This window comes from Oryctolagus cuniculus, chromosome 9 (genome assembly GCF_051225735.1).
Source record: "Oryctolagus cuniculus isolate XC-2025 breed Fujian yellow rabbit chromosome 9, ASM5122573v1, whole genome shotgun sequence".
Classification (NCBI taxonomy): domain Eukaryota; kingdom Metazoa; phylum Chordata; class Mammalia; order Lagomorpha; family Leporidae; genus Oryctolagus; species Oryctolagus cuniculus.
Window position 1 is genome coordinate 19,365,241 of NC_142875.1, and position 144,179 is coordinate 19,509,419.

The window sequence follows — 144,179 nt, forward strand, 5'->3', positions numbered from 1 at the left end:
ACCACAATGTTTTATTCCAACTGTCTTGTCCATTAAGATAACACAATATTCATTGGCTTATTGTGTCAGATAATGATGAGATGATTTATTCTTTATTTTAGCAAGAAGGAAAAGGTTCATTAAGTTCAACAAAGTTCCTATTCATAGGAATTAGACAAACAAAATAATTTAGAGGATATTTTCTACATCATTTTTAAAAATTCCTCAGTTTTTAAAGTGAAAATACTACAGAGCAAGCAAATAAAATTGTATTTCAGTTAAAGTAAGACTTCTTTGTAAGGGGGTGTAAAGACACATAGAATGCTTATGAAAATATATAAATATATAATTAACATAATAGACTTCTAGTTATTATTTTTTAAAGATTTATTTATTTTATCTGAAAGGCAGAGTTACAGAGAAGCAGAGAGAGAGAGAAAGAGAGAGAGTGAGTGAGAGAGAGAGAGGTCTTCCATCCACTGGTTCACTCCCCAGATGGCTGCAATAGCTGGATCTGCGCGGATCCGAAGCCAGGAGCCAGGAGCCAGGAGCCAGGAGCTTCCTTCGGGTTTCCCACGTGGGTGCAGGGGCTCAAGAACTTGAGCCATCTTTTTTTTTTTAAGTATTTATTTGAAAGACAGAGTTACAGAAAGAAATAGAGCCAGAGAGAGAGAGGTCTTCCATTCCACTAGTTCACTCCCCAAATGACCACAATGACCAGAGATGAGCTGATCGAAAGCCAGGAGCCAGGTGCTTCTTCCAAGCCTCCTAAGCAATTGTAGGTGCCCAAGGACTTGGGCCCTCTTGCACTGCCTTCCCAGGCCATAGCAGAGAGCTTGATTGGATGTGGAGCAGCCATGACTAGAACCTGCACCCATATGGGATTCTGACACTGCAGGCAGTGTCTTTACCCACCATGCCACAGCACTGGCACCTCTAGTTATTATTATTAGCTCTTATTGTATTTCTTGAATCTTATGCCTGCCACAATATTAGACCTTTTTTTCCATTTCAAATAGATCTTATTTTTGGAGCTGTTTTAAGTTCTCAAAACAATGCAGAAAGTATGGAGAGTTCACATATATCCTTTGTCTTTCCTACAGTCATAGCCTCTGCTGCTATGCCCCCATCAAAATCTTACACCAGAATGCTGTTGCCCTTGAGAAACTGAATTGCACACATAATTATCATCTGAAATTCATGGTTTGCCTTAGGCATCACTGTTGGTGGTGTATATTCTATGCAGAAATGCATAATGACATATATCCGCCATTATATTGTCACATGAATGCTTTAAAAATTTTCTACACCATACCAGTTTTTCCCTCCCTCTCCTCTAGCCTCTGGCATCCACTGATCTTTTCGCTATCTCCATAGTTTTTCCTTGTCTAGCATTGCTTGTCATTAGAATCATACTCTATGAGTCATAGCCTTTTCCAGTTGGCTCCCATCACTGAATAATACACATTTGTTCCTCCATGCCTGTTCATGTCTTAATGGCACATTTCATTTTAGCATTTTCTGTATGTAACCACAGTTTATTTATCTAATTACCTACTGGAGAACATCTTGGTTGCTTCCAAGTTTTGACAATTAAGAATAAAGCTGCTGTAAACATCTTTGTGTGAGTTTTTGTGTGAACATAATTTCTCAATTCATTTGGATAAATAAGAAGCAGCATTTCTGGATTGAATGGTGAGAGTAAGTTTGGTTTTCAGAAACTGCCCAAATGTCTTCCAAAGTGGTTTTACTATTTTGTATTTCCACTAAGAATGAATAATGTTCCCCTCAGGTCTTCTCCAGGATAATGTGTGGAATATCCTTTCATGTGATAATTTTCTATCAGTATATTTTCTAAGGTGGGTATCCCAACCGATTGCCTAATTTTTTAAAGCAGATTTTTCATTGTTACTGTTAAGTTTTAAGCATTCTTTGTTTATCTTAGGTGATAGTCCTTTGTTAGACAATCATTCTACAAAATTTTCCCTCATTCTGATGCTTGTCCTGACATTCTCTTGAAAGTGCCTTTCACTCAGCGAAAGCTGTTACTTTCAATGAGGTCTGACTTATCATTCTTTGTTTCATAGGTCATGCCTTTGGGTTGCATCTAAAAAGTTACCACCATAACCAAGGTCACCTATATTATCTTCTGTTATATTCTAGTTTGGTACTTTAAATTTAGGCCTATAATTCATCGGGAGTTAATTTTCATGTAAAATTAAGATTGTTTCTTTACACGTGAATTTCCAGTGTCCCCAAGGAAATTTGTTGGAGACTTCCCCGTTACCTTATCCCCTGCTGTATTAATTGTGCCCCTTTGTTGAAGATTTGTTGAAAATATGTGAGTAGGCTTCCTTCTAAGCTCTCTATTCTGTTTCATCCAGCTATTTGCCCATGTCTTCAAGAATACCACACTGTCTTGACTAACACAGTGGCATGTTTCTAAATAAGAAGAAAAGAAATATAAAACATGATAAAACAAAGGTTACTTCTGAGGAGTTTTTTGTTAAGATTTTTTCGATTGTTCATATGCGGTTAAAATCATGATCTCTGTGTATAAATACCTGGAATATTTTAAACAGGGGATACAAAAAATTTAATGAGTTTCTTCTGTTCTACTTAATATCACAATTCTCCTTTTTCTCCCACCAAAATTCTATGAAAAATACTTGACTATATTTGGTGGCTTCCAGTTTAGCTTTTTCATTCTTCCTTGCTTTTTCAACAGATTATTTTGGAAAACTTCAAAATAGAAGAGATGGAAGAATTTCAACTCCATTTTCCAGGTGAGTGTGAAAGTAGGAGATGATTTCTCACATTTCTGAGAGTGGTAAAGTTGTCTTAAAGGGAACAACTTATTGGAGACTCCAATCAATCAATAAGGGGGAAGCAACGGCAATGGGATTCCTCAAAGAAAAGAAGTAACACCCTGGACTAAGATTCAGGATAATAAGGATTTTGAAAACTTAAATTTAAATACTGAAAACAAATTTACCCTTATCAGTAATGGGGACTTATAGACCAAGACCACTACGAGCTACTTTATTCCACATTAAAGTTTCAGTTCATTAGTGGAAGTAAACATTTCTTAAACTGATGCTCAAACATTAGAACAACCAGGGGACTTTTACATGAACTATGTCTCAAAATTTCCCTGTTCTGTTCTGATTCATGTTCCCAAATTGTTTCCAGTTCTAAAAGTTACACACATATAATTTGACAAAGACATAAACATTGTGCAGATGCTGTATTGAAGTTGGATTTTTATCTTAACTTTATATTGTAAACATTCTAGATGATGCACAGTTTTCAGACTTGTATTTTAATCATTGTAGACCAATCTGTCAAACATCAGAATCAGCCTAATCACATTTTCCAGTTTTTATATGCTTAGGATATATATTTTTTGCTGTAATAAAGAATGTTTATTTAGGATATTTAGGATCCTTTAACATTCACATGCTGCATTTTTCTTGCTTATCATTTAGTAATTAAATTTCCAGGAAAGGCATGAATGAATCAAAGGATGTGAACACTCTCCTAACATAGAATGACTATTGCTAATGGTAGGTTTGTAAACTCCTTGGTTCTGTTTGTGATCGTTGATTTTGTTAAAGTAACTATATTTTACTGAGAATACGTCCACAATTGGCATTATTTCTGTTGCTATTTATGTGTTAAAAGAAAATACTTAAAATTTGAAAATTCAAATCATGCTCCAAGGTTGCCAGTGTAGACTACAATAGAGCAACAAGAAGGTTGAAGGTGAGAATGCAGTTGGTTAACAGCATTTTAAGATGAGCCAAAAGATTAAGGCAAAATAAAAGAAGTTAATTCAAAAATATGCACTTGTTTTTCTGGATGGTAGGATAGAATATGTGCTGTTCACAGCAAAGATTTGTGCTGACTTTTGGAAATGAGTGTTTGCCTTTACCTCAAGTGTCACTTGGTTCTTGTGTTTGTGGAAACAGAAGCAAAATCCAGTTAGATGCTTGTCTTCTAGGAAAAGAAAAAAATTGTCTTTTGTAGTATTTCTCAAGAGAAACAGGATAATAAATAAAATAAAACAATTTCTCCCCATATATATATATTTTTCTCACTCTGAAACTGATTAATGATGCTGATAATATTAGAAATAGACACTATGTTTGTAGATATGCACACTATGTATGTAGATATGCACACTATGTATATAGATATGCACACATACACACACACACAAATTGGCTCAAGTTTAGTTTTCCTGATCTTGTATGTAAGTTGATCCATATTGAATTGTTTTCATGCAATCACTATTTTGGTTTGAAGTGACAGTCCATCATCACATCAAAACATTTTTGAGCCATCATTCATATTTTTTCCTTGATGATCAAGACAATGGAATTTGCAGATCTTATCAATCTAAGTGGTTTTTTTTTTTATGAATTCACAATTCAAAGGGAGATTATATAGGAAGAAACCAATATGACTGTTGACCATTACTTGATTTCAGGCATAAGCTAGAAAGGGAGAATTTTATGGATATGAATGCTCCTGAACATTTTTGTGTGATAGTTTGTCATTCCCTCAGCATTTCAAAAATGGATGTCTTCAGATTAGAGTGGGTAAATAAATCATTGTTCTAGGGGAAAAAGCCAACAAGCCTCAGTTTCCTAATTTTGGTTCATATCTGTTGGGTGATATAAAAGGAAGTGAGCTTACTGCCTTATAATGGTAAATGACGTTTTATATCATTTTAAAGAATCCAGCAGTCTCATGTGCCAAGCTCATACCTCTTTGTAGCAGTAACTCAATGAGTGTGATAGAACTGCCAGAGTACATTTGGCATAAGTGACAAGAACCATGAATAAAATACAAAACATTCTTTGAATACTGACCTTATACTCTTACTTTGAACTTCAAACTCCTACTGCATACCTACAAAACACACAATCCAAACTGGTCACCTGATTCTTCTTTCTCTGGAGGAGGGAACCATGTTTCTTCTGAGAGCCATTGGTGCTTCTTACTAAGGTAACATGTGTGAGACTGTCCCAGCATAAAATCACCAAGGGCCACATCAGAACCCTTGTGATAGTGTCTTTGGAAACATACAGAATTCACTTGGATGTTTGTGTTCTTATTTCTAGGAACATATTTTTCTTGAACAATATTTCACAAGATAAGTCATCTGAAAACAAAGAGCTCTCCTTCTTCACTGTGAAACTAAGGGTACTGATAAAGAAACAGCTACTGTTGAATATATTTGTGTACATACATTCACAAGTGGGTATACAAATGTGCTACTTTATATCCCATGACCTGTTTTATTTGTTCCTCAGGAAAAAGTAAATTGGTATAACATTTTCTTTCTTATATAATGCCAAAGCCTTGTATTGTTTTTGAAAATCTTACTCATATAAGTAACTCTTCAAAAATAATATATGATATCCTCTGATGTTTGCCATAGTGATAAACCACAACATCAAAACAGTTCAATTCTGCTAGACTGATAAAACATCTGCACAGGTCAACGGTTGTTGGGAGTGGTTCGTTAACGGTGGCTCTTCAGGGGATAGTGATGAGGAGGAGTTGCAATGACCAACAGGGATTCTGCCTCATGAGAGCTCCTTATCCTTCCCTTAGTCAAATTGCAATAAAATTGTAAGAGGAAAGTTTACTAGATTCAGGTTTTTAAAATTTATTTTATTCCCTCAACATGTTTCCAGAAGATACCTAAGACTTTGTTCTATGGGCATATATATGTTGGTTACAGCAATAGATGTAGTTAGTATTTGTTTTCATTACCAGGTTGGTTGGTGATGAAATTGGACAGAAAAAGATACAAGAAACTCACATTATCAGCTTTGGGCATGAAAGAGATCTGGAAAATCTAGATCATGACCAAGCAAACAAGGTGATACCCTATTCTGGCATATGGTCTTCAATTACACAAACCAATTTAACTTTCCCTATAAACAGAAGGGGTAGGAGATCTTCATAACGCATGGAGGAATTAGTTTTGGATTGTAATAAGAGTGAAACATAAAGTGGCTACATTGAGATTTTTGCATATCTTCTGTGCAGAAATTAGAGAAGTATATTTTGCACAGAAGAGGAAATTCTCAGAATGCTAAAAAAATCAACTCTGAATCATCAAAGAGAAATATGCTTTCTTCTAAACCTATGCAATAACCCTGAGAAGAAGGATATTTCTCTCTTTCAAAATCTCAGATGGAGTATTTACCATGAACCTGACCAATTAAAAAACTTCAGGGGATTCTAGCTAGTAATGAGCTTGTATTTTATTTCATTAATTTTGCATAAATGCCTTTTCTGATCATTCATGACCTAGAAGAGTGGTCCAAGGTATTTACAAATTGGATGGATCACTTGCACACCATTAAAATGATCAACGTTGCCTTGACTTCTTTACTTGTTCCCATGACTACCATATAAATTTCCCAAAGCAATCATTTAAACGGCTGCATAAAATTTTAGATGATTTCCTTTGAAAGGGTAAGAGACCTTGAATTAATAGGACCACTCTTCTGGATGTTTAGGGTAGAAAAAAAGAGTTATTCTCTCTCCTTCCTGAAATGTAAGAATTATTAACATATGTGGGTCTTACACACAGAATTAGTAAGGAATTACAAGTGTGGTTTGTCTTTTCTTGGATACTTTCTTAAAAAACCTTATAAGAATGAGCAAAAAAATGCTGAATTCTTTAAATGTGGAAAAAATCAAATTTCTCTGTGAAGAAAGTTATAATTATGACCTTCTACCTGGTTTTATAGTTATCATATTTTAAATAAATTGGCCAGCCAAATGGCACTGCAAATTTTGCTTTTCATTTTGCCCTAACTTCTGTTAAAAAAAAAACTTATGTAAGCAGTTTAATGTGTTCAGAGTTTTCTCCAAAATGTGAATACAAAAGTGAGTTCATAAATCAAAAATTTTAATTCTGTCAGACACTATTTCATTTTTATCATTCGTAATAATACAAAATTAATTCACGCCAAAAATTAAACTTTAAGCATTTGACCTCTACCTTATCATAAAGTTTCAAAGAGCTGAATTAAAACTTAAATCAGTCAGATTTTTAGAGAGAATATTTTTATTAATTAAAACATATATCAATATAAATATTTTATTATTTAAATGGAATACCTTCAGAAAAGCATTTTTCCAACTGTTAGGTGGGTTAACTTAAGAAACATCATTAAAAGCATGTAAGAAGAAAAATAATATCCTTTAATAAGGACTATATAATGTGAAGTTATAATTAGTCTTCTAATGTCAATAATTTTAGAATATACCTCATCTAAGTAAACAGAAAATTGCTGAGAGCATTACTGATGCTAAAATTCCCAAAACTATAAATATTCAGGCAATAAAAAGTGTCTGATTTACTTAAATTTTATTTTACATAACAGTCCAAGAGACATATAGCTATATATCTGTATATTTCCAGAGGCAACCAACTGCAATTCCTGAGGCAATATGTAATATTAATTCAGATTAGCCTCTTGAATTTCAGAAAATTTTAATTCAAGCCACATATTATATTTATCTTATGTTTATGGTTATAGTCAAAGTATTAAATGATTTATTTTTCAAATAGCTGTTTATCTTTTTTCTTTTAAAAATAACATTTTATGTTCTATTTATATAGGAAATGATGCAAAGTCAAGCAGTCTTTAGATTTATAGAATCACATTACTTGCTACTGACATTTTCACAGAATATAACTTACTTCCATTTATGAGAAAAAATGGGATATTTGTTTAATTTGAATAATTTATCACTTTGAGAAAAGCAAGAATATTTTGTTTTAGGATATATTTTTTGAGGCAATGAATTCAAGAAAACTGACCGTATTTTGAAAGCAAAAACACTACTTTGTTTTCTCCCTGTCTTTTCAATTAGCAGGAGGTAAGTCATATAGTAAAATGCAAGCATTTTAATCTAAGTTTTAGTTTGCATTAAGAAATATGTGCTTTCTCATCTTAAGGTTTGAAGTCATGCCCTGGGTAGGGCCTGTGTGATTTGAGAAAGAAGATGAGGGTAACTTGAAGACAATAGCAGAGGAAACTGATTAAAATATTCCAAATTCTATTCAGATTCTACCATGAGAGATTTGTTCATTATCAATGGTCCCCCTGAAAAATACTTAAGACTGGTTGATTATAACAAAGGTTTTTCATGATGATCACTGATGTCGGTTATCAGGAAGATGTGACACATCAGTTATGATTAAATTTGTGAATAAATTTTTGAGCAGTTGGGTAAAGATATTCATAGACAAAGTGTTGGATTTTTAGGACTTTTGACCTAAAAATAAAAAAAAAAAACCACCAGTTTGATCTATCTAGTTGAAGGGAATGGAAGTAATTTGATAACAGACTTGAGGAATAGCTCATTATATGCAGTGTTGGGAGTGCATGTGGGACTAGAACCAAGACTGCAGATAGTTTTGACTGCATTCTGCATGTCTGCTGTGTTTCTGTCTGAAGACCTTAGTTCAGAAAGTAGGATGAAGATGGCTGTTCTCTAGCATTAATATCAAGATCAGGGGTTTAAGGAAAGAGAGTCTTCCATCCACTGGTTCATTCCTCAAATGGCCATGAGTTGGGATTCAGCCAGGCTGAAGCCAGAAGCCAGGAACATCTTCAGGGTCTCCAATGTGGGTGCAAGGACCCAAGCATCCGGACCATCTTGTGCTGCTTTTTCCAGATTTATTAGCAGGGAGCTGGGTTGGAAGTGGAACAGCTGTAACTCGAATAGATGCCCATATGTGATGCCAGCATTGCAGGTGGTGGCTTTATTCACTACACCATAGTGTCAGCCCCAAGGGGCCCAAATTCTTGAGCCATTATGTGCTGCTTCCCAAGATGCATTGGCAGGAAGCTGGGTCAGAAGCAGAGTATTTGGGATTCAAACCACAATTTCAGTAAAGGTTGTGGGCATCTGAAGTAGCAGCTTAACATGTGCCAGAACACCTGCCCCTCTGGTATTTTCAAAAATGGGTCAAAGGGAGAAAGAGGGTTATTTGCACCAATTAAATCTTGATTTGCATTTCCTGGAAGTAATTACATGGACTCAGTCTACCAGAAAGAGGACCAAGGGAGCCAGCACTGTGGCTTTGTGGGCAGAGCAAGTTCATGTCCTGACACTTCCGATCCAACTCCCTGCTGATACATCTGGAAAGGGAGTGGAGTATGTCTCAAACACTTGGGCCCCTGAACTCATGTGGGAGACCCAGAAGAATCTACTGGCTCCTGCCTTCTGCCTGTCTCAACCTTGGTCATTGTAGACATTTGAGGGGTTAACCAACTGATGGAAGATCTCTCTCTCTCTCTCTCTGTCTCTCTCTCCTCTCTCTCTGTAACTCTGCCTTTCAAATGAATGAATAAATCTTTAAAAAAAGAAAAGAAGGGCCAAGAAGTACAATGCAACTGTGTACTTAGAATAGGGACTTGCCATGGAGGGTAAGTTGGTATGTGAAATAGTAGATAGATCATTTCACTATAGTAAACATTTCACTATGTATATGTGTATTATAATATCATGTTTTATACATTAGATATGTGCATTTTTTGTTTCTTTGAGATAAAACATTTTAACATATATTACAGTCAAAGACTTAGTGGTTCTACTAAATAAAGTGTTCAACAAATAACATAAAAAGACCACAGTTCATCAGATAAATAAGCAAGGGTTGTAAACAATAATAAAATGAAAAGATGTTCAATTTCATCACATAAAGTAAATTTTGAAGTAGTCACAAGATAATTAATACTGTAGTGTTATATATATATATATATATAATTCCTATCAATTTATTGGACAAATATTTAAAATAAAGTTTGACAGTTTTGCTAGAAAGCTTATAAATACATGATTCTCTATCTTTTTAAAATTTTAGTCCCCTAATATAAGGGATAATGTGTAGTCTTTGCTTTTTGTGTCTGGGTTAAAATTTATTTTCAATATTTACTTTATTCATTTGAGAGACTGGAGAAAAGGAGGGAGAGAGAAAGTGATTGAGAAAATGGACTTACCCTTAAAGGTAGTGCTAGAAACGTGCCAGGGATTCCAATTCAATCCCATCAAGGTGGCATATACCAATGCCATCTTACTAGTCAAAGTTATCAGTTTAAGTTCATTATTGATCATAATGATAGGATTGAGTGTAAAATAAATCACATAATAACACTAAATCACATGATCACACTAGTGTCTGCTAACACTACCTGATAGAATTAAAAAGGAGAGAATGATCCAACATGGGAAGTGGGATACACAGCAGACTCAGAATGGCAGATGTCCTAAACAGCACTCTGGCCTCAGAATCAGCCCTTAAGGCATGAAGATCCGGCTAAAATGCCCATGAGAGTATTTCAGGCATAGAAAACCAAGACACTCTGGCAAAAAAAAAAAAAAAGTGACCTAAATGAAAGATCTCTGTGAGTGTGATCCCAGCGGAAAGAACAGACCATCAAAGATGGAGGTATCTTTCTCTGAAAGGAGGGGAGAATTTCCACTTTGAATATGGCTTTGTCTAAATAAGGTCAGAGTTTGTGGACTCAAGAGGCTTCCATAGCCTTGGCAGCTCATGACAAGAGCCTCAGGTGATTACTGACACCATAAATAAGAGTGTCAATCGTTCAATCAACAACAGGAATCATTGTGCACTTCCTTCCCATTTAGGATCTCTGTCCTTAATGTGTTGTACTATGTGAATTAACAATATAACTAGGACTCAAATAGTACTTTATACTTTGTGTTTCTGTGTGGGTAAACTGTTGAAATCTTTACTTAGTATATACCAAGTTGATCTTCTTTATATAAAGATAATTGAAAATGATTCTTGATGAAGAATGGGATGGGAGAGGGAGTGGGAGATGAGGTGGGAGGGTGGTTATAGGGGGGAAAAAGTCACTATAATCCAAAAGTTGTACTTTCAAAATTTATATTTATTAAATAAAAGTTTAAAAAAAAAGAAAGTGAGAGAGAGAGAGAGAGAGAGAGAGTGCACGCTCAAAAGTGAACATCTACTGGTTCACTCCTTAAATATCCACTACAACTGGAGATGGGCCAGACCCAAGCCAGGAGCTAAGAACTTACCCAGGTCTCTGACAGGAGTAGCAGGGACTTAACTACTTGAGCCAACATCTACTGTCACTCATGGTAAGCACAGCAGTGAGTTGATATCTGGAGTGGAGCTGTGTCTCTAATGCTGGTGCTTTAATATGGCCTTTATACTGCTCAGCCAAATGCTATCCCAAAATCTACTTTTTAAAACAGGGGAGGCTGACATTGTGTCACCATGGGCTAAGCCATTGCCAACAATGCAACTATCCCATATGGGCCCTGGCTAGGCTGCTCCAACTTTCAATCCAATTCCATTCTAGCATGCCTGGGAAAGCAATAGGAGTTGGCTGAATCCTTTTGTCCAGGCACCCACATGGGAGATCCAGGTGGAATTCCAGTTTCCTGGCTTCAGCCTGGCTTAACTCTGACCCTGGTGGCAATTTGGAGAGTGAACCAGCAGATGGAAGGTTTCTCTCTCTTTCTCTAACTCTGCCTTCCAAATAGAAATTAATATAAAAAATATACATAAAGACACAGGAGAGAATTCTAACTCTTTTGTGAACAGTATGAAGGAATGGCACAGCATATTTTGGTTTGATTTTTCATAAGTGAAAATTTAAAAATTATAGATCTAATATGATGATGTGTGTAAAACACCTGTATGGAATAATGCCTTACACAAAATAATTTTAATGAGGCAATTATTAATTTCACTAATTATCATCATTAGGACACTTAAGCTCAGAGACAACTAAACATACTCTAATGCATTACAGAGAGAATTAAGAGTTTCACAGAGATCAGCAATCCATGAATCACAGATGAAATGCAGCTTTCAAAAATAGATTTGCATTGGACCTCAGCCAAGCCCATTCTTATGTATAGAGTATGGTTGTTTCCACACTAAAATGGCAGAGTTTATTAGCAGTTACAGAGAGCATATGAACCATAAATATTTTCAATATGTCCCTTGAGAGAAAATTCTGTCTTAAAGAAAGAGCAACTTGTTAACAATGTTTCCCATCTTAATTTGTGCTTCCTTGAAAGCTTAGCCAGAGATAGGCACTGGCTACAAATAGTTCACATTGGAGATGATACAGGTAACAAGAGTGAAGAAGTGGGACCGGCGCTGTGGCCGGCGCTGTGGTGCATCAGAGTAAAGCCCTGGCCCAAAATGCCGGCATCCCATAGAGGTGCCGGGTTCTAATCCCAGCACCTCCTCTTCCAATTCAGCTCCCTGTTATGGCCTGGGAAAGCAGTGTAAGAAGGCCCAAGTCCTTGGGTCCCTGCACACATATGGGAGACCTGGAAGAAGCTCCAGGCTCCTGGCTTCAGATCGGAGCAGCTCTGGCCATTGCGGCTATCTGGGGAGTGAACCATCTGATGGAAGACCTCTCTCTCTATCTCTGGCTCTCTCTGTAACTCTGGAAAACATCATGCTGAGTGAATTAAGGCAGTCCCAAAGGGACAGATATCATATGTTCTCCCTGATCGGCGACAACTAACTGAGCACCAGAAATGAAACCTATTGAAGTGAAATGGACACTATGAGAAACAGTGACTTGATCAGCCCTTGTCCTGTGGAGGAACAACTTAATAATTTATCCCTTTTAGTATTTTTTTTGTTCTACTTAATACTATTGGTTGAACTCTTTAATTAACACACAATTATTCTTAGGTGTTTAAATTTAACTGAAAAGTGATCTCTGTTAAATATAAGAGTGGGAATAAGAGAGAGAGGAGATGTACAGTTTGGCACATGCTCAATCGGATTTGCCCCAAATTAGAAACGTGTCAGGGGATTCCAATTCAATCCCATCAAGGTGGCATGTACCAATGCCATCTCACTAGTTAAAGTGATCAGTTTCAATTCATAATTGATCATTATGATAAGATTAAAAGTCAAAGGGATCACATAAACAAGACCAGTGTCTGCTGATACTAACTGATAGAATAAAAATGGAGAGAATGATCCAACATGGGAAGGGGGATACACAGCAGACTCATAGAATGGCAGATGTCCTAAACAGCACTCTGGTCTCAGAATCAGCCCTTAAGGCATGCGGATCCGGCTGAAATGCCCATGAGAGTATTTCAGGCATGGAAAGCCAAGACACTCTGGCAAAAAAAAAAAAAAAAAATGACCTAAAATGAAAGATCTCTGTGAGTGAGATCCCAGCGGAAAGAACGGGCCATCACAGAAGGAGGTACCTTTCTCTGAAGGGAGGAGAGAACTTCCACTTTGACTATGACCTTGTCTAAATAAGATCGGAGTCGGTGAACTCCAAAGGCTTCCAGTCAGGAGTTGCCAAGGCTATGGCAACTATATTATAGTTATATAATAGCTATATTATAGTTATAACTAGTATTCAAACAGTACTTTACACTTTGTGTTTCTGTGTGGGTGCAAACTGTTAAAATATTTACTTAATATATTCTAAGTTGATCTTCTGTATATAAAGATAATTGAAAATGAATCTTGATGTGAGTGGGATGGGATTAGGAGTGGGAGATGGGAGGGTTGTGGTTGGGAGGGAAGTTATGGAGAGAAAAAGCCACTGTAATCCATAAGCTGTACTTTGGAAATTTATATTTATTAAATAAAAGTTTTTAAAAAGCTAACCTTCAAAAACTGAAACTTAAATATTTTATTCCATGTATAGGTTCATTTGTATGATTTTATTTTGCAATTTTTTCAGTCAGCACATAACCATCAAATTAAAGAGCCTCTTAGAATATTTGTGCATTTGCCATGAGAAATTATGCTGAATATTTTATTTAAAACATTAAAATAAACAGTGTTACAGCAGAAAAAAATAATAAAATAATTAAATCTTTTAAAAAAGAGTGAAGGAGTGCCTAAATGGAGCCAGAGCCAAAACAAATGGTAGCAGGCAGTTGTAATAGTAAGATGGCATATTTTTTGCTGTGTTTACTAGATTCCATTAAGCACTGAGAAGCAGACATTATGTCTCTGGGTTCCCAGGATTGTCATCTGAGTGCAGAAGGCAGGAGCATTTACCTGCTGGCTTCTGTCCCTCGATAGTGATTAGTGCTGAGGGGACTAACCCAGCACTTTTGGGCTATGCCTGCTAAGGGCCGATGTGCTCCATTAGGGTTAATGTGTGTTCCTGGCAGAATCCAGCAAGATCCACGGCACATGTTTGAAGTGAGTAGATGCCAGCCAGAGTATGAGTGGTCCTGTGACAGCTGAAGCTGAAATGAGGAAGTGGAACTGAGGGACGTGATACATAGAGCCAGAGGTCTCTCCTGCATTATTTCATGTCATAAAAGAGCTCTCTTATGTCTGTTTTTATTTCGTCTTGAGTAAATTCTGTTGACTATAGCTATGATGTGAACTGCAAGGAATGGTGTATGGAAAGACTATGAGAAAAGATTGTTTCAGAAATGACACTATCTTCCTGCTTGTAATCTCAAAACAAGTGCCCTAAAGAGTAATGAGAAAGATCATTTTCCACTTAAAGAGGCAATTTTTTCCTGTAAAGGATAAGGTAGTGTCTATGAGATAATAACTATCATATACTTTGATCCTCTTAAAGTCTGATAGAAACGCTACTGATAAAAATCTGCTGTTTGTCTATTAGGGATACATGTGGCTGGGATTTACAGTGTGTCTATTACAGTGGAGATATCACTAGCCATTTCCTAAATTTTTATCCCTGCCAAAACTAATGATTTTTAAGTCTATGGGCTTAAAACAAGAAAGAAAACAATCTAAAATTGTGCCAAAGATGAGTGTAATGAGAAAAGGAAAACCTGATTGGAAAACCCACCCATATACTCACAGTTCTTAGAAGAAAACAATTTTTTTTTCTCTTTGACCACCATATTAGGAGAATTAAAAACCATAGGTATGAATCAGATTTTTGAAGACATCTATCTGCTAACTACAGGTTCATAAGATTTTTTTAAATCCCTCTTTGTATGTTTATTTAAAATAAAGGAATTAGTGCAAAGAAAAATAATATTCATCTGCATTTCTAGATTTGACATACTATTGTATTAAAGTTTTAGCTTTTTCAGAAAATATCTTTATATGAATGGAAGAGATTTCATGTATTTTGTATACACAGTTTTAAGAACATAGTATGTTCTACATTCTCTCCCTCCCTCAGTTACTTTGTCTTTTTTCTTTCCTTTCTTATTTTTCTTTTGATTTTTGTGATGACATATTTTCAATTTACTTTATAATCACAAGGTTAGTCCTCCAGTAAATAAATAATTCAACAAGTAGCATGTAGAGAGACTACTGTTCCTCAGGAGTTTAGACGGGCTATAAACAATAATCAGATATCAAAATGTCAATGTGAATATCACTCATATACATTTTTATATTGTATACATTACTTGCCACAAATTGACTTATTTCACTAAGCCTAATGATTTACAGTTGTATCCATTGTTTTTAAAGGCAAGATTTATTTCTTTTTTATGGGTGAGAAGTATTCCATAGTGTATATATGCTGCATTTTTTTATGCAATCATCAGTTGATGTATATCTGGGTTGATTCTATATGTTAGATATTGTGAATTGAGCTTCTATAAACATGGGGGTATAAGTAGCTCTTTCTAATGCTGATTTTATTTCCATTGGGTTAATTCCCAAAAAATATAATGGTTGGGTTATATGATAGATCTATTTTCAGATTTCTGAGAACTCTCCATACTGTCTTCTCTAATGATTATACGAGTTTACATTTCCTTCTAAAATGTATTAAGGTACCTTTATCCACACATCCTTACCAGCATTTGTTATTTTTGGATTTTTGGATGATAGCCATTCTAAACGGGATGAAGTGAAACCTCATTGTTATTTTTGTTTCTATTTCCTTGATGGCTAGTGACTTTGAGCATCTTTTCATGTGTTCTTTGGCCATTTGTATTTCATCCTTTGAAAAATGCCTGTTCACATCCTTAGCCTTTCTTAACTAGATTGTTTTCTTGTTATTGAGTTTCTTGAGCTCCTTATATATTCTGTATACTAATCCTTTATCAGATATTTGGTTTGCAAATATTTTCTTCCATTCTGTTGGTTGCCTCAATTTTGTAGTGTTTCCTTTGCTGTACAGAAGCTTCTTAGCTTGTGTAATTACATTTGTCTAGTTTTTGCTTTTATTGCCTGTACTTCTGGGGTCTCATCCAAGATGTCTTTGCCTACACCAATGTGTTACAATGCTTTTCCTATGATTTCCCCTAGCAATTTGATGATTTCAGGTCTTATGTTGAGATCTTTGTTCAACTGTGAGTTGATTTTTGTATCTTGTGTGAGTTAGGGGTCTTCTTTCATACATCTGCATGCAAGATTAAATTTTTCCTGCACCATTTGTTGATGAGTCTCTCCTTTCTATAGGGTGTAATTTTAGCTCATTTGTCAAAAATTGGATCATTGTAGAAGTGTGGATTAAATCCTGGGGTCTCTATTCTGTTTCATTCATTTACATGTCTATTTTTGTGCCTGTACCAGGCTGTTTTGATTATAGTTCTCCAGTCATATGTCTTGAAATTTGATTTTGTGATGCCTCCAGCTTTGTTTTTATTTTTTTAGTATTGTTTTAGATATTTGAGCTGTCTTGTGTTTCCATATGAATTTTATGGTCATTTTTTTTTAAATCTGAGAACAATGTCCTTGGTATTTTGATTGGGATCACATTGAATCTGTAATTGCTTTGAGTAGTAAGGACATTTTGATCGTTGGAAATCATGCAATCCATGAACATAGAAGACTTTTACATATTTTTCCTTCTTTTTGTATTTCATTCCTTTATGTCTATTAATTTTCATGTCCTTGGTCCTTCATGTCCTTGGTTAAGTTTATCCCAAGATGTTTACATTTTTTGTTACTATCATGATTGAGATTGATTTTACAAGTTTTTTTTTTCAGCCAAGGCATTCTTTTAATTTACAAATGCTATTATTTTGTGTGTTGATTTTATATCCTACTACTTTGCTAGACTCTCTTATGAGCTCCAATAGTCTCTTAGTTGAGATTTGTGGTGTCCCCTAAATATAGGATCATATCATCTTGAAAACAGGGATAATTTTACTTGCTCCTTTCCCATTTGTGTCTCCTCGATTTCTTTTGGTTGCCTAATGGCTCTGGCTAAAATTCTCCAAACTGTATTGGATATTAATGGTAAGAGTGGACATCCTTGTCCAGTTCCAGATTAGTGCAAATCCATGAAGATTTTCTTCATGCAATATGCTACTGTATGTTGGTCTGTCATAGATTCCCTTGAGTGTATTGAAGTATATTGCTTCTATATAGAATTTGCTTAAGATTTTTTCATGAAATATTGTATTTTATCAAATCCTTTCTCTACATCTATTGCTAACGATCATTTTTCTTTTTGAATATGTTCATGTAATGGATCAAATTTGTTGATTTGCATATGCAGAACCATCCCTGCATCCCAAGGATTCTTCTCTCTTTGTCTAGGTGGATGACCTTTTTGATGTATTGTTGGATTCCATTAGCTAATATTTTGTTGACGATTTTTGCATCTAGGCTTATCAGAGATGTGGGTCAACAGTTCTTTTTCACTGTTGTATCTTTTTCTGGGTTGGAAATTAAGGTAATGCTGGCCTCAGAGGGAGTGTGAGGGGATTCCCTCCCTTTCAATTGCTTTGAATAGTCTGAGAAGAATTGGGATTAGCTTTTCTTTAAAATTCTTGATAGAATTCAGCAGTGGAGTCATCCAGTCCTGGGCATTTCTTTGTTGATAGTTTTCATTAACAATTCAATATTTGTCTTATTTATTATTATATTTAAGTATTCTATGTCTTCATTTCTCACTTTTTGGAAAATGTTATGTGTTCAGGAATTTACCCATTTATTCTTGACTTTTCAATCTGTTGTCATATAGTTGTTTGTAGTAATTTCTGATGATTCTTTTTATTTCTATGGTATCCATCAGACTTTGAAATCTTAATGTAGTAGATGAGCTATGATGAGAAAGCAAAAATGTTTTATTAAAATAATTTTATTTAAATATTTATTATTCATCTATGTGAGGAAGAATTCAATATGACTAAAGGCAAATTTTAAATTGGATAATAAGCTTTCTATTAGTTTGCATAAAATGACTAATACAAAAGCTTTTTCTATGAAAGGATTACTGCTTCAGTAAATGAATGAATGAGTAGACAATCGAAGATGATGTACAATGCCAAGTAAACCCTTCAGAGTTCTTCTAGTGCTATTTGTAGCTAGCACAAATCTGTTGATTTTCTGTACTACTTAAGAATACTCATTCCATATTCTCTGGGTACTATGCTTCTTCTGCAGTCCAGTCTTATATTTTTCTTTTCCTCTAGCATAACATCTGCCTGTGTTTCAAACTCAGTGTCACTTAAATAGGAGGCCCCACTGTCAGAAGTACTGCCAGTGGAATATACTCATATTATTCATTAGTAACAATTGATTCACTAAGTAAATTTCCTAGTCCTAAAATTATTCTCTTATGCAAGAATTTTACTTTTTATTTAGTATTTTACATGTGTTTATGTTTTGCTCTCTTAAATTAATCTAAGTCCCTGGAAGGGAGCTACAATTTCTGTACTGTCTTATCCCTTCATTCAACTGTTCCTGGTTGAACTGATGTGTTGACTTCACTTATTTTGTGCTTACACGTTGTATTATGTTTACTGAATGAAGTGGTCATCTTTGTACTGTTACACTTTTTAACACAAGCCTAAAAATGTAATTGTCCTGTTTTCATGAGCTATTAAACAAAAAGTGCTTTTTGTTTCATGTATAAGATGGCAATTCTGTCTTAGATGCAATTTATGTTGGATATCTCTTAAACTCAGAATCTATTGATCTTGGTGGAAAGACGTGTCCTCCAAACTAGCCGCATCCTAAAAAGCCATTATGGATGCATATTTAAAGTACAGATTGCCAATCTCTCTTCCAGATCTATTGGATTAGAGTCTGGAGATGAGAGGAGACATGGAATTAGGATTTATTTTTAAAGTACTGATTTGAGAGGCAGAAAGGCAGCAAGACAAAAAGAGAGAGGAAGTTGTGTTACAGAGAGCACTCTGAGCTACTGTTCAATTCCAAAATGCCTGCATCAAGGAAGGAGCTTAAGTCAGGAACTGGAAATGCAATCCAGGTCTCCCATATTGGTGGCAGGGACACAAGTACTTGAGCTGTGACCACTGCTTCCCATGATTTGTATTAGCAGGATGTTTGATTCAAATGTTAGAGCCAGGAATTAGACCTCGTCAATACCATATGAGATATTGGCTTCGTAGCCACTGGAATCTATATTTTTATTAGTGAATCAATTTAGTTCTTGTATAGTCCTCCAAATGAGAAAAAAAAAAAAACCCTACCATATAGAAAACTCTTTGTGGTCTCTTTTTAGACAACAAAGTGGATACAATAGTATGTGAGCTATAGGGATACCCTGGAGAGTGTGCAATATAAGTATGACCAGATAATACACCAAGGAAAACCCAAGGATCAGAGAAATCTCTTGATAAACCGAAGTCTGGATTTTGCTATCATTTTATCATAGCAGCTTATAAAACTTCTTAAAGATGTATTTATTTATTTATTTGCAAGCAGAGCTACAGAGGAAGGGAAAGAGAAAGAGAAAGAGGAAGGGAAAGAGAAAGAGAAAGGGAAAGAGAAAAAGAAAGAGAAAGAGAAAGAGAGAAAGAGAAAGAGAGAGAGAGCGAGAGAGAGAGAGCGAGAGAGAGCTCTTCCATTCACTGGTTCACTCCCCAATTGGCCACAATCGCTAGTGCTGGGCCAGGCTGAAGCCACGATCCAGGAGTTTCTTCCAGTTCTCCACATCAGAGGCAAGAGCCCTAGTAATTGGGCCATGTTCTGCTTTTCCCAAGCCATTAGCAAGGAGCTACATTGGAAGTGAAGCAGCTGGGGTATGAACCTCTGTCCATAAAGTATGTCGACACCACACATGGAGTCTGTACCTGCTGCACAACAACCCTGGCCCCTATCTTATAAGTTTATAAAATATTATGTTAAGAAACATAAAAATCAAATAAATCATTAATCCTCTCTTTAAAAAGTTTCGTCTTTTGATTTTGCTGTTGTCATCTGAGTTAATTGATTCACTTCAACCTTCATTTATTCTTTTCTTGAAGCTAGTTTCTGTTGACCCTTTTGGACTTCATGTGGGTGAACATAGAGGTTAGCCCTGGGGGAGGCCTCTGGCTGTGCCTTGTCTTTTCCTTGGGGAATTTTAAAGCATATTAATCTTATGAGCCCAAATGTTAGTAACTAATATTAATCTTTCAATATTACAAATTATATTTTGCATCCACTTTCATCATTCTTATTTCTTGAAGATTATTTTTAATGAATTCTTCTGGGACTTTTAATAGGGATCAGGTCTATCTTGCCATCAGTCATCTTTCATCTTTTTCCTCTTGGAGGTCATCTAAAAGTAGTAGCTTAAAATCTTAATTGAAATAAGAGTCTTATCAGTCTATTTGATAAATAAGTATTTACTGCAGATATTTCAGTTATTGGTTTTCTGTGAACTCCTTAAAAATCTGGCCTTCACCTCATTTCCTAAAGAAAGAACAATTGTTTTCATTTTTTTTCCACTTCTTGAGCTGCTCGTTTTCTTAAATTTCCAAAATATAGATAGACATGGAGTTTAGATGAGATTTTGCCCAGGTAGATAATTTGATTAACCATGATGAATGAGATAAATTATTTTGGTTTCCCATGAAATCCAAGTTGAACTTATCCATGTGATCCAGAAATAAAGAAATTAGCTTCAACACTTTCCTAATTTCAGCTGAGTGTCTCTGGCTTGGATTTGGTTTGTCTCTTAAAGAATTTTGTCCTGGAACCATGGTAACCACTGTGGTGGTGCTTAGGTGATGAAACTTCTGATAGTTAAGTCTAGCTAGAGAGAAGTCATGTGGTTTCAATTGTCATGAATGGACTGGTGTTATCTTGCATGAGTGGATCAGGTTTGCTAGGAGTGAATTAGGTCCCGTCTGAGTGGCTGCTGCAGAAAGGGCAATCCTGGCCTCTCCCTGGTCTTCCATCCTTCTGCACACCCAGGGCCATGTCACACTTTGCTGACTGCCTTTCTGCTTCTCTGCATTGTGATGCAACCAGGGAGCCCTTGCAGAATGATAACAACATTCTTTTTGGAAATTCCAGCCATCAACACTCAAAGAAACTTCTTGCTTTATAAATTTCCCAAACTCAGGTATATTGTTTTAGCTACACAGAACAGACAAAGATAAGGATTATATAACACCCTCTCCTGTAGAGAAGCAACAAGTAATTTTTCCATTCATATCTCTATACATCAAATGTCTCTGTTTCTATTACTTAATTGTTTTTAGAATGTTCAAGATACTAAACAAAAAGAATATAGTATAAAATAGTTTCTACTTTTCAAATATTAAATTTTTATTATACAGGGTCATTAGTAGTTATTTAGCTCCAAATCCCTAGGGCACAATGTTTAACTTTTAAAACAGCACACTTGGCTGTTTTTTTTCCAGCTGGACTGGAAGAGGGGCAACCAGGACAGAATCCGATGCCCCAACTGGGGCTAGAACCAGGGGTGCCGGCGCCACAGGCGGAGGATTAGCCAAGTGAGCTGCGGCGCCAGCCCATTTTCTGGTATTTACAGAATTTACTGTTGTTTCTTTCTAGGATTCTAAGATTTTGATAAAATGACCATTTTCCTGGTTGCATATTGGGAGTTTGCTCTCAAATAAGTAACTATTAGTACTCCTGGGGTACCTCAGGCAGCCATATCCTGAGTAGTTCATAGGAGATGAACTGATCATTTGAAGGACACATTTAAACTGTTAGTCAATAAGAATGGAGAAAGTAACCTCCTCCTCCAGTTTGGGAAGGGGCAATATGTGGCTCCCCCAAGCAATGTTGTTAAGAATATTTCTTCAAAATCAACAGAATTGAATACAAAAAGAACATTACAAAGATCAACGAAATGAAGAGATGTTTTTCTGAAAAAATAAAAACAAAATTGACACCCCATTGGCCCAACTAACTAAAAAAAAAGAAAAGACCCAAATTAATAAAATCAGAGATGAAAAAGGGAATGTAACAACAGAGACCACAGAAATAAAAAGAGTCATCAGAAATTACTACAAAGAGTTGTATGCCAGCAAACAGGGAAATCTACAAGAAATGGATAGATTCCTGGATACAACAACCTACATAAATTGAGCCATGAAGACATAGAAAACCAACACAGACCCATAACTGAGACAGAAGTTGAAACAGTAATAAAGGCCCTCCCAACAAAGAAAAGCCTGGGACTGGATGGATTCATTGCTGAATTCTACCAGACATTGAAAGAACTAACTCCAATTCTTCTCAAACTATTCAGAACAATTGAAAAAGAGGGAATCCTCTCAAATTCTTTCTATGAAGCCAGCATCACCTTAATTCCTAAGCCAGAAAAAAATACATCAGAGAAAGATAATTACAGACAATATCACTGATGAACTAGACACAAAAATTCGCTCGTCAATAAAATTCTGTCCAATAGAATGCAACAACACATCAGAAAGATCATCCACCCAGACCAAGTGGGATTTATCCCTGGTATGCAGGGATGGTTCAACATTCATAAATCAATCAATATGATACATCACATTAACGTCGTTCCATTTTTAGTATATGTGCTGCCGAAGCAAGCACATACATACATCACATTAACAAACTGCAGAAGAAAAACCATACGATTATCTCAATGGATGCAGAGAAAGCATTTGATAAAATACAACACCCTTTCATGATGAAAATTCTAAGCAAATTGGGTATAGAAACAACATTCCTCAATACAATCAAAGCAATTGATGAAACACCCACGGCCAGCATCCTATTGAATAGTGAAAGGTTGGAAGCATTTCCACTGAGATCTGGTACCAGACAGGGATGCCCACTCTCACCACTGCTATTCAATATAGTTCTCGAAGTTTTAGCCAGGCCAATAGGCAAGAAAAAGGAATTAAAGGGATATAAATTGGGAAGGAAGTAGTCAAATTATCCCTCTTTGAAGATGATATGATTCTTTATTTAGGGGATCCAAAGAACTCTACTAAGAGATTATTGGAACTCATGGAAGATCTTGGCAAAGTAGCGGGATATAAAATCAATGCACAAAAATCAACAGCCTTTGTATACATAGGCAATGCCATGGCTGAGAAAGAACTGCTAAGATCAATCTCATTCACAATAGCCACAAAACAATGAAATACCTTGGAATAAACTTAACCAAGGAGGCTAAAGACCTCTATGATGAGAATTACAAAATCTTAAAGAAAAAAATAGAAGAGAATACCAAAAAATGGAAAAATTTTCCATGATCATGGATTGGAAGAATCAATATCACCAAAATGTCCATTCTCCCAAAAGCAATTTATACATTCAATGTGATATCAATCAAAATACCAAACCCATTCTTCTCAAATCCAGAAAAAATGATGCTGAAATTCATAGGGAGGCACAGGAGATCTTGAATAGCTAAAGGAATCTTATACAACAGAAACAAAGCTGGAGGCATCACAATACCAGATTTCAGGACATACTACAGGGCAGTTATAATCAAAACAGCATGGTACTGGTACAGAAACAGATGGATAGACCAATGGAACAGAATGGAAACACCAGAAATCCATCCAAACATCTACAGCCAACTCATATTTGATCAAGGATCTAAAAACAATCCCTGGAGCAAGGACAGTCTATTCAATAAATGGTGCTAGGAAAACTGGATTTCCATGAACAGAATCATGAAGCAAGACCCCTACCTTTCACCTTACACAAAAATCCACTCAACATGGATTAAAGATCTAAATCTATGGCCCAAAACCATCAAATTATTAGAGAACATCAAAGAAACCCTGCATGATACAGGTACTGGCAGAGACTTCTTGGAAAAGACCCCGGAAGCACAGGCAGTCAAAGCCAAAATTAACATTTGGGATTACATCAAATTGAGAAGTTTCTGTACCACAATAGGAATAGTCAGGAAAGTGAAGAGGCAATCGACAGAATGGGAAAAAATAATTGCAAACTATGCAACAGATAAAGGGTTAATAACCAGAATCTACAAAGAGATCAAGAAACTCCACAACATCAAAACAAACAACCCACTTAAGAGATGGGCCAAGGACCTCAACAGACATTTTTCAAAAGAGGAAATCCAAATGGCCAACAGACAGAAGAAAAAATGTTCAGGATCACTAGCCATCAGGGAAATGCAAATCAAATCCACAATGAGGTGTCACCTCACCCCATTTAGAATGGCTCACATACACAAATCTACTAACAATGTATTCTGGTGAGGATGTGGGGGGAAAGGGACACTAACACACTGTTGGTGGGAATGCAAACTGGTAAAGGCACTATGGACACCAGTTTGGAGATTCCTCAGAAACCTGAATATAGCCCTATCACATGACCCAGCCATCCCATTACTTGTAATTTACCCAAAGGAAATTAAATTGGCAAATAAAAGAGCTGTCTGCACCTTAATGTTTATTGCAGCCCAATTCACAATAGCTAAGACCTGGAATCAACCTAAATGCCCATCAACAGTTGACTGGATAAAGAAATTATGGGCTATGTACTCTATAGAATACTATACAGCAGTCAAAAATAATGAAATCTGGTGATTTGCAACAAAATGGAGGAATCTGTAAAACATCATGCTGAGTGAAATAAGGCAGTCCCAAAGGGACAAATATCCATGACAACTTACCAAGCACAAAAACGGAAACCTGTTGAAGTGAAATGGACACTATGAGAAACAATGACTTGATCAACCCTTGTCCTGACTGTCAATGAACAGCTTACTATTTTATCCCTTTTAGTATGTTTTTGTTCTACTTAATAACATTGGTTGAAGTCTTTAATTAACACACAATTATTCTTAGGTGTTTAAATTTAACTGAAAAGTGATCTCTTTAAATATAAGAGTGGGAATAAGAGAGGGAGGAGATGTACAGTTTGGCACATGCTCAATCGGACTTGCCTCAAACAGTAGAGTTAGAAACTAGCCAGGGGATTCCAATTCAATACAATCAAGGTGGCATGTACCAATGCCATCTCTCTAGTCAAAGTGTCAGTTTCAGTTCATTATTGATCACAATGATAGAACAAGAGTCAAAGGGATCACATAAACAAGACTAGTGTCTGCTAATACTACCTGATAGAATTAAAAAAGAGAGAATGATCCAACATGGAAAGCGGGATACACAGCAGACTTATAGAATGGCAGATGTCCTAAACAGTACTCTGGCTTCAGAATCAGCCCTTAAGGCATGCAGATCTGGATAAAAAGCCCATGAGCATTTCGCAGACATGGAAAGCCAAGATACTGTGGCAAAAAAAAAAAAAAAAAGACATAAATGAAAGATCTCTGTGAGCTCTGTGAGTGAGATCCCAGCGGAAAGAACGGTCCATCAAAGAAGGAGGTACCTTTCCTGAAGGGAGGAGAGAACTTCCACTTTGAATATGTACTTATCTAAATAAGATCAGAGTTAGTGAACTTAGGAGGCTTCCATAGCCTTGGCAGGTCATGACAAGAGACTCAGGTGATTACTGATGTCATAAATAAGAGTTTCAATTGTTAACTCAACAGGAGTCACTGTGCACTTACTCCCCACGTAGGGTCTTTGCTCTTAATGTGTTGTACTATGTGAATTAACAATATAACTTGTACTCAAACAGTGCTTTATACTTTGTGTTTCTGTGTGGGTGCAAACTGTTGAAATCTTTACTTAGTATATACTAAATTGATCTTCTGATTATAAAGATAATTGAAAATGAATCTGGATGTGAATGGGATGGGAGAATGAGTTGGAGATGGGATTATTGTAGGTGGGAGGGAGTTTATGGGGGAAAAAGCTGCTATCATCCAAAAATTGTACTTTGGAAATTTATATTTATTAAATAAAAGTTGAAAAAAGAATATTTCCTCAAATCCTGTATGGTTCTCCTTATAAATGACAATGTAATCAGTGGGCAATGATAGTAATAAATGTATTTTGGAAAACAACAGTTGTTTCCAGTGTTGTGGCATAGCAGGTAAATCCCTTATGTGTGATACCTACTTCTCATGTGGGCACTAATTCATGTCCTATCTGCTCCACTTCTCATCCAACTCCCTGAGAGTGGCTTGGGAAAACAGTGGAAGATGACCCAAGTGCTTGGGACCTGATACATACATTGGAGACCCAGATTAAGCTCCTGTTTTCTGGCTTTGGTCTGGCCCAGCCTTGGCTAGTATGCCCACATGCAGAGTGAATCAGCATATGAAAGGTTTCTCTCTCTCTCTCTCTCTCATTCTCTCTTCCTCTCCCTCCTCTCTCTGCAAATGGCTTTCAAAATAAATAAAATAAGTCTTCAAAGAAAGAAAGCGAAGTTAATTTGGTGGGACAAATTTAAATTGGTTTCAAATACTCCTCAATGCTCTGTAAATATTTTTACCTGGTTCATCTACTAATAGAAAAATGTTATATTATAATGCTTCAGAGCCCAGAAGAGTTTTAAGTTAGGCAAATTTCTTTATTTTTCCCAGTCTAGTTTTGTCCCATACTAAATTTTGGCAAAATATACTTACCTTTCAGGCTTTTAATGAGGTCTAAATGAGATAATGTGCCACTCTCAGTGTTAGTATACTGGTTGCCACCTAGAAATGAATTGATATTGTTATATAGTGGCAATGTTTATTCTTATGAGAAACATTCACCCAGCAGAAGAAAATCAAGTGTACTAAGAGAAACGTTATGATGGAAGTGTTTGGTTGAATAGTTTCAGTGTTTGTTTCCTAAGGCAGTGCTGGAAATCCCAGTTCCAAGGTGATTTGCTGGCATTGTGTAGCACTTACCTCTTTACTCATTTGTACACAGGTGCCTTAACAAAATGTCATGGATGCTCTCTAAGTCTCATAAAAAGGCCTCTGGAGGGCTATTATTGTTCCTAGGCTTTCAGGTGAGGGATGATCATAGGAAAAACAGGTAAACAGGAAGAGTAGTACTGCTATTATTGTAGCTTTAAGGATTTGGTTTAATGTAGATGACATTATTTCTAATTAATATGTTAGTATACAGCATGATAACTGTTAGAATGCAATTAACATGATAAAGTATTGATAAAAGTTTAAAGCACTAACATAGCTACTTTCATATACTAATACTTTTGTTAAAGTTTTAGGTTAAGAAATGTATTTTATTAGTAAAGGTTAAGGAAAATAAAATTGCACTAAATGAATATTACTTTACATGACAAAAAGTAATAAAACTAAATATCACTATTACTGCATTCTAAAATAAGTGTTCAAATAATGTGCATACCATTAAAATACATTCATTAAAATCTCAATAGTTTTTAATCATGTTTTAGACTAATGACAACATATTTTATAGCATTTGAAATTATAAAATGTTATCCTTTAAAAGTGGTGAAGATAACATCATTTTTTAAATAATCTTTGGAAAGAAGAGGTCCCTCTGAAGTATAAGCCAGGCAAATAATACAAATTTATTGTCTAAGAAAAATTTTATCTCATGAAAAAGTCATTCTCATGAAACTAGCATAGATGTTAGAAACTGATTAGGAGAAATAATATTTAAGGAGATTATATTGGTTGCTTTTATTTCTCATTTCTTTTCATTTTTTTGTTTCAAGTACTTTTCTTTTTAATTGTAGCCAATATCCCATAAAATAAAAGAAGATGTTTTGGTGTTTCATTGCACAAAGGAACACCTTTTTATATTTATTTTCTAAATGATTCCTAACCTTTTTATATTTATTTTCTAAATGATATAGTCTACAACCATTTTAGTTATTGTCCAAAATGTGAAGTTCATATTATCCCATGTTTCAACAATATGAGCAGAATGTCACAGAAAATGCTGGTAGTATTTTGTAATTTCATTGTAGGAAGAAAGAACGTGGAATTCTACTAATCATTCAAACATTGAAGTATAGGATAGGAACCAGTTTGAATTCAATTGACCATCAAACAGTAACATGTGAATAAAATTCACTAGAAAATAGGAAATTCTGAACCTACTGGTATGAATGAATACATCAAAACTAAGGCTAGCTACGCCTAAATGTTACAGAAATTTTTATACCTTTTTTGCAACAATTCCAAGAAAGATGGCCCAAAACTTCAAAGAAAATAAGATTATTTACTGTGGAAGCAGAGAGTAGAGAAATTAAGGAGAGGAACAGAAATTCTTCACTTTTTATTATATTTATGATTTAGATGAAGCATGAACAAACTTGAAGCTGGTACTTTGAGAAGGACATTTATGATGGAGGATGATCTAAATGAAATAGGAATTCAGGAAGAAAAACAAGGCAATGTGGATTATTACCAGTGTCCATAAATATTTCCCCTGTTCAATTAGCAAGTGAGAAAAACAAAGAGGGGTTTCAAGATAAATGTTTATTATTGAACTCTGAGTTCATGGACTATATTTTGCTAGGGCAATTTTTTTCTTGCAAAGAAAGCATAGAAGGCGATTCTAGTAAATTATGGGAATTGGAATGTGGTTAGAGGGAAACTGAAACATAAAGCATGTAGTACTAATTGTGTTCACATAACTCCAGACCAGAGCAAAATCACAAAAGCAGAATATCTGTGATGTGTATAGGGGTCACTAGGGCTTTTCCCTGTGATTCCAGTTTTAATTCTGGGTACTCGCAAGACTTGTATTTGAAATTGGATAAAGCCGTGTAATTTGCTTCAACCGAAGAAATGTTAGTGCAGCTTTGCTTATAATTTCAAGAGAAAAGTTTAAAAACACCAGGGCAGGTCTCTGACCACCAATGTAACTTGGAAGAAACACACATAAAGATTGAACATATATCATCCTGGGTACATGGCCGGCTGATGAATGAATCCTCCCATGGATCAGTCATGTGAGTTTTACAATTTATTTCCTGTCTTTAAGTCTCAGACAGCCTGTAATGTTGCTGTAATAATAATATCCATACTTTTGGATTGTTACCAGGAACAAATAATTTATTTTTGTTACTTGTTATGATGTCCACTAAGTGTTAGCTATTAACATGATGACTAAAATGTAAAAGAATTGATTAAATGCTTAAAGCTGTCTCCAGAAGTTGTATATTTTTCCTTCTAAATGATACATAAATGAACTTCAAAAATTTTATATTATTAGGTAATATGTTTCTTTTTTTTCCTACACTGTTAGTGGCTTCCAAAAAGTGTTAGCTTGCAAAAGTCATCGAGTTTCCATACTATGATTAACATAGAGGCCACCATGTTGACTTCTCTACACAAGAAAGCTAAGGCATAAAAGGACCTCTTATAACAGTCATCAAAGGATGGATGGCAAAAAACAGGACAAGAGATTACAGTGGGTTGGTCTCTGGCTGCCCAAGGGTTTATGGTACCCCAGGAAATTATACATGAGTAGTTAAGAATTATGCTACCAACATTAACAAAATAGAAAGTTGTTAAGTCAAAACTTGTAATTCTAATTTACTTGTACCTCAGAGTCATTTAAAAATTTGATAAAATAGGCAAGGTCATCACAATAAAAGTATTATAGTGTAAACTTTCCAGCTGACAAAAAAGAAATTAACAGGGGCTGGCCCTGTGGTGAAGAGAGTTAAAGCCCTGGCCTGCAGCACTAGCATCCCATATGGGCACACCAGTTCTAGTTCTGGCTGCTCCACTGCTGATTCAGCTCCTTGCTAATGCTGATCCAGCTCCCTGGGAAAGCTGTAGTGGATGGTCCAAGTCCTTGGGCCCCTGCACCCATGGGGGAGATGCGGAAGAAGCTCCTGGCTCCTGGCTGCAGATTGGCTCAACACTGGCCATTGTGGCCAATTGGGGGTGGTGGTGATGGTGAACCAGTGGATGGAAGCTCTCTCTCTCTCTGTCCCTACCTCTTCTGTAACTCTGTCTTTCAAATAAATAAAATGAATCTTCAAAAAAAGGAATTAACAGTTCCTGGAAAGAAAAGGCTCACATAATATGATGTAGCAAAGCCAAAAAGGCAAGTTACTTTTTTTACTAATTAATTTCAGCCTATAGCATAGGCTTCTGACAAGCCGCAAAGATTTTCAGTAGAATGGATTCAGTTGTAAAACTACATTAAATGAAATCTTTCAACAAGGTTTTTTTTTTGTTGTTGTTGTTAATTGGGGATTTGCAATGCAAAAATAGTTTACTTTAATCAATTACTTGAAATATCATTGATTAATTGTGGCATGTAACTCAAATAAATTAAAGGGTTAAAATAAGTAATGCTGCTTGCTATGTTCTTTCAATTAAAAAAACTTAATTGACACATAACAATTGTACATATTTTTGGTATTCCATATAACTAAATACATGTACACAATGTATAATGATCAAATCACAATAATTAGCATTTCCATTTCCTTGATTTTTTTTTTAAATTTGTTTAAGGGATAGGTAGAAAGAGAGATAACAGACAATGATTCACTCTTCAAATACCCACGATGGCCAAAGAGAAGCTGGAGTTAAAGTTGGAAACTGGAATCTCAATCCAGGTATCCCATGGTAGTGGCAGGAACTGCATTACTTGAGCTCTCACTGCTGGCTCTCTATGTCTGTGTTAACAGGAAGGTGGAGTCAGGAGCCAGAGCCAGGAATTGAGCCTTGGTTCTCTGTGGTGGCATGAAGGCTTTTTAACTGCCCAGCTTTAAACATGCTCACCATCTCTTTTGGCATTTATGAGTTCTTTTGGTGTGTGTGTTGGGAAACTCCAAATTCTTGTTTTCTAGCTCTTTATAACATATGTGGTAACTTGTGTCAGACAATAGTTACCCCACTGTGTTGTAGAGCACTACAAGGTATTCCTCCTCTATAACTGCATTCTGGTACCTTCTATTCAACTGCCGCATAACCCCTTTGCCCTTCTGTCTAGCCTCTTCTTTCTACATCCATGAAATCAACTTTTTAAATTTCCTTTTGAGTGAGAATATGTATTACTGTCCTCCAATTCCATCCATGATGCTACAAATAATAGGATTTTAATTTTTATATGGCTTAATAATATTTTGTTGTGGAAATACACACACACACACACACACATACATATATCCCACATTTTCTTTATGCACTCATCAGTCCACGGAACCTATGTGGTTCCATATTTTGGCTATTGTAAATAGTGCTATGTGAATAGTGACTGCGGGTATCTTTTTGATATCCTGGTGTAATTTTCTTGGGATACATATGCAGGAATGGGATAGCTGGATCATATGGTGGCTCTATTTTTTAGTTTTTTGAGAAACATATTTTTCCTAATACATGTACTAATTTATATTCCCATTAGCAGTTATGAAGAGTTCCCCAGTTTCCACATCCTTGCCTAAATTTGCCACTCTTTTGTCTTTTTTGTTGTAGAAATCTAACCAGTATGAGATGACATTTCATTGTAGTTTTGACTGCATTTCCTTGATGATTAGTAATGTCGAGCATTTTTTTCATATTCCCGTTGGCCATTCATATATCTACTTTTATATTCAGACCGCAGGCTATTTTTAAAATGAATTATTTGCTTTTTGACACAGAATTCCTTATGTATTCTGGATATTTACACCTTGTACAATAAATAGTTTGCAAATATTTTCTCTCACTCTCTAGGTTGTCTGTTCTGTTGATTGTTTCCTTTGCTATCCAGAAACTTCTTAGTTTGAAATAATCTCATTTGCCTATTTTTTATTTTGCTGCCTGTGACATATCATTTTTAAAGAGGGGTTTCTACTAAAATATATTAAAATACGTTCTGCCCAGAAATTATTTTGATGGTCATTTCTGCTTTATACATTCCAGTAAGATTGTTTCAAATATTTCCAATCCACACAAACATTTTGCAAGCCTACCTTTCTATGGTAAAATAATCTGTTAAATAAGATAAATGATGCCACTGTTTAATTTTATTTATTGCAAATATAATTCTCTTCTCCCTGATCTGATTCACTTTGGTACCTAACTCAACATCTCAATTGTCTTATACCCTACTCTGCTTTTTCTGCCCAGTTCAGGAACTAATAAAACACATTTATTAAAGTAGATTGCAGGCCATACCTTTAGACTGTTAAGAAGAACTACTAGAATGGCCAAAATATTATAGGGCCAGTCTTCTCCCTGGGAAATCAGCACTTTGGACCTCTGCTATAAAAGAGCTTCTTGGCACTCTGGAAATTTCATAGCATCTTATCATTCTCAGTGATGAAATGTAAGCATGATTATTTTTAAGCTTTCACTTTGCCTACAATTTAAATGTACACTTGATTGAAACAAAAAAAGTCTGAAAAATAACTGCCATCTTCCCAGTTGTGTGAAGGATCCCAATGCTTTATCAAAATGTACTTTATTTAAGCATTACAACAATCTTGTTCACCTTAGTAACTAAACTTATGTGAAGGAACAGATGGGTGATGTGTATAAACTGAATGAGCCCAGGCTTGACTCTCTTCTAACTCTTCTCCCTATTTTTACTCTCAACCAGAGTTGCCTACCATATCAGCACTGTCCAATAGAAATCTACTGTGATCCACGTATCATACAAACTTTTCTTGTAGACACAATACAACTGGAATTAACATTGATAATAACTTTTTCTATTTTTTGTGACCCAAAATTTCTAAAACATTGTCCTTTCATCATATAATCAATGTAATAATATTGAGACATTTGCTTTACTGTACCAAGTCTTTAAAATCCAATGTGCACTAAAGTGTTTCTCTCTTTTAATGCTAAATTTACATCTGAAATACTTAATTTGTATTTACATTTTATAAAATTTTAAGTTGAAAAATAGACTCACATTCTTAAGTTATTACAAATTACTTTAATATTAGAAAAAGTTATGTTCAGTCTTAGTTTTGCCACTTAAATTTAAATTAAGGTCAATTAAAAATTTTAGAACTTCAATCTTACCAGCTCAATAGTTATATGTAACTACGGGCCACAAGAGCAACTTTATGCTATCTGCTTGTGTATAAGACATTGGTGTTAAAGTCATTTATATATTACTTATTTCATCTTTCATGTACGTCAATTATTAAGAAACAGAAAACTTGTCAAAGGAAGGCAATTACATATTCACGTGGGCCAATTTTCTTTCTTGTTTTCTAGATAAGTTTAAACAAGCTGAAACTCTTACAAAAAAGGAATCCTTTCTAGGTCCATTAAACAAAAATATTTAAGAGACTCCAGTTTGTTTCTTTTAGCTTTCAACAAAAACCCTGGACATTACCAATCATTTCTTGGGTTTTTGTTTAACATGGAAATAGTTTACCCTCCTTCTGCATGGCAACACCATTTTTTTTAGTTGTTTCACTTGGAGAATGCGCAGTTGCCTGAGGATCCTTATAAGGTGTTGGATGGTGATTTAACAGAGAGGTGGGGGAGAGGACACAGCTCTTCCCCACTAAGCACCCTGTGCTCCCATGCTGCCCATATTCATTAATTCAGATGGTTTTTAAAAAAAAGAATCCATCTTTCCTCTGCTGCTTCTTTGACTCACTCTCCAATTAATGCCTCTCAGGAAAGGTTGTTATAAACACCTTCATTCCAAGGGATGATTATCCCATTTACTCAAGTGATTAAATATGGGATGATAATTTCAAGAAGCAGGAGCCTCTAAAGAACATATTTTGTGGGACAAGTGAGGAATGAAGTCAAACCACTTTATCCAGGACTCACTCTTCCTGCCCTTCACAGGAAGCCCTAGTTCAATTCTTGTGTAGAAACTTTAACAAAGAAAAGATCAATTCTCTTTCCCATCTGAGCTTTAACAAAATACAACATTGAAAACATAAGCCACATCTACTGCTAAGAACCTAGCAAACAGGAAGCCTGCTCTAGTTCATATAACTCCATATCCGTCCAATAAGGGAGTGCTGTAATATCCTATATTTTTAGCTTCAAGAGCGTCCTGTTGGAAGCTACTCCCTGCAGAAAATTGTTATACTTTGTAGATGCATTTGTTTAAAAATCCTTGATAGTTCATGCCTAATTATTGGGTACTCCAAGAGCCATTTGAAGGACTTCTTCCTCAATTAGGGATTACAGTCATCTGCCAAAAATATGCCCTTAATAAGGTAACAAAAGGGCTGGGCCTACCAGAAGCTACTCAGTTCCAAATATTAGCAAATATTCTACCCAGCTTGTGGAGACAGTGTAAAATCTCTTGGAAATGATGAGCAAACTAACATGCCTACTGGAAATCAGTGTGGAAGGATACTTAAATTTTTCTAAAAAATTGTGCTTATTAATTATTAAATACCTAGCTTGGAATATTTACAAAATATTATTAAAGATCAAGAATAACAGCACATGGAATCACGTTTAAGAAAAAGAACATTATCATTAACTTTCAATTTCCTGTTCTGTCCCTTACAGAGAATCATGACCTGATTAGTGCCTATATCAGCACGTTACACCTTGTTTAGCATTATGGTTTTCCTCTACACATTTCTTTCTCCAAATCTTATGTAGCTTAATTTTTTAATTTTTGAAGATTTTATAAATAAAATCCATGTGTTTGCTTGCAATTTGCTTTTTGTTGTTCAGTAGTATATTCTCCCACCAACACAAAAGAAATGGTTCTAGTTGTTCTTCAGTCTATCCAAACAAGGGATGGTGGAGTTTGTTATTCCATTATGGCTTTAGTATGTATTATATTCACATTTATGTGTAGGTTGTCTTTGCATTTTCTTGGTATTAATATGTTACAGATAGATTTTCCTGGTTTATGACTCATCCTTTCATCAAATGGTGGCTTCCCAAGAAAAGTTTTTAGGTTGTCAATTTTATCAATATTTCCCTTTTTGCTCTTCTTTATTTTTTATTTTTTAACATTTATTTAATAGATATGAATTTCCAAAGTACAGCTTATGGATTACAGTGCCCCCCCCCCCCAATAACTTCCCTCCCACTGGCACCCCTCCCATCTCCCACTCCTTCTCCCATTCCATTCACATCAAGATTCATTTTCAATTATATTTATATACAGAAGATCGATTTAGTATATACTAAGTAAAGATTTCAACAGTTTGCACCCACACAGAAACACAAGTGTAAAGTACTATTTGAGTACTAATTACGCCGTTAATTCACATAGTACAACACATTAAGGACAGAGATCCTACATAAGGAGTAAGTGCACAGTGACTCCTGTTGTTGATTTAACAATTGACACTCTTATTTATGAAATCAGTAATCACCCGAAGCTCTTGTCATGAGTTGCCAAGGCTATGGAGGCCTTTTTTTATTTTGTTTTAATTTTTTTTTCTTCATACATGTGTTTAATAAGGTCTTATTTAGCAGAATATTTATATAATTTTTTTAAACTTTTATTTAGCAAATATAAATTTCCAAAGTACAGCTTATGGGACCATCATGGAAGTGAAAAGACCTTTCTTTTTATCAACTTCATTTGTCTTCCAAGTATGGAGAATTCTAGAGGCAAGAAGAGAATTGCCACAGGATGGTCGAGGGAAGAACAGTGGGCATTAACTCAACCAAGCACATCTTTACCAAGAACATCAGAAAAGGAGGGGAACAAATGAAAAAGATCTATGAAAGATGATAAAGTTGCCTGTACTAAGGAAAGGGGACAGTGTGATGGCAACCCAAAACCTCGGAAGAAGGTACCAATTCCTCCGTTACCTGTAGATCTGCCACCCATCGACCTGGTTCACAGAGACATTTTGCGGGCCTGGGGTCAAAAGCTGAGGTTAAGCACTAAAGGCCCGAAAATAGATCTGTATAAGCGACTATGTGAATATGCTTACCCACACCAGAAGCCTTGTTTACAGACTATTCCCAACACAGCAAAGGAGGTCAAGATCAAAACATCCTTACAAATAAAATCAAAGATGGGCAAAGAGGAAACATCCAAGGAAAGTGCTAAGAAAACTGTGTGCTCTGCGGGGACCGACCCCCCTGAAGTGGCTCCTCCACTCCAGGAGGGCGTACCTGTGCTCCTGGAGGACATGAATACAGTCAGTTGAGGTGACAACTTCTGTCCCAGAGGCTGTACTGGCCTCTTGGGCCAGAATTGTTGCTGGTGCTGGGAAGAGGAAGGCAGTGGAAACACTCCCAGAGGCCTCCGGTGACAGATGGTGTGTGGTTCATGGGAAAAGTCTCCCTGCAAACACACATGGTTGGGTTCAGCTGCAGTTTCATGCAGGACAAGCCTGGGTTCCTGAGAAGAAAAAAGGAAGAGTGAGTGCACTCTTGCTTCCTGCAAGTAATTTCCCACCCCCATACCTGGAGGACAATATGCTGTGCCCCGAGTGTGTCCACAGGAATAAAATCTTATCAAAAAGCCTTCAATGGGACTAGAATATCAGGATTTAAAGGAAATTTACAGCTTCTGCTTCCTTCTTTGACATCATCTAAGTTCTTGAGGAGTAGGGAGCCTGCGGAACCATAGCCATGACTGATGATGTAAATTCAAGGCCCATCCCCTCACAGACCTACCTCATCAAGAACTACTGGTCACGTCACTACAAGCAACTTTGCAAAGGTACCTCTTGGGCCACCAACACCCTCAACAGGGGCATCTCTGAGTCCATTGTGATGGTTGTGAGCATCAAGCACCCGGAGATCATCCTGCACTTCCTGCTATCATGGGAAGACAAGACTGTGTCCATTTGTGTTTGCGTACTCCACACAGGCCTGTGGGGTCTCCCATCTTGTGGTTCTTTTCTCTGTCACCAGCAACGGAGGTTCATAGCTGAAGCAGTGGTTTCCTGTCCATTCAGCTAATAGTCCATGAGAGCATATAGGCTCTCGAGCTCAACCTGTTGCCTCTTCCCGCAATTCTGCCTACTGAGATCATGCGTCATATTGTCTGGGTTAGCATGCAGCATTACTCAACTGCTTTCCGTTAGAGAACTAAATCCAGCTTGTAGATTCTGTTTTGTTTCACAGGAGTGTTTATCCCCTTCAGCCCTTTCACCCTCTCTTTGTGTGAGCAATAGTGCCCAAAACAGACAGGGGCCAAGTGGTGACATCACTCAAAGGCAGGAAGAGCCGAAAGAATCGAGTCAGGATCAGGACAGAGATCTCTTTCTAGCTTTCACCTGCCAACTTCCTACTATGTGTCAGGTATGATGACAGTAAACAATGGCCACTGTGCGTCCTGGCATTCAGAATTATTTCACATGTTAACATGACTAACGAGTTTCTTTGCTCTCTGAGGGATTATGCATCATTTGGGGAGAAAGCTTGTGTTCTGCTGTGTTGTCTGGTTATACCCAAGGTCATTTACTAATGTTCCCTGCTGCTTGATTCTGCTAATATGACGTGTTCTTTCTCCAGACCCCACTCCTTCTCTCACTCCTGTGCTCCCAGAATATTTTCAGAAGGAAGAGAGACAAATAATTAAATCTATTTTTAAAAAAAGGATTTATTTATTGTTTGGGGCCAGCACTGTGGCATAGCTGGTGAAGCTACTGCTTACAGCACCAGCGTCGCATATGGGCATTGGTTCGAGTCCTGGCTGCTCCACTTCTGATCCAGCTCCCTGACAATGAACCTGGGAAAGCAGTGGATGATGGCTCAAGTACTTGGGCTCCTGCACCCATGTAGGAGACCCAGAAGAAACTCCTGGTTCCTGGCTTCAGGATGCCCCAGCTCTGGCTGTTTTGGCCATCTGGAGAGTGAGCCAGAGGATGGAAGGTCTCTCCCTGCAGTCCCCCTCTCCCTGTAACTCTGCCTTCAAATAAATAAATAAATAAAACCAGAAGTTAGGAGCCTCTGTGGGTCTCGTGGTTACAACAGCTCAAGCGGTTGGGCTACCTTCTGCTGCTTTTCCAGGCCATTGGCGAGGAGGTGGGTCGGGAGTGAAGCATCTGAAACTCTAGCCAGTGCCTATATGGGATACTGGCGTCACATGCGGCGGCTTCACCTGGTATGCTACAATGGCCACCCCCAAATAATTGGATTCGATTACTTTTGCCCCAGATGAATTCCATGGCAGAGGAAGGATAGGGTACGATGATTGAGCTGCTGTGGGGGAGCCCAGAGAAGATCTGCATTCATTCCCCATCTGAATGCTAAAGTCACAACCATGCAGATAGGTCTGGGCCCACAGCTATGTGTGGTGTGAACAACATGTGAAATACAATAGGAACAATAGAAATCTGGAGCCAGAACTTCAAATTTTCCTTGGTTCCAGAAAGCAATGGGAGACTCCATGAGCAGATTCTAAAGTAACTGAGCTGAAGACAGGTTTAGCAAGATATCATTGGTAGAGGCAAATGGGTCTGTAAAAAAGAAAAACAGTGAACTCCTTGACAGGAATCAAAGGTAGATGTGACACATCTCCTGAGGAGGGATAAAGGGACATTTTTAAATTCCAATTTATTACAGTGGAGTTAATTTACCAAAAAATGTTCCATATAAATTTCTGTATGTTGACAAGTTAGAGCTTACAGATAAAAGTTGAAATTTGGCATCTTAATTATGTATACCTAGTACCAGAAGGAACGGTAAACATTGAAATGTGTTTGGCATGATGCAACGGGAAGTCAAACATCACTGGTCATGTGAGTCTAATCACAGGGAAGCAATAGGTCCTGATGACACTAATTGTCTCTCTACAGTCATTAAGTAACCTTAATACTCAGATGTACTCTTTTCCCCATTTCTAATAAGCATATCTTTACAAAATAAATTATGCTTCACCATTAAAAAATATTTAAAGAGATCACTATTCAGTTAAATTTAAAAACCTAAGAAAAATTATGTGTTAATTAAGTAGAACAAAAATATTAAAAGTGATAAAGTATTAAGTTTTACATCAACAGTCAGGACAAGGACCGATCAAGTCACTCTTTCTCATAGTGTCCATTTCATTTCAATAGGTTTCCTTTTTGGTGCTTGATTAGTTGTCATGGATCAGGGAGAATATATATTTGTCCCTTTGGGACTGGCTTAATCAGCTCAGCATGATGTGTTCCAGATTCCTCCATCTCGTTGCAAATGCCCAGGTTTCATTGTTTTTGACTGCTGTATAGTATTCTATAGAGTACATGTCCCATAATTTCTTTATCCAGTCTACTGTTGATGGGCATTTAGGTTGATTCCAGGTCTTAGCTATTGTGAACTGAGCTGCAATAAACATTAAGGTGCAGACAGCTTGTTTGCTTGCCAATTTAAATTCCTTTGGGTACATTCCAAGGAGTGGGATGGCTGGGTCTAACTGTAGGGTTATCTTCAGGTTTCTGAGGAATCTCCAGACTGACTTCCATAGTGGCTTAACCAGTTTGCATTCCCACCAACAGTGGGTTAGTGTCCCTTTTTCCCCACATCTTCTCCAGCATCTATTGTTGGTAGATTTCTGTATGTGAGCCATTCTAAATGGGGTGAGGTGACACATCATTGTGGATTTGATTTGCATTTCCCTGATGGCTAGTGATCCTGAACATTTTTTCTTCTGTCTGTTGGCCATTTGGATTTCCTCTTTTGAAAAATGTCTGTTGAGGTCCTTGGCCCATCTCTTAAGTGGGTTGTTTGTTTTGATGTTGTGGAGTTTCTTGATCTCTTTGTAGATTCTGGTTATTAACCCTTTATCTGTTGCATAGTTTGCAATTATTTTTTCCCATTCTGTCGATTGCCTCTTCACTTTCCTGACTATTCCTATTGTGGTACAGAAACTTCTCAATTTGATGTAATCCCAAATGTTAATTTTGGCTTTGACTGCCTGTGCTTCCGGGGTCTTTTCCAAGAAGTGTTTGCTGGTACATATATCAGGCAGGGTTTCTGCAATGTACTCTAATAATTTGATGATGTCGGTCATAAATTTAGGTCTTTAATCCATGTTGAGTGGATTTTTGTGTAAGGTGTAAGGTAGGGGTCTTGCTTCATGCTTCTGTTCGTCGAAATCCAATTTTCCCAGCACCCTTTATTGAATAGACTGTCCTTGCTCCAGGAATTAGTTTTAGATCCTAGATCAAATATAAGTTGGCTGTAGATGTTTGGATGGATTTCTGGTGTTTCCATTCTGTTCCATTGGTCTATCCATCTGTTTCTGTACCAGTACCATGCTGTTTTGATTACAACTGCCCTGTAGTATGTCCTGAAATCTGGTATTGTGATGCCTCCAGCTTTGTTTTTGTTGTACAAGATTGCTTTAGCTATTCGAGGTCTCCTGTGCCTCCATATGAATTTAAGCATCATTTTTTTTCCAGATCTGAAAAGAATGTCTTTGGTATTTTGATTGGTATCACATTGAATGTATAAATTGCTTTTGGGAGAATGAACATTTTGATGATATTGATTCTTCCAATCCAAGAGCATGGAAGATTTCTCCATTTTTTGGTATCCTCTCTTTTTTCTTTACTTAAGATTTTGTAGTTCTCATATAGAGATCTTTGTCATCCTTGGTTAAGTTTATTCCAAGGTATTTGATTGTTTTTGTAGCTATTGTGAATGGGATTGATCTTCGCAGTTCTTTCTCAGCCATGGCATTGCCTGTGTGTACAAAGGCTGTTGTTATTTGTGCATTGATTTTATGTCCTTCCTCTTTGCCAAACTCTTCTATGAGTCCCAATAGTCCCTTAGTAGAGTTCTTTGGATCCCCTAAATAAAGAATCATATCATCTGCAAAGAGGGATAATTTAATTTCTTCCTTCCCAATTTGTATCCCTTTAATTTCTTTTCGTGCCTAATGGTTCTGGCCAAACCTTCCAGTACTATATTAAATAACAGTGGTGAGAGTGGGCATCCCTGTCTGGTGCCAGATCTCAGTGGAAATGCTTCCAACCTTTCCCCATTCAATAGAATGTTGGCCATTGGTGTTTCATCAATTGCTTTGATTGTATTGAGGAATGTTCCTTCTATACCCAATTTCATAAAGTTTTCATCATGAAAGGGTGTTGATTTTATCAAATGCTTTCTGTGCATCTATTGAGATAATCATATGGTTTTTCTTCTGGAGTCCGTTAATGTGGTGTGTCACATTGATTGTTTTGCGCACATTGAACCATCCCTGCATACCAGGGATAAATCCCACTTGGTCTGGGTGGATGATCTTTCTGATGTGTTGTTGCATTCTATTGGCGAGAATTTTATTGAGGATTTTTGCATCTATGTTCATCAGGGATATTGGTCTGTAATTCTCTTTCAATGCTGCATCTTTTTCCGGCTTAGGAATTAAGGTGATGCTGGCTTCATAGAAAGAATTTGGGAGGATTCCCTCTTCTTCGATTGTTCTGAATAGTTTGAGAAGAATTGGAGTTAGTTCTTCTTTAAATGTCTGGTAGAATTCAGCAGTGAATCCATCTGCTCCTGGGCTTTTCTTTGTTGGGAGGGCCTTTATTACTGTTTCAATTTCTGTCTTTGTTATGGGTCTGTTTAGGTTTTCTATATCTTCCTGGTTCAATTAAGGTAGGTTCTATGTGTCCAGAAATCTATCCATTTCTGATAGGTTTCCCTGTTTGCTGGCATACAACTCTTTGTAGTAATTTCTGATGATTCTTTTTATTTCTGTGGTGTCTGTTGTTACATTCCCTTTTTCTTCTCTGAATTTATTTATTTGGGTCATTTCTCTCCTTTTTTAGTTAGTTGGGCCAGTGGGGTGTCAATTTTGTTTATTTGTTCAAAAAACCAGCTCTTCGTTTGGCTCATCTTTTGTAAGGTTTTTTTTTATTCAATCCTGTTGATTTATTCTCTGATTTTAATTATTTCTCTTCTCCCACTAGATTTGGGTCTGGTTTTCTGTAGTTTTTCTAAATCCTTGTGATGCATTGAAAGCTCATTTATTTGGTGCCTTTCCAATTTCTCGATGTAGGCATCTAGTGCTATAAAGTTTCCTCTCAACACTGCCTTTTTTTTCTTTTGACAGGCAGAGTGGACAGTCAGAGAGAGAGACATAGAGAAAGGACTTCCTTTGCCATTGGTTCACCCTCCAGTGGCTGTCGCACCACGCTGATCCGAAGCCAGCAGCCAGGTGCTTCTTCTGGCCTCCCATAGGGTGCAGGGCCCAAGCACTTGGGCCATCCTCCACTGCACACCTGGGCCGCAGCAGAGAGCTGGCCTGGAAGAGGGACAACTGGGACAGAATCCGGCACCCCAACCAGGACTAGAACCCGGTGTGCCAGCGCCACTAGGTGGAGGATTAGCCTATTGAGCTGCGGCGCTGGACCTCAGCACTGCTTTTACCATATCCCATAAGTTGTGATATGTTGTGTTGTTATCCTCATTTACTTCCAGAAAGTTTTTGATTTCCCTTTTGATTTTTTCTATGACCCAGTGTTTATTCAGGAGCAAGGTGCTCAGTCTCCACGTGTTTGCATATGCGCTGGGGATTCCTGACTTTCTAATTTCCAGCTTCACTCCAATATGTTCTTTTGAATTTGCTGAGACTTGCTTTATGGCATAATATGTGGTCAATTCTAGAGCAGGTTCCATGTACTGCTGAGAAGAATGTAAATTATTTAACTGTAGGATAAAAAGTTATGTAGATAGCTGTTAGATCCATTTGGGGTATAGTGTCGATTAAATCTGCTGTTTCCTTGTTGATCTTCTGTCCAGTTGATCTGTCTATATCTGAAAGTGGAGTATTGAAGTCCCCTAATACTATTGTGTTGGAGTCTAAGTCTCCCTTTAAGTCCCTTAACATTTCTTTTAAATAAACCGGTGCCCTGTAATTAGGTGCATATACATTTGTAATAGTTTAATCTTCCTGTTGAATTGATCCCTTAATCATTATATAGTGCCTCTCTTTGTCTCTCTTAACCGTTTTTGTGTTAAAGTTTATTTTTTCTGATACTAAGATGGCTATGCCAGCTCTTTTTTGGTTTCTGTTTTTCATCTTTTTCCAACCTTTCACTTTGAGTCTGCACACATCTTTATTGGTAAGGTATGTTTCTTGTAAGCAGCAATTAGATGCTTTTGGTTTTTAATCCATTCATCCAGTCTGTGTCTTTTAACCTGAGAGTTGAGGCCATTAACATTCAATGTTACTATTGATAAGTAGTGACTTTGCACTACCATTTTCCCAAAGATATTTCCTTTTTAATTTTTTTGACAGGCAGAGTTAGACAGTGAGAGAGGGAGACAGAGAGAAAGATCTTCCTTTTTCCGTTGGTTTACCCTCCAAGTGGTCTCTACAGCTGGCATGCTGTGCTGATCTGAAGCTAGGAGCCAGATGCTTCCTCCTGGTCTCCCATGTGGGTGCAGGGCCCAAGCACTTGGGCCATGCTCCACCACCTTTCTGGGCCACAGCAGAGAGCTGGATTGAAAGAGGGGAACTGGAACAGAATCCAGCACTTCAACCGGGCGTAGCACCCAGGGTGCTGGAACTGCAGGTGGAAGATTAGCCAAGTGAGCTGTGGCACTGGCCTTTCCAAAGATATATCTAATATATGCTTTGAACTTCCTGTGCTCTTTTACTGGGAGGTTTTCTTCCTTTACCTTCTTTCGTGTTGATGACCACGATTCTGTGTTTCTATGTGTAACACATCTTGAAGCATCTTTTGCAGGGCTGAACAAGTGGTGACAAATTCTTTCAATTTCTGTTTGCTATGAAAGGTTTTTATTTCACCTTCATTCACAAATGAGAGCTTTGCAGGATATAATATTCTGGGCTGGCAGTTTTCCTCTCTTAGTACCTGGGCTATATCTCGCCATTCCCTCCTAGCTTGTAGGGTTTCTGATGAGAAGTCTGCTGTGAGTCTAATTGTAGATCCTCTGAGAGTAATCTGACATTTCTCTCTTGTACATTTTAGGATCTTTTCTTTATGTTTCACTGTGGTGAGTTTGATTACAATGTGTCGTGGTGAGGCTCTCTTTTGGTCGTGTTTATTGGGGGTTCTATTTGCTTCCTGTACTTGGATGTCTCTTTCCTTCTCCAAATCCAGGAAGTTTTCTGCTAGTATCTCACTAAAAAGGCCTTCTCATCCTTTCTCTATCTCCATGCCTTCAGGAACTCCTAGAACCCGAATGTTGGTGTTTTTAATAGTATCCTGTAGATTTCTAACAATTTAAAAAAAATTTTAAACTTATTTAGTAAATATAAATTTACAATTTATATATTACAATGGCTTTTTCTCCCCATAACTTTCCTCTCACTCGCACTCCTCCCATCTCCTGCTCCGTCTACCATTCCATTCACATCAAGATTCATTTTCAATTCTCTTTATGTACAGAAGATCAATTTAGTATATTTTAAGTAAAGATTTCATCAGTTTGCACCCACACAGAAGATAAAGTGGAAAATACTGTTTCAATACTAATTATGCTGTCAATTCACATACTACAACATATTAAGGACAGAGATCCCATATGAGGTGTAAGTACACAGTGACTCCTGTTGTTGACTTAACAATTTGACACTCTTGTTTATCAGGTAAGTAATATCCCTAGGTTCTAGTCATTAGTTTCCAAGGCTATGGAAGCCTTTTGAATTTGCCGACTTTGATCTTATTTAGAGAAGGTCATATTTCTAATTTCCTCTTTTTTTCTTTGGTTTGACTGTATAATTTCCTGTGCTCTGTCTTCCAAGTTCGATATTCTCTCTTTTATATCACTGATTCTGTTTTTAAGGTTCTCAAATGTGTTTGTCATTTGTTCTATTGAATTTTTCACTTCATTTTGATTTCTCTTAAATATCACAATTTCATGTTCTACTAAATTCCACATTTCATTTTGATTCCTACTGAAGATTTCATTTTCATGAGAGAGATTTTCTGTCCTGTCCAGTATGGATTTCTGTAGTTCATGAATTTGTTTTTGATAACTTCTAAATTTTATCATAAATTTTTTGAAATCTGTATCTTGCATTTCTTCTGTCTCATCATCTTCATAATCTTGTATTGGCGTGTCATGTTCATTTGGGGGCGTCATAATGTCTTCCTTGTTCTTGTTTCCTTGATTTCTGAGTTTGTTGTTTGGCATTGTGGAGATATTCTTTGGTTTCTTCTTTTTTTTTCCCCTCACTGTGGTGGCTTTTCTCATTATACTATGACTCTAGATTAAGTGGACTGACTACTTTTGGTGAAACTCTAGAGGCTTGTGGTGGGTGTGGCCAGAAAGCTCTGTTCAGTTCTTCAGGGTTAAGTGTGTGCCAAAGGTGACACACCCAGTTTTGGCGTGGTAAATCTTCTCTCTCTCTCTTTTTCATTCAGAAAGGAAGTAATTCCACTCAGCTGAGCTCTTCTCCTGATGGCAATCAGTGCCTGAGCAATAGCCCTAGTGGGTATAATATTCCTCTGCTCTGTCCCTAGGACCACACAAAGGATCTATGCTGTCCTCAGTGTAAGCTCAGATTCCCCTGCAGTGTCTCCCACTGGGTTGCCAAGGTTACTGAGTTTGTGGAGTCTCCCACCAAGAGTACTCACATCTCAGTTTTCACAGTCCCAGTTCATAAGCTCCACACATTCACTAGGTCTTAACCTCCTGTTATTTCTCCCCACCAGAGTCAGGTTTTTCTGCTTGGCTGAGGGCAGTCACAGCCCTGAGCTGGCGCAGCTGTTACATATGTCCAAAATGGCACCTGCTGTTTTGTTTTCCTAGCATTTGTAAGGTGAGTGGAGAGAGAGAACCGTGTCCATAGAGGTCCCTTTTATTTTTGTTTTCTCTACTTTTGTTACTCTGGTGAACTTCCCCCCATGGGGCTTCAAGCCTCGTTCCCTCTAGGCTCTTCCTGCCGCTTTTCCACCAGTGTCTTGTGCTACTGCAGTTTCGCCTCACCTCCTTTTCCAGTGCTGATGGGTAGACTCAGCGGCTGGGGTCCTGAGCCGTGGGCACCCGTGCCCTTCATGGAGGTCTACCATGTCCCACTTGTTCCAGAAGAGTTTCCTCTGCAGTTTTTTTTCCCTTACTGTTGCCTGAAACTACAGCATCTCCACTTTTATTAAACTATCTTTTCACTGACTATCAGTGTACTCCCTCCCTATTCTGCCAGCTTGGAGCTCCTGCTCTTCTTTTTTATGTCTCGAAGTCCTTCTTTGCCGTTTATGAAATCTTCATTTGCTTGAGTTAATGAATATACTGTAATGTCTTTGAGAATGTTGTCTTTTATATTTGCTTTATTTATCTGAAAACAATATTGTAGTTGGTGAAGTAAGCATCCAGTTTCATACTTGTGCCTCAGATGAGTACCCAAATATCCAAGTATCATTTACCAAATTATCTGCTTCCTATGCTCCATCTTCAGGCATCTGCCACACCTGCCATGTCACAAATGCCTAGGCTTATTTCTGTGAGAGCTACTCAATAATGAGTTTGCTCATCTTTACATCATTATAAAATATTACCATTCAAATCATTAAGTTTTGTGATCTTATAAGTGAGATTTTTCTCATCTTGCTCTGCTTCTTCAGATTCTTTTGGCTGCTCATAGTTCTTTGCTTTTCAATATATTCATACATTGGGAATTTGCCTTTTCACATACCTTTCACTGACTCCAAAGTTAGGATTTTGATGTGAAATCTCCTGATTAGAAATGTCTAGACTTTATAGATTAATATGGGAAAAGTATCATGTTTGTAATAGTGAGTAACCCCATCTATGAGTATAGTACATTTTCAAAGTTGTTTAACAATCTGATGATTTTTAAATAATGCATAATGTTTCTCTAGAAACAGAATTAACATCTTTTATTAGCATTATTTATAGCATGATTTTTGGGGGGCTATTGAGCAAATATATGTTCAAATTTCTTGAATATATACTTTGGTGAGTTGAATATGTGTTATATACTTAGTACATATTGATAGATATAATTTCTAAATTATATATATATATATATTACATGTATGCATGCATCCATGCTCTTTGTAGACAGTTTCTTATTTTAGACTATAATTTCTTAGAGATGGTGATCATAAATTTGCAAAACATGATATTTTTACCTCTGTTCAGATTTACTCACATGTTTACCTTTTCTATTAATTCTCTTGAATCTCTTTGCTTCCCATGGATCATTTTTATTTTGACTAAAGATGCTTTTTTAGTGATTCCTTTAGTTTTGGTGTGTTGATGTAATACATTCCCCAGTTTTTGTTTCTTTGAAAATATCTTTATTTTGCTTTCATTTGATGAATATTTTCACGAGGTTGGCATTTACACTCTACTGGGAAATTGAAAATATCATTGCATTGAGTTCTGACTTCCATTTTCTTTGTTGTTACAAAATCAATTTTCATTCTGCTTTATATTTCTTTGAAGGTTATATTTCTTTTTTCTTGATTTTTTACATGTTTTTTGCTTCCAATGGTTTTACAAAGATATACATATGTGTATTTTATTTGTTATTTCCTCATACATATTTGGGGGACTTGTTGAATCTGTGCCTAATTTAATATAGTATTCTTGGACATTTCTCTTCAAATCTTGTCTTTGTTTCATTCTTTCTCTTTTCTTTCTTTTTTTTTTTTTTTGACAGATAGAGAGACAGTGAGAGACAGTGAGAGAGAGACAGAGACAGAGAGAAAGGTCTTCCTTCCATTGGTTCACTCCCCAAATGGCTGCTACGGCCAAAGCTGCGCCAATCCGAAGTCAGGAGCCAGGTCCTTCTGGTCTCCCATGAGGGTGTAGGGGCCTAAAAACTTGGGCCATCCTCCACTGCCTTCCCAGGCCACAGCAGAGAGCTGGACTGGAAGAGAAGCAACTGGGACTAGAACCCAGTGCTCATATGGGATACCGGCTCTGCAGGCAGAGGATTAACCAAGTGAGCCACAGTGCTGGCCCCTCATTCTTTCTCTTTTCTACTCTTTGGATTCTGTTTATGTCAATTGTCATATAAAGAGAGACATATATATATATAAAAATATGTATATGCACACACACATATATTCTTTTTAAGATTCGTTCTGTTTAATGCCTTTTGAGGTATCTTCAATTCATTAGTTCTCTCTTCAGCTGTTTCTAATTCACTGTTAACAATATTCATTAAAATTTCTTTTAAATTTGAATATTATTCTTCTAGATTACATATTTAATACTTTTTATAGTTTTCAGTTATCAAATAGCATTTTCCATCATAATATCATATTTGTTTAATTGATGAAATCTATATATTTTATTTGTTTCTGATTGTTGTAATATCTTGATGAATGGCAAGTGCTTTTATACTTTTTTCTTATTTTAGCATTTGGTGATTTGGAGTTGTATCTGATATTTTCAGTAGTAAGCAATGATACTGAATGCTGTGTAAGAAAAATTGTGTGAATAATTTGAGTTTCTGGCTGTTTCATTGTCCTCTAAAAAGGAATTAATTAGATGCTTGGTTTCAGTTTTAGGGTAGCTTATTGTTGGTTTAATTCTTACCTGGTAGCCTTTTGAGAGTTTCAACTGAAAGCATGAATTGCTGAATGGTGCTTTTCCCCTCTAAATATAGGGCTCAGAATATTAATTTTTGTCTATATAGAACCTTGATACTGCTAAATTTTTGTTTAGCAATCATGAGTCTTGACTTCCATTGAGGAATAAGCAAACATCCTGAGGGAAGAAGTGGGGAGCATTTTCTTCCATCACAATAGATATTTTTTGATAAAATATTCACAGTATTAGGACTTAGGCCATCTTCTACTGCTTTCTTAGGCCTTAGCAGAGAGCTGGATTGGAAGAGCTGGGACTAGAACCTACAACCATATTGGATGCTAGTACTACAAGGGGAGGATTAACCTACTGCACCACGGCTCCGGCCCCATCGTCACAATTTTAGATTTGTATCAAATGCACACCAATCAAAATAAAGATTGCATTAACTTCCAAAGAAAATATGTGGTATTTGTCTCTCTGTCTTGTTCATTTCACTTAACATAATAACCTCCCATCCATTTGTGGACAAATGTCAGGATAACATTATTTTTATGGCAAAATAATATTTCCTCATCTATATGTACCACATTTTCTTCATCCATTCATCAGTTGATAGATACCTAGATTGATTCTATATCCTGGCTACTGTGAAGAGGGCTAAATAAAGAAGGAAGTACAGTTATTGCTTTCATATGCTAATTTCATTTCTTCTGAATATCTTGCCTTAGCAGATATTCTCTGTGTCCTGCTTATTCTGTATTTTCTGTAGAGTTCCATTTTCTCCTCTAGTCACCTTAAAATACACTTATTTGTTATTTTGGTTCTTTGCAGAGCAGGGAAGGAATTGTGAGTCCCTCTATTTGGTCATATTAAGCACATCTGCATTTTTAATTTAGGAAACCATAATTCTACTACCCCTATCTTCTTTATTTGATTATTTCATTCAGCACTATTACTTTCAGATTTACCTTTATTTTCTCACTGTATGTGTTGTTGACCTCAAAATGCTGAATAAAATTTCATGTTTTGTGACCACCATATTTAACTATTTGTTCTTCTGCCCCAACAAAACACAAGAAACAAAAATCTGCAATGAAACTCACTCCTGGATGCTTGAAATCCATTTCTTCTACTCATCCTTTGTGTTCCATTCTCCATAGTCTGTGCCCCAAGACGCTGCCCTGTTTAGATGGAATACCTCTATACTGCTTTTTCCATCTGTCACCTGAGAGAGTTTTCCTAAGAGTGAACACTGGCATGATAATGATGACGAGAAGGATTTAGTTTATTTACCATTTATATGATCATCACAGGCAGACTCGGTTCCCTTATTCCATATTTACTCTTCAAAAACAGCCATTTCCCAAAGATTCTTCCTTAAGGACTTTTGTCATTGCTTCTTTACTTATCCCTTTGGGCCTAACAGTGGAAACAGAGCAGAATACACCTTCCTTTGAATTTACTTACATTATGTTCATCTACTTTTTTTTTTTTAATTTCTGGTGGTGGGGCAGAAACCCAGACGAAAAACAGCTCCCCATCCACAGTTTCAATGCCCAAAAGCCCACAAATTGTTGAGGCTGTGCATGGACCAAAGCCTAGAGTCTGAAACTCAGTCCAGGTCTCATACATGGCTGGCATGGACCCAAGTACTTAAACAATCACCAATTGCATCCCAGTGTCCTAATTAGCAGGAAGTTGGAATCAGCAGTCAGAGCTGGATGCCAAACCCAGACAGTGGTAGGGATATGGGGGTCTAGGTCAATAGGTTGAATGCTTATCCCTTTTCATCTCTTTTTAATAGTTTATTATTAGGGGCCAGCTCTATGGCACAGTAGGTTAATTCTCTGCCTATGGCACCGGCATCCCATATGGGCACCAGTTCTAGTCTTGGCTGCTCCTCTTCCAATCTAGCTCTCTGCTATGGCCTGCGAAAACAGTAGAAGATGGCCCAACTGCTTGGGCCACTGTGCCCCTTGGGAGACTGGGAAGAAGCACCTGGCTCCTGGCTTCTGATTGGCACAACTCTGGCCATTGCAGCCATCTGGGTGGTGAACCAATGGAAGGAAGACCTTTCTCTCTGTCTCTCCCTCTCACTGTCTGTAACTCTACCTCTCAAATAAATAAATGAAATCTTTAAAAAATAGTTTATTACTAACTCTTTATTAACCCACTGGCTGGGATCTCAGCTGACTTAAGCCCTTATAAAATTATAGTACAGTTGACATTCTTTTACTATAGTCATTTTTGATTTTTTAAAAATATATCAAGGGGCAAGCTCTGTGGACCAGTAGGTTAATCCTCTGTCTGTGGCGCCGGTATGCCATATGGGCACCGTTTCTAGTCCTGGCTGCTCCTCTTCCAATCCAGCTCTCTGCTGTGGCCTGGGAAAGCAGTAGAAGATGGCCCAAGTCCTTGGGCCACTGCACCCATATGGGAGACCTGGAAGAAGCACCTGGCTCCTGGCTTCAGATTGGTGCAGCTGTGACCGTTGTCGCCATTGGAGAGTGAACCAACGGACGAAAGACCTTTCTCTCTGTTTCTCCCTCTCACTGTCTGTAACTCTACCAATCCAATATACAAATAAAGTCTTTAAAAAACATAATGAAAGTATATCAAAATCTGTAGTTAATAATGTCACTATCATCATGGATGATTAAAAACAGAAAACGCGGCCGGCGCCACGGCTCACTAGGCTATTCCTCTGCCTGCAGCACTGGCACTCCGGGTTCTAGTCTCAGTTGGGGCGCTGGATTCTAGTCCCGATTGCTCCTCTTCCAGTCCAGCTCTCTGCTGTGGCCCGGGAAGGCAGTGGAGGATGGCCCAAGCACTTGGGCCCTGCACCTGCGTGGGAGACCAGGAGGAAGCACTTGGCTCCTGGCTTTGGATCGGGGCAGCACCGGCCGTAGCAGCCACTTTGGGGGTGAACCAACAGAAGGAAGACCTTTCTCTCTGTCTTTCTCTCTCACTAACTCTGCCTGTCAAAAAAACCCAAAAAACAAACAAACAAAAAAACAGAAAACATTTCTTTGTCATGACCACTCTCATTTTACGTATTTTTTATGTTTTATTTTGTTCTATTCCTTGTTTTTCTTTTGTCATCAAGAATAAGCTATTAATATTGTATATAGTCATTGTTTGTTGTTTTACTTACATGTGTGTCATATTTTTCTTTGTTTTTTGTGACTCAAAAATGTAATGTTGGGTTAATTCTTTACTTAAAGTACATCCTTTAGAATTTTTCATGAGTTTCTTTTTTTTTTTTTTTTTGACAGGCAGAGTGGACAGTGAGAGAGAGAGAGACAGAGAAAGGTCTTCCTTTTTGCCGTTGGTTCACCCTCCAATGGCCGCCGTGGCCGGCGTGCTGCGGCCGGCGCACCGCGCTGATCTGATGGCAGGAGCCAGGAGCCAGGTGCTTTTCCTGGTCTCCCATGGGGTGCAGGGCCCAAGCACCTGGGCCATCCTCCACTGCACTCCCTGGCCACAGCAGAGGGCTGGCCTGGAAGAGGGGCAACCAGGACAGAATCCAGCGCCCCGACCGGGACTAGAACCCGGCGCCCCGACCGGGACTAGAACCCGGTGTGCTGGCGCCGCAAGGCGGAGGATTAGCCTAGTGAGCCGCGGCGCCGGCCTTTTCATGAGTTTCTAATTAGAGATTTGGCGATTTACTCTCAGTACATTGATGATACTTCACTGTCTTCTTCCTGTTGCTCTTGATAAGTAGCTCTTAGTCTCACTATCCTTTAAGCGAACCATTCTATGGTTGTTTTGGCATCCTCTCTTTGTCCTTGTGTTTTCAAACTTTTTATAGAATTATCAATTTCTTTTTAATTATCCTCTTTGGAAAGCATAGAAAATTGTGAATTTGAATATTGTTGGTCTTTGTCTGGTATGACTCTTAAAAACATTTTTATTCTTAGTATGTATTTATGCAACTTCAATCTGAAGTACATTGGATTTTGTCATTGGAGCTTTTTCTTAGAAACTTCTTTATAGTCTATATCTGTTTTTCTGTGTTACCCTCTGGGTTACTTTGTGTCAAGCAAATATTGTCATTTTTACTATTTCTATCCTCAATGATTCTAATCTGTTTTTTAAACTCCTTCATTAATTTTTATATTTATTTTAATCTATATATCTACAATGTCTATTTTATATTTCAAATATATTGGATATTTTTAAAAGTGTATTCATACCATTGTTATTCTATTATATTATTTCTCTAAAGTTATAAAATGTAACCACATTTATTTTAATTCTGGTTTTTCCAAATCTTAAGTTTTTAGCAGCTTGGATACTATTATCTCTCTTGGTGCCTTATTTCCTGACTTATTTGTGATTTTTATTTGGTTGTTCCTATTTCTTGAAATTTTAATGTGTTAAATATTGAGAACTTGCATGGACGTTGTCCTTCCTACAATGTTTTACAGTTGTTCTTCCCAAGCACCTGAGGTATCTCTAGTCCATTATTACATTCAACTGAACTTTAACTTTTTGGAGCTACATTGTTTGCAAACTGAGTGAAGGTGCACTTGGGATTACAAATTTCCAAGGCAGACTGCCTGAAACTCACCTTTAAATTCTAATTTTGGGTAATTTTCCTGAAATCCTCTATGTGGATATTTTAGGATCTAGGGTTACTTGTAATTTTACTTTTACATTGGAATTACAGAACTTGATTTCCCCAAAATATCTAGGAAACATCCTAATAGTCTCTTTGCTGTGAGTGTTTCTTGGCTTTTCCCTGAGTACACATTTTCTCAAAGTTTATGAAAGCTAAGCTTAAGCTCCTCTTGGTTAGCAAGACCCTTCTCAAATGAAAATAAGACTTAATGATCCATTTACTTTTCTGAGATACAACTTCTATTTTCTTTTGAGCTTGTTAGCATTTCTTAATACTTTTTTTCCGTTCATAAGTATGTTTTAAAATATTAGAGAAAATTCATCCAGACTTTGTAGTTGTTTGAAATGAGAAGGGCAGTCAGGGTAATTAATCTACCATAATTCCTGGAAACAGAGTTTTAATTTTATGGGGTTTCGGCAGCACTATATATATTTCAGTTACTCAAATATTTATGCTATTAGCATAATTAATATTTAATTTGTTTAGAGTAATATCAAGAAAGAAATTTTGTTTTCTCTGACACTGAGACGATTTTCTTTCTGATATTCTAGTTGTTCTTTCATCATTGCTATGGGCAATGGATCCTCCTGAAATGTGATTTCACAAGACAATTTTCTGTATTTGTCTTCTGTGATTCACTAACAGCTTGTTTGATTTTCATAACAGAAAATAATTCTCTCCATATGCCAAAAGACAACTCATTTAAATGAGCCTGGTTCATGGTTTATCAACTTGATTACATCAGTTCTTTGAAAATATAGTAGTTTATACTATGGTTTTAGAATAAATTGCTTTCTCTAGTGTCATTTATATTTTACTAGAAAACAAACATGTAATTTGTAATGCCATGCCATCACACTAATAGAACAAGGAGGGTTTTATCCTTCTATTTCATCAAAAAGTCAAATGCATAACAAATCAATGTCAATGATGAAAGAGGTTTTTTGCACATTGTAAGGATTAAAGTAAGATAAAATACTTCATTAAGACAAGACCATTATCATTGGTGATAGCAATGAAGCAAGGTCATGATGTACAATGCAAAGCAACTTTTGTTTTTGCACACATAGTGTCTAACTTGACTATTTCTACCATGTAAAGTATTAGGGGAGTGTGGAAAATCATGACATGTAGTACATGTTGACACAGTTTTTTTTAAGAACTTTTTTATTCTTTCCTTTCTAAATAAACTAATTAAACCTATGAAAACCAAAGAAGTTATCCTAATGTTTATCCACAATGGTTATAACAATATGAACAAAAAATCAGACATACAGTAACTGGTTAGAAAGATGTTTTAGTTTAGAGTCAGGTATTGCTACAATTTTGAAATTACAATCTTCAGTAATCCTCTCTTCATACTTAGATAGCAGTCACCACAGATGAACAGCAAGGAAGTCCAAGTCCATTACTGTAGTGATTCTTTTCCATGGATGGCCTTGTTAAAACAAATAAAAGAATTCCAAAACAAAGCCAAACCAAAAAATTAACAAAAAGAAGAACCTAGCATAGATTCACTAAATTTCTATGAGTGCTCTGTCTCTTAAAAGTAAAGGTTCTAAAGAAGTATCCAAACTATAGAACAGCTTTAATAAGAAAATAATTAAATACATGAGATGTGTTTCTACTAGACGATAATGCCTCTCATGGCCATTCTCTCTCACACCTTGACCCTGTCATAAACAGCTACTCTTCTTGAAATCATTGGAATAGCATTCTATTTAAATACATAAATTTATGTTAGGAAAGTATGTGACAGTGAAAATAAAATGATATTGAAGTGTTCTTGGTTTTGTTTAATAAAAAAGAGAACTAGGAATCATGATTACATTTTATTGACAGTAAGATTACGAATTTTTGTATAAGTAGTTTGTAGGTGATTGACTAAGAAAGGAATATGTAAATATACAAGGGAGCTAGTGTTTTGTTGCAGAGAGCGACAAGTGCTGATGAGGATGAGCAGAGCGGGGAACACTTACATACTGTTGGTGGGAATGTTCATTATGTTCTTAGAATTGTATCTACAGGGGCCGACGCCGCGGTGCTGGCATCCAATATGGGTGCTGCGTTCTAGTCCTAGTTGCTCCTCTTCCAGTCCAGCTCTCTGCTGTGGCCCGGGAGGGCAGTGGAGGATGGCCCTAGTGCTTGGGACCCTGCACCCTCATGGGAGACCAGGAAGAAGCACCTGGCTCCTGGCTTTGGATCTGTGCAGCATCAGCCATGGCGGCCACTTGGGGAGTGAACCAACAGAAAGAAGACCTTTCTCTGTCTCTCTCTCTCACTGTCTACAACTCTACCTGTCAAATAATAATAATAGTAAAGAATTGTATCTACAAAGCACATTGAATTTGTTAAAACCTAATTAAAAGTTAATATTTAAAAAATAAATAAAAAATAGCACACCTTTAAAAAGCAAAAAAAAAAAAAAAATGGTATGATGATGTTGAAATATACAATGGAAGAAACTTGGGTCCTTGTTGACTTACTGTAGTAACCAGATGAGGGGCAAGCAAATGTTTTCCTATGAGGACAGGAACTACTCAAATCTGCGGTTTCAGTGTGGAAGTAGACATATGCAAATAAGTAGTTGTAACTGTTTACAACACGAAAAAGACTGTGGTTTGCTTACTCCTGTTCTCCACCATCTTGTCACTGCCTACCACTAGATTTTACATATCTGCTGAGGCAAGCCTTTTGGAATCCAGCCACTGTTATGTACATCTGAACCCAACTTGTTGACAGAGGCCAGAATTAAGGAAAAAAGTAATACATGATAACAGAAGTGAACTTCAAGTATTAAGATCATTTTGAATTGAGGCCATCTGGAAAAGTTTAATGGAGATGGGGTCTGAAGTGTTTCTCAAAGAAAGCATATTTTTTATTTGGGAGAGAACAGACTGATGATGCAGCAAAGGAAGTGCCAAACAGGAGTGGGTATGCAGGGAATTACCAGGGTGTGCATCCGGCACTTGTTGACTAGAGTGAGAGAGTCAAGAAACAAAATAGTAATTTTACTCTTCCTTTTTTTAAAGATGTATTTATTTGTTTGAAAGGCAGAGTTTACAGAGAGAGAGAGAGAGAGAGAGAGAGAGAGGAAGGGCCAGAGCTGGGCTGGCCCGAGGCAGGAGCCAGAACCTTCATTGGCATCTCCCATGTGGGTGCAGGGGCTCAAGGACTTGAGCCGGCTTCCACTTTTTTCCCAGAGAGCTGGATCACAAGTGGAAGTCTGAAACTGGAGCCCATGTGGGACGCCTACAATATCACAATGCCAGTCCCTCTGTGACTCTTATAAAAGGAAGTAGAAGCCTAGGTAACAAGCGTTTTTCCTTTTCTTTTCTTGTAGCTCATTTTCTTGGTCTTCTCCCCCTTCTTTTCCTCTCTCCCACTTTCTTTATTTCCTGATTAGCAGTCAACTTGACAAAAACATCAGGTAAGCTACTCTAACGTGGCCATTAGTGAAGGGGTTGTGTGGAAGTTGCATAATTATTCCCCTTTTCATGAAGGCACTTTTCCATCTGTTGTTTACCATATGCAGACTTTTGGAAGATAATGTATTTACTCTTAAGAGATTTCTAGGTCAGCGCAAAAGATGAGATAATTTAGAAGAAACAAAAAGGCCTTACTGCCTTAACCTTTGCATATGCTCTGCTTTATCAACTCCAGGTCTTTTAAAAAAATTGAGTCAAGCCGGCGCCGTGGCTCAATAGGCTAATCCTCCACCTTGCGGCGCCGGCACACTGGGTTCTAGTCCCGGTCGGGGCACCGGATTCTGTCCCGGTAGCCCCTCTTCCAGGCCAGCTCTCTGCTATGGCCAGGGAGTGCAGTGGAGGATGGCCCAGGTGCTTGGGCCCTGCACCCCATGGGAGACCAGGAAAAGCACCTGGATCCTGGCTCCTGCCATCGGATCAGCGCGGTGCGCCGGCTGCAGCGGCGGCCATTGGAGGGTGAACCAACGGCAAAGGAAGACCTTTCTCTCTCTGTCTCTCTCTCTCACTGTCCACTCTGCCTGTCAAAAAAAAAAAAAAAAATTGAGTCAAAAATCATATCACATGTAATTCTTCCTAATTTTCTTCTTGTATTCAAATGTTCCATGTCTGTTTTGTTCCTCTATTTGCTTATGACTGGTTTGTGATAGACAATTTTTTAATGTACCATTTTATTTGCTTTTGATTTCTTTTACCAGATTTTTGAGTTTTTTAGTAATTGTCATGGAGATTATAATTAACAATCTATTTATATCAATCTAGAATTTATAAGAACTTCATTTCAGAGTATGCAAATATTTGCTCCTACATAGCTTATTTCCCTTCTACTCTTCTTTTCCTTTCTATTCTTTCAAGTTGCTATTGTCACCTAAATGAAATCTTTACAAATTGTTTCCTGGTCAACATACATGTATCATTGCTTATTTTGTTTTCTTTTAATTCAGATAGGAAAGGGAAATAGTAACAAGCATATAGTTATAGTTCCTTTCCTGCTTGCCTATTTAGATATCTTTTCCACTGGTCTTTGTTTTTTGATTAGGACGTGTCCTTTCGTTGTAGCTTGAAGGACTCCTTTAGTATTTTATTGCAAAGCACATGAATACTCTGCTCCAGTTCATCCTGGAGTTTCTTAGTGTTCTTCAATCTGTTTTGTTGGCTACAGAATTCTTGCTTGACAATCCTTTCTATAATGACGACAAATACAGTAGATACCCTCTTATCTGAAGTTTCACCATCCAGGTTTCTGTTACCTGTGGTCAACCAAAGTTTAAAAACATTAAATTTAACATTCAGGAATAAACAACTTAAAAGTTTAAATCTGACTAGCATGATAAAATCTTACACTATCCTGTCTGTGGCATGAATCATCCCTATGTCCAGCTTATCAATGTTTATATACATTACCTTCATGTTAGCAAAGTGGTTCTCTTGGTTGTCAAATCCACTATCACAGTCTTGTCGTACTTACTGCTTAAGTTCCACTAGCCCGTATTTTGTGTAACTATGGTCCCCCCACTCAATAATTGCCATGCTGACAGTTTGGATATACCAAAGAGAAACCATGAAGCGTTTCTCTTCAGGGATATGAACTTCTGGCCTGCAGGCCTTATAAGACCTGCAAAACCATTTGGTCTGGTTTTGCCAAGGCAACTGCAGACAGGACTCAAAATTCAGTGAATCTGTAGCAGGCTAATTTTCAACTTGATAATCTTAATGGCTTGCAAATGATTATAAATATCCAAAAGGCCCTTGGCAAAAAAAAAGTTACTGCAAGTAAACAAAGAAAATACAATAAGTTATTGTGATAGGGAAAGAGATCTGGAAAGAGACAGAAAGAGAGAACAAGAGAGAGTGAGAGCGAGAGAAAGAGAAAACTGTATTCATATAACTTTTATCATGGTATACTGTTATAATTATTTTATTTTATTATCAGTTATTACTATCTCTCCTTATACATAACTAATAGATTAAACTTTATTACAATGAAAGAATGAAGTATGTATTTGAGCAGAAATATTTATGCTTTCAGGAATCTACAAGGGTTCTTGGAATGTATTTTCCCATGGATAAGATAGACTACTATATAGGCCATCGCACTACTTTCTGGACTTCATGGTTTCTGATGAGAAATTAACTATCAATCTTATTAAAAATCTATTGCATAAAAGTAACTTCTCTTGCTGCTGTCAAGTTTCTCTTTTTTCCCGCCCTTTGGCTATTCATAGTTTGATAATGTTGTGTTTAAGTGTGGATCTCTGAGTTTCTCCCACTTAGAAGTCTTTGCTACTGTTAGATATATCATTTAACTAAAAAATAACAAGTGGTTCTCTGCCATTATTTCTCAAATATTCATTCTCATAGCTTTCCAAAATTGATGTGAAATTTAGAAATTATTAGATATCCAGATTGTTAATTTTGATTTATACTATTGAGCCAATATAACTGGGTTTAATTCTTAAAGTAGAATGATAATGTCAAGAATATATTTAAACTTGATCCGCTTTTGTAAAAATTGGAGGCAGAATCCTTTATTAAATCTGTTCTTTGACCTTTTCCTTTCCCACTTCTAGTAGCTAAATGTTCCTAACTTCTAATAACACACACCAGACCCTTCATGTGTGCTTAAATAACTAACTTGACCAGTCCAGATTTTAGAAAATTATCACTGGAAGACTCAAGTACAGCATTTAATTGCTTAAAACAGTAGCTATACAGAAAAAAAATTCCTGAAAGTGGATCTGGCACAAGGCAGGACAGGAGTGAAACTATTGAATTACCTCCTTCCTAGTTTTTGCCAGACTTACTTTAAATAATTTAACATGTGCCCTTTTCAAAGTTGCTTCACATGAAACTAAATACAGGGGGAGACCTAAATAGGTCTTTATTCCTTGGAATAAAAGCCCTACGTATGAAGAAAATAATAGTGACCTCCAAGTATTATGTGCCTAGTCTTGGATGAAGACTGACACAGGTATTCAATAAATGCGTTCATTCAATAAATGGCTAGTCCTCGGTAAATTGCTATCCTTAAATCATTTCTATGAGGAATGGATTCAATGCAAGACCATATGATTGAGTATTCATGTGTCTACCACATGTTCACTGGGTCAATCTGTGAATCTCCACTGCACTTATCCCTCTGTTTTTCTGCTTACCACATCTGAGGTTATGTTGCTAATTATACAGGGATATCTACTGAACAAAGATGACTTTGCTCTAAAAGTGCTGACTTTATTTTACATGATTGTCTTAACAAAAAGTTTCAACTGCCTGTATAAGGATAATTAGTGCATTACAATAAACGGCCACTTGGTAAATGAATGTTGTCATCGTGTGTGATCTCTACAAAGTTAGAAAGATGAGACTGACAATTTATAGTAGAACAATCTTTTGTTCAGTCCCTGTTCAGAAATTAACTATATGACTTTTTAGTGAGTATTTCAGGAGACTGTCATGCTTATGGATTTTGAGAAATTGTGCTCAGAAAAAGGACTCTTAAAGGTGTTAAATAGTGATTTAAATAAGTGTTCAGCAGCTAAAAGGGAAAATCCTGAATGACCTTTCCTAAAGACATTTAATTGAAGGAGAAATTATATTCTAAATGTTATGATTATATTTTATATGGTATACCAAAACTCTAACATTGTTTGCATATATATTCTACCCAGGAAAAATGTAGTATCACCATTATAAATGGAAAAAGCACAGAGAACAAATACAGAACTTTCACTTAGTGCTAACATCTTATCTGTTTTACAGCCTTTTTCTTTTGGAGAAAATAAAATTTTAGCAAGTTGTGGTATTTCAGTTTTTGAAAGACTATGTACTATCCCCAAAGCCATGGAAAGGTAAAATAGAACAAATAGAAACCATGTTTTAACCAACATGGAGATCTGGTAGTCTCAAATGGATGAATCAGCATATATTTACACAAATAGAGCACATATATATCAGTATTCTATAAGTATTGAAATATATGAATAATTCAACGTTACTATGGATTTTTAAAATAGCACACATAAAAATAAATCTCTAATCATATAAAATTGTAGATTGATTATATTGCTTTGTCCAGTAGAATTTTGAAAATCAATGAAGTTTAATCACTAAATTATCTTTGTCAATGTACCAAGATTTGTATTAGATTTAATTAAATTGTTTCCTTTAAAGGAAATGATTTGTTTCATTTGGGCTATGGAAACTGTTCTATTCACATCATAAATTCATTTTATTATCTATCATACTTACTCAAAATATTATATGTTACATAATGTAAAGTGTAATATATAATTATATTATGATTTAAAAATATTATTCTATAATCACATCATAAAAATTAAATGATTATATTCATATTTATAATGTTCGAGCAAATGAATACTATTGTTTTTATCCAGTTATCTTGTCTATTCTTCTTGGTTGTCTGATTTTTCTTCTGAAGCTTCTTTTTATTCACCTTTTATCTTCCTTAGTAGATCTTATACTCCTTGAGGGCAAGACCTTGAATTATTTATTAATAGGTTTCACAATGTATTATGAAAAATAGCTGTTATAATTCATGATTTATACCTTCAGGTAGCTTTCATTTTATGGCTGAACTGTTACAACAAAGAATATGATATTTGCTACTAAATGTTATTGTGTTTCATCACTGAATTTAGTACTAGAGCACTAACTCTGTGGTGATAAAACAATTCCTGTGCCTCTCATCTACCCTGACTTAACACTTCATTTTTTCTGCTGTTTAATCCCTGGCTATTGGGAAGTAAAAGAGTGAATGAATGAGGATCTGGTATGTGCTTTAACTAAGTTACTGGCTCTCACCATTAACGGTTATAACCTTGGTAAAGGTTCTACATCTCTCTGTCTCATTTGCAGCTACTACAAATCATGTTTATAAACTGTACTGAAAAAAAACAACTACATTATATAAGGTATTAGTTGGCCAATTTACATACTCATTTCTAATATAAAAATCACAGGGTAGGACAATTCATGGGTGTTACATAAGATAAAAGAAGGGAGACACCTTTAAAGGCTGTGTTTTCTTTCTCTATTGCATTTCTTTGAACTTTACAATAGCGAAAAACTATATAATACTTTATCCTTCTTTATAGTAGAACTTTTTTTAAAAAAACGACCTTTGGAAACACACTATTCTGCAGAAACATAATTTTATTGATGATTTGTGAGAAAAGATAAGATACTATCAGGAAACAATTGCTATTGTGCAATTAATGGTATTCAGATAGGATAGCAAACATTTTTTTAAACAAAGATAACATTTTTTCCAAGGAAGGAAACATCTGGTTGTTTTATATTCATGAGAAAATGTATATTTCTGAGCTATATGGACTTTTTTTCTCTCAAAATATAACAGAGAATTTTTAATAGCAGATGCTAGGGTTATGATGAATGGTAACTTCTGAGGTTCTCTTGTGTTGTTATCCTGATTCTCCAAGTAAATATTTCTAAGATTGAAAAACAGCATTTCTGAAATTTAAAAGAATACTAATCTAATCTCACCTTAATTCAAGACATCACTATAAAATTTGATAAATCTGTCACAAGTATTAACTCCAATTCTATGATTTCTCAATGCAAATATGATCCAGAGAGTACAGCTTTTACTCGTTAATTTTAAGATCCAAAAGATAGCTTCATAGTTTTTTTTTTACTGTTGTAAGAACTCACTCTAGTAAATAAGCTGAACACTAATTAGCAATAGCAGGATTTATTTCTAAGTTAAAATATATTGCCATGATTTATATTTTGCAATGTTGCCTTATCCTGTTTTTTATGAAATTAAGCATTAACAGGTATATTTACCTCTCTCTTCTAATTTTGAAGAATCTTTTTGTTATGTAATTGTTTTCAGCCCCCTTAAGCCTTCAAACTCATATTGAAATCCGAAGCCCCAGTGTGATGGTATTAGGAGGTGTACTCTTGGAAAGTAGGTTTACATGAACTTTTGAGGGTGGAATCATGTGATGGATCCTTATGAGAAGAGGATTAGGCTGCAGAGCTTCCTCTCTCTGTCATGTGCACACAACAATGAGAAGGTTGGCTCCTCTCCAAGCCAGGAAGAGGGCCGTCGTCACATACCAGATCTGGCGGCACCTTGATTTTGGAGTTTTCAGTTATCAGAACTGTGAGCAATAAATGTACTGTTTAATCCATCCAGGACATTATTTTACCAAGACAATTCACACTGACTGAGATATTATTTCAATTCTATTCTTGGAATACAATTTTATACATCCAAGTCTAGACTACTTATAGGGATATATTAGAGACTTTCATGGCTCTGGTACTCCATAACCCAACAAATATACTATGATATATTTTGTCGTTAGGAGGAAAGTCAGATTTATCTGTATGTTATGTAGATGAGCAGGAGAAAATGCTTTTAAATGAAGAAAACAATATAAAGCAATTTGTAAAGTATGACTGGTGTTGAAAAACAGCCCCTGGGGACAAACCCACATGCTGCTATTTTTGAACTCTTAGTACAGAGTTAATCTTATCTGTATAGATTTTAGTTAAAAATAAGAATGGGAATAAGAGAGGGAAGAGTAAGAACGGTGGCAGTGTCGGTGGGAGGGTGGGTAAGGTGGGAAGAATCACTATGTTGTTAAAGTTGTATTTATCAAATGCATGAAGCTTGTATACCTAAATAAAAGCTTTCTAGGGAAAAATAAACATTAAGTGAATAACATTAAAACAAAGCACATGCACTTGGATGTTCCAGGATCTTTGTACACAGCAACTAATTTATGGAGGGCAAAACTTGCAAAAACCTGTCAGGGCACACTATGAACGAGGCAGCCTGAATAGGGATTATACAAGTCATTGAACACAGATTGATTGACAATCTCACATTTACAGAAAAGGAAGATGAAACTGAAATGAAGAAACTTGTCTAAGGACACACAGCTCAAGAATAGCAGTGGCAAAGCTTGGAGCCCATAAAGTCCATTGTTACGCTACTCTACCTATTCAGAATCTCTTTGTTATTCCTTCTCAGTTCCTCTCTAAATGATCAATAATTCTCTTTCTAACCACCATACCCCTGGGGGGGGGGGAAGGAGGGAGAGAGGAATAGGGAGAGGAAGAGGGAGAGAGAGAGAGAGAGTAAGAGAGAGAGAGAGGGAGAGAGAGAGAAATATTCTTAGTGTGTATATTATATATATGTATATATATACATGGCTATGTTATTATAAAAATATAGTGATTTTTTCACATTTATCACTCAGGGAACACAAAATATACAGATTTTATCAAACTTGCTTCTTTTTATATCTAATTATTATCATTTTTACTATTCTGAAGTAATATCACTACATTTCTTTTGGATGAGGTAAAGAAGCTAACTTCACTGGATTAGCACCTATACTTTCTTTCATTTTCTGTCTCCTATTGACATAAAATGAAAAGACATTACAGAACAGAAAGAAGGAGGAACCACTGTGGTTCCCAACACATGAATATGTAACTTCCATTTCTGGGCCCCAGAATGGTATTGGATCTCAGAATGAAGAGAACTAAATTTCAATCTTTACATTCATGTTGCAACTTTATCTTCTACATCCTTGAATTATGATTATGATCTTTATAACTATCCTTCAGCTTTTCAAATTTCAGTCACAAGGTCTAAGTTACCTTCCAGAGGACTGAGGCTAATCCTCTTTTACTTTCTTTTTTGACCTTTAAAAATTGGAAATCTTTCATGGTGAGTCAAGGAGAGTGTTAGGCTATGACTAAGTCAAGTTCTAGTTCAAATCCAACTCTTTTGCTTAGTGGACACTATCAAATCAGTGGTATATGCACCTTGGTTCTTGAAATCCTTGACTAGCATATAATGCATGTACAAGTTTCTTGTAAACAAAGCATGTATTCAAATTAGTTAGAGTTATTTATTTTCTGATTTAGATGTTTGTAGCAATTATTAGTGCATGAAATGTAATCAATTCAGTTGACTAGTTATTGGTGACACATTTAAGATATCCAAGTGGGTTGGAATCAGATTATTTTTCTGTGATCTGAAAATATTTTAAAATATGTTTAAAATATTTAAAAAAAGAGGAGGAAGCTGTGTTATGGAATTCAGAGGTGTTAGGACTGATGGAGGGGCTTTCTCATCTCTGAACCCAGTGGATATGAAGGCCAACACTGGGATGCTAAGAGCCTGGTGAGAACTCAAGTCACTACCACAATAAAACTATTTCCTATGATTTTGTTATCTCCAGCTATATGCCTCATGATATATTAAACAATTATCATGTTCTCATTTCATACATTCATTCCACACATATTAAAGTGTTTACTGTACCCCAGACATTGTACTGATGAACAAGGTAGACAAGTCCTTGCTTTCACAGAGCAAAGTCAGACATGAAATAAACTAAAGGAGGGAGTAAGATTACTTCAATAGATGTTGTACTGTGAAGGAACCATAGAGCTACTGTGTTAGAGAATTTTAGAGGAGGAGGAAGGGGAAATAAAATCACACTGGGTAGTAGGGTAAATTCTCAATCCAAAGTAGTGTTTGAAGTGAGAATCAAATGATGATAAACCAGACATAATGAAGATCAGAGAAATGTACAATCCACATAGAGGAAACAACAGGTACAGAGAGCTCACTGAATAAGGAGTACCTTTAGATTAGCCAGAAATTCAAAGGCCAGTGTGGCTTGACATAGAGAGTAAAGATTTATAGAGACTTATACTGTGGGGGAAGACAAGGGTTATATCATATGATGGAAAGGAGAGAGTCTGGATTTTATTTTAGGTGTAAGAGAAAAGTTCATATGATATTGAAATTGAGCACCGTGGCTCAATATGCTAAACCTCTGCCTGTGGCACCAGCACACCGGGTTCTAGTCCTGGTTGGGGTGCCGGATTCTGTCCTGATTGCTCCTCTTCCAGTCCAGCTCTCTGCTGTGGCCCGGGATGGCAGTGGAGGATGCCCCAAGTGCTTGGGCCCTGCACCCACATGGGAGACCAGGAGAAGCACCTGGCTCCTGGCTTCGGATCAGCGCGGTGCGCCTGCCACAGCGGCCATTGGAGGGTGAACCAATGGCAAAAGGAAGACCTTTCTCTCTGTCTCTCTCTCTCACTGTCTACTCTGCCTGTCAAAAAAAAAAAAAAAAAAAGTTCATATGAGAACAAAATAATATGTGTTATATTTTAAAATGATAATTCTTTGGTTAAGTAGATGATAGCTTATGGAGGATCCAAATAAGGAAACAAGAAATGCATGGGAATCTAAGAGAGTACTCTAGGCAAGAAATGATGGTGGCTTGAGTTAGAGTAGTTGGCATGGAGGCAGAGAGAAGTACATAGATTTGGAATGAGCTTTCAAGGATTGCTAGCAGGATATACTGATGGATTAACTGTGGTTTTTAAGTGAAAGAAAAAAATCAATTTGCCAGGTAGATGGACATATTAAAGTTGAGATGCAGTTTTAGTTAGAGTACAGGTTGTATCACTGCAAAACATCTAAAAATAACAGGGTATTAAAAAAAAAAAGATAGACTTTCCTTTGAAACCATCAGAATTTAAGGTTCTAAATTTTCATTACAGAGAATTGTGGGGGCCTTAGGTTCTATTATTTTGTACCTCTGTTATCTTTATCATGAAATCACATCCTTCCATTAGAGTGACTGTTTCTGACCCTTCTATCAATTTACAGATACTGAAAAGGGAAAAACTCTATATTTGCTTTTATCACTTCAACTCTTTTCCCTTTAATAAAGCCAAGGCATATAGTTCTACTTACCTATCAGTTGGGAGTAGGGGGTAAAGGAGTGTATCTCTAGCTAGGTGACCAAATGGTTGAGGAGTATGGGCACTTATATCATTATGGCAAAGCTGCTAAGAATAAGAAAGGAGAGCCCTTGTGTCAACATGACTTAGTTTTTTGTTCCATCTCATAAAAGATAAGACTGTAATAAATAAATAACTTCACTGCTTGCTTTAGGAAATACTTCTAAAACAATTTATCTAAAAAAAAAAAAACAAACCCCACAGTATTCTTCACATCTGTGCAAATGGGTTGCCTATCAAACTAAAGTTTACTTCTCAAAACTTTCCTTAAAATCCTTACTTTACAATGTTCATTAATCTTGACTATTATGTCTTGGACTACATCCAATCCCAATCATTTCCCTTCTTTGATTGGCTTGCTTATAACAATTGAGGCCAAAACCAAAAACCTATAAATAGCCCTCCTGTACTAAATTTGTTATACTGAAAGCTTTGTCAAAGTGGGATTCTTTCTCCCATATTGCTGCCAGTTTAAATAGCCTCAGATTTTGCTTTGTTAACAGATTGGTTATATTTTTGGTACTTGGACTATATGGAAGTTCAGCAGAATCCAACCAAATGGCTCTCGAATGAAACATTCTGAGACCCTTACCTATCAAAGAACACAGGCCACTGAGGCCCTTGAGTCTCCCCTGAATGGAATGGTGAGGGGAAATTATGAATAAGATCTGAGTTCCAATTAGCTTTTCATTGAACCACGAATGTCATGTTAGAAATGGATGCTCTTGCAGGATATTTTGATCACTAATCAGACTTATGAACTAGTATGCTTGCTGGAAACTTGCTTTGTGTCTAACGAAATTACTTTAATGTCTGCCTGTTCTTACCTCTCTGTGTACTTTAATTTCATAAACACGAGTGTAGGGGTGGAAGATGATGTGTGGGCTTAACAAGTTCATCCTTGAAACAAGTCTAGAAGGTCTTGTTAAACATTGTAAACAATTTTCCTTGGGTCATCTTATCTTGATATTATCAGATTGTCCTCAGCCTTACTTTGTATCCTTGAGAAATACTTTGTTTTCTTTCATGGCACAGAGTCTGAGGTTTGGTCAGATTCTCAGAAATAATTAGTGTCTTGCTTAGATTTTGAAGACATGAATGTGTACACTCAATAATCTTTCTTCTCATGGCAATACCTTAGGATTATTTCAATCTAAACCTCCATCTGCTCCTCCTCTGGGCTGAAGTCCTGCATGCACACACATTTATGCAGTAACTGTAAACTGTCCACATGGCACTATTTCATTATGTGGGAATAGAGGTCTTAGGAAACGTTTGATAGGAAACAAATTGCTCATTCGCATAGTATTATAGAACAAAAGGAATGCAATTCTAAACATTTAATGACCTTAAATTTTTGATGAGTATGAAGAGATTTTCAGAATAAATTTAATGGGCCGCTACTTGGGATGCCATCAACACTGGTCAGAGTGCGTGCTTCCACTGGGCTATTCTGTTTCCGTTCCAGTTGCCTGATGATATACCTGGGAAGCAGTGGGTTATGACCCAAGTGCTTAGGTTTCTGCCACTCATGCATGAGTTCCAGTCTCCTGGCTTCAGTCTAGCCTTGCCTTTACTCTTGTGGGCATTTGAGGAATGAAGCAGTGGTTGAAGATATCTGTTTCTCTCATTCTCCTTCTGTCATCTGCCTTTCAAATAAATAAGTGAATCTTTTTTTTTAACTTTTATTTAATGAATATAAATTTCCAAAGTACAGCTTATGGATTACAATGGCTCCCCCCCTACCATAACATCCCTCCCACCCACAACCCTCCCCTCTCCCGCTCCCTATCCCATTCCATTCACATCAAGATTCACATTCAATTATCTTTATATACAGAAGATCAATTTAGCATATAATAAGTAAAGCTTTCAACAGTTTGCACCCACACAGAAACACAAAGTGAAAAATACTGTTTGAGTACTAGTTATAGCATTAAATCATGATGTACAACACATTAAAGACATAGATCCTACATGAGGTGTAAGTGCACAGTGATTCCTGTTGTTGACTTAACAAATTGACACTCTTGTTTATGGCATCAGGAATCACCCTAGGCTCTTATCATGAGTTCCCAAGGCTATGGAGGCCTTTTGAGTTCACCGACTCTGATCATATTTAGACAAGGTCATAGTCAAAGTGGAAGTTCTCTCCTCCCTTCAGAGAAAGGTACCTCCTTCTTTGATGACCCGTTCTTTCCACTGGGATCTCACTTGCAGAGATCTTTCATTTAGATCATTTTTTTTTTTTTGCCACAGTGTCTTGGCTTTCCATGCTTGAAATACTCTCATGGGCTTTTCAGCCAGATATGAATGCCTTATGGGCTGATTCTGAGGCCAGAGTGCTGTTTAAGACATCTGCCATTCTATGAGTCTGTTGTGTATCCCGCTTCCCATGTTGGAAGTTCGCTCTCTTTTTTATTCTATCAGTTAGTATTTGCAGATACTAGTCTTGCTTATGTGATGTTTTTGACTCTTAGTCCTGTCGGTGTGATCAATTGTGAACAGAAATTGATCACTTGGACTAAGGAGATGGCATTGGTACATGTCACCTTGATGGGATTGTATTGGAATACCCTGGCACATTTCTAACTCTACCATTTGGGGCAAGTCCGATTGAGCGTGTCTCAAATTGTACATCTCCTCCCTCTCTTATTCCCACTCTTATATTTAACAGGGATAACTTTTCAGTTAAGTTTCAACACTTAAGGATAATTGTGTATTGATTACAGAGTTCAACAAATAGTATTAAGTAGAACAAAAAAAAATACTAAAAGGAATAAAGTATTAAGTTGTTCATCAGGAGTCAGGGCAAGCGCCGATCAAGTCACTGTTTCTCATAGTGTCCATTTCACTTCAACAGGTTTCCCCTTTGCTGCTCAGTTAGTTGTCTCTGATCAGGGAGAACATATGATATTTGTCCCTTTGGGACTGGCTTATTTCACTCAGCATGATGTTTTCCAGAGTCCTCCATTTTGTTGCAAATCACCAGGTTTCATTTTTTTTTTCTGCTGTATAGTATTCTATAAAGTACATGTCCCATAATTTCTTTATCCAGTCTACTGTTGATGGGCATTTGGGTTAATTCCAGGTCTTAGCTATTGTGAACTGAGCTGCAATAAACATAAAGGTGCAGACAGCTTGTTTGTTTGCCACTCTAATTTCCTTTCGGTCAATTCCAAGGAGTGGGATGGATGGGTTGTATGGTAGGGTTAGGTTCAGGTTTCTGAGGAATCTGCAGACTGACTTTCATAGTGGCTTTACCAGTTTGCATTCCCACGAGTGGGTTAGTGTCCCTTTTTCCCCATAGCCTCGCCAGCATCTGTTGTTGGTAGATTTCTGAATGTGAGCCATTCTCACCGGGGTGAAGTGAAACCTCATTGTGGTTTTTATGTGCATTTCCCTGATTGCTAGAGATCTTGAACATTTTTTCATGTGGCTGTTGGCCATTTAGATTTCCTCTTTTGAAAAATGTCTATTAAGGTCCTTGGCCCATCTCTTAAGTGGGTTGTTTGTTTTGATGTTTTGGAGTTTAGATTCTGGTTATTAACCATTTATCTGTTGCATAGTTTGCAAATATTTTTTTCCCATTTTGTCGGTTGTCTCTTCACTTTCCTGACTGTTTCTTTTGCGGTGCAGAAGCTTCTCAATTTGATGTAATCCCAAATGTTAATTTTGGCTTTGACTGCCTGTGCTTCTGGGGTCTTTTCCAATGTCTTTGCTGGTACCTATATCTTGCAGAGTTTCTCCAATGTTCTCTAATAATTTCATGGTGTCAGATCATAGATTTAGTTCTTTAATCCAAGTTGAGTAGACTTTTGTGTAAGGTGTAAGGTAGGGTTCTTGATTCATGCTTCTGCACATGAAATCCAGTTTTCCCAACACCATTTATTGAATAGATAGTCCTTACTCTAGATATTGGTTTTAGATCCTTGAACAAATGTAAGTTGGCTGTATGTGTTTGGATTGATTTCTGGTGTTTCAATTATGTTCCATTGGTCTATCCATCTGTTTCTGTACCAGTACCATGCTGTTTTGTAAAACTGCCTGGTAGTATGCCCTGAAATCTGGTATTGTGTTGCTTCCGGCTTTGTTTTTGTTGTACAAGATTGTTTTAGCTATTCGAGGTCTCCTGTATCTCCATATTAATTTTAGCATCATTTTTCCAGATCTGAGAAGAATGTCTTCGGTATTTTGATTGGTATTGCATTGAATGTATAAATTGCTTTTGGGAGAATGGACATTTTGATGATATTGATTCTTCCAATCCATGAGCATGGAAGATTTTTTCCATTTTTTGTATCCTCTTCTTTTTCTTTATTTAAGATTTTGTAATTCTCATAGTAGAGATCTTTGTCGTCCTTGGTTAAGTTTATTCCAAGGTATCTGATTGTTTTTTGTGGCTATTATGAATGAGATTGATCTTAGAAGTTCTTCCTCAGCCATGGCATTGCCTGTGTATACAAAGGCTGTGGATTTTTGTGCATCGATTTTATATCCTGCTACTTTCTCAAACTCTTCTATGAGTTTCAGTAGTCTCTTAGTAGAGTTCTTTGGATCCCCTAAATAAAGAATCATATCATCTGCAAAGAGGGATAGTTTGACTTCTTCCTTCCAAATTTGTATCCTTTTAATTTCTTTTTCTTGCTTAATTGCTCTGGCTCAAACTTCTAGAACTATATTGAATAGCTGTTGTGAGAGTGGGCATCCCTGTCTGGTGCCAGATCTCAGTGGAAATGCTTCCAACTTTTCCCCATTCAATAGGATGCTGGCCGTGGGTGTTTCATCAATTGTTTTGATTGTATTTAGGAATGTTGCTTCCAAACCCAATTTGCTTAGAGTTTTCATCATTAAAGGATGTTGTATTTTATCAAATGCTTTCTCTGCATCTATTGAGATAATCATATGGTTTTTCTACTGCAGTCTGTTAATGTGGTGTATCACATTGATTGATTTGTGAACATTGAACCATCCCTGCATACCAGGGATATATCTGGTCTGGATGGATGATTTTTCTGATGTGTTGTATTCTATTGGAGGGAATTTTATTGAGGATTTTTGCATCTGTGTTCATCAGGGATATTGGTCTGTAATTTTCTTTCAGTGCTGCATCTTTCTCTGGCTTAGGGATTAAGGTGTTGATGTCTTCATAAAAAGAATTTGTGAGGATTCCCTCTTTTTCAATTGTTCTGAATATTTTGAGAATAATTGGAGTTATTTCTTCTTTAAATGTCTGGTAGAATTCATCAGTGAATCATCTCTGATTTTATTGATTTGGGTCTTTTCATTTCTTTTTTTAGTTAGTTGGGCCAAGCGGGTGTCAATTTTGTTTATTTTTTTCAAAAAACCAGCTCCTAATTTGGCTGATCTTTTGTAAGGTTTTTATGATTCAATCATGTTGATTTCTTCTCTGATTTTAATTATTTCTCTTCCCCTACTAGTTTTGGGTCTGTTTTGCTGCTGTTTTTCTAGATCCTTGAGATGCATTGAAAGCTCATTTATTTGGTACCTTTCCAATTTCTTGATGTAGGCACCTAGTGCTATAAACTTTCCTCTCAACACTGCTTTTACCATATCCCATAAGTTGTGATATGTTGTGTTGTTATCCTCATTTACTTCCAGAAAGTTTTTATTTCCCTTTTGATTTATTCTATAACCCAGTGTTCATTCAGGAGCAAGGTGTTCAGTCTCCATGTGTTTGGATATGCTCTGGGAATTCCTGACTTTCTAATTTCCAGCTTCATTCCACTGTGGTCTGAGAAGCTGCATGATATGATTCCAATTCTTTTGAATTTGCTGAGACTTGCTTTATGGACTAGTTTGTGGTTGATCCTAGAGAAGGTTCCATGTACTGCTGAGAAGAATGTAAGTTCTTTAAATGTAGGATTGAAAGTTCTGTAGATATCTGTTAGATCCATTTGGGGTATAGTGTCGATTAAATCTGCTCTTTCCTTGTTGATCTTCTGTCCAGTTGATCTGTCTATCTCTGAGCATGGAGTATTGAAGTCCCCCAGTACTATTGTATAAGAATCTAAGTCTCCCTTTAAGTCCCTTAACATGTCTTTTAAATAAACCGGTGTCCTGTAATTAGATGCATATACATTTATAATAGTTACATCTTCCTGTTGAATGGAACCCTTAATCAAATAAGTGAATCTTTAAAAATATAAATTAGATCCCCAAACTTCCTTCTTAGAAGATTCCTTGTTCATGCCAAATTAAAATGTGGAAAACAAAAAGCAGATTTTATTTATTCCCCACAAACCAATATTTGAACCTTATGAGATAAATATTATCTTGTTGGCTCATGATAAACTCATCTTAAAGAGGAAACATTACTTGTTCAATGACACAAAATGTAGGAGGCAAAATGGTGACTTCTCTCCATCCTCAACAATGTAGTTCACATCTTAATCCCTAGAATTTGTGGATATCTTACTTCACATGTCAAAATGTACTCTACTGATATATTGGTGTTCAGATGGAAATATTCCTCTGGATTATCTGGCAGGGAGAATGTAATCAAAAGTGTCCTTATAAGTGAAGAAGGGAGATAAAAACCTTGGAGTGAAAGACTAGGAGATGATACACTGCTGGCTTTAAGGATGATGGAAGGAAACATGACTCAAGGAATGTAGGGAACTTGAGAAGCAGAAAAAAAACAGAGAATAGGTTTTCAAGTTTTCTCCTACAGTATCCAGGACAAATGTACCCTGCTGGCACCCTGAGTGTAATCTAGTGAAACCTGTTTCACAGTTACTTCCAAAACTATAGATGAAAACTTTTGTGGTTTTAAGCCACAATTCTTTTCTTGGAAATTTGTTAAAATAAAATAGGAGAATAATGCAACTAGTATATTCTGAAGTATGTATTTGTCTTATCTGACACTGAAACACATCTGAGGAAACTGCAATATGTCTGCGGGAGGTGGACATTTGGCATAGCAGTTAGGACACCTCCATCCCGTATTGGAATTCCTGGGTCTGTGCATGACTTCAGGCCCTGACTTCAGTTGCTTGCTAATGCAGACCTTGGGAAGCTGCCACAATGGTTCAAATAATCAGATTCCTGCCACTCATGTAAGATAACTGGATTGAATTCTCTTTGTGAAGACTTGGATATTGAACCAAGGGATGGGAGCTGGGAGTTCTCTCTGTCTCTTTCTCTCTTTCTCTATCAAATAAAATATATAAAAATTGAGTTAAAGATAAAATGGATTTGCCATGAACTTTTTAATGATCTGTCATATTTTTAACCAGCTTAGTGGCTCCCCTAAAACCAAAACCAAAAATAAAAACATCCCTGCAAGGTCAAGAATACAGGGCAAGGAATTAGGAATCCAAGAACAAAATAATATTTTTAAAGCGCGCTCTCTGTGTGTGTGTGTGTGTGTGTGTGTGTATGTGCACGTGTGTGTGTGTGGTTTTTGGTGGTAGTAATGGTGAGAGCAAGCTACATAGTACAGTAATTGTACTGTTTTTAAAATACCTCAAATCAACCCTGTTTTATTACACTTTGAAGTGTTAGCTGGAAAGATCAAGTAAACGTTGTCAAATAGTAGCAGACACTGTTCAGCATGTGCCACTTTAGAAAGGTTGTCCTTTGAAAAGTCCCCACTTTTAATTGATTTTACTCTTTATTCATTTCAAGAAATCTTACTAATTTAATATGATTCAATTTAAAGTTATTGTCAGTAGAAACATTGTTAATCATGGTTTTTCTTTCTCTTTCAGGTGCTCTGGTTAACAGAAGGCTTCAGCATCAGCCACTTTAAGCAGGTGATGGTGGCATGATAAACTGAACTTGGGAAAGTGTAATCTCTGGTTTCACAGTGGAATATGCTGTACATTCAGGAGGCTACAGCACCAGACTTGCTAACTGTGCTAATGACCTTGGTATTAAATGCTCCCAAGTTTCTGTATGATGCTGCATATCACCCCTGCCTTGCTGCTGGAATTGCCTTCAACCATCCAAAATCAGTGTTACATTCACACAAATTCCCTGATTTCAGTATACCCTAAATAAGCAAGAAAAAAAGGAAATCTCACCTACCCCCAGATTTCTTCGTGATGTTGGCATGCCCTCTTACCTCTGACTTATATTTATAGAACAGCTTCAGGGAGTCCAAATCCTACCAAATATCTGTTTTCATCTCTGCACCACCTCTTCTTTTCTATGATTTTTGATTACATCAGATGTAAGAGATATCTGAGAGAATATTTATGACATTGTCAAAGATACTTTTTTAGTCAAAGTTTTGGTAGGACTGAAATTCCTGTGAAGCTATCTGCTATTACTTTCAGAGAAAATGTTCATATTAGTACAGAGTATTTTTTTGTGAAACCACAATAATACGAATCACTTATTCTTGCTAAATGAATCATATCCAAATCACCTCTGCTGCTCTCTCTAATCTTTCCCCCCACCTACAAATTTTGGAAGAGTGTACAATTGCTTCTCTTTGGGCAAAAGATGCTGAGTGTGAAATGTGGTGATCATTTTCAAGGCTATTTATGGACAGCCCCTACTGGGCAGGAGTTGTTGTCTTAGGAACAATAGACACTAAGGATGGTGTTGGTAGTTATAATCCTCTGCAGGTAATCTGTTTTGGTATTGGCCACAGATCAGAAACCACTTAAACTGTAAACATAAACATTGAAAATAAAATCTATTGTTTTTTTTCATAGTGTTATTCAGTTAGTTTTTGATGGTATTATATGCATTTGGCAGAAAATCTTCCAAAGTGCAAAAACCTATTGTCCTACTCTCTGGTTGCCTTCCACAGAGACTTCTATGCCTTTACAAATACATGTATCAATATTTTTTATTTTAATACTTTGACCAATAGATAGCCTATCATGCATGGTGTACTAAACACAGGCAAGTTTCATTATTTGTGGTAGTTGTTTTCAATGGAGCCGCAATTAATACAGAATTAGCAGGCACAAAACCATTGGGCCTATGGGGAAATACAAAGTTAGTTTCCTATGGACATTCGTCATATTTCCATCAACTGATCAATACATAATCTCGTTTTGTCTCTCTGTTTAAAGACACTTTATTTAATATATATTATTGATTAATTCATATTGAATACACTGCCAACAACATTGTAACATATGCTTGACTGAATTTTATCTAACATAAATAATTTTTCCATAAGTTACATCACAATTCTTCTCGTGATTAATAATCCTACTAGCTCCAGCATTTGGCACTACACTTCGGGGTCCACATAAAACACTAATGCAAAGCACAAAAATACCAAACTGTAGAGGTAAACTGACCCAAAGGAGGGCAGTATGAGAACCAAAACAGTGAGGCAAAAAGGAGCCTGCTGTCTCAGCAGGGAAGATGTACACCACGCAAGTTTTGTTGCTCTGTCCACAGAATAACTGCAGAAAGTCTGTTATCATTGATTTGGGGGTTGAAAATAATTTTAGTGACTGGCTGAATTTCCAGATTCACCTGCCTTCATAAATAACAATAAACTACATTTATTTAACTATATATATATATATTTATTTAACTATATATATAAACTACATTTATTTAACTATATAGTTAAATATATATTAAATATAATATATATAGTTAATTATATATAATATATATTAAATATATATAATATATAATACCATATATTATTCATATATACAAACAATATATAATATATAATTATATATAATATATAATATATAATATAATACATAATATATAATATTGTATACTATATACTATATAATAAATATACATTAATATATATTTAACTATATAGTGTATATATATATATACACACACACACACACACACACCTTGGCAATGTTTCCTAATTGTTCATAGAGCATTGCCACATTTGTTAAAACAGTTAAATTTTATTCCAGGAATTGGCTTTTAGCCTACTGGTGAAAATGCTAGTTAAGACACTCACATCCCATATTGCAGTACCCGTGTTTAACACCTGGCTGTGACTCCTGACTGCAGTTCTTACTAACGTAGATCCCGGGGGGCAGCAATGACAACTCAAGTAATTTGGATTCTCCTGTCTATGCGGTAGACCTGGATTGAGTTTCTGGCTGCTGGCTTTGCTCTCAAGCTGGATGCTGTTGAAAGAAATCTGGGAGGTAAACAACTAAGCGGGAAGCCTCTGCGTCTGTCTTTCTGACTCAAATAAATAAATATTTTTCAAATTCCATCATATGAATGCAACAGGGTGCATTTAATCAGCCCTTTTTAATGGATAGTTAAATTATTTTTCTTGTTGTCATAAGCGATGCTGGGTGCAATATTCTTACATGTGTTATTTTGCATGTATATATATTTCTGGAAAATGAATTATAAGATCAAATTATATGTGCGTTTTCCTTTTTATAATATTTTTCTTGGTATTTTGCTACTTTTTAAATCATAAAACTTGTCCACTAAAATATTGTTCTCCAGATTTTGTGAATAGGAGCGTGGTTTTTAATAATTAAAGTGTAGCGTTCTTTTAAGATGGAGTGTCATATTTTTAAGTAGAAAATCTAAAACTTGAATTGAGCTTCATACTGTAAGGAAAAAAAACACAACCTACTTTTAAATTTATTTTTTATGCTATCTGACAAGAGTAAGGAAAAACAAAAAGGATGGTTGAATTTATTTCTTTTGATACTGGTTGCTTGGGTCCTGGGACTTGGTAATAGTTCAGTTGTTTCAAGCAGAACATAGAGACTGAAAAGTGATGGCAAGGTTCAATGTATTTAGACACCCAGCATGCCACAGGCAGATCCTATCCCACCATGCTTCTACCGGCAGCAGGTTTGTTGGTAATGGCTAATAGTTTCATGAATACTATGATCATCTGGAGAAAGAGCTATACCACATACAAATACAAATGTAAAATGAAATACAGGATGATCTTGCTCACATCAAAGATGGTCTATTGAAAATTGGAAGATTACTTTTAAGCGAGAGAGGAGTATATATTATAACTATTCTGGATCAAGACAGTCTTACTTTTATAATCAACATGAACCCAAACAGTATCGGCTGTGGATATTTGCCCTGTTTTGACATTTCCTTCTTAACCTGGGTTCATAGATTCCACTGGACACTTTACTTTAGGGAAGGAGAGAGGGTGACAAGACTGTTCATACATTAGGATTTTGAGTTGTAAGAGGTTTTAAATTCAAAAATGTTCTTGAATAAGAAGCCTAAAGCAGAATATGGAATGCAGATTTAGGGAGGTGATACATTCAAGAGCTTTTTGTGGTTAGAAAACAATCCTATCAGAGTCAGCTTGCTGGAATCAGACGAGCTGACCAGAAAGATGGTGAATGTCAGAATCAGTCATTGCAGCAACACACATAGGACTTAGTGGACCTGCCAGGCGCTGAATTTGAAACAAATCTCACACATATTAATTATCACTGTGGAACCTTGAAAAAGTGACAACCTGAGTTCAGGAACAAGGGCAAGATGTGCAGGCCATACATTTAACAAGAAGGATCCACACACTGAGTAATCCACTTTATCAGCCATTGTACCTTTAGATTTTTATTAGGGTAATAACTGATTTCAGAGTTTAGCGGTGCCAAAGTAGTGCACAAAGTAGTGAAGAAACATGAAAAAACTTAGGAAACTTCCATAATGTCAAGATGATAAGTTGTTTAAAGATCCCTCAGAACTCTGCTAGTTGGGTCAATTCTTCACCTCTTCAGCATGTCCCAGAAAAGCCATCATTTTTAGCCCCAAGTAATGTTCTTGATTCAACTGCTGTATTCCAACATAGACATCCTGATGTCCAGCAATTCCTCACCATTTGGACTTAAGAATGCCACGTTCTCTGATGTAGAAGATTTTGCAACTGCTTTCCTAGCTGCCTACAACATGTCCATCCTTCTTTTCTACACATAGGGCAACCAGTCAAGTATCACTCTTGCGTGAACTCTTCCTTATCATCCCAGGAGAGCTATGTTCTTCTCTGTACCTTTAATAAACTGCCCACACTCGTTGTGTCTTTCTCTCATTTTTGTGTTTTAGATTTCACCAGATGACAGATGTAGAAACGGAAGCTCAGAGATTAGAACAAAAAGACATCTTCCTCGAACATGAGGTAATATTTCCAAAGGTAAATCACTGGTTGTTCTCCCTCAAGAGATTCATGTCTCCACATTGTCTAGCATGGGGTAAATTTGTTACCCAATTTATTTCTCCTTGCTGTCTGAATGGGGGTAAAATGTAGGCTTGACTGTCCTGTGTAAAAACACAGTAATAGTCTCACATCATATACTCATACATGTATCAGAAAGTCACATTATACCCCAGAAAGAATGTGCCATTATTATATGCTAGTCAAATTAAAAAAAAAATCTTTAAGGAAATGGAAAGCCTAAATAGCGTGTTTGATCATTTGGCTTGTGTTTATATAAAAATGTTCTCACTATATACCCCCCAGAATGTGAAATAAAAAACAAATGAAAAGACATGCTTGAATCAAAGTCTAATAAATTATGTCTTTATCATATAGGGATTTCTCTTTTCTTATCTATCTACAACTCTACCTATATATCATGTAACGGTATTACAATCATTACATTAATTCCTGAAATCAATGTGATTTTCAAATGACTGAAATTCCCTTTTCTTTTTCTTTCTTGAAACAAATCATTAGTATAGTTGCTTAAGAATTATTATAGACAAGACGATGTGACTTACTCCAAATATATAATCAAAAATGATGATAAGACTTAAACACAACCTTTCTAATTTTTAATACACATGTCTCCCTATTATTCTGTTACACAAATTGCTATTAATTTCTTCATGTCAATTTTCCACAGAAGTTCTCAATTCAGTATTTATAATTTGAATATTATTTGATACCATAATGAAAAGCACACATTTTTCCTTTTGTATGAACATAAATGTCCACCTATAAATTTGGGCAAGCAAGAGATAATACATTTCCTTATTCTCCAAAAATCCATTAATTTCCTCTTTCAGCCTTCTACCTACCGAGGTAGGAGAAAAATTGTCAGTGATTATTGTACTTCTACCTCAATGTCATATAAAATCTGAGACCTGATAGTGGTAGATTCCTTCGGGGTAGATCACCAAGTCGTATATCTCTACAAGTTGCTCTGAGAAAAAAATAATACTACTGCCCATGGTTTTTTAGTTCTATAGCAATTTTTAATCTAAGTGCCAGTGATCCACAGAGGTATTGCTATTAGCAAGCCAAGGAAATTATTGTAATAGAGCTCTCAGTTCCTCCCCTTGCCAACAAGAAGTGAGACAGATAAAGAGATGGTTGCTAGGAAAGGATGATAGATGGATAGAGGATATATAGCTAGGAATGTGAAACAAATGGCTTTGGAAATGTGTCTCCTAACTTTTTTTTTTTTTAATTTGACAGATAGAGTTAGACACTGAAAGAGAGAGAGAGAGAGAGACAGAAAGAAATGTCTTCCTTCCGCTGGTTCACCCCCGAAACAGCCACTACGGTAGGGGCTGTGCCGATCCGAAGTCAAGAGCCAAGTGTTTCCTCCTGGTCTCCCATGCGGGTGCAGGGGCCCAAGCACTTGGGCCATCCTACACCACCTTCCTGGGCCACAGCAGAGAGTTGGACTGGAAGAGGAGCAACCGGCGTTAGAACCCGGTACCCATATGGGATGCCAGCACCACAAGCGGAGGATTAACCAAGTGAGCCATGGCGCTGGCCCTGTGTCTCCTAACTTATAAAGTGAACCTTCCTCTATTCACCCCTCCTTTTAAAAAAAGTTCTTTCAACAAACTAGCTAGATTTTTTAAGAGCTTACATTTTGGAAACAAAAAACAGGCAGACTCTCAGGCCACTAATATGTTTAACCTTATCACATACTTTACTTTCCCTGAGCTGGTATCTGCTGGGGCAAGAAGGGGAACAGGTTAAGTATGTGTGAGGAAGGAAAAAGAGAGGGATCAAGATTTCAAATTAATATCTAGAAGTCTCAAAGCAACAATTCTATGCACTGATACTTTTAACCTTGTGTAAACTGCTGTTTCATACCACATATAATAGATATAGAGTTTCCAAGGAGGAGAAACAAAATCATATATAGTTCCACACCTTTCAAAATTTTCCAACAAAAAGGCCATAGCTGCTGAAATTTGGCCATCACATCAGATATTAACATGCACATGGATTTCAACACCTGCTCTAAATCTGTTTCTATGTGCCTGTAGTATTTCAATTGAAAATAGGTCATTTAAAAGTTTATTTGGCTTCTGAGCTCAGATAGCTAATTTTTGAGAAAAAATGTGAATTATCTCTAATAATTCTTTTTTTTTTTTGACAGGCAGAGTTAGACAGTGAGAGAGAGACAGAGAGAACAGTCTTCCTTTTGCCATTGGTTCACCCCCAAAATGGCCGCTACAGTCAGTGCGCTGCAGCCGTTGGGCCACGCCAATCCAAAGCCAGAAGCCAGGTGCTTCCTCCTGGTCTCCCATGCAGGTGCAGGGCCCAAGCACCTGGGTCATCCTCCACTGTCTTCCTGGGCCACAGCAGAGAGCTGTACTGGAAGAGGAGCAACTGGGACAGAATCCAGTGCCCCAACCGGGACTAGAACCTGGGGTGCTGGCGCCACAGGCGAAGGATTAGCCTGGTGAGCCAAAGCACCGGCCAAGAACTCTTTTTTTAAAGATTTATGTATTTATTTGAAAAATCAGTTAGAACGAGAAAGAGACAGAGAAGGAAAGAGATCTTCCCCTCCAAGTGCAAGCCAAGAGTCAGAAGCTTCTTCCAGGTCCCCCACATGAATACACAGACCCAAGGCACACAGGCAAGGAGCTGGATGGCAAGTGGAGCAGCTGGGTCTTGAACTGGCACCCATGTGGAATGCTGGCATCCCAGGGGCTGGCTTTACCCGTTAAGCCACGACGACATCCCATCTCTAAGCAGTCAATGCTCTTATCTTGTGTAGTTGCTACCATTCTGAGTGCTTTTTTGTTTGCTTGTTTTGTTTTTATTTAATCTCCTTTATGAATTTCAGTTTTCTTATCTTACTTTGGAATGGGAAGAAGGCTTATATTATGGTTTCCATTTTGAAAGATTTTTTTTCTGAATATTCCTGAAGTTGCATCATAATGTTTCCTCTCACTAGGGAAGTGGAATGAGCTCTTTCCTTGTTCAGACTGGCAGAAATGGGTCCCTTCCTTACCTTTCATCAACCTTTTTATCTCTAGGGTCTGCAATCCTGTAGACAGCAAGGCTTCAAATCTTCTCTGTCTTGAAGTAGGGTTGACAGGGAAAGGCTCCCATGGTTGTTGGCAGTGTCTTGGTATAACCTCTGAGTGGGTACATCAGTTAGCCAAAACCAGGCTGCCTAGAAATTGTTATACTTCTATTTCAATGCCAGTATTTTTTTTTCTTTTTTTTATTTGAAAGGCAGAGTTAGACAGTGAGAGAGAGAGAGAGAGAGAGAGAGACAGAGAGAAAGGTCTTCCTTTTCCATTGGTTCACCCCGCAAATGGCTGCTACGGCCGGTGTGGTGCACCGATCCGAAGCCAGAAGCCAGGTGCTTCCTGCTGGTCTCCCATGGGGGTACAGGGCCCAAGCACTTGGGCCATCTCCACTGCCTTCCCGGGCCACAGTGGAGAGCTGGACTGGAAGAGGAGCAACCGGCACAGAATCTTGCGCCCAAACCGAGACTAGAACCCCGGGGTGCCAGCGCCGCAGGCGGAGGATTAGCCTATTGAGCTGCGGCGCCGGCCCCCAGCATTGGTTTTATCAGTAACTGACTTTATTTTGAATTCTTCCTTCTATGTGACTTTTTGGTCTTATGCCTTAATTAGTTCACCTTTTTGATGGAGAAAACAATGATATAATTATATGAGTTTCTTCTAAACATCAAGCATCACTTTGAAAAAGCTCCTTAAATTTTAAAATTAAAAGTTTGTTGCATACAAAACAAAAGCAAGTTACAGAAAAGATGAAAGGAAAAACAAAATGTCAATACATTTTTCAACACACTGTCATATAAAGATGATTTTAGTTTTATAAGTGACTTAATTGAATTTCTAAATTGAGGTCAACAAAATATACCATTCATTTTCTTGTGATAGTTTTAATCTCCATATAAAGTTAAATTTATTTTGCATATTATATGAAATTCCAAATACAAGTCAATGTTACTTATTTAACAAATATTTTTGAACATGACTCAGGCATGCATTTATATTCTTAATAGCAAAATCATTTCATTCTGCCTCCCAAACAAACACATTTCCTACAGTTATACTGCTTACTGTAGCCTTTGTCTGTTGTGTATTTTCATTAATACTGCAAGGAGAAGATAAGAAAATGTTGCCAAGGCTACTTTAGATTCTCTGAGTATGCCTGCAAAATCATTCAAGAACTAAATTAAATATAATCTGCACCAGTGTTGGTAAGTTATCATCTCAAGATAGAATTTTTGGTAGAAATCCCCAAGTTATACAATCTTTCATTGAATTAGGAAATGATAGGTTTGAATAGAAAAAATGGTGAGAGTCAAAATTTATGCATTTTTGATAGGCTTATAGATAGCTCAAATATACAGACCAAAATAAATTCAGGTACAAAAAAATTGAACTGATTTTTCCCACTAACAATTAACATAGACACATAGATATCTTGAGTTAATAGACATGTTCATAAATTAATCAGGCAATTCAATATGACTGTAATTTTAAAACTTGCTTATTCACATGCAAATACTAAGTATATGACTTATATTTCACAATAATAATATGTTCTTTTGAATTTAAATGTAACATAAAAATAACTCTTACTCTGTATATTTTAGTGGCTTTTTGTATTTCCTCCATCTCTTCATTTAGTTATCTTTTTATTAGTCCTACACTATTCAAATGAACCAGTAGTTTTTAAAATGATTACTTAATAGTAACTTAAAATTCTAATTCTGTAATCAGTGTTGGTCCTGCATTAATTGAATTTTGGATGTAAGGCCATTTTCCATTACTACCCAGTACCACTGACACACCCTCTCAAAACTCATCTGTTTTCTCAGGGCTGATATTCTTCCTTTTCAAGATAATTTCTATCTAATTCATCAGACTATGATTATTCATTAATAGCTCTAATAAGTTAGCAGTGGAGAATGAGCACTTTCTGTTTCTTTAGAAACAGTTGATTCTTGCAGTGAAATTTTTTAAGAGCTGTATCATACGAGTAGTATACCTGGTTGTGGTCAGTCATTTAGTACATAGTAAGTAAAAAAAAAAAAAAAAAAGTGGTATTTGAAGTCACTTAAAATTTTTTCACTTAGTCAAGCATTTATACATTGAACAAACATTTCATAAATATTAACTAAATACCAGATAATAAACTAGGTGCTAGGTTTGGAGAGTTTCATGCAAATTCTATTGTCATCCATTTAGAGCATCCATTCTGTCCATTCCATCCTTCTAGGCAGCCATTACTACACATTTAGGCATCTATTCATGTCTGTCTCTCCTGTTACAGTAGAGAGGAGGTTATCACGAAGGAGGTTCCAATCTCATATGTTGATAACCTGGAATAATGTCATATATATGTGTGTGTGGCACTTCCACAAGTATTTGTTGAGTCAATGAATGAATATGCGAGGCACTGCACTCAGTGCCGAGTAAACAAAATCAAATAGCGTTTGTGCTACAATAATGTAATGCATACTTAGACAGAAACTGGAGTAAACATATTCTTATCAGATAAGTAATGAAACATAGACCTTAATATTCTTGCATATAAGAAGGGCCCTACATTCTTTTAACTAAATTTTCTCGTGTCTGCATAATAAATCAATAGTGTATTTTCCATGTCCTTCTCATTGACCTAAAAATGCTTTCCCACATCTGATCTGTCATTAAAACCTCCTGTTGTCGGGGAGGAGGCAAGATGGCGGAATAGGAAGGGAGCACACTGATAGTCCGGGGAGAGATAGTTTAATAAAAGTGGAGATACTGCAGGTTCAAGGAAGAGTAGGGGAGGAAACAGCAGAAGAAACTCTTCCGGAACGCATGATTCACAGCGGACCTGCGTGGAGAGCGTGGGAGCCCACAGTTCGGGACACCAGCGGCAGACTCAACACACCAGCGCTGGAACGCAAGGTGAGCTGAACCTCAATAGCCCGAGACACCGGCAGGCAAGCGGAGAGAGGAGACTAGAGGGAACGACCCCCCCTGCGGGGGGGAAGTTCACTGGGCTAACTGGAAGAGAGGGAGAGAAAAAAAAAAAAAAAGGTGACTGGTACGGACATGGGTTTCTCTCTCTCTGCTCACCTCTCAAGGGCGAGCAAGACAAAGAGCAGGCGCCATCTTGGACATACGTCATAAGCAGAGCGACCTCAGGTCTGCACCGGCCCTGAGCCTAGCAGAAAAACCTGGGCGGGGCAAATTAACAGGAGATTAGGACCTAGTAAATTTGTGGGGCTACTGAACTGAGACTGTAAAAAAAGAGATGGTGGGGGAGAGAACTCACGGAATTCACATGAGCACTCTCCGGAGACGCTACAATTCTGTAACTTTGGCAACCCAGTGGGAGACTGAAGCAGAATTTGGGCCCACTCTGAGGGCCGAACGGATTCCCTGTGTGGTCGTTGGGAAAGAGCTTCTGATCTCTGGCTCCTGTGGGTATATCATTTGCCTGCTAACTACCTCCAACTTCATTCAGCTGTGTGGAATTACTTCCCCTTTGAATCAAAAAAAAAAAAAAAGAGAAAGAGAGAGAGAGAGATTTACCACGCCTAACCTGGGAGTGTCACCTTTGGCACACCAAACAGAGCTCTCAGGCCACACCCATCTCAAGCCCTAAGGTTCCATCAAAAACAGATAGTCCACTTAATCTAGAGCCATAGTATAACAAGAAAAAGCACCACAGTGAAGAAACCAAATATCTCCAATATGCCAAATAACAAACGCAAAAACCGAGGTAATAAAAACAAGGAAGTCACCATGACGCCCTCAAATGAAAAAGACACCCCAATTCAAAATTGTGAAGATGATGACATAGGAGAAATGCAAGAAGCAGATCTCAAAAAATTGATAAGAACATTAAGAAGTTCTCAAAAACAAATTCTTGAACTACAGAAATCCTTAATGGACAAGATAGAAAACCTCTCTCGTGAAAATGAAATATTAAGGAGGAATCAAAATGAAACGAAACAACTAGTACAACAGGAAACTGTGATAGTGACGGAAGTGAAGAATTCAATAGATCAAATGAAAAACACAATAGAGAGCCTTACAAACAGAATGGGTGAAGCAGAAGAGAGAATATTGGACTTAGAAGACAGAGAACAGGAAAGGATACAGTCAGACCAAAGAAAAGAAGAGGAAATTAGAAATCTAAAACATATTGTCAGGAATCTTCAGGATACTATTAAAAAACCCAACATTCGGGTTCTAGGAGTTCCTGAAGGCATGGAGAGGTAGAAAGGATTAGAAGGCCTTTTTAGTGAGATACTAGCAGAAAATTTCCCAGGTTTGGAGAAGGACAGAGAAATCCTAGTACAGGAAGCTCACAGAACCCCTAATAAACACGACCAAAAGAGATCCTCACCACGACACGTTGTAATTAAACTCTCCACAGTGAAACATAAAGAAAAGATCCTAAAATGTGCAAGAGAGAAACGTCAGATTACTCTCAGAGGATCTCCAATCAGACTCACAGCTGACTTCTCATCAGAAACTCTACAAGCTAGGAGGGAATGGCGAGATATAGGCCAGGTACTAAGAGAGAAAAACTGCCAGCCCAGAATATTATATCCTGCAAAGCTCTCATTTGTCAATGAAGGTGAAATAAAGACTTTTCATAGCAAACAGAAATTGAAAGAATTTGTCACCACTCGTCCAGCCCTGCAAAAGATGCTTAAAGATGTGTTACACACAGAAACACAGAAACATGGTCATCAATATGAAAGAAGGTAAAGGAAGGAAACCAAGGAAGGAAACCTCACAGCAAAAGATCACAGGGAATTCAAAGAATATATTAGAACTTATCTTTGGCAAATGGCAGGGCAAAGTTACCACTTATCATTAGTCACATTGAACGTGAATGGCCTGAACTGTCCAGTTAAAAGACACCGATTGGCTGATTGGGTTAAGGAACAAAACCCATCTATTTGCTGCTTACAAGAAACACATCTTTCCAACAAAGATCCATACAGACTGAAAGTGAAAGGCTGGAAAAAGATATACCATGCCAACAGAAATGAAAAAAGAACGGGCTTAGCCATCTTAATATCAGACAACATAAACTTTACCACAAAAACCGTTAAGAGAGACAAAGAGGGGCACTATATAATGATTAAGGGATCAATACAACAAGAAGATATAACAATTATCAATGTATATGCACCTAACTACAGGGCACCGGTTTATCTAAAAGATTTATTAACGGACTTAAAGGGAGACTTAGACCCCAATACAATAGTACTGGGGGACTTCAATACCCCACTCTCAGAAATAGACAGATCAACAGGACAGAAGATCTACAAGGATACAGTAGATTTAAACGACACTATAGCCCAAATGGATCTAACAGATATATACAGAACTTTCAATCCTACAGCTAAAGATTTTACATTCTTCTCAGCAGTACATGGAACCTTCTCTAGGATTGACCACATACTAGGCCATAAAGCAAGTCTCAGCAAATTCAAAAGAATTAGAATCATACCATGCAGCTTCTCAGACCATAAAGGAATGAAGTTGGAAATTAGCAACTCAGGAATCCCTAGAGCATATCCAAATGGCCAACAGACACATGAAAAAATGTTCAAGATCACTAGCAATCAGGGAAATGCAAATCAAAACCACAATGAGGTTTCACCTCACCCCAGTTATAATGGCTCACATTCAGAAATCTACCAACAATAGATGCTGGCGAGGATGTGGGGAAAAAGGGACACTAACCCACTGTTGGTGGGAATGCAAACTGGTGAAGCCACTATGGAAGTCAGTATGGAGATTCCTCAGAAACTTGAATATAACCCTACCGTTCGACCCAGCCATCCCACTCCTTGGAATTTACCAAAAGGAATTTAAATTGGCAAACAAAAAGCTGTCTGCACCCTAATGTTTATTGCAGCTCAATTCACAATAGCTAAGACCTGGAACCAACCTAAATGCCCATCAACGATAGACTGGATAAAGAAATTATGGGATATGTACTCTTTAGAATACTATACCGCAGTCAAAAACAACGAAACCCGGTCATTTGCAACAAAATGGAGGAATCTGGAATACATCATGCTGAGTGAAATAAGCCAGTCCCAAAGGGACAAATACCATATGTTCGCCCTGATAGGTGACAACTGACTGAACACCAAAAAGGAAACCTGTTGAAGTGAAATGGACACTATGGGAAACGGTGACTTGATCAGCATAGCCCTGTCTGTTAATGAACAACTTAATACATTATCCCTCTTAGTAGTTTTTTTGTCTGTTCTACTTAATATGACTGGTTTAATTCTGTAATTAATACACAGTTATTCTTAAGTGTTGAAAATTAACTGAAATGTGATCCCTGTTAAACATAAGAGTGGGAATAAGAGAGGGAAGAGATGTATAATTTGGGACATGCTCAAGCTGACTTGCCCCAAATGGTGGAGTTAGAAACATACCAGGGGATTGCAATTCAATCCCATCAAGGTGGCATGTACCAATGCCATCTCACTATTCCAAGTGATCAATTTCAGTTCACAATTGATCATAATGAAAGGACTAAGAGTCAAAGGGAGCACATAAGCAAGTCTAGTACCTGCTAATACTAACCAATAGAATAAATAAAGGGGAGAGCGATCCAACATGGGAAGTGAGATACTCAGCAGACTCATAGAATGGCGGATGTCCTAAATAGCACTCTGGCCTCAGAATCAGCCCTAAAGGCATTCGGATCTTCGGATCTGGCTGTAAAGCCCATGAGAGTATTTCAGGCATGGAAAGCCAAGACACTCTGGCAAAAGATCTTTGTGAGTGAGATCCCAGTGGAATGAACAGGTCATCAAAGAAGGAGGTACCTTTCTCTGAAGGGAGGAGAGAACCTCCACTTTGACTATGACCTTGTCTAAACAAGATAAGAGTTGGAGAACTTAGAGGGCTTCCACAGCCTTGGAAACTCATGACTGGAGCATAGGGAGATTACTGATACCATAGACAGGAGTGTCAATTGGTAAAGTCAACAACAGGAGTCACTGTGCACTTACTCCTCATGTAGGATCTCTGTCCTTAATGTGCTGTGCATGAGATTTAATGCTATAACGAGTACTCAAACAATATATTCCACTCTGTGTTTCTATGGGGGTGCAAACTGTTGAAATCTTTACTTAATGTATACTAAACTGATCTTCTGTAAAAAAAAAAAAAAAATTATCAATTCCCAACTTGACTCTCACTGGGATTAAACATGACAATAGGTCTGATCTGATTTCATCATCATTTAAAAAAATCATCTATTATTTTTCACTTTATGTTTCTGTGTGGGAGCAAACTGTTGAAATCCTTACTTAATGTATATAAGCTGTCTTCTGTATATTAAGATAATCGAAAATGAATCTTGATGTGAATGGAAGGGGAGAGGGAGTGGGAAATTGGAGGGTTGTGGGTGGGAGGGATGGTATGGGGGGGAAGCCATTGTAATCCATAAGTCATACTTTGGAAATTCATATTCATTAAATAAAAGTTAAAAAAAAAACCTCCTGTTGTCCCTTTTCATAAAATTAAAATTAAAAACGCTTGGATGATCTAACAACTCTTCTTGTTTCCCTCTCTTAATTCCTATCCCTTCCCTTCCTCCCTTTTTTCTTTTTCTTCTCCCCTAAATATCAACATTAATTTGTAATAATTAAATTCATCTAAAAATTAGAACCTGGCTTAAAAACATATTTGAAGTGTATATGAACATTTGGAGGCCATAATTTATTTAAATATTATATTTCATTTTTATATTTGTGTTTACTTATTGATATCAGGTTTAGACAAATATACATGTTACATTAAATCATTATAGATAAATCTGTCACAGAGGTTTTTCTGGTCTTTGATTGTTTAGGCCAGAGCTATGAAAATTTGACAGAGTAAGCCAGTACCTCCCTTGGCAATTAATGCAACTTAACATCTAATAGTGTGTACATGTTGAAAATGTAGTTGCACTGAGGCTTGAACAAAGAATGCACACATAAAACCTGTATCTTTATAGTGTGTGTTCATCCTTAGAGCTAGCCAAGATAAAGAAGCTATCCTCAATGTTATCTGAGATCATTTTGATTTTTGTAGCTAAAATCAAAATGCCTATAATAAGCTGCTGTGGGAAGGCTAACAACTTTGAGTAAATGTCACATATGTGACCAGGAAACTTTTATTGGTGGAGCGAGCACTTCTGCAGGTGTCAAAATGAATCAGATCACGATTAGAACTGGGAATATCTTAGGAAAGAATGCTGAATGGTGGATGGGAACTGTTGGCCCCCTGACCTTCTTGGACCTTTATACAATTCAGTGACTTTTCATTAATTATGTTGTCAGTACTGTGCAGACCCCGGTAACCTGAAAGAGTTCATCTACTCCTTGGAGGAAAATATAATGGAAATATCTACAAAGTATTTGCCAAACAAGTACTTGTCAGAAATATTTACTACCGACCTAAGTCAGACAAAATAAAGGAAGTCAGGAAAAAATAGAAAAGTCTTTTCTGATGGGAGATTCCTGTGTTCACAGCAGCGAAAATTCAAAAGCATTTCAGAAGCTGAAATGTGATTTCATTTCTTTCCTATTACTGAAATATACTTTGCTTATGTAAAACTAGAAACATTCTACTGAGGTACTGTATATGAGCATGAATCATGGAAAGGTAAATTTTATTTTCTATTCCTGTTATTTTCTTAAACCTCATGAAGAAACTAGCATTTTAACAATTCATCATTGAAATGCAGGGATTAGATTTTATATCCATATGGCCAAATGATGCAAAGACTGAAAATGTAAATCTAATTTGGATGAATTAAATAAAACTTAAAATTAACTTGATGTTTTGGAGCATTTATACTAACCAAACAAGCAGTTGCAAAGGTATTGCTTTATTCTATATCCATTAATATTAGTATTAAGTACACATAAATATGGTTTCCAAAAAATACAGAGAAAACTCATATAGTTCACACATAAGTAACATCATCCAGAAATGTAAAATGTATTTTAGTATCTAGTTAACAATATCAAATAAATAAGACAAGGCTATGTCTTTTAAAACACATTATTTATGATCATAAGTTTAATTATGTGCTCATTTTTTCAAAGTGGAAAATTGTAATGGCTTTCTGATTATGTGAATTATACATATTTAGAAGATAAATAATTTAATAAATAAAGCAATAGAGAAAATGAGAAAGAGAATCAGCACACAGAATTCTACAATTCAGAAATAATCATCATCTAAACCTATCATCCCTTGAATATTTCATAAACACTTTATAGTGAACAAACTAAAGTAAAATTAAGATTTTTCCCCCAAAGACCTGCTTATTGTCCTTCCTTTCAGAAAAATCCATCTACCAGGTATAAGCAACAAACACAGGACTGATGCCTCATTCTTCCTTTCCCCCATCTCCAACTCTCAGTGCATTTAGGGCAATTCTCCTCTCAAAAGCATTCATATTATTCACTTTTCTTCCATGTGTACTTCTACCTTATAAAGTAAGCAAATATTAACTTTTGTTTCTTCCATTCAACAATTTCTTACTCAGTCTCTTGCTGTATGCTTGATTTCTTCTAATCCAGTAATTCCCAGATGGAATAATTCTGTTATGCAAGGGATATTTGATTGTCATTTTGGTTATTGGTGTTACTCTGTTGTAAATCAATAGAACAAGTAGATAAAAATCATTAAGGATATAGAAGTCTGAAGAATGTTATTAAGAAACTTGATCTAAATTACATTCATAGCATTTTCTCTAGCAAAAGCATAATTCACATTCAAGTGCACATGGAAATTTTTGAAGATAGACCAGATAATACCATAAAAACAGATTTCATCTCCCAGACTAACAAAAGCTGAAAGAATTTGCCCCACCATTTTTGTGTTACAAGAAATGCTAGTATTCCAAGATGGCTGAATATGGAAAAGACATACTGATTCTGACTAGGAAAGGTGGAAGAAAAAAAGCAAAGGACGTGTAGTCCCAGGATAGAGTTGGAGAGAAGTTTTCAGTGGAAATTCTAAAGAAGAAAGAGGAACATCATGGAGCAGTGAGGAAAGACACACAGACACACAGCAGCAAGAGGGGACACCACACTTGATTCTTGCAGCTGGGACCTGGAGGAGAAACCAGGTTCTGAGAGTGAGTTGAGGGAAGATTGCAGCAGCCTGTGCCACTGGTGATACTGCATGAGGGAGGACCTTATGGACTGCACTGTCTTTGAGTATGGCTTGGAGCTCTAGAGGATTCTGGATATCACCTAATCTAGTGAAGAAGAAGCTCATTTCTTTCTCCCCATCTGCCTTAAAGGGCACCTGACAACCCACGGAGAGAAGGCTGCATCTTGAAACAAGCAGAGGCTGTGTTGATTCTCAGGTGCTACCAGGGAATTTTAACAGGGACAAATCTACATTTCCCACTGACTAGTAGTTTGTCTGGGAGAGTTGACACGGGGCTGGGCACCCACTTAAGATTATGAGGTACCCCATCCTCTCAAGCTATCACGGGTTCTGGGGCTGAAACTTGTGGAGTAACCACACGCAGTTGGCTCTGGAGCTGACTCTGCTTTCTGTGTGGAAGGGGCAGGCTTGCAGGGCAGAATGGATCCTCTGCATTCCATCACTGTGGATTCTGTCAGTGTTGGACTCCTCTGACTGCACAATAGGATGTAGGGTACAGCCGGGTCTCTGGCATTCACTGTCTGGCACCAAAGTATCAGAGCTCCCTGACTGCCAAGGATGGGTCATTGCAGAGAGCTCTCTGCTCAATCTAAGGACTGCACAAATCCATGATGTGGCTCATGCAACAGCATGGGTGAAGGTTGTACCCTCTGTGGGCTAACCTCAGACATTGATCACCTTGGAAGGGAAGAGGTGAGGTAATTATGTCAGAGCCATAATTGCTGCTGATAATAGAGTAAATCTATCATGCCCAACTTGGGTATCACTTAGATTCTCATCCCATCGTTGAGTACTTACCAGAGCTCCCTGGCTCCATCTAGCACATGCCTCTGGGTATTAACTAATTCCACTAATCCATAGAAGTATAGTTCAAAGAAAAAATCCATTAGTGGATAAAATCAGCAAGTATTTCCACAAATGCCTAAAAGTAAATATAGAAATACAAGAAATAAGAAAAAGGAAGACAACATGACTCCACCAAAGGAATAAAACACTTCAATATTAGAACGTAAAGATGAAAAGATTGGTGAAATGCCTGAAAAGAAGTTCAAAAGAATGATCACAGGATTACTCATAAGCAATGAGAAACAAATTAATGAGTTAAAGAAATCCATACATGACATGGATGAAAAATTTTCACGTGAGTTTGAGATTTTAAAGAGAAATCAAAGTGAAATACTAGAAATGAAGAATTCCATATGTCAAATAAAAAGTACAGTGCAAAGCCTTAATAACGGACTTGATTAGGCAGAAGAAAAAATATCCAAGCTAGAAGACATATACTTGGGAATATATCAGTAAGTACAAAAAAGAAATTAGAAAAATTATATTACAGGTTTATAGTATGCTATCAAATGATCAAACTGCTCTCAAGAGCTCCTAAAGTTGTAGAAAGACAGAATGGATTAGAAGTCCTTTTAAGTGAAATAATCACAGAAAACTTTCTTAATTTGTAGAAAGAAAGGGACATCCAATAACAGGAAGCACATATAACACCTAATAGACATGACCGTTGTAGTAAAACTTTCTCCAGTAAAACACAAAGAAAGATTCTAAAACATGCATCAGATAAATGCCACATTACCTTCAGATAATTTCATCAGAAACCATACAAGCTAATAGGAAATGGAGAGAAATAGTACAAGACTTAAAAGATAAAAACATCAATGCAGAATACTGTACCTTGCAAAGTTCTAATTTATGAATGATGATGAAATAAAGACCTCCTATAAGGCACAGAAATTGAAATAATTTGTCACCACTTGTCCAGCCTTAGAAAAGATGCTTAAGGATGTGCTACACACAGAAACACAGAAAGATAGTCATCATTATGGAAAATGTGAAAACAGAAAATCTTCTGGTAAAACTGAAACACAAATCCAAAGGAAGCAATAGGAATACTTATGGGAAAATGGCAGGGCCTAGTCATTACATAACAATAGTAACCTTGAATGTGAATGGTGGATATTTTCCAATTAAAAAGTACAGACTGACAGAATGTATTAAAAATCCATCTATTTGCTGCTTACAAAGAACAGTACTCAGCATCCAAAAAGTGAAAGGATAAAAAAAGATATTTCATGCTAATGCAAAGCAAAAATTATCAGGTGTAAACATTCAAAATATCAAACAAAATAGACTTTAACAAAAAATTTGTAGAAGAGACAAAGAAGGGCATTATGAAATAATTAAGAGATCAATTCAACAGGAAGATGAAACTATAGCAAGTGTATATGCACCCAAAGCCAGGGCAACTGGCCATTTAAAATAAATGTTAATGGATGTAAAGGAAGACATAGACTCCAGTACAATAGTAATGGGGGACTTCAAACCCTGCTTTCATCAATGGACAGGCCAAAAGGATAGAAAATCAACAAAGAAACAACAGAGCTAACAGAGAGTATGGGTGAAATGAATCTAACTGATATCTGCAGAACATCTCATCGCACCCTTAAACAATACACACAAGAATGAACATTCTTTTCACCAGAGCATGGAATTTTCTCTAGGGTAGACCATTTTCCAAGCCATAAAGCAAGTCTCAGCAAATTCAAAAGTTGAAATCATACCATGTATCTTTTCTGAACACAGTGGAATTAAGCTGGGAATTAAAAACCTAAGACTCTCAAGAAAATATGCAAACACATGGAGATCAAACAACATGGTCCTGAATTACCAGTGGATCATAGAAGAAATTAAAAGGGAAATCAAAATATTCCTGGAAATGAATGAAGACAACAATGCAACATTTCAAAAGTTATGGGATACAATAAAAGTAGTGTTAAGAGGGAAGTTTATGACAATTAGTTCCTACATCAAGAAATTAGAAAGGCATCAAATAAATGAACTAGCAGTGCTTCTCAAGGACCTAGCAAAACAACAACAAACCAAACCAAAAATTAGTAGGTGGAAACAAATAATTAAAGTTAGAGAAACAATAAACAAAATTGAAACCAAAAAATATATGAAAGATCAGTAAAATGAAAACCTAATATTTTGAAAAAATAAACAAAATTTGTACACCACTGGACTCAACTAACCAAGGGGAAAAAGGGGTGGAGCAGATCCAACTCAATAAAATCTTAGATGAAAAAGGAGATATAACAATTGGTACCACAGAAATAAAAAGAATCATCAGGAATTACCACACAGCATTAGGCCAACAAATTGGAAAATCTAGAAAAAAGTAGATAGGTTCATGAACACATATAATCTACGGAAATCAAGGCCTGAAGACACTGAAAATTTAAACAACCAAATGTCAAGATAGAGAATGAATTATTGATAGAGACCCTCTCAACAAAGAAAAGCCCAGGACTAGATGGATTCCCTACTGAATTTTACCAGAATTTTAAGAAAAACTAATTCCAATTTTTATCAAACTGTTGAAAACAATTGAAAGAGAGGGAATCCTCACAAACTCCTTCTATGAGATCAGCATCACCTTAGTTCTAAAACCATAAAAAGATACTACAGAAAGAGAACTAGGCTGGTGCCGTGGCTCAATTGGCTAATCCTCCGCCTTGCAGCACCGGCACACCGGGTTCTAGTCCCGGTCGGGGCGCCGGATTCTGTCCCGGTTGCCCCTCTTCCAGGCCAGCTCTCTGCTGTGGCCAGGGAGTGCAGTGGAGGATGGCCCAGGTCCTTGGGCCCTGCACCCCATGGGAGACCAGGAGAAGCACCTGGCTCCTGGCTCCAGGACAAAGTGAGATTTATCCCTGGTATGCAGGGATGGTTCAACATAAAAGAATGAACAAATGTGATGCATCACATTAACAAATTGAAGATTAAAAACCATATTATCTCACTAGATGCAGAGAAATCATTTGAGAAAATACAACATCCTTCATGATGAAAAAGTTTCAGCAAATTGGGTATAGAGGAACATTCCCCAGTAGAATTAAGGCAATTTGTGACAAACCTATAGCCAACATCAGAGGAATGGGGAAAAGTGGAAAACATTTCCACTAAGACTTGATCACAGACAATTATGCCCACTGTCGCTATTGCTTTTCAATATAATCCTGGGAGTTTTACCTGCATCCATTAGGCAAGAATAAGAAATAAAAGAGATACAAATCAGAAAAGAGGAAGTTAAATTATCCCCTTTGCAGAGGACAAGCTTCTCTATATAGGGGAACCAAAGGCCTGCAATAAGAGAATTTTGTAACTCATCAGAGATTTTGATAATGTTGTATGATGTAAAATTAACATAAAAATAGCCTTTATTTACATAGATAATGTCATGACTGAGAAAGAACTCATAAGATCAGTTCCATTCACAATAGCTATAAACATCTTGGAACAGATTTAACCAGGGAGATGAATGATCTCTACAAAGAAAATACAAAAAATTAAAAAAGGAAATGGAAGAAGCAAAAAATAGTAAGAAAGTCCATGTTTGTGGATCACAAGAATTAATATCATCAAAATGTCCATACTAGTGAAAGCAAGTTACACATTCAATACAATCCCAAAGTACCAATGACGTTCTTCTCAGCTCTTGCAAAAATCATGCTAAAATTCACATGGAAACACAAGAGATTCTGAATAGCTAAAGAAATATTATATAACAAAAACAAAACTGTAAACACCAAAATACCAGACTTCAAGACATACTACAGGGCAATTATAATCAAAACAGCCTGGGACTGGCACAAAAATAGACATGTAGACCAATGGAACAGAATAGAATCACCTGAAATCAATCTATAGATCTACAACCAACTAATCTTTGACAAAAGAGCTAAAATTTATTTCTGTAAAAAGGACAATCTCTAGTAAATGGAACTAAGAAAATTGGAGCTACACATGCTGAAGTATGAAAAAATACCACTGCCTTACACCTTATAGAAAAGTCAATTCAAAATGGATCAAGGATCTAAATCTATAACCTGATACCTTCTAATTCCTAGAGGAGAACTTTCGGGAAATTCTGCAAGATATAGGCATAAGCAAAGACTTCTTGGAAAAGGTCCCAGAAGCACAGACAATCAGCAAAAATAGACAAGTGGGATTACATCGAGATAAGAAGCTTCTTCAATGAAAAGGAAACATTTAACAAAGTGAAGAGACAACCAACAGAGTGAGATAAAATATTTGCAATCTTTACAACTGATAAAGCATTAATGTCCAGATTTTATGAAGAGCACAAGAAATTCAACAGTAGAAAAACAAACAATCCCATTAAGAAATGAGCAAAGGACTTGAACAAGTATTTTTCAAAAGAGGAAATTAAAGTGCCTAATAGACCTATGAAAATATGGCCAAGATCACCAGCCATCAGGAAAATCCAAATCAAAGCAACAATGAGGTTGCCCCTCACCCCAGTTTGAATAAGTGTCATATAGAAATAAAAGAAAAAACAATTGATGCTGGTGAGAATGTGATGAAAAAGATTCCCTAATCCACTGTAGGTGAGAATATAAGCTAGCACACCAATGGTCGAAGACAATACAGAGATTTTTCAGAGCTGAAAACAGATCTACCCTTTGTCTGGTGCCACAGCTCAATAGGCTAATCCTTTGCCTCGGCGCTGGCACCCTGGGTTCTAGTCCTGGTCGGGACACCAGATTCTGTCCCGGTTGCCCCTCTTCCAGGCCAGCTCTCTGCTATGGCCCGGGAGTGCAGTGGAGGATGGCCCAGGTCCTTGGGACCTGAACCTCATGGGAGACCAGGATAAGTACCTGGCTCCTGCCTTCTGATCAGTGCAGTGCGCCGGCTGCAGCGCGCCGGCCGCAGCGGCCATTGGAGGGTGAAACAACGGCAAAGGAAGACTTTTCTGTCTGTCTCTCTCTCTCACTGTCCACTCTGCCTGTCAAAAAAAAAAATTTAAAAAAGGAAAAAAAAGAAAAGAAAAAGAAAATAGATCTACCCTATGACTCAACCATCCCACTCCTGGGAATTTACCCAAATGAAATGAAATCAGCATATGAAAAAGTTATCTGTATCCTAATGCTTATTGAAGATCAATTCACGATAGTTAAGATACAGAATCAACCCAGACGTGCATTAACTGATGATTAGATAAAATGTTATAATTATATGCACAATGGAATATTACTCAGCCATAAAAAGAAAGAAATCTCACCTTTCACAACAAAATGGATGCAATTCGAAACCATTAAACTTAGTGAAATAAGGAAGTCCCAGAAAAATACCATACTTTGCCTTATCTGTGGTAGCTAATGGAGTACAAAAAAGTAATGTATAATATTTGCTTTGCAATCTTCATAAAATTATTTCTGTGTATATGCTGTTGAAAGGAAATGGCTTAAAATCTAAATAAACAACTATTTTCTTTTAACTAGACAGGAAATGCTAAATATTACATTGTCATTGTTTCTATTTTATTGTAGGAAATTATGAATGACTAATTGACCAAAAATGTACATGGTTCAAATGGTGGTGTATACACTCAATTATTGTTTATAGCCATTGTCTAAATCCCCACTAAACTAGGGTTTTTTTTTTCTTTTTACTTGTTAAACTTCTAATTCAGTTAAGTAGTAAGCCTTTTTCTGTAATGTAAATTTAATTCTTATCTCAAAAAATAAAAAAAAGCATACAGAAAGTATGGTAAAAAGGAGGGTGTGAGAGAGGGTGAGAGGAAGAGGATTTCATTATGTTCTTAGACTTGTATCTATAAATCATATTGAATCTATTAAAATTAATTAAAAATAAAAATTAAAAATGACAAAGGGAGTTCTTCAAATTGAAAGAAAGAGAGAAGGAAGTAAGAAGAAAATACTACATGGTTGAAAAACTCACTAATAAAAGTAACTGAACATATTCACAGTGTTTTAATGCTGTAAATATAGTGTATAAGTCATCTTTATCTTTACTGTCAAGATTAAAAGTGTATAATCCCTGTACTAAAACATTGAGAGGAAATAATTAAAATGTAACATAACAAATGTTAAATCTGGGGAGTTAATGCAACACAAATGTAGATGTCTTGATCAGGATTTCTTATCACTTTGTTTTGTGCTTCTCTATCCCTATATTTGTAGACAACAGAAAACTGTTATCATTTTATGATAACTTGTTGTACCCTGAAAAATTTTTTGTAAGCCTCATGTTAACCACAGACCAAAAATCTATAACAGTCTTACCAAAAATAATAAGCTAGGGATCAAATTATACCACTAGAGAAAAATCACAAACCACAATTGAATACTGCAGAAGGAAAAAAAAAAAAAGACACAGGCAATAATAAAAATTCAGTATAAGTCTCAAATTGACAGAGTAAAACATTACCCATCAATAATAATATCTTAAATGTCAATGTAGCAAATTATCCAATTAAAAGACATAGAGTGACAAAATAAATTCAACAAAAGTGTATTCTGCTTACAAGAAAATAACTTAACCCTTAAGGATGCATATAGCCTGAAAGTGAAATAATGGAACAAGATATTTCAGAATGAAAGAAGGAAAAGTCTTACTTCTATTAAATAGATTTTAAATAAAAAATTTCAAGGAGAAACAAGGAAGATTATTATATAATGATCACATATTTAATCAAGCACAAAAAGAAGAAAGAACAATTATAAATACATATGGACCCAATATTGGAGCATCAAACTATATGAAGCAATTATCATGAGACCTGAAGGGAGAGATAGACTGCAAAGTGATATAATAATGATGGGGCACTTTAATATCCTACTTTTAGAAATGGAGATATCATCTTGATAGAAAATCTTCAAGGAAACATCAGATTTAAGTTGCAGCATAGATCAATGAGACCTAACAGATATCTACAGAACTTTGCTTCCATAAGGAGTGGAATATACATTGTTCTGAATAGTGCATGGAACATCTTCTGGAATAGATCACACGGTAGGTCTTAAAACAATTTTCAACAAATTTCAGAGTAGAAATCATATTGCATATTTTTTCTGACTACACTGTAATAAAACTGGAAATCAATAACCAGCAAAACTTTGGAAATTTAACAAATACATGAAAACTAAACAGTCAATGAATCAATGAAGAAATCAAGAAAGAATTAAATGAACACATTTCTTGAAATGTCTGAAAATAGAACCACAACATACAAAAATCTATGAGATGGAGACAAAATAATACTAAGTTTATAGAAAAAAAGCCATGCATCAAAAAGATCTCAATAAAAATCTTATCACTCCAAAAAGGAAACTAGAAAGCAAAATCACATCAACCCAATGAAGGTAGAAGAAAAGACATAATAACAGCACAAAGAAAGACTTAAAGACTAAAAATATACAAAAACTATATGAAACCAAGAGCTGGTATTTGGTAAAACCATAATGAGACTAATCAAGAAAAAAGAAAGTGGATTAAAATATCAGATATATAGAAATGAAAATGAAAACATCACAAGTTGTGCAACAGAAATATAGCAGACTGAGATTACTATGAAAAAATATAAGGCAACAAATTTGATAACCTAGAACAAATGGAAAAATCTTATACACATAGACTTTACTGAGATTGAATCATGAGGAAATAGAATACTTAAATATAACAATGATGATTAGCATGATGGAAACAGCAATTAAAATTTTTCTTTCAAAGATGGCTTCAGAGGATAGCATTGTAACATAGCAGTATAAGCTTCCTCTTGGGCTGCAGGCATCCTGTATTGGCACAGGGCTATTTCCAGTTGTTGCATGTCTGATCCAGTGCCCTGCTAATGGCCTGGGAAATCAGTTGAAGATGGCTCAACTGCTTGGACCCCTGTGCCTACATGGAAGCCACAGATGAAACTATTGGCTCCTGGATTCAGCCTGGTCCAGCCCTGCCCATTGTGACCATTTTGGGAAGTGAACCAGCAATTGGAAGATCACTCTCTCTCTCTCTGTGTATTTATTCCTCTCTCTACAACTCTGCTTTTCAATTAAAATAAGTAGCTCTTTTTTAAAAATATAGGTGGTTTCAATGAGGTATTCTCCCAAAGTCTTAAAGAATTAACAGCAATCCTTAAATTATTGCAAAAGTTTGGAAGAGAAGGGGCTTGTAATAATGGCATCCTATATGAGCACCAGTTCAAATTCTGGCTGCTCCACTTCTGATTCAACTCCCTGCTAATGCTCTTGGGAAAGCAACAGAAGACAGCTAAAGTACATTGGTCTCTGCATCTATGTGAGAACTCAGATAAAGCTCCTGGCTTCTGGATTTGGTCTGGCCCAGCCCCAGGCAATGCAAATATTTGGGGGTGTGAACCAGTGGATGGAATCTCTCTCTCTCTCTCTCTCTCTCTCTCTCTCTCTCTCAAAATTTCTTTTAAATAGCTAAAAATCAAAGTTCCATTTTTTTAAAAAAATTATGAGGATAGAATTGCTTCCAGATTAATCCTGTGAAGTCAACAAAAAGAAGGCTGAAGGTAAATTTCTTGATTAGCATAAATGCAAAAATTCTCAACAAAATGCTGGCAAATGGAATCCAATGTCAGGTTAAGAACGTCATTCACCATGATCAAGTGGTACAAGGAATTTAACATACACAAATAGATAAATGTGATATACCACATTAACAAAATGAAGGGCAAAAATAACTTGATCAGTTCAATAGACATAGAAGAGTCATTTGACAAAATTTTATATCTATTCATGATAAATACTCATCAAATTAAATATACAAAGAACACACTTCAGCATAACAAAGGCCATACATAACATACAAAGAATATACTACAGTATATCAAAGGCCATATATAACAAACCAACAAGCTAGCATCATTTTGGATGGGTGAAACCTGAAAGCTATCGGTAAAATCTGAAACAATATAAGGATGCTCACTTTCACCATCTTATTCAACTGAACACTGGATGTCATAACTAGAGAAGTGAGGTAAGAGAAGGAAATAGATGACCTCCACATTGAAAAAAAGATGTTGTCATTTTCTGCAGATGACATGATCTCATATATATAAAAACTTGGAAAGTATTCACCAGGAAAATGCTTAAACAAACAAACAAATGCAGCACAGCTGTAAGATGCAATGTCAATTTATAAAAAATCATTAAATGTTGTTCTACATATATCAATAAATTTAAAGTACTAAAATCATAAAAATTAAAAATGGACAAACTCATGAAATCAAATAGAATTGAAGTTAATCAAGAAAAGAGAGTGAAGATGTAAGATACCAATATCATGAATATAAGATGTCAAAACAGCATCAAAAGACATTAAAAGTATAACAAGTGAATCTTAGATATAATAATAAACTAATAAATTGTACAATTGACATGAAATGCATCAATTGCTTAACTAGCAAATTATAAAAAGGAATCAATAACAATAACAGAAAATGTGAATAGTTTTATACATACATTAATAAAGTTGACTTAATAATGAAAAGCTCCCCCAAAGACAGTTCAGGACAAAATGCCTTTGCTATTGATTTCAATAGAACATTTATGGAAAACAAAATGCAAGCAGCCTCTCCAACTCTTTCAGAACACAGAGCAGGAATGAACATTTTGCATATTAATGCAACATGATTTTGACGTGAAAATCTTTCACACATGTTGTCAGCAACAACAAGAACTATACCAAGATCACTCAGAAAACAAATATGAATAATTTTAAATCAAATATTAACAGCATTATGACCAATTGGCATTTATTAGGATCAGCTTCAGTTTTGCAAGGTTGTTGTTGCTTTCAGAGATATTTGATCACCTAGTTAACAGGACAAGGAAATGCTGTTCAATAACATTAATTAAAAATATTCTGTTGGGGTCAGTGTTGCGGTATAGCAGATTAAGCTGCCACCTGCAATGCCAACATCCCATATGGGCGCTGGTTCGAGACCTAGCTGCTCCAATTCTGACCCAGCTCCCTGCTGGTATGCCTGGGAGACCAGTGAAAGATGACTCCACTCCTTGGGCCCCTGCACTGATAAGGGAGACCTGGGTGAGGCTCCTGGCTCTTGGCTTCAGCTTGACCCAGCCCAGGCCATTGCATCCATTTAGAGAGTGACCTAGCAGATGGAGGATATCTCTCTCCCTCTCTTTCTTTGTGTGTTGTATGTGTGTGTATGTGTGTGTGTCTCTCTCCTACTCTCTCTCTCTGTGGTGACTCCGTTTTAAATAAAATAAAACATTTCTTTAAAAAAATCATGTTAAAATTGCAAGTAGTTCCATTGCACATCACATTATAAGGAATAAAGGAAAAAGTATTTCAAGTAGCTATGGTAAAACTTGTACAAAAATGTTCTATTAGCTTTATTTATGTTGAACTTGATTGATTAAATGTCAAATATTCTTTAGAAGTTGGAATACTGGAATACTACTCAGCAAAGTAAAGGACTAACATACTAATCCATGCAACAATATAAAATGAGGTGATACAGAAGTCAATCACAGAGTTTGATTTAAAATCCCAATGATATAAACCTCTAAAAATGCAAATTTAGCTTAAAGTGACAGAAAACTGGTTAGTGTTTGCTTAGGTCTAGGAGTAGAAGAGGAAGGTTTGATGGGCAGGGTCACAGGACCTTTAGGAGGTGATGAACATGCTCTATTATTAAATTATAGCAATGGTTAAACAGGGGTACAGCATTATTAAAACTCACTGAAATGTGTGCTTCAAATAGACACATTTTACTTTATGTCAATAAAGTTGCTGCCCTTTAGTGTATTTACAGGGAGAAGGATATCAGTGGTGAATATAAGTGAACTTATTTATAGGCATACTCAGTACAACCTCGGGACTCCTAAACATGATTCAATAGATGTGCATGTGTGGAGGATGGAGCCACAGAACTTTATACAGGTGGATTTCAGAACCAGTCAAATGTGATAGGGCAAAAGTGCTAATGTGATCTCAGTCATTTATATAGGCCAGTAACTTCTGTAAATGTATGAATTACATTCCAGGAGACAAAATCATTTCTCCCCATTAAGGAAAACTGTAGTTAATAGGTTTTCTAATAGACTATAATTGTGATTCTCTCCAGAAGCAGCAATGTATATTTCATATATATTGAAGTATCTCTAGTGTGTTATAAATTCTATTTGTACAGATATCTCTGATGAGTACAGTAATAAGCATAATTTACAATTATTCAGCATAAATTCAAGTTTTAGAAAACCATAATGTTAGAGATATAAAGGATATAAAAATATTTATTCCAATTTGTTATTTTGTGTGGTGGTAGGAGATTTGTGGGTTGGTGGCAAATTGCATTACAGTTTCTGATTTTTAAACTTTCCTTTCTATGCCCTATGACACTTAATTCTGTTACTGAGATAAAAGTTCAGTATATTTCCTGACATCTGGCATTTTGTTATTGCTGGATGACTCACTTTGTCTACTATAACAAGGCAGAAGTGGCGATGTGCAGCATCCAACTTCAAGTGACTTCATTGGGGTTCCTTTGTATTTCTTTTACCCCAAGAAGCAAAGTGTACCTGGGCTGACCTACTGGTTCAGGAAGGAGGGCTAGAAATGTGGAACTGAGCTGCCTCAATGAAGTTGGCCCTTTCAAGCTAAAGATAGAAGAGCAGATTCCCAGACAAGCTAAAGAAACCATTTCATTCTAATTTCCTTACCTTTTATGTTCAATAAAATACCTTATGTAGAGAGGGTGTCTACATGCTGTAGGGCTGGAGTTACTCAGTAAAGGCCAGTGCTTCTGTAATTGGAGAATAGATTTGCATCCAACTGTACAAAATTATAAGACTCAAAGTGAGTATGTAAAGAAAATAAAATTAGCTTTGATTCATGTTTAATATACAAGAAGTTAAATATTTTGGGTGTTAAAATGCTTTGCTTTTGGGATAGCATAACTTGATTTAAACTTGCATTAAATGTGGTTATATTGTAACTGACTGTCAAATTGTGGAAGAGTAAGGGGCCATTTTCAAAAGAGTAGATATCCCATGATTCTAAAATAAATGGAAAGCATATCATCCCCAAAAATTAAAAGAAAAAAATAGAAAAGGAAGGATAAGGGAGGGAGCGTAGGGTAGGAAGTATCATTATGTGCTTAAAATTCTATATATGAGATACATGAGATTTATTCTTTTATATAATTAAAAGAGAAAAGAGTCAAATGAATAAATATTAGAGAGAAATAAAAGCCTTGTTCCTTAGGAGAAGACAATCCTTGGTCTAGTTTTCCCCAGAAGTTATCACTTTAAAATAAGACTCAGAATACAATGTTTTCATTCAGTCCAGTACAAAGGGAAACTAGTGGGAACCCTGAACTATGAGAGTTAGAAAGCAATTAGCATGATGTCCAACTCAGAGTGTACAGTACTGCCTGCTCTTCTCAATATAGCTACCAACAATTATGGCCAAGGAAACCAGGTGAACTTTAACCTTCCCCACAAGGGAAGACCTTGGGAAGTGAATGAAAAGCCTAGTAAATGAAAAAACCTTTTTTAAATGAATGGCAACCCACAGACCCAAGGAGTCGCAGTGTCTTGAGGAAACACTCAACAGCTACTGAAATCTTTATTCTATAGTGGAGGACTGTGAAGAATAGAAGAGAAAACTGTTTTTTTTTTTTAAACCTTTTAGCAAAATAGATAAAACCCAACATGTCCAAGATATCATGCACATTACTTGAGGGGTCTATAGTTCTGTCCAGATTAATGTCTTGTTTTTTTAGTAGTGGGGAGATTCTTAAAAAGATATGTTTATTGATTTGAAAGTCAGAGTTACACACAGAGAGAGAGAGAGAGAGAGAGACAGAGAGAGACAGAGAGAGAGAGAGAGAGAGAGAGAGAGAGAAATTTTCCAACTATTGGTAGATTCCTAAAATGGCAGCAACAGTGGCTGTTGGGCCAGGCTGAAGCCAGGAATCAGGAGTTTCCTCTGGCCAGGAGATTCTTCCAGGCCTCCCTCATGAGTACAGAGGCCCAAGGGTTGGGCCATTTTCTGCTGCTTTTCCAGGTGCATTACCAGGGAGTTGGATTGGAAGTGGAGCAGCCAGGACTTGAACCCATGCCCATTTGTATACTAAGTTGATCTTCTATATATAAAGATAATTGAAAATGAATCATGATGAAGCGTGGGATGGGAGAGGGAGTGGGAGATGGGAGGGTTGCGGGTGGGAGGGCGGTTATGGGGGGGTAAAGCCGCTATAATTCAAAAGTACTTTGGAAATTTATATTTATTAAGTAAAAGTTAAAAAAAAAGGAATGCTGGCACTGCAGGTAGCAGCTTTACAAGCTACACCACAACTCCAGCCCCTGGGGCATATTTTATGAGAATATTCCCCTGCAGGTCAGGCTTATGTCTCCCTCTGCACATCAGGCTTGAGTCTTGAGTCCTTGGTGTCCTTGTCTATCTGCTAGGATGTATATCTTAGCTGTATCCTGTCTGCACCAGTGTCCCTCTGAAGAGATAATTCTAACTGCTATTAGGGAGCAGGACCAGTTACTGTTCTTGCAATTTCTTTTTATTTTTTTTTCTATTCACATGTTTTTTTATTATCATTTTTAACTTTTATTTAATGAATATAAATTTCCAAAGTACAGCTTATGGATTACAATGGCTTCCCCCCCATAACATCCCTCCCACCCACAACCCTCCCGTTTCCCACTCCCTCTCCCCTTCCATTCACATCAAGATTCATTTTCTATTCTCTTTATATACAGAAGATCAGTTTAGCCTACATTAAGTAAAGATTTCAACAGTTTGCTCCCACACAGAAACATAAAGTGAAAAATACTGTTTGAGTACTAGTTATAGCATTAAATCTCAATGTACAGGACACTAAGGACAAAGATCCTACATGAGGAGTAAGTGCACAGTGACTCCTGTTGTTCACTTAACAAATTGACACTCTTGTTTATGGCATCAGTAATCACCCTAGGCTCTTGTCATGAGTTGCCAAGGCTATGGAAGCCCCCTGAGTTCACCTACTCTGATCATATTTAGACAAGGCCATGGTCAAAGTGGAAGTTCTCTCCTCCCTTCAGAGAAAGGTACCTCCTTCTTTGATGACCCATTCTTTCCACTGGGATCTCACTCACGGAGATCTTTCATAAAGGCCCTCCCAACAAAGAAAAGCCCAGGACCAGATGGATTCACTGCTGAATTCTACCAGACATTTAAAGAGGAACTAACTCCAATTCTTCTCAAACTATTCAGAACAATCAAAAAAGAGGGAGTCCTCCCAAATTCTTTCTATGAAGCCAGCATCACCTTAATTCCTAAGCCGGAAAAAGATGCAGCACTGAAAGAGAATTACAGACCAATATCCCTGATGAACATAGACGCAAAAATCCTCAATAAATTTCTCGCCAATAGAATGCAACAACACATCAGAAAGATCATCCACCCAGACCAAGTGGGATTTATCCCTGGTATGCAGGGATGGTTCAACATTCGCAAAACAATCAATGTGATACACCACATTAACAGACAGCAGAAGCAAAACCATATGATTATCTCAATAGATGCAGATAAAGAGTTTGATAAAATACAACACCCGTTCATGATGAAAACTCTAAGCAAACTGGGTATGGAAACAACATTCCTCAATACAATCAAAGCAATCTATGAAAAACCCACGGCCAACATCCTATTGAATGGGGAAAAGTTGGAAGCATTTCCACTGAGATCTGGGACCAGACAGGGATGCCCACTCTCACCACTGTTATTCAATATAGTTCTGGAAGTTCTAGCCAGAGCTATTAGGCAAGAAAAAGTAATTAAAGGGATACAAATTGGGAAGGAAGAACTCAAACTATCCCTCTTTGCAGATGATATGATTCTGTATTTAGGGGACCCAAAGAACTCTACTAAGAGACTATTGGAACTCATAGAAGAGTTTGGCAAAGTAGCAGGGTATAAAATCAATGCACAAAAATCCACAGCCTTTGTATACACAGGCAATGCCATGGCTGAGGAAGAACTTCTAAGATCAATCCCATTCACAATAGCTACAAAAACAATCAAATACCTTGGAATAAACTTAACCAAGGACATTAAGGATCTCTACGATGAAAATTACAAAACCTTAAAGAAAGAAATAGAAGAGGATACCAAGAAATGGAAAAATCTTCCATGCTCATGGATTGGAAGAATCAATATCATCAAAATGTCCATTCTCCCAAAAGCAATTTATAGATTCAATGAAATACCAACCAAGATACCGAATTTCTTTTTTTTAAAGATTTATTTCATTTAATTGACAGGCAGAGTTACAGAGAGAGAGAGAGAGAGAGAGAGAAAGAGAGGTCTTCGATCCACTGGTTCACTCCCTAGATGGCTGCAACGGCCGGAGCTGCGCTGATCCAAGGCCAGGAGCCAGGAGCTTCTTCCAGGTCTCCCACGTGGGTGCAGGGGCCTAAGGACTTGGGCCATCTTCTACTGCTTTCCCAGGCCATAGCAGAGAGCTGGATCAGAAGAGGAGCAGCTGGGACTAGAACCGGAGCCTATATGGGATGCCGGTGCTTCAGGCCAAGTCATTGATCCTGTGAGTCATAGCGCCGGCTCCTGTTCTTGCCATTTCATGCTGTCAAGGGATAGTGAGGCAGGTTGGCAAAGAGATACACACAAAAGTTGCCTGACTAAGCACCCTCAGTAGAAGGAATTTTTCTCTCATTGATCAGAATGAAGTATTGTTTGTAAATGGATTGCTTTTTTTAAAGATAGCTGTGGCTGTAAAGACATACACAAAGATGCGAGGGATGGATCCATGCTGGAATCACACCCAATTGACTCTGGTGCAAAATATAGGGAAGTTAAAAACATCACATATAATGAGGCAATCCTGGTATCTGGGTCTTTCAGATACTAGAGGTAACTTTAAAATCACTTCCTTATACTTTCATCCATCCTCATGTTCCATAGCATTTAACATCCACAAACTTTACAGAAAATACACTTTTCTTAATTTTTCTTAACTTTTCTCATCAAAAATGCATTGTCATAATTATAAATCTCCCCAGAACTTTTTTTCTAACTAGTGGTTCTTTAATTCATATCTTGAAACAGTCCTCTAACACCTCTGAATTACGAAAAAAAAAATTCCTTGGCATTTTAACTCATAGTTACTTTGGAGTAGTTTTTGCTTTTGATCCTGAGAGGAATATGTTACTGGGGGAAAACAGAACCAGCACTTCGAAAGGTTTTGTCCCAAGGCTACCATCCAAAAGATGTTAACCAGGAAGCTAGACCTTCAGATGGGATCTCCTGAGAGAGGGAGCAAATACTGACAGCCAGCATGGAACATAAGAGCCATTTGAAGGTGATTAGAGACCAAGGCTGATTAAAGTGTAGCTAGGGCATGATGCTGTTAGCAGAAGTAAGCAAGTGAACAATAAGATAAAAAGACCAATTACCCAAGTAGGAGAGCTATTCCCATAACGACTGAAGCTCCACATTGTGACTCAGGTATAACAGGCTTGGGGTGGGGGGAGGATTGTGAAAATCAAAATCACTTTTCTTTTAAAAAGAAGCATTTGAGTCCTTCAGTGGCATAGCAGGATTATTTGCCATCCTTGGAAGTGTCAAAGTCATCCTCTGGCATTAGGTCTGAAGTTGATTTTACAGAAGACTGGCAGGGTTGGGTTTTGGACTTTGAGCTCTTTTAGCCTCTCTCCACCAGGAAATTGACCAAGACTGTACCAATCTCTTGGGAATTCTCTTCAGTTCAAGCACAGAGGATGATGTCAACATGTTCTGTATTATGGTGGCCTGGTTGGGAAAACTCTGACAGGTCTTTGGATCAGGCATACACAAACAAGTGGGGATGGTCCCAGAACCCTGTGGCAACACAGTACAAGTTAACTGAGTGAGTTGAATTGAGGGGTCTTCAAAGGCAAGCAAATATGGGGACTAAAAGTTGTAAGGGTATACAGAAAAAATATGTTAGATACAATACTGCTAACCATTTATTTCTTTCTGAAATTTTGGAGAGTAAGGAACCACCAGGAGAATTGGGATCACAGCCTTATTATGAGGTAAAGATCTTGTACTAATCTATACTCCCAGTTTTGTTTTTGGACTTCCAGGATTAAGGTGTTGTAGGGATTATTACATAGCTATAAAGTTCTCGGTGATTTTAAGCTGTCTGTTACTGCTTTTACTCCTTATCTGGTGTTTGACTTAAAGGGGTGTTGTCTCTGATGAGGGAAAGAGGAGGCATCTTTAAGATGAATTCATGGGGCCGGCGCCATGGCACAGTAGGTTAATCCTCCACCTGCGGCACCAGCATCCCATCTAGTCCCTGCTGCTCCTCTTCCAATCTAGCTCTCTGCTGTGGCCTGGGAAAGCAGTAATAGATGGCCTGAATCCTTGGGCCCCTGCACCCACATGGGAGACCAAGAAGAAGCACCTGACTCCTGGCTTCGGATCAGCACAGCTCTGGCTGTTGCAGCCATTTAGGGAGTGAACCAATGGATGGAAGACCTTTCTCTCTGTCTCTCCCTCTCACTGTCTGTAACTACTGCTCAAATAAATAAATAAAATCTTTTTTAAAAAAAAGATAAATTCATACCAGTTGGATAATGTTTGCCTTGCCCATTTTTGCTTGACTTGCCCAAACCTCTGAATTAATATCTGCATCTATTAGGGGAAAGCATACAGATTTTCCAGGGGCCATGAGGATGGTTGTTCCTATTCAGAATAAGAGGCCTCTTGTTGGAAGAAATGTTGAGCTCTGTGATATGATTGGGAAGTCATCTGTTAAAAACAAGTTATCCCAGCATCTTAGAGGCTGGGTGAAATATCCAACTAGTGGCTTTCTTGAGCCACCTCTTACAGCCATACTGTAAGTGGGAAATGGGGAAGCCTGAATTTGAGAGAAAGACAGAACAGGTGGCTCTATTATCAAGGAGAAAGTCAACTTTCCTTCTTTAACCATTAGGACCACCCAGAGCTCATGAATGCTGATGTTAGGAGCCTGTGGAGAAACTCCAGGCCTCCTCAGTCCTGTTGGGTCATCTGAGAAAGTGCAACTGACTCCAGCATTAGCCTTAGTTTTTTTGGGTCAACCAATCTTCCAATGTTCCCATTACAAATAGAAAAGGGCTTTGAGGGTTTTTTTTTTCTGGTGACAGGCTTGTGGACACTCCTTCTTCAAAGGTCCTGTTCGACCCAGCCATAGCACTTTGGATACCCCTGAGAACCTCTAGGTCAGTGTGACCATTTGGATGCTACCAGAGGTGCAACTTTTTCGTATCCCTTCTCTCTCATTGTTGGGTCTCCTCCTGGTGCTGATTGCAAAAAATTGCAGTGGTGAACTTCAGGAGATTTTCTAACACATTTTTAGGTCCAATAGCTCATTTGCAGCTTTCTTCTGATATCTGAGACTGACTGAATAATAAATTTACCTTTTGGATTGCCTGTCTTACCCTGAGTTGGGAGATAGCAAAGTATATTTGACTAATGCCTGTAGTCTCTGTAAGAAGCTTGAGAGATTTTCCTGAGGGCTCTTATCTATCACAAATAACTTGGAATAACTGAAGGTCTTGGTTCTTCCTCCTCAGTCCCTCTAAGACACAAGCAATGGGATACTTTCTCTTCCAATCATCAATAGGATCATCTAGTTTCATTTAGGATAAGCCTCCTCCTGACTGATAACCTGCTGTCCTACAGGAAATGTGAAACAGGAGTGATAGGCAGAGGGAATGGTGTAGACTGTCAGCAGGGTTCAGAGGGAACAGTAGGGGGCGCAGTTGGAGTCTTGTGGGTAACTACTTTTTTTTTTTTTTTTTTTTTTTTTTTTTTTTTTTTTTATCTTTTATTTAATGAATATAAATTTCCAAAGTACGTCTCATGGGTTACAATGGCTTTCCCCCCCATACCGTCCCTCCCACCCACCACCCTCCCCTTTCCCACTCCCTCTCCCCTTCCATTCACATCAAGATTCATTTTCGATTATCTTAGTATACAGAAGATCAGCTTAGTATACCTTAAGTAAGGATTTCAACAGTTTGTTCCCACACAGAAACATAAAGTGAAAAATAATAGATGATTTTTTTTTAAATGATGATGAAATCAGATCAGACCTATTGTCATGTTTAATCCCAGTGAGAGTCAAGTTGGGAATTGATAGTTTCTTTTCTTTTTTTTTTTTTTTTTTTAACAGAAGATCAGTTTAGTGTACATTAAGTAAAGATTTCAACAGTTTGCACCCCCATAGAAACACAAAGTGAAATATACTGTTTGAGTACTCGTTATAGCATTAAGCCTCAGTGTACAGCACATTAAGGACAGAGATCCTACATGAGGAGTAAGTGCACAGTGACTCCTGTTGTTGACTTTACCAATTGACACTCCTGTTTATGGCATCAGTAATCTCCCTATGCACCAGTCATGAGTTTCCAAGGCTATGGAAGCCCCTTGAGTTCTCCGACTCTTATCTTGTTTAGACAAGGTCATAGTCAAAGTGGAGGTTCTCTCCTCCCTTCAGAGAAAGGCACCTCCCTCTTTGAAGACCTGTTCTTTCCACTGGGATCTCACTCACAGAGATCTTTTTGCCAGAGTGTCTTGGGTAACTACTTTTAAAAGTGCTGGTTCTACTTTACAGCGTTGGCAATGATCTGGCTTATTCTGCAAGGCAAAGAATGCCTGGACATAAGGGATCTCAAACCATTTACCTGTTTTAAGACAAAAGAGATTTCATTGGAGGATGATGATATAATTAATACTTTCCTCTGGGGGCCAAGTGTCTCCATCCTCTACCTTATACACTGGACATACCTTGGTGCAATAAAAGATCAGGCATTTTTTTTCGTTTTTTAAAGATTTATTATTTATTTATTTGAAAGGCAGAGTTACAAAGAGGGAGAGTGAGAGACACAGAGACAGAGAGATATCTTCCATCTGTGATTCGCTCCCAAAGTTGCTACAATAGCCAGGGCTGGGCCAGGATGAAGCCAGGTACCAGGAATGCCATCCATATATCCCATGTGGGTAGCAGGGGCCCAAGTACATGGGATATCATGTGCTACTTTCTCAGGATCATTGCCTGAGAACTGAATCAGAAGTGGAGCAGCCATGACTTGAACCAGTGCTATTATGGGATGCCAGAATCACAGGGTGCAGATTAACTTGTTATACCACAACATTGGCCCCAATGTTTTCTTCAAGATTTGAGGGTCAAAGAATCCCAATTCCTGACAATGCACTTCCACTTCAAAGGAGTGCATGCCGAAGATGGGAAGATGGCCTATTGCCCATGTGGAATGAGAGAACAAGAAACAAAGGCATCCCTAAGTTCTGTCCACTTGCGGCATTTCTCAAGTTCCTCAGCTTCTAGAGAATAACTCTTGGAGCCCATAGCAAAGAAAGGTCAGAGGACAGTAACAAATTATCTTATGTGCACCTCCATCCCTTTCCTGTGTCCCTGAGGTATCAACATTCTTACATCACGTTGTGGCTTGCTATGACTGGAAGGCTAGGATCTGAAACTGGGCCTCCTGAAAGCCTCTCAAAAAGGACTCTGAAACAAATGGTTTGCAAGGAAAGTGAGCTTTCTTAGTGCCAGGGAGATATGACAAGGACAAGAGCAGGAAGAGAGGTTCAGTAGCAGGAAATAAAACTTACCCCAGTGGGGCACCTCTAAAATCTGGGCTATAAAGAGAACCTGCCAAAAGTGGGTCCAAACACAAGAAGTCCCAGGACCAATGTCACCAGGCTAGTAACAGAGATTGTTAGTAAGTACACTTCACCATATCTCTGGGGAGTCAGGCGACCGATGTCTAAGACCACAAGTAGAAGGAACCAGTCATATTAGAGTAGGTACCTAAAGTCTTTTTTGTTGTTGTTTGTTTGTTTTTAGGAGTTAGTAAGTTGCCCCAGAAGAGCCTGATTCCTAGGTCAAGAGAAATTGATGGAGGAAGAATGGAGAAGTTGCAGGGCGAATGGAGTAGCCAGAAGACATGAGGTGAATATGTTATGGATATGAGAGGATAATTGCAAGAAGGTGGTAGAGTAGGAATGAACAGAGAATGGAATGCAAATTTCAGCCCAACAATGTGACGGGCAGTTTGAGTCTGTGTCCCAGTCTAGGAGCCTTCAGGTAATGCCAAAGTGTTGCTCTAGCCTGAAACCTTTAGTTGCTCCAAGGCTTTATCCTAGTCTCACATGTCTCATAGATCTGTGACAGGAAACCGAGGTAGAACAAGATAAACATTCCTAGTGCCAGAAGGCAGAGGAGGGGTTAATGAGGTCTGCAGGAGCAAATCTAATCCCTATAAGACTGGCATCCCCCTCTAATCCCTTTTAACTGGCCAACAGAGGCCCTGTGTTTTGAATTGATAGAGAACTATTGAGAGTAGTATCTCCAAAGGAAAAAAAAAAAAGCGTAAGTGGTCTGTCTTTACACACCCTTCTGCCAATCCTGGACAGGCCCCCAAGAAAAGTTCCAGGTTTCTGGAGTTCTAACAGTTCGGCTTTGTGTCTTGTGGCCATGAAGAATGAGAAGCACAGACAAAGAAAGGGAAGCAGAGAGGCAAAGCAGGAGGGGGTCCTTGAACAGGGAAACTATGAATGAAAAGTTGTCTAGGGCTTTACGGTTTTTAGGCTATGAGGAAGTTTGTACAGGGTTTTGTTCGTTGCTCAGTCACTGATGACTTTCTTTTTGCTGGGGAGTGAATATCTGCAGCAGTTGTAACTGCATCCTGTTTTCAGTTTCTCCATCTCATTTTTGAGTATGTGTGTGTGTGGGGGGAGGGTGCGTGTTCTGTTCCAAGTTATCCTGCACATGACACTTAAGTCTCTCTCTGTACATCGGACCTGAGTGTCCTGGTGCCTTTGCTTACCAGACTAGCTGCCTGTGGGTATATCTTAGCTGTCTCCAATATCTATCACACTCACATGTACAAAGGAGAAACAGCATTGGGAAAGAGAAGCAGATGGAAGGCCCTGCTGCTTATACAATGATGTGTGATAAATGGGTTTGCATATCTGACCAATATTTTTGCCCTCTGAAATATCTTTTTGTATGTGTTTTTGAGGGAACCACATATCAAATTTTGAGATAAGATTGTCCTTTTGGGATGACACACATACATGAACTTAGCAGATCTACTCTTGTACCTCTGTAACCAGTACTACAGGGCACAGTGGAGTTCCACCTGAGTGCCTCAAAGCTCCTCTTTCATAAAACTGGCATTTTTTTTTCTGTTACTACACTTCTCTTACAACAGCTTCAGATAATTTTGGAGTCTTTATTTACCAGGAGACACCTGAAGAATTCTTGAAAACATTCTTGCAAGTATCTGGGAACATCCTTGCATATTTTAATTAAAATACAAATTTGGGCCACAGGTAGTGTAAGACTTCAGATCCTTCTCCGAAAATCTAACACTATCATTTCCTCCTGAATGCCCTTAACTTCAGGGCCTCACTAAGAATAAAGACTCAAAGACAGCAGGAGCTCTATTTACATTACAGCTTTAAAGATCAAAGTCTTTTGTTTTATTTTTAATTTATGTATGTTTTGATTTATCGAGGTTATTTTTGTTTCATATGGGACTGGGCTAGGAACAAAGTATCCTGTAGTCCTTGGAGATGCCTGAATACTGAATGGCCCCACACTAGGATCCTTTAAGTTGTTTTTGTTCTAATTGCTAGGAACATACATCTCTCAAAGAAATCATCGAACATTTTTAGTAGTGAGCAAGATATTTCATCAACAGAGATAATTCTACTTGTTGAGAGATGAAACCTCAATTCTTAGTTTATCACAATAAAAGTTTTTAATTCATATGAAATCAAGTTTGCCACAATTGGAGTGGGCAATCAGGAAATTGGGGTAACTTTGTGTCATCCTCATTTAATTTCTCTATTTATTTAGACTCATTTGTTCGAAAGGTAAAGAGACACAGGTTAAGAGAGAGACAGAAAAACAGATAGATGGTCAGAGATTTTTTTTTTTTTTTGACAGGCAGAGTGGACAGTGAGAGAAAGAGACAGAGAGAAAGGTCTTCCTTTGCTGTGGTTCACCCTCCAATGGCCACTGCAGACGGCGCACCGCGCTGATCAGAAGGCAGGAGCCAGGTACTTCTCCTGGTCTCCCATGGGGTGCAGGGCCCAAGGACTTGGGCCATCCTCCACTGCACTCCCGGGCCACAGCAGAGAGCTGGCCTGGAAGAGGGGCAACCGGGACAGAATCTGGCGCTCCAACCGGGACTAGAACCCAGTGTGCTGGCGCTGCAAGGCGGAGGATTAGCCTAGTGAGCCACAGCGCCAGCTGATGGTCAGAGATTTTGTGTGCACAGATTCTCTCCCCAAGTACCCACAACAGCCAGGGCTGGGATAACTGAAGTCAGTAGCCCAGAGTTCAATCCAGATCTCTCAGATGGGTGGAGGGACCTAAATGACATCACTGTTGTCTTCTAGGGGCCACATTATTGGCAAGAAGCAGGAATCAGGAGCAGAGTGGGGACTGTTAATCAGAAACTCTGATGTGAGATGTCAGTGTCCCGAGCATCATCTTAGCCACTGCTTCTGGGGTGCACTGCGGTGTAGTGGGCTAAGTCTCTGTCTGCAATGCAGGCATCCCATATGGGTGCCCCAGTTGCTCCTTTGCCAATCCAGCTCTCTGCTTTTGGCCTGGAAAAGCAGTGGAAGATGACCCAAGTACTTGGGCCCCTGCACCCACATGGGAAACCTGGAAGAAGCTCCTGGCTCCTGGCTTCAGGTGGGCTCAGCTCTGATCATAGCAGCCATTTGGGGAGTGAACCAGAGGATGGAAGACCTGTTTCTGTCTCTCCTTCTTGCTGTCTGTAACTCTGACTCTCAAATAAATAAATAAAACCTCTTAAAAAATTCTGCTTCTGTGCTATCTTAATAAAATGTTTTACAAGTTCTTCCTGGAATTTTACAACTAGTCAACAGGGAAGAACAAGCTAATTGATTGTGAGAATTTTGCATAGCCAAAGTCTAGAAATGGAAAATGCCACTCCATGGGCCAGAAGTTGTCACAGTGTTGTATCTAAATGCAATGGAAGAAAAATCTAGCTGTGCCCTCTGGGGAAAATGACATGACTTTGGTAAACACCAAGCCAGGCTTTGTAACTGCAACAGTTCTCTCTTCGCAATACTGTTTTTCTATTTTGCACAACATATATACACATATCAGAAAGACTTAGTTACCACATATGCTCAAAGTCTAGTTTAAGTCTTGGCTAGTCTCCATCCAATGAAAATGTGGCATTTTTATCCAGTTATCTTAGAATTAAAGTGAGAAGATATCTGCTCCACATTTCCCCCTCATAATTGTGAACATCAACAGAAAATAGCCACCAATTTCCTGTATAGAAATAGATCAAATGGCACAGACATGGCAATAATGCACTCATAAAAGCTGCGTAATCTTACTCAAAGAATTAGAAAAGTTCCTTGATTACAACCTGATTCTAGGGCCAGCATTGTGGCACTGATGGATAAGCAACTGTGCTGATTTAAGCCCTGGCTTCTCCATTTCTGATTTAGCTACTTTCAAGGTGCATGGAAAGCAGTGGAAGATGACCCAAGTGTCTGGGCCCCTGCCACTCATGGGGGAAATTCAGATAGAATTCTAGGCTCCTGGCTTCAGCTTGGCTCAGCCCTGGTCACTTGGGCCACTTGGAGAGTGAACCAGTGAATGGAGTATTTCTCTCTCTCTCTTTCTTCATCCCTCTATCTGCTTCTCGAATAATTAAATAAATCTTAGAAAACTAGAAGCCAATTCTTCTCTTTTAGAGATACCACTTTAATAATGCTCTTTGCAAACTCATGCACTTTCTGAAAGATGCTTCCTCTTTTATACTTTTCATGACTGTCTCTGAAATCACTATCAAGGACCATGCTTTCCTTAGCTCCTATATAATTGTCATAGCCCATCTGTTTCTCTTGCAAATTCAAGAGCTCAAAATTCATATTAAGATTGTTACAGTCAAAGCTGTATTAAGGCTCTAATTTTGTTTGCTTTTGGTAACAGTACTCTTATAAACTTATTAGGCTTGTAATTTGCTCCATGTGAAAGCACCAATCAGAGTTTTTTTCTATGCAGATTCTCATGCTTGGTTCACATCATTTCATTGTCACCTTCATGCCTCCTTCTTCACTTGTGGCTGATCTCTCTAATGCTGTCTGAAATAATAGATGGAATGCCTGCACCCTGAATGTGATCATTTTTATGGGGCAGAAAATTAAAGGTCTTTGCAGCACAAAATCTTTTGCATGTTTAAATCTCTTATTTGAGGTCTGAAGAAGACAGTTTTAACTTACAAGCTTCCAAATTTCTGAATTGTCTACTGCCTGCATATAGAAGATAGAACAAAGGAAATAAAGCACTAGGGCGTAATGAGCTACTGATGCACTGAGCTATTGTCCTCTGACACTTGTAGGATATCTGTCACAGGCAGTTGTCTAAAAAGAACATTTGCATAAGAGATAAACTTTTCATATGCTAAACTTTCTGAAACTTGGATGTTTTTCATCATATCAGTTAGACTATTCTGGCAATACAGGCGTGAAACAGAAAATTTTGTTATAAATTTCTCGACCTAGAGACAAGCTGTCTCTATGTGGGATGTCCTGATTTTTTTTCACTTTCCATGGAAAACATATGGACCAGAGTTTGTATCATTTTGACTTTGTATGCTCAAGATATGGGAGACCTACCAAGCTTTTTTTTCATATCCTTCCAGATCACTTTTGAAGACTGTCAGCTGCCTGCCCAATACCAGGGGAATCCTCATGACTTCATACTTTCAAGTCTGTAGCGTGAGAAGCCATTTCCTGCTTTGAGAATTCAAAGAATATTATTGTGAGAATTCAGAAATATGTTGCCAAATGCAAGAGTAGAAAATACAGATGAGTCTTGGGACTGGACAGCCATCAGAAACTGGAAAATAATGAGGATCCGAGGCACTATCTGACCCTGGGGTTACCTGGTCTTTGCTCTGCTCCTCCATATGTCAGCTTTATTCTTATCTTCTGCTGACATTTCACCTGCAGTTCTTGGCTGCTGGCAGGACTGCAGTTTCAGAATTTACATTACTTCAATTCAAAGAGGTAGCTCTGAGTGAATCAGACCCTCTCATTTACAATTCCAGAATCTTGGACTGTCCCTTCTAAACTGGAATGTTGGGTATTATAATACAAACATGGCTTCCAGAGGTTCAGATCTATAAAATGGGAGATAAATTCCCATGAAAAAGGCATAGTTGTGGACCAGAGAGATACTTTGAAAGATTTGTATGCTACCTAATAACAACAATGTCCAGGCTAACTGGTACATTCCTATCCAATCTGGATTGATGGCTCATGTCTACATATGAGAGAATAAAGTGGTTCTAATTTATACAAATAAACTGCCATGGAATCAGAGTTCCTATTGTCTAGCTAAGAAAAGGTGGATTTACAATCAGAAGACCTTGTATTGTCTGTGGCTTTGCTGATGCTATACAAATCACATTAGACAAAACATTTAAACTCTTCAGTCCTATATTTTAGTCATACAAATTTTCACTAAGGGTCTCACAGATCCTCTTTATGAATGATAGGATTTTTTTTAATTGAACTGGCTATTTTAACAAAATATTTTTATGAGAACTAACTCTTGCTGTACAGATGGTGATGGTTTTATTTTTTTAAGGTCTCAAACTTCCTTACTGATGGACTGAGTGAAAAAATATATTCTAAACACCCAGTTCGTTAACGTTATGCCACTCCCCACACACTAATCTCAGTGCAAACAGTCACTGATTTCTAAACAATCTTGTAAGAAAAATCCATAAATTAAACCTTAATTCATTATTAAAACCATATTTGTTAAGATCATACTACTGCCAAGTCTGAGAGTGCTATCTACCACAAATGAGATTTTCAAAAATGTGTTTTTAATCACCTTGTTTTCAAAGTACCATCAGCGTCTTATCTGATCTACATGAACGTTGGTACTAATTCATAGACCTCTCAAATGGTTTCTTTCTCTGTATTTTGTTGGTGCTCACACACTGTCTACACACTGTTGTTCCACACACTCTCAACAGGAACTGCTGGAGGAGCAAGTGTGAAGTTGGTGAAGTGGGAGGTATGTCTTCATCTGCACCCATCCTGTAACCCAGCTGGAGGCACAGAGAACAGTGTCCTTCTTGCCCATTCTCAGGTGTCCAGCTGAACCTCAAACTTTTTGGTGATACAAGGCAAGTTGGAAAGGGATGGAGGTATCTCCCTCACCTTCATGAAAACCAATTTATTTCTCTTGGGTAATATGTTCTCTCAAGTCCTATATTTCAGTAGAACACTTAATTCAAAACAAAATGAGTAATGCTTCTCCCTTGATGGAATCATGTTGCTGCAGGTGTTAAGCCTGAACCAGGTATGTGGGTCCCCTAGGACCCACACTGTATTTTCCTCTTAAAGTTCATCTCTTGCACAGAAGCCAGGATTTTTACTTTCAATCACTGTACAATGCCCTATGCTTATGAAGCTCCCCATACAGATTTTTATGTTCTTTTTTATTGTAATTCCTTTTTCATAATTCCTAGTAGGCACAGACGAGGTGTTTAAATGTCAAGTTTCTGTGAAGAGTGTCTATTACACAGGGATTTATAGCCTGCTTTATGACTCAAATATTCAGTATTTATCATTAAAATAACACTCATTGAAATGTATTGTAATTATTTATTTTCATGTATAAAATCTCACCAGATAACATAGTACACTGAGAGAAAATATACCTTATTTTTAGCACATATCTGGTATCTACCAGGTTACCTGGAACATAAAGATTACTGAGTATATTTGTTTTGAATAATGAAATAGTAATCCTTATTTACATTCTGGATAATTAGTAAGTAAACTCCAAGAAGACGATGTTTTGGCCAGGAGAAAACTAAAGTCCCTTAAGAAATTGTGATGTTTAGTTAGAAATTTTTATCTAGTAGCAATGTTTCGTTCTTCTGTACTCAGAAAATCATAGCTCAGATACTGATGATTGGGTTTAGGGTTGCTACTAGTGTTAAATACTTGAAAATGCTTTTAGATATTTAATTACCTATCAATTCCTTGGGTAATTGACATTGAACCAACGAGAGCTTTGAATTTTTATCTAGATGCTTGAGAATAATTCACGATGCAATCAATCCTCTTATATTGCTGTTGTGTGTGGAACTGTTCATATCAGTTTTGATTCAACATTTTCTCCTGGGAGGAAGAGAAAAGAAGGCTTGTTGATATAGAGAATCAGTGTATTTGAGAAAAGAAAATCTGTAAAACTATAGAATGATGTCATTTTTTTTTAGTTAGCATTAAATATGTGAAATAGCAACTAGAAAAGTGTGTAATGGGTTTTTTTCTAGACTGAAAGGATGTTTGACAATTTAAAATTTTTATGCTCTATTTTATTAGCAGGTAGTTGCAATTACCTTCTCTCATCTCAATATTTTTCCTGTTAAGGAAAAAAAAAGAAAAAAATTCTGTCAATTGTCACACTTTTAGCTTAAACATTGATGCTGTCTTGATTAGACATTATGAAGATCACTATTGTTACATACACTCTGGTGTACTTAACTATTTTAGTTTGTAACTATGATAATTTGGGATTACTTCTAGTTCTTATGTAGTAATTTATATAGTTTACTCTCAAAATCAAACTAATTTTTCTCTAGTTACCTCCCAAAAAAGGCTAATTCTCAAACCCTGCAATTTAGGAAAAAGGGTCAAATATCTTAGCATGAGGTGTTTGTGTTGAAATCTTAAGATTGTGGTCAAGTGTAGTAGTGTAGTTCATTTATTGCTTTCCTGTCGTTATGGACTTCTTGGGCTGTCTTTAATTGCTGAAGAAGTTGGGTGCTTTGTTGTACTACTGATGAGCTACAGGTGATATTTAGATGTGGGACCAACTGAAAATATAGGTATTATGGTGCTTAAAAAATTAAAATTACAGTTGTTAAGTTTGATGAATGAAGCTGCAAGAGTAGGAACTGGCTGCTTCTTATTTTTTAATTTATTTAGTTAAGTGCACTAATAAAGAAATAGAACATTGGATTTTTTTTCACTTTTGGTTGTCTAACTGTTAATAACAATTTTTTGTCCGTTTGTATTTTCTTTCATTCTTGTTTCTTAAAGTGCAGTCCTTGGACCAGCAGCAAAAGCATCATTTGAAACTTGTGAACTTGTTAGAAATTCAGTTTTCCATACTCCATCCCAGATTTACAGAAGCTTTGGTGGTGAGACCTTGGACTCTCTTTAATCAAGTTCTTTAGGTGTTCTGATAATCTGTACTACAGTGTGAGAGTCACTGTTGTAGTTTGTTTTTAAGCTTTTGCCTTTAATTGCTATGTTGTTTTGTATCATTTGAATCTTCTCCAGTTTTATTGTGTAATTTTTCTTCAAAAGTCACATGTTGTCACAAATGGCATATTATACTAGTCAAAATGGGAAAAAAAATTCTGCTCAGGCTTAAGGTGAGGTATATAGACTCCATTTTTTGATAAAGAAGCAGCAAGCTCACATTGTCAAAAAACCTGAAGGACAGGAGATGTCATTAAGTCATCTTAGAAAAACACGATCAGCAGCATCCTGTGAACTCAAAATATACTTTAATGTAAGACAAGAATCAATATGATTATCACTGCTTAAAACAAGACATCATTGAATTAACAGCAAAAGATGGAATCAGTGATCACAGACAAAATAATGAAGTCTTTATTATCACAGGAGATGTAAGAAATTCAAATAAGATGATAATTAACAAACATTTCTGGCCTCGCTTATAAAATAAGAACAATATTTAGCAAATAATAAAGGAACTCAGATCTACCACTTAATAGGAGTTGAGGCTATAGGATTGCAATTTCTCTGTAAAGAAATTTGTGGACCACATGGCATATCAATTTGAGGTCTTTAAAGCAAAGCAACTCATTTTCAGGAAGCCTGCACTAAGGTGTATAAATCACTCATTTTGGGTTTTTGGAAATTAAAACTGTAAATAAAAGAGGAGGAAAGAATTTTAAAGGCTGTATACATAAAAATGGAAACCAAAATTCAGCACCTTGGAATGAGGAAGGACAGTGGAATCCAATCAGAAATGAACAGAATAATCAGCTCAGTGGACTGGGAAGAAAATCTATGCCCAAGGCAGTAGTAAATCCCAGAGCCCCAGGAAAGAAGAGAGTCCTGGAGGATTCTCAGGGGTCACTAGGATTTAGCTATAGGCTACTGTTGCCTATGATCTTGCTGATGGTGGATAAATCACAATTTCAGATTGGACTTTTTTTTTTTTTAGGCGCAGTTTACTGTTAATGATTACATGCCTACATGATCCAAGCATTTCTGCTGTTCGGTGCTAGGCTTAGCTGATCTTGGCTGATCTTAGCAGGATTCCTTTAGGCATGGTGGTGAGCTGCATGCAGACAGAATGGCTCAGCTTTGCTGTTTCTGATTGGGCATTTTTGACATGTCTGTGGACTGTGTTGGCAAAAACTAGATGATACAGCCATGCTCCATGGAGCTTTCTTCATTGCAAGCCAGACAGGAGACTCAAATGGTGTGTGGATTGAGCAAGACTTTTGGGCGCCTAAATTGGGACACGAATGTCATTTTCTGTGCATTTTATAGACTCACACTCATCTTATATTTGAGAGGTAGAATAATCTACGTGATGGGAGCCATTACAAAACCATATAAAAAAGGAGGATTGGTTTAATGAATGGATTAATTGTGGTAGTTACTGCAGTCGACCATAATCTCTGGTAGAATCCAGTTTAATTTTTAGTGGGAAGAAAATGGAAAGAGTCTGCAAATATATAAGTAAGAAATAACAGCCAAATAAATAAGTAGACAAAGTAATCTTAACTTGCAGTAAGTTAAAAAAGTAGAACAATTGGAGAAAGAGACTACCAGGTATAGGGAACACATGTACAACTGTTTGAGTTGGAATGCACTTGCATGTTTGCTCTTAGAAAAGAAAGTCAGTGAGACTGGAATGTGGTGATCCATGGTGGGAATGGTAGATGCAATATATTTACATGGAGACACAGATCATACAAGGCATTTAAAGATAAAATGAAGACTGTATTATATTCTAATTATTGGAAATTTATTTAGGGAAGAGACTTGTAATGAATTAAAATCTACTTTGAGGCTTCAAAGCAGTAGATGTCCTCAAATGATCTTTATTGTTGATAATGTTCTTTAGGCTAAAAGATTGCATTTTCCCCAAGCACTTGCAATTTTCATTGTTAGGCGTGTTCTCAACAGGTTCTTTGTCTCTGTCAAATGCTGCTTCCAGCTCAGTAAACTGAAGTAAACTCAATGAACTCAAATAGCCCATAGGGCCAATGTGGGGAAGACAAAACCTAGACTTCTGGGCTAAGAAGTGTTATGATTCCCATCTATAACAATCTGTGCTACCTGCATGTTTTCCTTTGTAGCAAATAACTAAGAATGATGAGAAAATGAGTATTTTTGTTGTGAGAAAAATTTGAATTTTCCATTTATATAATCAGGGGGAGGTACAAAGCTTGGTAACTTTTTGCTTGATGCTCTTACAATTGATATTCAGTGCATAAGATTATCCCGGTTGGAATACCATTAATTTGTAGGGTGATTGTTTTGTTATCGCTCTCAGAGGCAATGGCTGTCTAAAGAATATACTTCTAAGCCATGGTGACACAAGACGAAAACACTAGATGGGAACAAAGAGATAAACCAGATTATTAAAGTTAAATATATATTGTCACCACCCCCTACATACATCAAAACATAGAACTAATTTTCTAAAACAGTTCTTCCTGCGTTGTTAGCATCATGGCACATAGAAAAAATGATAATATTTGTCTAAGACCCTAGGATAAAACATGATGAGGTTGTTCATTAAAGAAGCTGATGATGTTCAATAATTTCAGATTATTCATGTTCTATTTTCCTGCCCCCTAGGAATCAGGACATCAAACTTCAGCACATGAATAATTTAATCTTCACAGCCTGGTTATTAAAAAATAAAGAAAATCTGATATTTAAACAATCATTTATATGAATGCAATTTGATTAGTTACATAAAGTTTGGATGCTGATTTTTTTATATTATTGATCCAAAGGAATGTTATTTTACTTTTGTAGGTGGTACTATCTTGAGCTTGTTTCTAATTTCTTTCATATTGACAAATTTCTTAAAAGATAGGATATAAAAGTAGTTAAGGATGGTTGAATGTTTATAAAGTGATTATGGATAAAGAACTAAAATACTATAAATATAGCCTATCAATGTGTCAATAGGGAAATGAATTTGTCTCTTGCAATGTTATTTTGATTAGCAACATGTTTTCTTAGTTAGCTCTATAAAATGAGTACATCATTCTTGACATACTCTTCCTGGCACACTTGTTTACAATAGTTCAGTAATCATCAAGATACAAACTAGAAGCATGCTGTGCATGCAATGAGTTTTAGTGCCACACAAGTAGCCATGTTTACTTAATTTGGAAGATAGCACAGTAATTTTCCTCTTAAAATTTTGCTTGAGAGACTATGATAGAAACTGTTTTCTGGGTTGTGGCTTTTGCTGTTGTAACATTTGCTGTTTTGGCAATGCCTTGCTAGCCTTGTTCTCTCTTTTGCTGTATTTGAATTGCATACTCTGAATTACACAGTAGCTTTGAGAATAAATCTTAAAAGAATTTTTTTTTTTGTTTTCCTAGATGAGTTTTTGAAGTTTCTTTCCATGTTAAGGTAACTATTTCTTATGCTTCTGTGGAGTTGGGTGTAATTACTTGGCCCAATTTGTGTTATCTCTTTGTATTAAGAATGTTTATAGCTTTCATCTCATATTGTTAATCTATACTCTGTTAATGATGTTTTTTAAAGGTTACAGCCATTTTCTATTAGAACTACAACTAATTCATCATTTAAAAAATTTCAGGCATTAAACCTTGCTGTTATCATTGATATAAGTAGCAGTATATTACCTGTTTCGGTTTGGATATGTTTTCTGTCCCTCTTGGCTACATGTGTTAAAATTGAACCTCCATGGTTAGGTAATAAGAGGGTAGAAACTTAATTTGACAACAGAGTTTAAAGGTGAGGTTTTTTGGGGGTGAGTTGATTTATACAAGGTCAGTAGCGTGGGCCCCAGCTTGAATCTTGGTGATTATATGAGGGAGACACACACACAGAGACACATACATACATGCGTGCACATGTACTCCCTGTATCTTACCATGTGAAGCTCCAGTGATGTCTTGGGAGATCCTCCCAGCAAGAAGACCCTCTGCCATGAAACGAAGCCGCTCACGGGAGCCCTTGGCAGAGCTTGAGCAAAGCTGTTTGGACTCCCAGCCTTCAAAATTGTAGGCAGAATGAACTTCTTTTCTCTATAAAGTTAGCTGGCTCAGGTATTTTATTATAACAGATGAAAACTAATACAAGAAATGAAGCAGAAATACATTGAAACATATGCTGAATGTGGAAATAGGGGATCTACCCCTACAAACTTTAAAAAGTCTCAAAAAAACCAAACCAAACCAAACCCAAACATAAACAAAACAAAACACATTGTATTGTCTTGTATCTCAGAGAGATGAAAAAAGTGCCATTTGGGGAAATCAATGGGGAAAGAGTCTCCACATTTCATACTCAAGTAGTACAACTTCACTTATCTTTTATGGGAGTGAGCCAGTTGCCATATATGGTAGGGTAAAATGAAGCAACTGCTCCAGGAATTTCATTTTGCTATGTTGATGTAGCAGATTCAGCATTTTCTTTCTTTTCATGGGCTTTACTTTGATAGGGAGTGAATGTAGCACAGATAGGAGACAGGAGGGGGAAATTGTGCTGCACAGAGCATACCTGCCAGTGCTGGTATTGCTACGCGGCACCTTCTGCCTGTTTTCGGTCATGCACTCCTGAGGAACACTGCGAAGAGTTCCCCAGGCTTGCACATAGCCAAGCACAAGCTTTTCTAGAGCATACAAGAAAAGGCAAGGAACTTTGGGTTAACTGTTTCCAATTGGTATATGGAAGTACACGGTGTCCCTTTTAGATTTCACACCAATAAAATGATTCTCATGTTTGAAAATATAGACGAATAACTGTCACAGAAATCATCCTATCTGTAAGTTGCTCACCAATGAAGAGAATCACACTCATTCAAGACTGATAACTGGCCGGCGCTGTGGCTCAATAGGCTAATCCTCCACCTGTGGTGCCGGCACACCGGGTTCTAGTCCTAGTCGGGGCGCCAGATTCTGTCCTGGTTGCTCCTCTTCCAGGCCAGCTCTCTGCTGTGGCCCGGGAGTGCAGTGGAGGATGGCCCAAGTGCTTGGTCCCTGCACCCACATGGGAGGCCAGGAGAAGCACCTGGCTCCTGGCTTAGATCAGCGTGGTGCGCTGGCCGTAGCGCACCGGCTGCAGCGGCCATTGGGGGGTGAACCAATGGAAAAAGGAAGACCTTTCTCTCTGTCTCTCTGTCTCACTGTCCACTCTGCCTGTCAAAAAAAAAAAAAAAAAAAGACTGGTAACTGGAACCTTGAACAATAAAAGGGAATGCACTTGTGGCACTTTTGTGGAGTACATCAGGTAGTGGGGTTTCTTTTACTCTGCTCCTTCTCTTACTCCAGCTCCTAATAATGACAGTCTTGCCAATTTTGCTTTCAATGTTGTTCAGATTTGTTCTTTTCTCTAGTGGTACTCTCATCATCTTGAAACCTGACCGCTGAAACAGTCTATTAACCAATTTTTCTAACTTTAGCATTGCTCACTTCAAATTAGTCTGTCACTGAACCATCAGATCTAAAATAGAAATCTGACTCTGTCATTCATTTGTTTAAATCTATTGAATGATTCCCATTGCCCAGAGGATACAATCTAAGCTTTTCTTTTTTTCTTTTTCTTTTTTGCTTGTTATTTATTTATTTGAAAGTGTCCCTGCCACCAGGGTAGGGGGAGGGAAGGAAGAGATCTCCTATCTGCCGATTTATTCTTCAAAAACCCAGAATAGCCGGCGCCGCGGCTCACTAGGCTAATCCTCCACCTGTGGCGCCAACACACCGGGTTCCAGTCCCGTTCGGGGTGCTGGATTCTGTCCCGGTTGCCCCTCTTCCAGGCCAGCTCTCTGCTGTGGCCAGGGAGTGCAGTGGAGGATGGCCCAAGTGCTTGGGCCCTACACCCCATGGGAGACCAGGAGAAGCACCTGGCTCCTGCCATCGGATCAGCGTGGTGCGCTGGCCGCAGCGCGCTGGCAGTGGCGGCCATTGGAGAGTGAACCAAGGGCAAAAGGAAGACCTTTCTCTCTGTCTCTCTCTCTCTAACTGTCCACTCTGCCTGTCAAAAAAAAAAAAAAAAAAAGAAAAAGAAAAAGAAAAAAAAGGAAAAAAAAAAAAAACAAAACAGAATAGCCAGGGCTTGACCAGTCTGCTCTCAAGAGCCAGGAGCTCAGTCTGGGTTTCCTTGAAGTGTCCCCTGCTCTCTTCCAAGGTACACATTGGAGCTGGGACTCAATCCTAGTCACTCTGATATGGCACGGGGCTTCCCAAGCCATGGCTTATCCATTGCACAAAGTGCCTGCTCCCAGTCTAAGTATCTTAATGTGGAAATTAAAGCTCTCTGTGATGGAATCTCTTCTGTCTGATTCTATTTTCACTCTCAGCTTCAGCAATACTGAACACTTCTGAGTTTCCCTTTTCTGTTGCTTTGCTCATGATGTCCTCTCTGGTTAGAATATAGTCTTTCCCCTATTCATGCTTTAACTCTTATCCACCCTTTAGAGGTATGCAGAAACATTAGCTCCTTCAGACATGTTCCCTACTCCCCGCCAGGAAGAATTAGATGCCTTTACTAGGTGCACCATATGCTTGCAATTAATACACTTATTTCAATGAGTCGATGTGTTCATCTGTGTTCTCATCTTTACCACTATACCACAAGCTCATTGAGTATAGAGAATAAGTCTTATTCTTTGAATTGTTGGCTTCGTGCCCAGTGCACGACACATTTGAAGCACTCAATTCCTCCTTGTATAATGCATGAACTAAAACCCCTCTGTGAATAGATGAATCCCTATGAAACAGGGCCCTATGAAGCAAGGAGAGAGAGAAAGAGAAAAGATAAACCTGGGATGAACCTTTGAAAATTACCATGAATCATGTCCTTTATTGTATTCCATTTCATTTTTCTCTTCTGGTTCTTATATTTAGATCAAAAGCTATGGCTGGATATTCTGCTTTCCCTGAACCACTTCAAAATGGATGGTATTGTTCGCAACACACACACTGTGTGCTCCATGAGCATTTGTGATTGACTGATAGTCCTTGGGATACCTCTGAGATATTGCTCCATGTCAGCACTGAGTAATGCATAAGAAAAACTGGCTTGAAGAAGAGGTATAAATACACAGTATTATTTTATAAGGAATTTAATTATGTTTTATATAAAAATATGAGAACATTTGTGGAAAGAAGAAAAATGAAAAATCAGAAAAATGCCTGCCTTTAGTCTGTTTATTGTACAGTGTATCAGCCTTCTTATACCTCAGTCTACCTATCATGTGCTTGCCAAGCAATGATCATGACATTACTTTCATGCAGTAACATATAGTTTACTCCAGTAGTATATCAATTGAGTATATTAATAAACAAGAGAAAAGCAGATGCCACTCTTACCTATTTACAAACACCCTACTACTTAGAATCCAGGGCCATTTTCTTTTTGTCATACATAAAACAACAGATGACTCTGTACATGTTGAAACAAGAATATTTATATTATTCTTATATACCTAGATATCAGAGCTAAATATTTTCCATAAAATTGTTGTAGGTGAAATTGGCACCAATTAATGCAGTGAAGTAATTCTCCTGGATGGAAGTGTCATTTAAGAAATATGAAGATATTACTTCATTGTACTGGGAGAAAAAACTAGGCATCAGGCAGATTTTCATTCAAGCACAAACTATTAAAACCTCACCTCAGGTGCCCTGTAGCAAGGCCTCTCTTAAAACTTGTCTTATCTTTGACAGCTTGTCTTAAAGTGGATTCTTAAGGCCAGAGACAAGCCCCCCAACTCAAAAGGGTGAACACTATATCTTTTGCAGAAGATTCTATAGAAGAAGCACTGTCCTTGAGTCCCAACTGTCACCAACTTTCCTATCCTGGTATATGTCCGTGAGGCTCATGGCAGTTGACATATGTCAATCAGGAAAGCTTTACTCTTTTTCCTGGCACTTAAAGAATTGGAGCAATGCAATTCCATTGTATTGTACATTTGGCCACAAAGGAACATTTCACATTTATCTACTGAGCAGCAAGCTAGCATGAAATAAGGCATGTTCAGTCCCAGTTATACACTTGATCTTGTAAGCAGAGATAAAATTCCTTGCTGGAATATCTGAAATTCTTAATAAAAATTCCTGGAAGCCTGTGAGCTTCTTGGCAGCATTTGCAAATTTAGGAGAAAGAAATAATCACAAATCTGTCACGCTAAAAAGCGCTGATTGGGGTTTTTTCAGGACAATGAAAGAGTTTTTAACACTGGCAAAGCTCCCATCCTTGAAGCTCAACAAAATATACAAACTGCATAAAAAGAGAAAAACATAATGTCCAACAAAACTATCAATCTCCAACAACCTCTCAACAAAAATTATAAAGATTGTCTTCCAGATAAAAGAAAATATTGAACAAGATGATAGAAGACTCCTAGATTCAACAGTTGCTCCAAAATAGTGAATATAAAGTTGTTTTCAGTAAGGCACATGAGAATTGTGAATCATGATCATAGTAGAATGGGGAGCCAAGAGTGAAAGACAGTGAAGGTCAATCAGATGGAGAGCTATTCTCATTTTCTAGGGGAGCTGGAGTTGGGTATGGCACCGATATTGTGATCTCAGATCATCTTGATGCTACATAGGGCTTTTAAAACGGAGATGACATGGTGTCAAGGGATATATTAAAAGAAACAAAAGCTGAACAGGCATTGGTGAAAGAATAGTAAGCTATCCAGGACCAAAGGAACTATAGAAGCTGATAATGTACTGACAAAAGATGAAAGATGATGTCTAACCCAAGAACTGACCACACCCTCTCTGAAGAAGATACAATGGATTTACAGTGTAGAGATAAAAGCTTATTAATTAGTTGTTTGCTTCTCCCAGGCATTCATCACTTCCTTGTTTCAATGTTTCCAACACCCTAAGTAGCTAAAGGGTGAAACACAGAAACAAACAACAACAACAAACATTTGGACACAAAGAGGAATGATTCTAAGCACAGCTTATTAAAGAGAAGCTAGCCATTGATAATCTGTCTACACCATCTTTTTGCATATTGCAAAATAAGTCCTTCTGTGTACACCCATAGATGATTAGTAAATCATCCTTCAATATTCAAAAAGTGATGAAGATGAATTTTAGAAGATTTTACTCAGGAAAAAAATTTCAGTGAAAACATTGCCTGCCTTCTCCAAGAAATTAAAAAGAATTCACAATTTCTATGAAAAAGAAGTTACATAAAATATAGAACTTACTGAAAAATCCAGGGTAAGTAATTGAGGAAAAATATAAAATATAAAAAATAGTTGAAAGCCTCATTGTAAGCAACTAGAAGAATCTAAAAATTTTAAAAATTTTAAAAATAAACAATAATGTACACTAGAAAAGAAGTGATATATGTGATAAAATAGATATGGTCACACATTGAAAATTATATATAAGAACAAGAATAAATAGAGAATGAGAGCCATAGAAGAATGTCAAGATTTATCTACAGTGCTTGGATAATCAGATTTTCTCAGGAAATTAACAATTGAATTAAAAAATAATATTTAGAGATATGTGGAAGAAATTTTTCTCAAGATAAAGGAAGGTTTCCATATGTTTTTCTAGCATTTATCTTTTTTGCATGATTTATCATTTATTGTTGCATAAGCAATCACTCGAAGGGGATCATGAGTTTTGAAAAGTGTCCTCTAACTGATAGTTTCCCAGCTAGGTAGACAAGGCCTAGGTGTCCCTTCCTATACCATCTGGATATGAGTCTCTTAGGAATGAGAAAAGTCAAGCAACTAACTCCTGTGAAGGATGTTGATTTCATGTTGATGTCCTTGTAATCAAGGTTTTCCTGTGCTGTTGCAGCTCATCTAGGCAATATATATTTTATACATCTTTGGAGAATGCTTCATGTGTTTTCTTTTATCTCTATTGGAACTTTCACCCAATTAGCCAATCAAAATCATCCTTCTCCCAGACCAATCACAAGAATTCTCTTTTATACAGCCTGAAAACTCCTACACAATCAACCCTCAGTGGCTTCCTTCTTCAGGGACCACTCTTGGTGCTGCAGTGAGCTTTATCTTTCACTTTTGAATTCTCTGCTTTCTTTCAATAAACTTCTTCTACTTTACACATTTTTCCTAGTCCATGCTCCTCATTCATCAAGGAAGCAAGACATGAATCTAGTGGGAAAAAATAATTGTAATAACTGTAGGCTCCTGGAATATTTCTATATTGGAGAATCTGAGTTTGATTCTTGGGTTTAATTCATGGCTCCAGTTTCCTGCTAATGCAGACTTTGGAAGGTAGCAGCAAGGGTTCAAGAAAATAGGTTCCTGCCACCCATATAGAAGACTTGGATTGGGTTCTCAGGTCCCAGCTTTAGGCTCAAGCCAGTTTTAGTCATAACATGCACTTGGGAAATGGACCAGTGAATGCAGCTTTCTCTCTTCCTGTCTACCTGCCTTTGCCTCTCAAATAAGCAAATGAGCATTTTAAAAAATTATTTATCCCCACATTAAAGGTTTGAAATGTACATTTAATTTCAGATCTCTGATGGTTTCCTGGATAGCCCTGACTCAAGGACTCCCATTTGGAAGTTGTACATCGAATAGCTGGGGAAGGCCAGGCAAATATCTTCCTTAGTGGAAAGGCCTTAGGGTATCCTCATGTCCTCTCTTTGTGGGTTAATTTGGGTATTAAATAAATAATAAATAAAATAAATAAATAAATATTGAATATGAATGTTGGCTCTTGGCAGAGTGGTTAAAGTGCCGGTTGAAACATCCTGAGTCCATATTATAGTGTCTGGGTTTCATTTCTGGCTCTGTTGCAGATTCCAATTTCATTCCAACTAATGCACATGTAGTAACACAGCAAGAGGTTGTGGGTTGGGTCTTGCAACCCATATGAGAGGCCTGTATATAATTCTGGGATCATAGTATTAACCTGGGGCAATCCTGGCTACTGTAAGAATTTGGGAGATGAGCAAGCAGATGGGAGACCTCTCTCTCTCTCTTTCTCACCTTTCAAATAAATTTTTAAAATTTCAAAATAGTGGCACAAGTATATGGAAGAAAAGGTAGCACTGCCCCTCAAAAAGAGCACAATAATCCTCCAGAAAGATCCTGAAGTGAAGGAAATATATGAAATACCAGATATAGAATTCAATTAGAGAAGAAATCAACAAAATTGAATCTAAAAAAAAAAAATACAAAGTATCATCAAAATAAAGAGCTGGTTTTCTGAAAAAATAAACAAAATAGAAACACCAAACTTACCCAAAAAAGGAGAGAGAAGAACCAAATCAATAAAAATAGAGATAAAGAAGAATATATAGCAACAGACACCAGAGAAACAAAAAGAATTACCAGAAATTATGATAAAGAGCTGTATGCCAACAAACTGAGAAATCTAGAAGAAATGGATAGATTCCTGGACACATGCAACATACCTATTGAGCCATGAAGACATAGAAAACCTAAACAGACACATAAACAAGAAGGAAATTGAATTATTAAAAAAGGCCTTCCTAACAAGAAAAGCCCAGGACTGGATGGCTTCACTGCTGAATTCTACCAGACATTTAAAGAAGAGATAACTCCAATTCTTCTCAGGTATTCAAAACAATTGAAAGGGACGGAATCCTCCCAAATTCTTTCTATGAAGCCTATATCACCCCTAATTTCTAAACCCAAGAACGATGCAACAGATAATTGAGAATTACAGACCAATTTCCCTGATGAACACAGATGCAAAAATCTACAACAAAATTCTAGCCAGTCGAAAGATCATCCACCCAGACCAAGTGGGAATAATCATTGAAATACAGGGATGGTTCAACATTCACAAATCAATCAATGTGATACAACACATTAACAAACTGCAGAACAGAACAATATGTTTACCTTAATATATGCAGAGAAAGCATTTGATAAAATAAAACACCCTTTTATTATGAAAACTCTAAGCAAATTGGGTTTAGAAAGAACATTCCTCAACACAATCAATGCAATTTATGATAAACCCACTGCCAGAATCCTATTGAATATGGAAAAGTTGGATGCATTTCCACTGAGATCTGGTACCAGACAAGGATGCCCACTCTCACCATTGCTATTCAATATAATACTGGAAGGTTTAGCCAGAGCCATTAAGCAAGAAAAAAAAATCAAAGGGATACAACCTGGGAAGGAGGAAGTCAAACTATCCCTATTTGCAGATGACACGATTCAATATATAGGGAATCAAAAAGACTTCACTGAGAGACTATTGGAACTCTAGAAGATTTTAGTAAAATAGCAAGATATAAGCTCAATATAAAAGAATAAACAGCCTCTGCATATACAGAAAATGCCAAGGCTGAGATTGAATTTCTAAGACCAATCCCATTCACAATAACTACAAAAAAATCAAATACCCTGGAATATATTTAATCAAGAATGTCAAAGATCTCTGTGATGAGAATTACAAAACATTAAAGAAAGAAATAGAGGGAGATGCAAAAAAATGGAGAAATCTTCCATGTTCATGGATTGGAAGAATCAATATCATCAAAGTAACCATTCTTCAGAAAGCAACTAACAGATTTAATGTGATACCAATCAAAATAACAAAGAAATTCTTCTCAGATCTAGAAAAAATGATGCTGAAATTCATATGGAGGAGACCTCAAAGAGTTAAAGAAAACATATACAACAAAAAAAGCTGGAGGCATCACAATACCAAATTTCAAGACATATTTACAAGGCAGTTATAATAATAACAGGCTGGTACTGGTACAGAAACAGATGGATAGACCAATGGAGCAGAATAGAAACACCAGAAATCAATCCAAACATTTACAACCAACTTAACTTATATTTTAATAAGGAGATTATATTAAAACCAGTCCCTGGAGCAAGGACAGTCTCTTCAACAAATGGTGCTGGGAAAACTGGATTTCCACATGCAGAAATATGAACCAAGATCCCTACTTTACACCTTACACAAAAGTCCACTCAATATGGATTAAGAATTTAATCTATAATATGACACAAAGTATTATGGAATATGGGAGAAATCCTGTAAGACATTAGCACAGGCAAAGAGTTCTTGGAAAAGACCCCAGAGGCACAGGTAGTCAAAGCCAAAATTAACAAATTGGATAACATCAAATTGAGAAGTTTCTGTACAGCAAAAGAAATACTCAGGAAAATGAAGAGACAACCAACAAAATAGGAGAAATTATTTGCAAACTGTGTAACTAATAAAGGATTAATAACCAGAATATAAAAAGAGATCAAGAAACTCCACAACAACAAAACAACCCAGTTAAAAGGACTTAGATATTTTTCAAAAGAGGAAATCCAAATGGCCAACAGACACACAAAAAATGTTCAGGATCACTAGCTCTCAGGGAAGTGCAAATCAAAACCACAATGAGATTTCACCTCATCTCAGAATGGCATTCATACAGAATTCAACAAAAAACAAATTCTGATGAGGATGTGGGGAAAAATACTCTAATCCACGGTTGGTGGGAATACAAACTGGTAAAACCACTATGGAAGACATTATGGAGATATCTCAGAAATCTGAATAAAGACCTAACATGACACAGCCATCCTACTCCTAGAATTTACCCAAGGGAAAAGAAATCAGTAAACAAAAGAGTTATTTGCACCTCTGCGTTTATTGCAGCTCAATTCACAATAGCTAAAGCATGGAATCAACCTAAATGCCCATCAACCAAAGTCTAGATAAAGATATCATGGGATAGGTACACAATAGAATACTACACAGTGGTAAAAGAAATTGAAATCTGGTCATTTGCAATAAAATGAATGAATTTGGAAAACATCATACTTAGTGAAATAAGCCAGTCCCAAAAGAACAAATACTCTATGTTCTCCCTGATCTGTGAGAAGTAATAGAGCACCAAAAATGAAATTTGTAGAAGTAAAATTGAAACTTCAAGAAGGGATGATGTGCGCTATCTTTGTCTTGATTGTTGAGGAACAGTTTTGTTTTGTCTTTTTTTTCCTTCACATTATTAGTTGAACTCTTTACTTAACATAGAGTTAATCGTATGTGTATAAAATCAATTGAAAATAAATCAGTGAAAAATAGGAATGGGAATGAGAGGGAGGAAGAAGGTTGTAACTTTAAAGCCATATAGTTCTGCATACATTCCTATGGACTTGTTTCTTAAGGTACAGTTTAAAAACATTCATGGGACTCCAAATCCAATTAAGCTTGGTGGCAAAAATGCCATCTTAATTGTAAAAGTGATCATATTAAGTGTTAAAGTGAACATATAGATAGGATTAAGTGTTATGTGACCATATAAATAGGATCAAGTTTCTGGTAATAATAATAGAATTAAAAAGGAGAGAATGTTCCAACATGGGACGCAGTCCACACAGCAGACCCATGGAGTGAGAATCGCTTTAAGTAACACTCTGACCTCAGAATCAGCCCTTAAGTCTTCATGGTCTGTCTGAAAAGCCTATGAGAGCATTTCAGGCATGGAAAGCCAAGACACTATGGTAAAAAAAAAAAAAAAAAAAAGTGCCCTACATGAAGATCTCTGTAAGTGAGACCCAAGCGAAAGAAGTGGCCATAAAAGTAGGATATACTTTTCTCTGAAGGGAGGAGAGAACTTCCACTTTGCTTATGGCCTTGTCCAAATACTGATGGAGTTTGTAGACTCAAAAGGCTTCCATAGCCTAGGCAGCTCATGTCAAGAGTCTCTGCTGGTCACTGATATCATAGACAAGATTGTTAATTGTTAAATTAACTGGAATCATTGTGCACTAACTCCCCAAGCAGGACCTCTGTCCTTAATAAGTTGTATTATGAGAGTTAACTGTAAAATTAGTTCTCAAACATGTTTGTGTGTGTGTGTACAAATGGTTGACATCTTTACTCAGTATAGAATTGATCTTCTGTGTACAAAGTTAATTGAAAATGATTCTTTTTTTTTTTTTTTTTTTTGTACTTCATAAGAAAATTTTATTTCCAATTTTAGAAATTTACTGAGTATGTTGATTTTGATTGCCCATTGTTGATTATTGAAAAGACCCTTTGTAAAAAGTACCAGTGCTTTATTCCTGATCAACATGTCAGAGGAGGTGGTTTCAGTTTTTTTCCCTCTTTATCAGCAGACCTAGGGACACCTATCTCTTCTGACTGTCCAGTAGAAGCAGGTTTCATCCTAGTGATCAAGGAGTTGAAGGAAACATAAAGAGCCTTCAAAAAAGTTATGGAACATGTGTATTATTAAGTATCATACACGTGTTTCAACATTATTTTGCACCAGAATAAACATATTTTTCAATTTTAATTGTCCATGAACTTCCTAGAGTACCTCTGTTTAGTAAAGAAACTTTTGTTGAGATCAGGGCCAGTTTCTTCTCTGACTCACTTATAACCTTTATGCTTGTACCAAGAAATTATTTTGTCCCTATATTTCACTGTATAATGGACCAAGGTGGAATGTAAAATGAGACAGTTTATGAATTCAAATTAATGTGATCAACTAATAGCTTTTTTATTATGGAATTCTGATTGGAACCCTCTTGTACCAGCAGATTTTTCTCATCTAAAATTTAATTAATAAGAAATAATCAGTTTTCTCTAAAGTTCTTATTTATAAGTACCAGATTTTTTTTTACAAAACACTTATTTTCTATTTGTAATAGCTTGCTATAAATGTTTGTTACTACTATACAAGATTGTCGGGATTGCAATTGATGTTATACTGTCTAGAATCAACAAGAATAGTGGCTATATCTTAATGTTTTTTTTTTTTTTTTAACTTTTATTTAATGAATATACGTTTCCAAAGTACGAATAATGGATTACTATGGCTTCCCCCCCATACCGTCCCACCCACATCCCTCCCCTTTCCCACTCCCTCTCCCCTTCCATTCACATCAAGATTCATTTTCGATTATCTTAATATACAGAAGATCAGCTTAGTATACATTAAGTAAGGATTTCAACAGTTTGCTCCCACACAGAAACATAAAGTGAAAAATAATAGATGATTTTTTTTAATGATGATGAAATCAGATCAGACCTATTGTCATGTTTAATCCCAGTGAGAGTCAAGTTGGGAGTTGATAGTTTCTTTTCTTTTCTTTTCTTTTTTTTTTTTTTTTTTTTTTTTTACAGAGGATCAGTTTAGTATGCATTAAGTAAAGATTTCAACAGTTTGCACCCCCATAGAAACACAGAGTGGAATATATTGTTTGAGTACTCGTTATAGCATTAAATCTCAATGTACAGCACATTAAGGACCGAGATCCTACATGGGGAGTAAGTGCACAGTGACTCCTGTTGTTGACTTTACCAATTGACACTCCTGTCTATGGCATCAGTAATCTCCCTATGCTCCAGTCATGAGTTTCCAAGGCTATGGAAGCCCCTTGAGTTCTCCGACTCTTATCTTGTTTAGACAAGGTCATAGTCAAAGTGGAGGTTCTCTCCTCCCTTCAGAGAAAGGTACCTCCTTCTTTGAAGACCTGTTCTTTCCACTGAGATCTCACTCACAGAGATCTTTTGCCAGAGTGTCTTGGCTTTCCATGCCTGAAATACTCTCATGGGCTTTTCAGCCAGATCTGAATGCCTTTAGGGCTGATTCTGAGGCCAGAGTGCTATTTAGGGCATCTGCCATTCTATGAGTCTGCTGAGTATCTCACTTCCCATGTTGGATCACTCTCCCCTTTATTTATTCTATCAGTTAGTGTTAGCAGGTACTAGACTTGCTTATGTGCTCCCTTTGACTCTTAGTCCTTTCATTATGATCAATTGCGAACTGAAATTGATCACTTGGACTAGTGAGATGGCATTGGTACATGCCACCTTGATGGGATTAAATTGGAGTCCCCTGGTATGTTTCTAACTCTACCATTTGGGGCAAGTCAGCTTGAGCATGTCCCAAATTATATATCTCTTCCCTCTCTTATTCCTACTCTTATGTTTAACAGGGATCACATTTCAGTTAAATTTCAACACTTAAGAATAACTGTGTATTAATTACAGAATTGAATCAGTCATATTAAGTAGAACAGACAAAAAAACTACTAGGAGGGATAATGTATTAAGTTGTTCATTAACAGTCAGGGCTATGCTGATCAAGTCACCGTGAAAATGATTCTTAATGGAGAATAGGACTGGCATGAAGGAGAAAGGAGAATGGTGGTAGTGTGGGCATGATGGGAAAAATAATTATATTCTTAAAATTGTACTTATGAAATTTGTATTTCTTTTTATTTTTTAAATTTATTTTTTATTTAGTAAATATGAATTTCCAAAGTACAGTTAATGGATTACAATGGCTCCCCCCCCCATAATTTCCCTCCCACTCTCACCCCTCCCATCTCCCGCTCCCTCTCCCATTCCATTCACATCAAGATTCATTTTCAATTATCTTTATATACAGAAGATCGATTTAGTATATATTAAGTAAAGCTTTCATCAGTTTGCACCCACACAGAAACACAAAGTGTAAAATACTGTTTCAGTACTAGTTATAGCATCAATTCACATTGGACAACACATTAAGGACAGAGATCCCATATGAGGAAGGAGGAAGTACACAGTGACTCCTGTTGTTGACTTAACAATTTGACACTCTTCTTTATGGCATCAGTAATCTCCCTAGGCTCTAGTCATGAGTTGCCAAGGCCATGGAAGCCTTTTGAGTTACCCGACTTCAATCTTATTCCGACAGGGTCATAGTCAAAGTGGAAGTTCTCTCCTCCCTTCAGAGAAAGGTACCTCCTTCTTTGATGGCCCATTCTTTCCACTGGGATCTCACTTGCAGAGATCTTCCATTTAGGTTTGTTTTTTTTTTTTTTTTTTTTTTTTTTTTTTTTTTTTTGCCAGAGTGTCTTGGCTTTCCATGCCTAAAATACTCTCATGGGCTCTTCAGCCAGATCCGAATGCCTCAAAGGCTGATTCTGAAGCCAGAGTGCTATTTAGGACATCTGCCATTCTATGAGTCTGCTGTGTGTCCCCCTTCCCATGATGGATCATCCTCTCCCTTTTTGATTCTATCAGTTAGTATTAGCAGACACTAGTCTTGTTTGTGTGATCCCTTTGACTCTTAGACCTATCAGTGTGATCAATTGTGAACTGAAATTGATCACTTGGACTAATGAGATGGCATTGGTACATGCCACCTTGATGGGATTGTATTGGGATCCCCTGGCATGATTCTAACTCCACCATTTGGGGCAAGTCCAATTGAGCATGTTCAAATTGTACATCTCTTCCCTCTCTTATTCCCACTGTTATATTAAAATAAATTTTAAAAAATTCAAAATAATTATTTTGAGATAACTCCATTGCATTGCAAGAGAATAAAGATAGGATAAAGAAATGGAGATATCAATGAGTGATATGAATAAAAGTATTTCTAAGGAGATGGAAATTATTAAGTAGAACCAAATAGATGTTTTGGAGATGAAATCTTCACAATATGAACAGGAAATATGATTAAGAGCTTTAACTGCAGAATAGAGCAAGTAGAGGAAAGAGTTTCTGACCTCTTAGGCAAGACTTTTGCAATAATGCAGTCACACTAAAAGAGAGAAAAAATAATTAAAAAGTGAAGAAATACTACACAAATATGGGATACCATCAAATGGCCATATATTCATATTATAAGAATTCCCAAGTGAGAAGGGATAAAGGCATATAGAATTTGCTAAATGAAATGAAATTTTAAAAATTCCCAAATCTTGAAGAAGAAGTAGACATCCAGATGCAAGACACTCAAAGGACATCAAGTAGACTCAACCAAAAAAGATCTTTTCTAAGGCATATTGCTGTCAAGTTGTCAAAAATTAAAGACAAGGAGAGAATTCTCTAGACAGTAACAGAAAAGTGTCAAATCACCTATAAAGGAAAAGCAATTAGATTAACACCAGCAGATGTTTCTCAGCAGAAATTCTACAGGCCAAAAGAAAGTGGGATGATATATTCAAAGTCTTAAAAGAGCAGGTATAGGCCAGTGCCACGGCTCACTAGGCTAATCCTCCGCCTGCGGTGCCGGCACACCGGGTTTTAGTCCTGGTCGGGGCACCGGATTCTGTCCCGGTTGTCCCTCTTCCAGGCCAGCTCTCTGCTGTGGCCAGGGAGTGCAGTGGAGGATGGCCCAAGTGCTTGGGCCCTGCACCCACATGGGAGACCAGGAGAAGCACCTGGCTCCTGCCTTCGGATCAGCGTGGTGCGCCGGCAGCAACCTGCTGGCTGTAGCAGCCACTGGGGGGTGAACCAAAGGAAAAAGGAAGACCTTTCTCTCTGTCTCTCTCACTGTCCACTCTGCCTGTCAAAAAAAAAAAAAAAAAAAAAAAAAAAAAAAAAAAAAAAAGCAGGTATAATCATCATCCAGTCAACAAAATGGCAAGTGTTAGTTCTTATCTATTAATACTAACTTTGAATGTAAATAGATTAAATTCCCCAAATATTTAACTTGGCTGAGGGATGAAAAACCAAGGCCCATTATTTACAGCCTATGATAAACTCACTTCACAAAGATACACACAGACTGAAAGCAACAACTGGAAAACAACATTCCTAGGCAAATGGAAACAAAAACCAAGCAGGAGTAGCTATCCTGATATAAGATAATGTTGAACTTACTGAAAGAGAAATCAAGAAACTAATTTCATACACAATAGCCAAGATAAAAATAAAATATTTAGGAATAAAATTTAAACAAGCAGGTGAAAGATCTCTATGATGAAAATTTTCAAATATCGATGAGGGAAATCTTTGACAGAAAAAATGGAAAGATATTCCTGCTTATGGATTAGAAGGATCAATATCATTAAATGTGTATAATGGATCCAGCACTGTTGTGTAAAGCTGCTGCCTGCAGTGCTGGCATCCCATATGGGCACCAGTTCAAGTCCCAGCTGCTCTGCTTTTGACACAGCTCTCTGCTGGCTTGGGAAAACATTAGAAAATGGCCCAAATCCTTGGGCCCCTGCGTTTGTGTGGGAGACCTGGAAGAAGCTCCTGGCTCCTGGAAGACCTCTCTCTCTCTCTCTCTCTGCCTCTCCTTCTCTTTCTGTGTAACTCTGACTTTCAAATAAATAAATAAATCTTTTATTAAAAAAGAAATAAAGTTGATACCTATTTGTTAAAAAAATGTATACTACCTAAAGCATTCTACATATTCAGCGTAATCCCTTTCAAAATATCAGTGGCATTCTTTCAGAATTAGAAAAAGACAATCCTAAAAATTCATATGAAATCACAAAGGATCCAGAATAGCCAAGACGATGATCCTTAGCAAGGAAAATCAAGCTGGAGGCATCATAGTACCTGACTTCAAAGCATAATACAAAAGCTATTGTAATCAAAACAGCACAACACTGACTTAAAACTGAGACATAAATAAATAAATAGAACAAAATAGAGAGCATGAAGTTAACCCATGCACAGACAGCCAACCAATTTTTGAAAAATGTGCTGAGACCATACAGTGGAGTAATGATAATCTCTTCAAAAATGATGTTGGCAAATCAAGATATATGTACGTAGAATAATGAAATTAGCTCCCTCCCTTCCATCTCACCAATACAAAAATAAATTGAAGGTGAATCAAAGACTTACTTTAAGACTTGAGACTTTGAAGTTACTGGAAGAAAATGTAGATGAAACAAACACTTCAAGACATTGGTGTAGGAAAAGATTTCTTAGACAAAAACTACAAATTACAGAAAATGAAAGCAAAATTGAAGAAAAGGCATTATATCAAACTCAGAAGTCAAGAGTAAATCAGCAATCATACAGATAATCTACTTATACAAATTGGACTCTCTCTTTCACATCATAGGAACAGGTTTAGAATTGAGATAATATTTATCTGGATCACGTAGAGTAGATGTTTCACTTCAAATCCTTGATTATTGAAATAATTAAAGCTTATTACTGATAGTATTATTTTTACTCTGTTACATATACTCCTGGCAAATATTTGATGCAAGAAAAATTCAGCTTCTTCAATGCTAAAGAATATCATGTCACTAGCATAGTATAACTATAGTTTTTTAAAGTGATAATTTTTATGTAAATTTAAAACATTAGCAAATGAATTCTTGTATTAAATAAATCGGCAATGCAAAATTTGTAAAATATATAGACAATATGGGTGATGGTTCCTATCCAAACTGCTCCATTTCTTTTTTTTTCTTTCTTTTTTTTTTTTTTTTTTTTTTGACAGGCAGAGTTAGACAGAGAGAGAGAGAGACAGAGACAGAGACAGAGACAGAGAGAAAGGTCTTCATTCCGCTGGTTCACTCCCCAAATGGCTGCCACGGCTGGTGCTCTGTGCTGATCCGAAGCCAGGAGCCAGGTGCTTCCTCCTGGTCTCCCATGTGGGTGCAGGGCCCATGCACTTGGGCCATCCTCCACTGCCTTCCCGAGCCACAGCAGTGAGCTGGACTGGAAGAAGAGCAACCAGGACAGAACCGGCGCCCCAACTGGGACTAGAACCCGGCGTGCTGGCACTGCAGGCAGAGAATTAGCCTAGTGAGCCACAGTGCCAGCGTAACTGCTCCACTTCTAATCCATTTGTTTGCTAAAGGGTGGGGAAAAAAAGTAGAAGATGGCCCAAGTTGTTTGAGCCCCTGCCACCCATGGGGGAACCCAGATAAAACTCCTGGCTCCTGGCTTTGCCCAGCACTGGCCATTGTGGTCATCTGGAGAGCGAACCATTAGATTGATGATCTCTCCCTTTCTCTCTCCTTCTTCTTCTACCTCTGTAACTCCGACTTTCAAAATAAAATAAATCTTTTAAAAAATTACTGATTAAAATGAAGTAATATACATAATTGCAGTTCTCATGGAAGACATGGAAATAATCAAGCAAAACAAATATTTAAGGATATAAATTATAAATGATTTTTACATTAAAAAATGTAAAGACATGCTGTATTGTTCCTAGTAGGACATGACCAAGAAGGATAAACAAGAAGGCATGGTGCAGGAAAGTTTCTGCTTTTTAATCTACAAACAGGATTTTCAGGGAAACTAGATGAAATAAAAAATAACTTAGTATATAAATCATATCAACTTTTGCATATCCGCAGCAGCCTCTTATGCAAACATTCAGTACAAAAATGCCTAACAATGCTAAAGGAAAAGGAATAAATCCAAGGATTTTATACTTAACCAATTTTACAAGTGAAAAGACAATAGCATAATTTTGAGTAGTTTAAAGACTTTTAACTTTTTAATATTTACTCTCAAATTTTCATAAAAATTTACAAATAATTTTATAAACAATCAGACACATCAGGACTTGTATTCAATTACTGTTACAATTTAGCATATCTAAAAATATTTTTCCTTA

The 144,179-nt window shown here is 37.1% G+C and overlaps 1 pseudogene; it reads left to right on the top strand.

The window, feature by feature from the left end:
• The first annotated feature begins 35,527 nt into the window (after positions 1-35,527).
• LOC100353170 (developmental pluripotency-associated protein 4 pseudogene) lies at positions 35,528-36,721 on the top strand (annotated as a pseudogene).
• Positions 36,722-144,179: the final 107,458 nt, after the last annotated feature.